Source organism: Melanotaenia boesemani, chromosome 5, assembly GCF_017639745.1.
Source record: "Melanotaenia boesemani isolate fMelBoe1 chromosome 5, fMelBoe1.pri, whole genome shotgun sequence".
NCBI classification, from domain to species: Eukaryota; Metazoa; Chordata; class Actinopteri; order Atheriniformes; family Melanotaeniidae; genus Melanotaenia; species Melanotaenia boesemani.
In genome coordinates this window covers 36398880-36536267 of record NC_055686.1, presented here as the reverse complement: position 1 = coordinate 36536267, position 137388 = coordinate 36398880, and the positions used below count along the sequence as shown (strand labels likewise).

The following is a 137388-nucleotide window of genomic DNA, read 5'->3' as shown; positions in this document are numbered from 1 at the left end:
AAAAGAAAATCTACAGCAAAAAGGAAGATAGGGTAGCATCACTCCCTGACACTCTGGCAAACATTTATTGGCCTTTGCTTCGGGTAGCTCCTGAAGCCCTGTGTTCACGTCAGCCGTAACTGTGGAGAATCTTTTTTGCTCTGCCTCCGTGTCCCTTATCTCGGCCAGTCCCTCCTAAAGGGCAGCCTCCACGAGATCTGGTTCATTGGTGCACTTCCTCTTCCCTGTGTGAGCTTGCGTAGTCGCTTGTGGCGTAATTTCTGGTGGTATTGCTCTGTCTTCTGCATCATAGCTAAGCTCCCTGAAAACTGATGGTTAGTCTGCATATCTGTCTTCTGCATCGAGCATAAATGGACTTTAAGACTGACACAAGACATTGAAGCATTTGTCTTGTGTTAAAAAGTAATTCAGTTGGTGAAAAACGGCTTTTTCGATTTTCAGAGGATTTGAGATCGGCCTGTAGCTGTTCATTTGTGTCTTGTCTAGACTGTCCCTTTTTAGCAGACACTTGATTACAGCTGTTGTTAGAAGCTCTGAATGTTTTGTCATAAGAATGTCATAAGGGTCAATATCATATTTAATCTGGAAGTGCACATACACATATTTTAAAAAGTAATTTTGTGTAGATGTCCTCTCCTGTAAACAAATCTACGTCGTCAGGTCTGCTTCTCAGGAAAATAAATGTATATATTAATGGCATCATTAAGTTATGGAACACGGCTATCAGCCTTTTGTAAAAGTAATTAGAGCAACAACCTGGAGAAGAACCTACTGGAGAAAAAAGTGTTAAAGGAAACATCAGTCGTCTGTACGTTGAGGTCAGAGTCAGAAAACTTTGTTAAAATCACATCACTGGTTCTGCGCAGAAAGATCAAATCAAAGCAGATAAATTTGTCCTGCATTTTATGAGGATCCTTAAAGTTCGTTGTTTAAAAAAACACAAATTGTTCTGGAGATTTCTTATTAATGCTTTAAACTCCAAGATGATATGGACTTAAAACCAATTTGAATATTCTTTTAAAAATGTGTCCATTATCAGCCAAATTTGCTCGAGCAGCTTTTTCTCTTTTATTCTTTTATAAATCCCTCTTTTTTTTTATAAGAGGATCAGTTTAAAATATCCATGGACATAAAACAAGTTCTACTTTCTTGCGGTACCTCTCTGATTAATTTTATGGTGCACTTTCCTGTATTATTACAGAAATAACAATGACCTAAAAATAATATTATCTATATCCATGCATGTTTGTTGTATTATTGTTTTACTCTAATTTCCATTCATTCATCACCATTTTCTTTAAATAAGGGTCCCACCAATGAGCTAGGTTGTGGAGAGTTTGAGCTTTTGAGACATGGGCTGGACTGTACACTTCCTGGATCATTTTTGAAGCCAGTCCAGCAGGCAAAACATGCCTGCCATCCAGAGCTCTCCACAATTTACCATCTTTTCTTCCACAATGTTCCAGCCATACCTGATATTTCATATAGCAGTTCCAGGTCTGCTCTAGTCAAAGAACTGCTAGTGTCTGAAGCATCTGCTGTGCCTTTAGCTGATATCCTGCTGTTTCCTTTGTGATCATTCATTCCCTTTAGCTACCATGGATCCTTAGGTATTCTATTTTATTCTATTCTATTCTATTCTATTCTACAGTCATTTAGCAGACGCTTTTATCCAAAACAATTTACATTTGAGAGTAAGAAGAACACAAGCAAGAATTTAAACAAGATATGACATCATAATTAAATGGTGGTCAGACTGCTGTGAGTCCAGTTGGACCCAGGGGCTGTCATGTAGTGCTAGAGGCAACGCATATATATATATATATATATACATATATATATATATATATATATATATATACATATATACATATATATATATATATATATATATATATATATATATACATATATATATATATATATATACATATATACATATATATATATATATATATATATATATATTTTTTTTTTTTAGTTTTTTTTTTTTTTTTTAGTTTTTGTAAGTCATTTTGTTTAAATACAAGATCACGATTTCATCACACAATATCATCTTGGGTGTAAGTGCACGCAGCTTATTCAGTACTTAGTTACTTAGTTGAGCCAAAAAACTGGACAAATCTTTCTAACTCATTCTGAGTAGAAGAGTTAAACTAAGTGTGGAAATGCTCCTTAAACAACTGAGTCTTTAGCTTACTTATAAAAGTTGATAAGGACTCTGCAGATCGGACAAAGTTTGGTAGATCGTTCCACCACCGGGGAACAACAGAGGAGAAGACTCTAGCTACTGATGTGGCGCCACCTTGTGGTGGGAGCACTAGGCGTCTTTCACTGGCAGAGCGTAACTGTGGAGAGGGAGAGTAGCTCTGGATTAAGGAGTGAAGGCAGACAGGAGCTGTTTGGGTTATTGTTTTGTAAGCCAGAAGAGGAGGCAGCAAGAGAGAAATGTTTAAAAAAAATATAATCGGTTTCCTGTTGCCAGATGTGAACTGTATCAGTGTAAACACCAATGAAAACAGATGTATATGATGTAAAGTGAAGATATCTTTGGATATTTAAAAGCTGTTTTATTAGTGTTTTAAATTGCACTTTATACTAATAGGTATGGGGGAGACATGCAAAGACACACGAATGTGTGTGCTGATGGTTTCTATTGTTATCAACTGAAGTAGACTAATACAGTGTAGGCAACAGTACTTTGTTTCACAAATGCGATCTATTAAAGGCATTTAATAGCATAAAGTATGATGACATGCAAGCACGTATGTGAACGTGATTTTGGATTTGGATTTTGGAAGAACTTGGATGGATTGTCCTAAAAAAAAAAGTAATTAGCTGAGCCATTAGGCAGCATGTAGGAGGGTCATATATCTTAAAATAAATAAATAAGCATACAGTCTATCTCATGTTCAGCCCGAGGAGGATCCTGCGTCGGCGTTGGATGCTACAAAGTTTAAAGGTGGGGTTAAGTAAAGAGTAAACAAAAAAAGTAAAATCAAGAGTTAAAAATTTATTCTGTAAATTAAAGCGGGCAGAAGAATCGCTGTCAAATGCTGGTACGTCACTCCCGGAAAGTGCAGAACGTTAGTGCTCCATTTGGGTCAGCACTTACCCACGATAGTGTGCACTACAGAAGGTAGTGCTTAGTGCACACTACACACTACCTTTCAGTGCACTCATGTAAGTGCGCGGTTTGAGACACACTCTTTGAGACAGAAAGAGGCAAGCCCTTCAAGCAGATGCAGCTAAATGTGTTAAAATAACACAATTTTTTGCTGCTAGTGGTGGAGTTTCCTCAGCATCCGAATCAGGTGATGGAGGTGGGCGGCAAGTGAATGAGGGGAAGGGGAGGAAGAAGGAGGTACTGGCGGCGGCCACCTGAGCCAGTGGTGGGGAAACTAAACTTCTGGTAAGTGATGAACTGTAGTATACACTGGGTCAGATATAAATCAAGTTTGGGTGTAGTTTATTTTCTTTTTGCTTGGTACCACTTAAAACAGTCAGGAGTTACGAGTAGGTCATTAAACAATTTAGCTAGCTATACATTCTAGTTAGCTAGCATGGCGGGTTTCTCTACTGCTGAGCAGTTTCTGTCATAGACGTGTAGACGCTGCATTGGTCCTGCTTCGCCTGTCACTGGCCACATTGATCCTGGGAATTACTTTTAACAGTTAAAATTGGACAACTGTTTTATAATCTATAAATAAATAACTCCTACTTGTTAGTCATACAGGAGCCTATAATGGTGTTATCTTAGTCTATATCATTGATTAGGCTACATGTAAGATCTTTCAGTCCCACTTCAGACATAATCTGACAGCATCTGAATGATCCTGGAACCTTTTCAGTTTTACAGGATTTACTATAATATTTACTGTTGATGGTTTTCACTGCTGCATTCCTTAAAAACTTTTAATTAGTGGTTGTTAGGTTTTAGAGTACCATCTTTCAAAATACTGTAAAATCTACATTCTGCCATTTTTATTTAACTGCATCATGATAAAATAGATCCACTTATGGATGCATGTAACTACAAGCAGGCTAATTTGGCTTTACTACTGCATACAGGGAAACCTTTTCAAATGCAGGGATACAATAGAAATATCTTGTTTTTGGTCACCTTGTTATCTGTGGGAGGAAAGGAGGAGGCTAAGTTGCCTTATTTATCAGGGTTCCAGACCAAATGGTCACATTTTGCAACTAAAATGTGAGACAGTGCAAGTGAATTTTTCATCTAGTCGCACAATGGTGACCAGTACATTTGTCAGTCTTTTTTTTGTAGTAGTTATAATTTAATTTATTTTGTCACTAACAAACGTCTGCTTCCCTCTTCAGTCCAAGTCAAACTAACGAGATACGAGACAAGGAGACAAACACCAACGAAGAAGACGACAGCCAATGTGCGTGTGAGCGGGGGCGAACGACCACTGTGACTGATTGGCTTATGTGTGAAAAGAGACGAGTCTTGGGGGAATTTATTACCAACTTAGCGACTTTGTCGCTATATTCAGTGACTTTTCAGACCCCTCTAGCAACTTTCTGTTTTAAAAAGTGACTAGCGACAAGTCTAGCGACTTTTTTTATGACATGTTCCAGACTCCTAATTAAAAAACAAAATACACCCAAAAAACTGAACCACAAAAAAAAAAAAGAGAATATTGACAGAATTATTATTTTCTTTATTTTTTACTTTATTTTATTTAGCTGTTCTAAACATTTTAGTTTGTCTTTTTATCAATTTTTGCCATTCCCACAACATCCCTCTTTATGGCAGCATCCATTACAACTATATGTACCAGGCTGATTATGCTAATTAGCGACTTCTAGCGACTTTTAGGACAGCCAATAGCGACTTTTCTTACTGAGGAGTGGGAACAGTGGCTGGAGAGGAGCATCAGTCCCTGAAGCTGTTTATTACCAGGAACTACATGGACCAGTGCCCTGTGGGGGTTGATTATGACAAAGGTACCGTTCCGCTTTGACTACAACGTGAATATCAAATCAAATCATCAAATCTGATTTGATCTGATCTGATTTGATTTGATTTGACAAGTTCTATGTCTACTTGTTTTGCATTAGAGCGGCCAGTAAGATGTGTATTGTTTTTGTTTGTTTTTTTATGGTATGTCAACTGCAAAAAAATATGAATTGTAAACACTGTAATTTCTGAATTTATTGTTCAAGTATTTATCACTAATACAGTGAAAGTGAGAGGAAATGTGAATATTTGCTATGTAAGGCAATTTCAGTGTGCGCCCCTAAATTTTCTGCTTGCAGTCCTAAAAATTTAAGTTAGAGGCTGCTGTGCTCATCGTACAAAAAGTTAGTCTGGAGCCCTGTTTATATATTTGTTCCAGTGTAAAGACATTTTATTTGGTCATTTTATTTCTTTCGAATACCTGTCAGACCATATACTGTACTTGTTGTTACTTATTATTTTTATGTGTGTGTTCTTTTTGATATCACCTGCATGCTTCTGCTACTGCACCTGTACTGTTGCAACAAAGCAATTTCCCCACTGAGAGACTAAGAAAGGTTACTGAATGTTACTTTTATTGTTATTATTATTATTATTTTCACTTTAAGTTGTATTCCTAAAATTATATTTTTAATCATCTACATATCTCCAAGTTTCCGCTAAGTACTGTTTAGAATAATGGGACAAGGAGGATGGTGTTGGTTTAAGTTTATGAGATAAGTGCATATAAATCAACAAGGCAGTGTTTAAGCAGTCTCATAAGAAAGTTATTTTTTCATAGGTGTGGTCGTCTTTTCATCAGTACCTGGTGGTGGACCAGTCTCGGCTCAAAATGCCTGGCCCGAATTTTTGTCCCAGTCCAGCCCTGTTCACATCCATTGAACATCATTTACAGTAGAATCACCAATAATCAGAGTTTCAGGCCCAGACTTTCGTTTTCCGGTGGCCTTTTCCTTTCTATCCAGGTTTCAGTCCTTACCTTGCAGTCCTGGCATAGATGTCCATCCGATAAAGATCCCGGGTCCTCTTACAGCAGAGCGAATCTGTTCTGCAGTTTCACATTCAGGTGCTTTGGAGGTTTGTTGTCACCCTTCCCAGTTTCGGTTGTCCAGCCCTGTTTCCTTCCATGTAGAGGGGCAGAAGAGGTCCTTTGTTTTGTAGGGAGTGTAGGCCAACCAGTCTCATCACAGATTTCAGTTTCCATTTCAGTTTATTCACACACACACACACTCCCATATTTACAAACATTCACCTTTGCAATTAATTTCAGCTCACTGCACCAGGCCAGTGATAGCAGCTGGATAGCTCAGTTGGCAGAGCATCCATTTCCCATGCCGGAGACCAGAGTTGGGTCCTTAGGCAAGACCCTTAACATTAGTGCCTAACCACTGTAACTGTAGCATAACATGTAATGTTGTCCTCCCTTTTTGCCTCCAGCACTGTTATCTTCTTATATAGCCATCTGTGGAGGTGGAATACTTCTTGCTGCTCATTAGCCTAGTATTAGCATCTTTTCAAGCTATTTAGCTTTAGCTGAGTGCTGCAGGTTTCAGCTGTGTGTAGACCACGCACACGGAGCGCTGAAGATAAGAGAACTATGAAAAATGTTACAGTATCTAATAAAAGTGCTTTAGTCCCTGTGATTTATAGGTATTCAGAAGCTACTGTGGGTGGGTTTGTAAGTGAAAAAAGGGGAAAAAATCAGCATAAAAATCAAAGCTAAGAGCAGCAGCCAGCGAGTGGATAAGGAAGCAGTACCATATACATGTACAACTGAGGGCAGGAAACTGTTATGAGACTCTCTGCCAGTCCTGTCAAAAAAGGTTGCATCTACTCTATATTACTTCACTTTAAGTAGGTGTCTTATATCTCATTAAATCTTTGTTCTTTGCAGACTGAAATATCAGAGTTCACATACCTATTTCTCTATATCCTATATTGTCAAATGTATTGGAATATTTGCCTTTTAATCTTTCATTTCTATACTGCTTAGTCTAATTCAGGGTCCCAGGGAGCTGGAGCCTATCACAGCAATTAGCAGGCTAGAGGCAGGTACACTGTGGACAGGTCGCCAGTCCATCGCAGGGCCAGCACAGAGAGACAAACAACCACTCACACTCCAGAGTACCCGAAGAGAACCTATGCATGGGGAGAACATGCAAACTGCACAGAAAGGGCACTGTTCAACCCTCCATTTTTAATCTGTTAGGTTTTATACAGAGTTGGCCCACCCTTAACAGCTAAAACTGCTCTTCTGAACTCTTCTGAAAAGGCCTTCCACAAGGTTATATAAATTTATCTGAATTTTTAATTATTCTTCTAGATCCCACAAGATCTTTGTTATTACCCCATCTGTTAACAGCAGATGAAACGCATGCTGTCTTGGTGCACCAGTAACCCAGGGTAGTGCGTGTATATATATATATACACGCACTACCCTGGGTTACTGGTGCACCAACATAACAGCCCTTATTTTACAGTCCATCACGCTCAGACACCCTTGTTTCTTTGCATTTTGTTTCTGGTGTTGTGGCCCTACAAACAACTTTCTGATGACATCATGCATATAATCGGTTTGGACCAGCGAACTAACAAAGCTTGGAAGAGTGCAGTTGATCGAATGGGTAGTGAAGTTAGGGGCCATGGTTACATATCTTCTGTATTTGGTATAAGGCAAAAGAAAAAAAGAAAACTAGAATTATTGCTTGTTTAAGAAGGATCTTTGTCTTGTTCAAGGTAGTTATGGGCAGGAGGTGGGACACAGCTCATTGGATTATTGGTTATACATATGTATAAGCATCAAACTGTAGCATTTAGTTAGATGTTTCTGCTTTTATCTTTACTTCTTTTCCCCTTTACCAGACAAATATTAAAAAAAAATAAAGTGTCAGTGGTTTTTAAAAAATAAATAAATAAATAGCTTTTTCTTGTTTTTACTGTCCCCCAAAACCCATGTTTTAAAGAGGCCCACATTACCCTCTAGTGGTCAATCAAAGAATAAACTGAGCTTTCTCTCCCCAGATGGTGCCCTGGAAACCCCCGAGGATAATCCCTGCTGATCCACATTGTGTGTGTGTGTGTGGGTGTGTGTGTGTATGTGTGTGTGTGTGTGTGTGTGTGGTGTCTGTTTAAAATCCATAAACTGACTGCCAGCTTACCTCATGTCTTGCTGTATATGTTGAAAATGTAATCACACACTTGTCATGCACGTAGGGTTATTACAGCAGTTCATGTTTCTTGCAGTGATATATTACATATATACATACATATACATATACATATACATATACATATACATATACATATACATATATATACATATACATATACATATACATATACATATACATATACATATATACATACATGGACAGCTCAGCAGACATTGAGGAAAGGAGGATTGGTCAGACTGGATAATTCATGTGAATGTGATATACTGCCATGAGATGTACCTACAGCCCACACAGACAGTCATTATACACTTCCCTTAAACAACAGGAAACTTATTTGATATCCAATGCTAGCAACCCTGTAGGATCTTCCAGGTGTGAATTACTTCTATATTTTATAAGTTTTCTCTCTTACTAATATGTTTTTTTCTCTCTGTTGCTGGAATCAACTTCTACATTTGTTTATATTTTCTAAACCAAAAGAAGTTGGTTAGAGAGGACACAATAAAAAAGATTCTGCTTGTATTTGCGCCTAATAATTAGTGGGTTAACCAAACAAGCTTTTGTTGCATTTTAGAAAATTTCCCAACTTGTCTGGAAATTAAACTCTTAAATGGAAACTTTAAATTAAAATTTTCTCATCTCATGTTTCACATTTTCTGTAGTGTCCCTCTACCATTTGAAAAGAACCATTATCATCCATTTCTATCAACATAAACAGGTATCACTACAAGATGAACGTGCTCATACATGTGTGTTGATTTGTAGTGACTGTTCCTTCTAATGGAATTAGACTGGGCTCAAAAAAGGCCATAAAATTTTTCTCGCCATGTAAGAGAGCCACTACATCCCGTGTATGGGACAGGGGTTCAGGTTTTTATTTTAATTGCTAACTTATGTGTAGCCTATATGACAAAAATAAATCCACAAAAAGTAAAATAAAATATCATTACATAAACACAAGTTTTAAAGATACATAAAAGACACAAAAATTATAATCAAAACTGAATATTCAAGCAATTTTCTTCAGGTTTAGTTTTTTAAAAGTCTGTTTCTGCTTAAATTGCAACGTCAACTGCAGCTTTACTGCAACCGTGCTTGTTCTGAAATAACAAGATGAGTCTGTAACAAAGGAAAACGTGCCCTCCTTTGTGATTTTTTGTATGTGTTTAGCTTTGTTGGCTCTGCTCCTTTGTTTCAAGTACAAAAGCAGCAGAGAATTTACTACGAGATGTAATTCTGACCAGCAGAGGGGGCTGTGTCATGGTAAGTGTTTATTAAGACTGGAGTAACTTCATGAACAAATTAAGAACCACTTGGATTACATGACCCACTTTGGAGAAAACGTAAGCTAATCAGCATAATAGTTTTTAAAAAAAATGCCAAGATGCTTGAGCAGAAGAAAATTTGCATCATTAAGGCCAAACAGTGGCTGCTAATTGAAATTATACTTTAAACACGTGGCAACACAAAATCCCTGAACATTTTTTCACCTAACACTTGCTGTAAAGCAGCAGAAGACTTATTTTCTGCTCATTAAAAACATAATAAAAAGTTTATTTGACTAAGAAGTAAAATGCCACACCTACCATCTGAGAAAGGGCACAGCAGTGATGCATAATTGAGTACTTGTAATAATTAACTGTTAATCCCTTTGGCTTTGTTGTGAGGTTCTCACAGGTGATGGGATTTTGATGAATTTTAGCGGTAGCAGAACCTGAACTGCTTCTTCATCAGTGGTAAATGTAACACACATGCAGAGACAAAAGGCCGAAAGTTACATAAGTTCATATGTTCTCACACAAGCAGCGCTGGCAGATTAAAGGATGAAAGCTTGAGGGGCTTTTTGAAGGTTTCACTGGTCTCATGCCAGACAGAGGTTAGCAGAACCAGGCTTCCTTTGAAAAGCAGCTGATATTTCCCCTGGGAAGAGTTGGGTTGCCTTTCGGCTTGGCTGGTAGCTAAGTGTCATTGTGAGAGAGATAGAAGGCCGATAGTACCTGCACTCAATAAAAGCTGTAACCACTGCAGAGGTGTAGCTATTCTAACACTCATTTGTTCCACACATGCACATTAGATTAGTGTCAACAAAAAGAGGTTGAGTATTATGTTAACAGCAAATCAAGTCTATGTACAAGTCTGTATAGAACAACACATTCATAACTGTATGGATGTCTTCATACAACCCAGAGTTCGTCTTAAGATGATAAACTTTACATCACACTGTTGCCAATTGATTCTTGTGTTCTCACAGATGCACAAAATAACACCCACTTAAGAAAAGTTATGTCATATGACTGAAACACAGCTGCCAGGTTCTTTTTCCATCTTCATCTCTGCTGACTTTCAGTTCTCATTAAGAGAGCAGGGAAAGTAATAATGCATTCCTGTTAGGCTAAATCATTAAAATGTTGTAGTTATATACACTGTACAGTCATAGAAGTATACTGCAGTTGCATAAATGTTTAGGTCTTTGTCATGAACAAGGACACATTCAGAGGCAGAAAGGTGGTCTTGCATGAAGCTGCACAACATACAGTATGATCCTGCTCCTTATACTAGAAGATGCTTGGGAGATGAGGGTCAAATAAATTGTTGCATACAAAGTGTGTTAGAGGCTCTGAAAACTACATCTAGCATTCTCTGCAGTGTGGAAGAACGTGGATACCTTCCCTGGAATAAAAAGGGTAGTCCTCCTTGATTAAGGCTTAAATCTTCGCTGTCACACATACATGTACTCTCAATAACTGTGTAGTCCAACACAGCTACCCTGAGATGAAAAACAAACAAACAAAAAAAAAACTATAATAATATTTGAAAGGTCAAAGTTACTTCTAGTTCTATGTATTATTATTATTATTATTAGTAGTAGTAGTAGTAGTAGTAGTAGTAGTAGTAGTAATAGTAGTAGTAGTGTTAGGAGTATTGCTGCTGCAACTAACAAATAAATGGAAAAGCACCCAGTCCATGATGCTGTTGGCCAAGGCAATAAAAGTTCTGTATTTTTATATTTTATATTTACATTTTTTTGTCAGTACATATCTCACATACAAAAATCAGTCCTCTAATTTTGACAAGAGAACAAGCAAAAAGTTGAATTAAGAGAACCTTTTTGACAATTACAGTTAGGCTTAATGCATGCATGAATGCATTTTAAGCCTAGTGTCAGTGTCAGTTTTTTTTTTTTTTTTTAACTGTTTATATTATTTTTATATTTTATATTCATATGATATGATATTTATGAGTATAAGAAAAACAAAATAATGAATAATGAAACTGGCCATCGATGTCTGTCTTTCAACGGCGACAGGAATGAGATCAGTTTTCTATCCAAAACAGTTTCTTGATCACCTAACAACAGGCTCCATATAAGCCTACAAAGTCATCGCTTATTTGTAAACTTCAGGAAACTCTTTGGGACGCTATTGGCCAGAGCCATTGACGCAAAGTGCTAATCGGTCGTAACGATTGGTCCAGATCCCTGTCAACAAATGTCAGTCAAAGTGATAGACTAATCATGTCCCGAATTCGACCCCCTGCTCCTCCCACTTTTCAGTGACGCAGAGGGTCATGTGTTGTTTGTGCTGTGGCCTGTAGAGATGTGTAAAGTAGTGGAAGGGAGCGGATTGCTAATCGAGCGACCTGGCTCCTCCTGATTTACAGAAACACGGCTGAACGTGGTCATGTTGTTTACGGTAGGCTTTATTTCGTGAAAAAGTCCGCACTGGAATACCAGCCTCGCTGCTAAACGGGCAAAGGAATTCGTTTTTTGGGACGGAGTAACAACGCCGGTCTGCGGGGATTGCAAATCTGAGACGTACGACTCAACGTTAGCTGGCCTAGCCGGACTCTGGAGCTCGTCTCCCAAAACAAGAATGGGGTCTAGGTCCACTCGGATTAGCTTGCTAGTAAAGTGACCTTTGGTTGTATTTTCTGATGGCAAATTTCACGAATTACCAGGAGGGTAAGGCAGCGATGTTGATGGTGGAGACTCAGCAGAGAGACGTTGGTACGAAACCTGCGGCAGCCAACGCAAACGGAGACGGCTCGGTCGGGGAACCCCCTTCCCCGTTAATTAATATCGGCGGTGGCAGAGGAGGCTCTCGTTTCCACCAACATTTGCCGCCCTCCAACCACCTCCACCATCACTCGCCAAAGGATCAACAGCAGCACCATCAGTACCAGCTGGCTTCGCAGCAACATCTTTCCGAGGAAAACATCACAGACTCCCCGGCCAGGAAAGCCGCTGCCTCCCCCTCTCTCAGCCAGGTACACACCGCCGAGGACGCCCCGTCTTCATCCACCGTTAGCGGCGGCGGCAGCCATGTATACGCGGCTGTGAACGTCGCTAATACCTCGGACGTTGTAGATGATATTAGAAAGTGTGGCTATTTAAGAAAGCAAAAGCATGGACATAAGAGGTTTTTCGTGCTTCGAGCTGCCAGCCACCTCGGGCCGAGCCGCCTGGAGTACTACGACAGCGAGAAGAAATTCAGGAACAGCCTGCGCACTGCTGCCGCGGCCGGCGGCGGAGCGGTCGCCCCTTCTCCCCCCAAAAGGGTAATTTACCTCTACCAGTGCTTTACGGTAAACAAGAGGGCGGACTCAAAAAACAAGCACCTCATTGCCCTTTACACTAAGGATGAATACTTTGCTATAGTAGCTGAAAATGAGCAGGAGCAGGAGGACTGGTATGTAGCTGTCAGTGAGCTGATGAGTGAGGGGAAAAGAGGCCACTTGGATTCTGATGATTTAGATGATGGATATGGCACAGTCACTCCTGGTACTGTGTTTAAAGAGGTGTGGCAGGTTAATGTAAAACCTAAAGGACTGGGTCAAACTAAAAACCTCACAGGTGTTTATCGGCTATGCCTCTCAACTAAAACCATTCACCTGGTTAAGTTGAACTCTGAGACCCCGTGTGTTAATCTTCAGTTGATGAATATCAGGCGTTGTGGACATTCAGAGAGCTTCTTCTTCATTGAGGTGGGTCGCTCCTCCTCTATTGGGCCAGGGGAGATATGGATGCAAGTGGATGACTCGGTTGTGGCCCAAAACATGCATGAGACTATACTGGAGACAATGAAAGCCCTGAAAGCATTTGCAGAGTTTCGGCCACGCAGCAAAAGCCAGTCTTCGGGCTCCAATGCCATGTCATTTATCACAACACGGCGCCACCTGGGCAACCTGCCACCAAGTCAGACGGGGCTGCAGCGGCGGTCCAGGACGGAGTCTGTGGTCGGGACACCTCCGTCAAGTAAAAGCTCCGGAGCAAGCGGCTATCGTTTTCGCACATCCAGTGAAGGTGAGGGAACGATGAACCGGCCGTTCCGCTCCACCACAGGTAGTCTGGTGCACCTTAATTCAGCACGTGCTCATCACAGTCGTCAGGATGGGGCCAGCGGCAGTAACGGGAGTGGTGTAGCAGCCGGAAACACTGTGGCTACCAGCACCGGCACCGGACGCTACATCAGAGCTATTCCTGGATCGTCGTCCACCTATCACACTCGCTCTGCCTCACTGCCAGTCTCCCACTTCCCTTCCACCACCAGCCCGGTAAGTGTCTCCTCCAGCAGCGGGCATGGATCCGTCTCAGACACACTAACCCGCCCGTCAAGCGCATCAATATGCGGCTCTCCTTCTGATGGTGGCTTCAACTCTTCAGATGAGTACGGCTCTAGCCCCGGTGACTTCAGGTACTTCAGAGTGCGAAGCAACACACCAGACTCTCTGGGCAACACCCCACCAATCAGAGAGGAGAACTGTCTAAACGACTACATGGCTATGGGTTGGAACCGGGAAGTTTTTGGTACCAGCGTGGGCTCTGGAAGCAACAGCGGCGGTGACACACCACGGGATGAAAGCACATCAACAACAGAGGATGAACGCTTTTCTTCATCGTCACTAAGGAGGAGGACGCACTCTTTCTCCAGACCAGCCGGTGGTGCAACAGGAGGTTCTGGAGTGGCGGTTTATCAGAAAATGACTCAGACCAACTTCTCCTTGGATGAGGGGTCAGATGTGGTTTTGCCATTCAGCAGCGGGCTCCTCCGAGGTGGCCCGCACTCCTCCACCTCCTCGCTCCGCTCTGACTACAGCTCCTGCTCCGAGCACAGCCAACAAAGCCGTCCCTCCACGCTCTCCCGGACGGGAGCCGGCACTGAGCGCCCTCCCATTTCCTCCTCCTCCTCTGCCAAGGAGGACAGCGGTTACATGCCCATGATGTGCGGCGTGGCTGCGTCGCCACGAGACACTACCCCCGACTACATGCCTATGCAACCCAGCTCTTATCCCCATCACATCTCCCACTCTCCTCAATTCCACAGCCCAGTTTTAGCGGCCCGCTCGGCCCACCACCAACAGCTCCAGCCCCAATCTACAGACCCTCATGGCTACATGATGATGCTCCCAGGGGGCAGCGCCAGCTCCCCGTCCCCAGTTCAAGCCTCCCCCAGCCCTCACAGTGGTGTCAGTCAGAGTGACAGCATAGTGGAAAGACCTGAGAATGGAGAATATATGGACATGTCCTACAGCAGTGGTGGTGGCAGTCGCAGGCTTTTAAATGAAGGGCCCAGCAGCCATTACACCCCCAGCACACCTGAGGGGACACTAAAGTCTTACAGCCCGTATTTCTCCCTCCCTCGTTCCTACAAAGCTCCATCCAGAGAGAGGGATGAAAAAGAGGATGGGGAGTATGTACCAATGACCTCTCCTGCTAAGCCAGTTCATTCATCAGTCACAACAGCTTCATTGTTAATACCTGAAAAGAGAGGGGGTGGAGGAAGCAGCACCTCCACTCCCTCTCACCCGCCTCCACCTTACGGAGCTCACCATACAACTGCGGCGATGGCTGACAGACGCATTGTGAGGCCTAACCGTCTTCCTTTAGGCAGAAGGAGTTTCCACGGTCCACTTCGGGTTAGCGTGTCCTCCTCTACATCAGTCCCACCCACCGGGAGCTCGGCTGAGGGGCCATCCAGTCCTGGGGAGTATATTAACATTGAGTTTGGAGATCACTTCCCCCACCAACAGCAGCCACCCACCTATCTGGTCTCTGCCCACGATGAACTGCCTTCCCTGGGTTCTGGCGTTCCCCGTTGCTCCCCTCCCCAGGCCCAGGACTACATGAGTGTGGAGGTGGGGGCAGACCAGCAAGATACAGCCGGATGTCTGAGTAAAAACCAGTCACCCAGGCCCAGCCTTGTCGCACCCTGGAACCCGCCCAGCTACATCCGACCCCTGGCAAGCAACCCTGGGGTGCTGGCCTCCCCCAGAGTTCAGGCGGGGGGTCACTGGAGATCAGTAGAAGATGACTACACAGACATGACGTTTAACCTTGGCAAAGGAGAGCGGCCTCAAACCAGCCCAACAGACATGCTGCAGCATCTCTGTGTGATTGAGGGGCATTACGACCACACTCCTCCAACCTCCTCTTCATCCATTTCCACACCTCTTCCTCCATCGAGCCCAGGCAGGGTACTGACGCACCAGCTGGAGCCCAAAGTGGTGCGAGCAGACCCCCAAGGCCGAAGGAGACACAGCTCAGAAACGTTCTCCACCTCCTCCTCCAATTCAACTCCCTCTGGAGGAGGACATGGCCCTTCATCCTCAGCCACCCACCCCTCTCTGGCCAACTCTGCAGCCTCCAATGGATCATACCTAACAGAGGGACAGACTTCCAGGTGGGCCAGCTCAGCATCTTTCGACAGTGTGTGGATGTCCATGGAGGGCATAGGAGATTCGTCTTCTCTTCACGGGCAACAAAGACCGACAGAAATGGCCACTGGGACCCCAGCATCCTCAACCCCCACCTCCTCAGGGGCTGGAGCCAGCAGAATATGCAGGAACATGTCCGTCGGCTACCAGAACGGCCTCAACTACATCGCCTTGGAGCTGAAGGAGGACGGGAGTAACGTGGGAGCCGTGACGACGGCGGTCAGTAGCAACGGGAGCACGGCGGGGACAGTGGGGATGGTGCCTCTTCCAGAAAACGGAGCCTACGCCAGTATAGACTTCACCAAATCAGATGGAGTCACAACAAGCAAAGGTGAGTCAACATGTTCTTGTTTGCTTTTTGTCATGTTGAGCTCTCTTCTACCTTCACGGAGGAACACCAATAGCTTCTCTGTCAAACTTCAGACCAGTCAGACAGCTTATGTTGAGGGTATATTGTACAATCAGAAGCAAAGATCAACAAGTGACAAGAAAGTTGTAAGTTTGTCAAAAAATTATAATGGTCCTCTATGCCTGGGAAAAAAATCAAGAAGATGTTGTTGAATCTCAGTGTCACCAAAAATGAGCAGAGCTGGAGTTGGTTTTGTGAGGATAGTAAGTAAATGAATTAAAGGAGTGGCATAAATAACTGTAAAAAGCAAGAAAACGTCTGAAGTAAAAAGTGTACATATGTGAATAGTTTCTGTTGTGTAGCTGATTTACTGCCAATATCCTGAAAACCAAGAATGGAGAGAATGATGTGCAGATTAGAAAAGCCCTAATCACTGCTGATCTGTGTTAGCCTTTATGGTGCTATATCTTTTGTTATGTAAATTTTACGTAATTGTAGCCTCATAATCTGACAACCAAGCCTTTCCTGAGAAAAATAATGTCTGTATGTTGACACTGGTTAAAAGAGTTGAGCTGCTATAAGCATTTTTACACAGGAAAGATAAAAGAAACAGGCAAACCAAAACAGCAAAAAGATTTGGGAGTTTTAGGGGTAAAGCCATAAAAACCCTGAGGGCCATTGTGTGATTGGGCCTATATCAGTTTCCAGCTCCTCTAGTTTCTCTATCTTGAATCAAGTCTCTGTGATCTTGACAAGGCTTCTCTGAGGCACCACAAGCAGCCAGCTGTTGGCTTTTGAAGGCATCTGCCTAAAGAAACTGAAGTTTAGTTTCTAACTGTGTCGGTGCAGGAAGTGGCAACACTACGCGGCTCATCTTGAGGTCCGTATGTGTTGTGTGCCAAGCAGTCTGGCAGACAATGTGCTTTTTGAATGAACAGAGGTTTATCTGAGGTCAGCTGCAGACTGAATTTGCTCCCCCCCCCCCAAAAAAAAGGCCTCGCTGGTGGCGGTGTATCTGTGTGCCTGTCTGCGCACATGCTGCTGTTTTGTTTGTGTCAGCATGTACTCTGAGTGTAATAATGTGTGGGTGTTTGTGCGTTTTAAACCCTTTTGTCTGCTGTAAGTGACACATTTCTGCATACTGGAAACATGTTTGTTTATATTGAACAACAGCAGAGCGGTTTAGCATGAGGGCAAATGAACTCATGCAACACTTTTATAGTAGTAACCTGGCAATCATTCTGCCTTTTGTGTGTGTGTGTGTGTGTGTGTGAGATAAATACTGCAGAAAATGAATTATGTGTCTGATCTCCTTCAAACACACCATCTTTACAGTAGCAGCTATTTGAACTTGTGTTTGACACAATGGAAAGTTGTGTTATCCAAAATCCTGCAAAACATGTGCAAAGAGGAAAGGTCAGATGGTCACAGGAAGACCATGACCCCAACTTGCAAATGACACCAATTCCAAGAACTTCTAACAGAGCTGAGTCAGCAGCTTCCCAACCCTGACATCTCTGTCTGCTGGTGTGTTTGTGCCTCTGTCAGGGATCGCCGATGTTGAATTTCTGCTGATCTCCTGTGACAAAACGCTGATGATGACTCGTCTGCGTGTTTGTTTGTTTTTTATTTCCGTCCAATTGCAGAGAAGATGCACAATCTTCATATTTATAAGGTGTAATAAGATTACCTCTGTCCAAGGTCTTTGTGTTAGATACTGAGATAATTTGCTTTTGCCTTTTTCTGTGTGTGATACACACACACACATACATTCAAATTATATATTTAATATAATATTCCTACTGTCCTGATATCCTGCTTCCTTCATTTATATGTTACAGTCCTTTCTCAGAGTAGGCATGTCGTGATGAGCAGTAAGTCAGTTAATTGCATGGTAAGAAAAAATGAACACGATAAGTTTGCCGGTAACAATGTCATTTTATCATACTTATTGTTTTTGGTTGTGTTTGGTTTTCATTCGTCGTTAATGAGACTTGGAGTCCGTTCTATTTATTGTTTTTGTTTTGTTATTTAAAATTTCTTCCAGTTCCAGTGTAAAATGTTCTTTAGAAATGAAAGTTTATTGACCTTTGAACGGATGTACTTGCATTATTATGGCATTGTCATATTAGTTGAAAATGGTTTCAAAATGACAACATTATCATTTTGCACAATATTATCGCGATAATTTGAGAAAATATTTTGCACAGAAAAATGTGTTATTGCGACAGGCTGATCTGAGCGGAGGTTATTTGCGGAGAGTCACATGATGATCTTTGGAAATTCAGTCGAGCTAGAAAATAATAAAAATAAAACTATCATTGAATGAAAACTGGCAGTTATGATAGTTAGTAGATGAAAAAAATATGCATATGGTTGTTTTGTTTTCCATTGGCTTGCTGTCATGTTGTGTTTTAACAGAGCTGCTTATGAACACGCTGTGTTCAGTGTTTTGATCACCTTCAGGGATGCTTACGTTGAAGGGCTCAAAAGTTTGGGGAAACCTTGATCATAATAAATTGTGAATGTTTTAGATTATGAGATGCCCAGAAAATTTCATATTTGGACAGTTGCTGCCTCACTTTTTCCCAGAAATCCACCAATATGTCTGCATTTGCCTGAACGTGAGTTAAGAGTTCTCCAATATCTCAACTGATTTGCTCAGAAAGTCACTGCTGAATCTGTGCCAGCTAACACAAGACATCAGCACAAAGAGCTTGGAAAATTCTGTCCTTCCCCTTTTCAGTTTGTACTTTTGTTTGCATTACAAACCCAGCAGCAGGTTTATGTAGTTCAAGATAACAGTAAGAAACAATGTGCACACAAACACATGCTTACAGAGAACGAATAACCTTGTATGCGTTGCCTTGTTTACAGTCTGTGCATCTAGGTAGGTGTGTGTATGTGGATCCATTGAGTCATGGCAGGCAGCCTTTGATGTGGTGCTGTAATTTGCAGCAACGGCGTGTCAAGGCACACAGCGAGTCTGAGAGGAAACGCATCATCATCACTCTGGAATGCACTTCCTTTCAGCTGCAATGCTGAGCAGATAGAGGCACACCTGGATCCTTAACCTAGAGGAGACAGGGATGGAGGGGGAGGAGGCGCTGGCTCTGTTTCCATCCAGCTGGCAGGAGCATGTCATGTGCATCTTAAAATGCTACTGGGAATATAAAATAAAACACGAACTGTGTTTCTTTAACATCTGCTGGAGTTCAGGAAATTATTGCATCGAAATGGGGCATGAGAAAATACTTGGAAAGGTAGACGTGTTCACGCTGAGGTTGGAAACGATGTGTTACATTTAGGAAAAATCCTCAGAGTAGGTAATCTGTTCGATAATGAGGTAAAACACTTAGATAAAAAAATGAAATCGTAATGAAAATCAAATATTTTTTGGTCGTGTTTCCTGTTACCCTTAAATGGTGTTTTGGTGATTTTCTTCTCTGAACTTGTGGTGCAGTGAATAGTTTATTTTACCCCCAGTGAATTGATAGTTGAATATCAAAGGCATTTATCAGTGAAGGGGGGGGCTGAAAAATGTAGAAATTCTAGGCACAGTACAGCAGTTAGTGTTTGTTCATTGCATTCTTGATTGACTTCATGTAAACGTCTACAGAGTTTTTCTATTAAGTGATGCATCATTTACCCTTTTCAGACCAGATCTGTAGTTTTGGCATCCAGAACAGTTTTAGGATTTTATTGATCTAAATCAGTTCCTCTACATTGTTTGTGTGGAGTTGATAAAGATTCTAAACTTAGTTTACTCTTTTTAGTTATTAAATAGTCAGCCACTTTTTTAGGCACCGTAATAATAATAATGGAATAGATTAAAAACCATATCGATAGACAGAATTGATAATGGCATTGACATCAACAGAATCTTATAAATTCCCATCCCTAGCGAGAACAGTCAGTGAGTCTACCTTTTCCTGATCCACTTCCATAAGTTGCTGGAGAAGTTGAAGCTGGGCAAGCAGAATGACCGAACGTGGAGGTGAGGGCAGAAAAATAGATGCCAGACATGAAATCGGAGTTATGCTCCAAAGGTCGGTTATGTGGTGGTGGTTTGGATATCTCCAAAGAGACGTGGAGCACATTAAGCCAAAATGCAAGGTATGTCAGCGATTGGTGCCCTCTAAAACCAGAAACCAGACCATGTTTAATCATTTGAAGGAATACCACTCAAGAGATTGTACAAAAGCATGAAAATGCGAGCACAGTCCGCACAGCCTGCCAGTTCGGCACAAAGTAGACAAGTAGAGCAGTTTAGCTGCTACTAGCGGTGCAGCCACACAACCAAAGCAACGGCGTCGTCGTTCAGTCGTCGTGTTGTGTGAGCTGCATTCAAAGAGGCAAAAAAGTTTTGTTTCGGTTCAAATTATAGCGGGGTAGCCCTTTTTTCAGGCCCATGCCTTCACAAGTCACATGCACTCATATATATATATATATATATATATATATATATATATATATATATATATATATATATATATATATATATAATTTGATGCTCGCATTTTCATGCTTTTTATATGAAATCTCTGACATCAACAAGATAGTTTGGTCCAGAAAACTGCTGCTCACTGGATATTTTCTCTTCTTTCAGACCATTCTCTGTAAACGCTGAAGATGGTTGTGTGTGAAAATCCCAGATGATCAACAGTTTTCTGAAAGTCACCGAAGACCTTCCTCATTCTAATGCTCAGTTTGAACTTCAGCCAGTCGTCTTGACCATGTCTACGTGACTACACGTTATGAGTTGCAGCCATGTGATATGATGTTAATAACGAATGCACACATGTAAAACTAATAAAGTGGCTGTAATTAAACATACAGTATAGAATATAACCAGATTTTATTTAATACTTTATAACCAGAAAGAATAGTAAATACTTGTAAAATAGTTTCCCAGACAGTGTTAATACTTGGGCAGGTATATTGGCAAACTCGTGTGCATTAGTATCCAACAATTAAAAATGGGGAAATCTGCTACTGTTGACCTTCATGCAGAACTTCATTTCAGCCCCCCTGACCTTTCATTTCCACACTCATGTTACTATCAGACCTTGCCACTGTAGTCCACACATACATCGTCAATGCATGATCGTGCAAAGTAGGGGGTGACAAACGGTATACTTTAGAAATCCGTGTAAACACCAACAGAATCCCACAAAATTCACAGACTAATACATCCAGATGATGTAGTTGGGGATAAAATAGATTCTGTACACTAATACTTTGTTGAATCACTATGTGCATCAAATTGTGGTGATGCAAGACATTTCCAGACTGTTGCTATTCTTTAATAAAATTCAGATTTTATAACGACAGCATCCTCTGATAAAACACCATTCCTGTAAATTTCAAGGTGACATCAAAGCAGGAAATTTGGTTATCCTCGAATAAAATAATCTATGGAAAAGGCTGGAAGCAGCAGAATGGATTGGTGTTGGCTCAGAGTCACTTCGTCTGAGGAATAATAGTGTAGGAGACTCCATTTAATAGTGAGTACTTCTATGTTCTCATATGATGGAGGGTTTGCACTTCTGTGATGTTTTATGATCGTTATTGCGCAAGCTGAAAGAATGCAGTCAGATACCCCCCCACCACCACCCCCCTCCCTGCACCCTGTTTGTCAGAAGCTAAAAGGTTAAAGTCGGGTCACGTGAAAGATGTGCAGTTACATCATGCAGAGAGGTGCTTTTTAGATGTCAGTGATGGGAACCTGCCCTTTCCACCCCACCCTTCTCCCCTTTCTTTTTCTCCCCCCTCCCATCAAGTCCATGGTAAGTGGCGATGAGGTGGTAAAGGGTTTGGTGAAGTGCAAGGCAGGGATATCACACAGGAAGCGGGCAGAGTAGAAAGATGTGCGAGAAGATGGTATGAGGCTGCCCTTTTCCTCTGTCATTCCCACCTCTATGGCCAGGACCTTCTATATTTACAGATCTATTTCTAGACTGACATGAATTTATGGGCTGCTCTGAGGCATGTGCTGCTCGTAACAGGACCCCCCCCCCCCCCAAACCACCACCACCTTTTCACGGTGTGTCCTACACAGACCTCTTGAATGGACAGATATGTTTGCAGACAGATGTTGGAATTAACCATTAGGCTTGCACAAAAAGAAACTTTTTTAAGCTCCATTTTGACTGTCAGGAGGAAAGTATTTGTGGCTCCCTGACTTCCACACCCTGCCATCTTCATGCTGACTTTTAGTGACCATTTAGTAAATAAATCACCTTAGGATAGTGTTCTCTGTTTGAAGAGCAGCTTAGTTTCCAGGACTGATGTGTTAGCGGTGCTTTTAGCATGAGTGACCCACACTGAGGAGGACCAGACAGTTTGATGGTGACTATTCGGCAGCGATTGGGACCTCAGACTTAATGTGAGTCGGCACCAGCATGGCCTTGAGTCTGACACACGGTAATGCTGCCAATAATATTTGGCCCGCCAGATTACATTGATTAAAAAAAAAAAAAAAAAGTCAGCTCAGACCATGTCTCTGCTTCTGCTGCAGCATCCGTGCACGGCTTTGCCTGCATTCATGAGTCCTCCACCATATTCCTCAGCTGTGCCACACTTTTCTGAACCAGAACTGGCTGATGAATCCACTGCACATCCCAGATTTGATGTACTGGAACCGTCATCCGTGTTTTCAGTCTCTTCCATTGCGCGTGTAGAACGGTCAGCCAGTCGCAAGCTGTTCTGCTGATGTCAGAACATGACGGGGGATTTTCCAGCTACTGGTGTGGCGGCCTTTTCATCATCAGATATTTGTGTGTAAACAAGCCTGTTTGACTTTTAACTGCACAGAACCATCAATTTCATCATGTTGTATTATTGTATTACAAAATTACATAAAGTCAAAATTGTGTCATGAGCACTTTATTATTATAACCAAAGTAATGCAACAAGGATGATTTAATAATAACTCATTCTCTGCTATACTGTCCCACTATGGTGTGTAAACTAAGCAACACAAGCAGCAACACAAGCAGCAACACGTGGACATAGCATAACTTTGTTTTCATCAAAAGTGCACGTTGTGCTGATCATCTGTTGTGCTTCAGACAATGTTCTGCAGTTACGTTGATGCATCTTGATGATTAATAAATTTTGACGTTAAATACCACATTTAACTGTGACATCAACTGATAGTAACATCCCTGGTTTCATCTCGTCTTCAGAACTCGTTTTTACTGCGTTCGACCCTTTGACCTTACATTCGGTCTAACTGCCCCTTCATGCTGCTTTCACGCTGCAGCTTGCAAACATGCAGCGTTAATTTCATAAGATGTGCACAACGTGTGCTTCAAACGAACACATAATACGAGAGACAGACATGGTGTTGAAAGAAGTCGTGTTTTCTGAGGATTTAACTGCAGTTACAACGTTTTTCAATTTTCGGATGATGACCCCATTCAACCGTCTACAGCCGTCTCAGTGTCAGTCCAACATGTCACACTGGCTGTTCACTCCCATGATGCCTTTCATCTGTTCTCCCTGCTGGGTAAATGGGGCTTTGGGACACAGACAGAGACAGTCGGGGGGTCAGGGAGGGCACAGGGGATGGGTGGCGGGGCCGAACCACCTGCATGTGTCGCAACCAGCTCGAGCAGGTGTGTGGCAAACACTGTTTTCTAACCCCATTCTGCAGCGAGCGTATCTGGGTTTGTGAGTGTGTGCACTCCAGCGAGGTTGTGTCAGGTCAGTCTGGCCCATGTCCTGGGAGCCTTGTTTTGATCAAAGTCCATGTCTGGGACTGCAGAGGAACCCAGAGACCTCAGACTTTCTCTCAGCCTCTCTCAGTTTCTTCTGCACACACCCACGTTGAAATCCAAGTTTGTTTTATTGTCATAACCATAATTAAGCAGACTTTTGCCAAAGTTTGTTGTTTGTGATGTAAATATATAATGATTCAAAATGTTAAGAAAACACGCGACAGGCTTTGACATTAACTACATTCTTCACCAGGCACAATGCCTGGAGGCCAAATGTAGCCCTCCACTAAAATTATACAGCCGCCAGGCGGCCAGTTTTCAGAGTTTAAATCAAAATTTGCACATGTCTACACGGAGAATATTAAAAGTTAACAAAATGTAAAAGTTCTGCAGATCATTTAAAGCAGTGTATGTAGTTCTTTACATTTCATGAACAAGACCTTTTTATAAATGTGGAAGAGTGCTGGTATCTTTCATCTTTAATAGCACAGATAAGCATTTATTTGTTTTGGTGTTTTTTTTTTTATTTTATCTGACTTGTTTTTGACTGAATTTGCACTTGCTGTCCACCTTATCAGGTTCACCTTATCAGGTTCACCTTATTAGTACCCAGTTGGACCACTTTTCCTTCAGAACTCCCTTAATTCTTGGTGGCATAGATAAAACAAGGTGTTGGAAACATTCCTACGAGATTTTTATCCGTATTGACATGACAGTGTCACACAGTTGCTGCGGATTTGTCAGCCTCATCCACGATGAGAATTTTCCTTTCCACCACATCCCAAAGGTGCTCCCCTGGATTGAGATCTGGGTGACAATGGGGTGTCTTTTACCGAGGGGAAGACTAAATTAGCCTCAATGGATGCGTTTCCATTACCCACAGAATTGTGCGAAACCTAAATGTTGTAATAAAGAACTGGTGATGAAAACACATTTTTATTTTTTTGACATGAAAAGCTGAGTGTACAGCCAAGCCGATAACAGCACGCCTGCTTTGTTTATCTGTCTGCTACCAACGAACGTTGCTAACGTGTAATCTGTAATGAAAGCTGAGAACGGTCTATACATGCAGAAAAAAATGCTGCAGTATTAGTATTTTAGTTTTTTCTGTTGGTCCAGATGGAATTGGGTCCACATTAAAAACCTTGGATAAATTATGTTAGGAACAAATTTACTAAATGCATAAATTTCCATGTTCATCTACAGGTTTTACTAATTCAGCAGAGCACAAATTGTCCAGAGAGCATTTGTCAGTTTAAGCTAAAGATCAGTGTTTTCCTAAATGCTGTTAGATAAAGGGTGAGTACAGATTTTAAATTACTTGGATATTATAATGCATCTTCTAAACCGGCATGGCAGCAGGCGTCGCATGGCAGATTACTCAACTAAAAGTGACTTAAAACCAGGTGAAAGTCTCAGACTTGTTTAAAACCTGCCTGAAAATGATGAGTTTTCTCTGTTTCTGTCTACATCAGCCAGTTAAATCTCCAGTGTTTCAACTATTTATTTTATTTTTTCCTCTTTTAAGTTTCTCCTCCATCAGAATTGACCTCTTGCTATCTGTTTGTAGTCATATTCAGTGATTGATGTGTTTTTTTTTCTCTTCTCCGGCTTTACCAAAACTGTTTTTAGTCCTTGTTGGGTTTGTGTACTGCTACTCTGTACTGTGTACTTCTGTCTCTCCATCAGTCCACACATTCATCCATCCCTCTATCCTCATGGCTAGCAAACAGAGGAGCAGCATTCCAGCAGTGCCCCTTGTTAAAGCATCTGTATTGTGGAGTGCTGCTCGCATTGTTGTGTCAGACAAAGCCTCACTCTGAGCGGAATAACCCAGCTGGAGGGCGGCCATGGCCCAGGTCATTCAGGGCCGCCGGACGGCACCACAGCAGCCGACCTGACAGCCTGGGCCCGGCCCTGATAGCAGGGCAAGAAACAAAGTTTATGTTTTTGATGTGCGTGTGTGTGTGTGTCTGTTGGCAGTGAGCAAAATCCAAAGTTCATTGTTACCCTCAATTATTTAACAAACAGGTTTTTTTCCTGCTGCTTCTGTCATGGAACCAGACCAGGTGTTAAGTATTTATGAGGACCATAGTTACTTTTTACAAGTAAATCATTTATCTATGAAAACAGTGTTTGAACAAGTTCTTTTCATGTCTAAACCATATCATATTTTTGTCTTTATTAAAAAGAAAAAGGAGGAGAGACACTGGCTAAATACGTCCCTCACACAACCACCTCTAAACATCCTTTTAATACAACATTTAAAAACAATGAACTATGAAGGTATAAACCAGATTTGCAGTCAGTTTTAAAGCATTTATGGATCATCTGCCAGAATTTTTCAGAATCAGAAAACTTTATTAATCCCTGGAATCCCAGCAACAACAGAGTTTGTTAGTAAAACTAACAAACTCTGTGTGCATCCCAGTTAGTGGCAGTTTATTCATGTATAAAGAAAACCAGCTGAATTTCTGCTGCTTTTTAAACAAATCTTTTTAAATGTGGTATTAAAGGAATATCCTGGCAGTGATTGATCGTTGCATTTGTCTGAACCACTTTGATGTTTGGGTTGTTTTAGGTGGTGAAAAGGTGCTTTTCTGTGGGACTGTTTTGAGCTTTGCTTCTACTCAAAATACTGATGTTATTCTCAGTGACTGCAAGTGGTCTGACTACAGTAAACAACAGCACTTTCTCTTTGGGGAATCACAAAATATCTTTTTCACTTTATTCAACATTGAGCGACTTTATTCCCTTTGAAAAGTATTATTTCTCAAATGTCTGTCTGTCAGCTTCCAGCATAACAAAAAGCTTCATGCTGTAGTTATGATAATAATGCATGTAGGTTTTTTTTTTTAATTCGATTTATTTTTGTTCAATTTTTCAAATTTTATGTGATTATTTTAGTTTTTTTTTTAATGTATGTTTTATTTCATCCCTTTTTCTTGATCCATTAATGACATAAATACACTTTAATCATCTTACTGTGCAGAGGATGGATGACTGACTGATGATTTCTTTCTGTCTCTGAATTTCTCCCCCAGACTGAGAAGCAGAGATCCAGCTCGTGCCGCCTCCTCATATCTCTTCTTTGGGCACTTGACTCTACTGGGACCTTTGCCCTCCCCCCCACCACTGACCTCTGACCTTCCCTCACATTAAGAAGCTGCTCCTCTCTAGAGGGAGACATTACAACGTGACAGAAAGCGCTTTGCAGTTGTTGTTGTTTTTTTGGGGTTTTTTTCTAAGTGTTTTTCCATTGTGTCATTTTTGTGTTTTATATGCATACCCTTGTCTTGTTAATTGCCCCCCCCAATGGCGGCGGTGGCTGAGGGGCATCAACACAATGCAGGCATTTTTTTCTTGTTTCTTTTGAATCAGATCGCTCTGCTTTTCAATGCGGTATAATAAAGGTAAAAGGGAAGTCAGAATTCAAAGCAAAGGCATTATGGAAGCTTTTATGCTGCATTGACTTAGAAAATATAATTTTCCTCATTTATCATTAGAATTTTTTCCCCTATGCATTATTCAGCCTTTACAACTATTTAATTATGAGCAATTTTTTGGTAGAAAAAAAAAACAAAAATATATTTTTTTAGATTTCTTTACGTGTCCCCCCCCCCACGTTATATGGTACAAGCTTGTGGCTGGGTCCATTTTAGCTTCAGTGTGGCATTGCACAAGTATCATGCTTGTTCCCAGGTATGACACAGTACAAATGATCATTCTGCACGGTGCTCACGCCTCAGCGGTGGAGTGGCATCCATCGTCTCAGCGTGCAGCTCCAAGTACAACTAAATAACTCAACTGCGGTACTGCGCCAGTAGGTGTGTTAATGCAACGGGACACCATAAAACATTACTGTATTCATTTTACTTACTGAATATTATTTATTTTTTACAGTGGGTACAGTTGTTCCGGTACATTTCTTTGTTTACTTCCCTGACTTATTAGTACTTAGCAGGGCGGGAAAATAACTTCTGACTGTGCTGAGATGGCTTTCTTATCAGAACGGGGCTAATTAAACCAGGCCATTAATTAATATCAGAGACACCATTAAAGCTTAGTTTCCATGTCTTTGTTGAGAGGTTTTCCTCGCCTGATGTGTCAAATTCAAGAGCCCAACAGCAGATCTGGACACTAATAATTCCAATACGCTGTTCTTTTTTTTTTTGACGGGACTGTATGAAGTACTTAAGAGCAATTAGTGTCTTACTCTTCATAGACGAGTCGGATCGCTTTCAGTTTGGAAAAGTCAGGAGGATTCCTTACTGGCAGGCTAAGTTAAAAGCTACTTGGAACAGGGATGAGTGAATTTTGAGTTACTGGACTGTAGTTGGTATTAGCTTGACCTGCTTGTAATAATTTGCTCTGATTTTCCAAACTTGAGTGTTTTCACTGCTGTAGGCCAGATGTGACTGTTCAGAAGTACTTGACACAGTCCCATTTAAAAAAAGAAAACTGATGCAGCCTGTCGAGCTAAGCTAACTTCCAGTCTGCAAATGTTAGCCAGAGTTTGAATAAACAAATGTGAGAAAAATCAAGTTGTTAAAAAGATGGTTGGAAGCTGCGATGGTTAGCGGATGGAGGTTATTTTCCCGCTCTGCTGCTTGCTGGTTTATCTCCGTTTTCTGCACAAAGCACTGTTGAAGTGGAAAGTGTTGAAGTCTGTTTGTTACTTTTTGTTAAAAGATTTATTTAATGCAGTCTACAGAACATTTCAGGTTAGCAAAGGAGAGTGGTGCTGTGAAAGGTAAAGCACAAGTTGCAGGCAGTGACACTGGGATGCACGAGTATGATACACTCACATGAAATGCAAGTAGATGGTGTACTGTACCCTGCAGGCAGCAGCATGCACACATATGTCGGTCATGTGCCATCCTCCATGCCTGCCCTCATAATGCAGACACATGCTCTTCTTAGTCATGCAGCCCTGTTCAGGTGAGGTTTAGCCCATTTTGGTCCTTTGTCAGCACCTTGTGATCACATATCAGATTTTTTTCACACACACATGTTCGTCAGTGGCTCTGGGTGATGTAAAAGAGGTTCCAGTAACCTGAACTGCAGCCCCAGGTGCACCAAGCTGGACATACCCTACCCCATGACAGCCTCACACACAGACACACTTTGAAGGGCAGCAAGCTCCCACGTCTTAGCCGAGTCTCGCTGGTCTTCTCTCTCACACACTTCACACACTGATATGATCGTGCTGATCATTCTCTAATTGTGCTACTGTCCCATAACTAGCCCCAAACATGAAGACTGACAGCCGGCATTGTCCTCAGAATTGCAGCTTTTGTTTAGCATTCACTTATCCAACACTAGTTTTGTTCTTTTGTTCAGCCCATTTTTATTGTTCTTTGCCCAGTGACAGCTTGTCACATCATGGTGCAGAGCTGGGAGGAAGGGATGGAGCTGACGTATCTCTAGGAAGCTCTTAAGGTTTGGTTCAGAGAGCAGGATGGACAGGGTTTTGTCACAATGTCAATAAGGTTCAGATGACTGAGAAGGAATTAAAAGTTCTGCACATTTATGACTCCGTGTTCATTCAGATTTTTAGTATTTGTGACCACTTAGACCAGGGGTGCCCAGTCCTGGTCCTCAGGGGCCATTGTCCTGCAGAGTTTTAGAGGTTTTTCTGCTCCAACACAGTTGATTAAAGTTTTAACAGATTTACCCAACAACTACTCAAGTTCTGGTTCATTTAAGTGTGTCGAAGCAGGGCAATCTCTAAAACATCCCTGAGTTAGACTGTATGGAAATTACGATGAAATGTTGTTAGTGTCTACAATTAGTTAAATTAGGTACAAATCAACTCAAAGTCTCTGGACTTCAGTCAGGTAACAAAGAGATTTTCTGCTGGCAGCTTTAAGTTGTGACCAATTCCAGTTTAAGTTCAAAGAACTATAATCAAACCAATAAGATAATTTTGTACTATGTTTTAATTAAACGTTCAGCTTTTAAAAAATACAAATATAAACACCAAGAGGCACCAGGCTGCAAAGTGTTCTCTCTTTGTTGGTGGAATTCCAAAGTACATGAAATACTCCACCTTCCTGGAAGGAGGTGTCGCTTAAAAACTCGAACAGAGTTTAAGTTTTTTTCTCTTTCTAGTAATCTGAAAATGTATGAGATCACCAGATCAGTAAATGTGGTAAAACCAGAAGGATCCAACAAAGTACAGCAAATGAGTTCAGTGTGATGACTTGACAAGGATTTTAGATCATCTAAATACTCTTATTACAGATGTAAAAAATGTCAGCTTTGTGCCTTCATTTAATATTAAAAACTTATGATTAGATGTTTGAGATATTCTTAGATCAATCAGCTGATCCGTAATTTTAATGAGATTTTCTGCTGAGAAAATGTTGGAACAGTTGGATCCTTATTGTGCAGTTTTTAAACAAAAAATGGTCAGTAAACTTTCCTCAGAGGATTTCAACTCTTAGCTTTAGTTCTCTTTCTACGGCCACGCAGTGTCTGAACCGATGACAAAATCTCATTCATCAGCTGCGAACAACCATCCTCATCGGTTTCCTGTGATGATCTGCCCGACGTACCACAGATCTTTGATGTCACATGGTTTTTAGCCAGTGGTTTATGGAGGTAAATCTGGTCCTGAAACAGAAATCAACAAAAGATTGTACCCTTGTTGTGGCGCTCCTGCAGGTAAGACCCATGTTTTAAATGGTCTGAATTACAGATAATTGTCAACAAAATGCTGTTTAAAGATTTTAAGTCTGTGACGTGTCTTATATGTATAGGAACAATTTGAGGTACTTTCATTCGCCCCCCCACCTTGTTTGTTTTTTTCCCATTTTAAATGAACAAAGATTTGTTTTATATTTTGGGAGCAGCCCGGGACAAATAAATTTAGTATTATTTTATTTTTTTTATGTTTGCAAAATGTTTTTGTGTATTTACTATGCTACAGTGACATGTTGCATTTGGATTTTTGATGCTATCGCAAGTTTAAAAAAGGAGAAAAAGAAAAAAAATGTGTTGCTAGATTTTTGGGGGAATTTTGGAATGAATCCCACTTATTTATTTGAAGCATTATTCAGAAATGTTGGTGTCAGATTGCCTTCATGTTGGACTTTTTAACCTGTTTAAATCCTAACAGATTTGAGGTTGAACTGTCAACTCGGTTCACCCTCGAATCTGTCTTTTGTTTTTTGTTTGTTTTGTTTGTTTTTTTGAGTAATTAGATGTGTAGGAATCTACATCATTATGCAAACTTTTTTCTTTTCCCTCCATTATCTTTATTTTGTATTCTAGTTTACAGAAGAAACAGATCATCTTATATTTGGTTGTTTTGTTGGATCAGGGCTTCTCTAAAAACAAAGCAATTCAAGGATAGGTTTTCTTTGTTTTTGTTTTTTTATTTTTAAGAGTACGTAGGCATTTTGCAGTTATTTGTATAAAAATGGGTTACAACTTGCTCGTTTTTTTTCTTTTGGTTTTTTTGTTTTTGTTTTTGTTTTGTTTGGGTTTTTTTTTTTTTTTTTTACTATAATACAGTTCATTTGCTGCTGTGTAGTACAGTTAACAGTCAGTGAGGATGAAGATGATGACTATTACCCGCAATCAGGTAAAGATCTTTTTCCCCTCCCTCTGAATGCTTTCGAAACTTCAGAGAATTTTGAAGGAATTTCAGGAGAGTAAGCGAACCCCAATCTTACCAGCTTCATGTGTTCTTGTTTTCCGGGTTGAATGCCATTGTTTATTAGCTTTACAGGAAAGAGCGAGTTAAAAAGAAAATTACTGTGGAGGTGTGTATCTTGCATTATTTTTCAGCGATGTACGTCCTGTACAAGAAAAAGAATTGTCTAAAAAAAAAAGAGAGAAAAATGTTGAAAATGAAATCCTCCTTGTGTAAATAAGGACTGTTACTGTTACATGTTATGACTGGCACCTCGGCTGGTGCCCCATCCCCTTGTTTCTTTCTCTTTTTTTTCCCCTCCCTTTCTGTCTTTCTCTCTTTTGTTTTCTTGTGGAGGGAACGGGGCGCAGGAGGGGTACTCGGAGGCGATTTGAGCATTGGCATAGTGTTTATATTTATCAAAACTTTTTTGCTTTCAATAGAGCTATTGCAATAAAAATGTGTTCATGTAACTGCTTCCGTCTCAGTTCTTTCTTTTCGTGTGTGATAAGATGCTTTATTATTTCATTATGCAATAATGTGGAACAAAATTAGTGATCCTAATAAATATAAAGTAATGATAAAAAATAATTTATTTGCACATTAAAAATGCAAAAAAAAAAAATTCAAGTTTTTTGTTTCACTTTTTTTTCTTTGAAAATAAAAGAACCTTATAATTTACAACATCTGTCAACAGTGCAAATCTTTTTTCCTCACTCATTGATAACTATATCTTTAGCTACTTTAGAGCTAATGACTACAAAACCGGATCAGACCCACCGTAGACTGGAGGAACTTTAGGATCTAGAAGCATCGACCACCTCTACCACAAACATACTGTCAATACTGCTAACAGCTCCACAGCCCTACTGGATACACCTCATCCTAACAAAAGAACCTTCCAGCAATCTGCAGACAACTGAGGGTGTATTAACTTCTACACACGTGGACTAAATTGTTGGTACCCTTCAGTTAATTAAAGAAAAACTCACAATGGCCACAGAAATACCTTGAATCTGACAAAAGTGATAAATAAAAAATCCATTAAATTTAAACAATGAAAGTCAGACGTTGCTTTTCAACCATGCTTCAACAGAATTATTTAAAAATAAACTCATGAAACAGGCCTGGACAAAAATGATGGTGCCCCTAGAAAAGACTGAAAATAATGTGACCAAAGGGACGTGTTAATCCAAGGTGTGTCCACTAATTAGCATCACAGGTGTCTACAAGCTTGTAACCAGTCAGTGGGTCTATATATAGGCTACAGGTGGTCACTGTGCTGTTTGGTGACATGGTGTGTACCACACTCAACATGGACCAGAGGAAGCAAAGGAAAGACTTGTCTCAGGAGGTTAGAAAGAAAATTATAGACCAGCATGTTAAAGGTAAAGGCTATAAGAACATCTCCAAGCAGCTTGATGTTCCTGTGTCTACAGCTGCACATATTATTCAGAAATGGAAGATCTATGGGACTGTAGCCAACCTCCCTGGACGTGGCCGCAGGAGGAAAACTGATGTCAAATCAAAGAGACGGATAATACGAACGGTAACAAAAGAGCCCAGAAAAACTTCTAAAGAGATTAAAGGTGAACTTCAAGCTGAAGGAACATCAGTGTCAGATCGCACCATCCGTCCTTGTTTGAGCCAAAGTGGACTTAATGGGAGACGAACAAGGAGGAACCATTGTTAAAAACAAACCATAAAAAAGGGAAACTACATGCTGACAAGCCACAAAGCTTCTGGGAGAATGTCCTATGGACAGATGAGACACAAATGGAACTTTTTGAGCTCTATGTTTACAGATGGAAAAATGAAGCATATGAAGAAAAGAACACCGTCCCTACTGTGGAACATGGAGGAGACTCTGTTATGTTCTGGCTGCTTTGCTGCGTCTGGTACAGGGTGTCTTGAATCTGTGCAGAAACAATGAAATCTCAAGACTATCAAGGGATTCTAGAGAGAAATGTGCTGGCCAGTGTCAGAAAGCTTGGTCTCAGTCGCAGGTCAAGGGTCTTACAACAGGACAAAGACCCAAAACACAGCTAAAAACACCAAGAATGGCTAAGAGGACAACATGGACTATTCTAAAGTGGCTTCTATGAGCTCTGACCTAAATCCTATTGAGCATCTTTGGAAGGAGCTGGAACATGGCATCTGGAAAAGGCTCCCTTCAAACCCGAGACAATTAGAGCAGTTAGTTTATGAGGAGTGGATCAAAATACCTGCTGAGAGGTGCAGGAGTCTCATCGACAGTTACAGGAATCATTTGGTTGCAGTGATTGCCTCAAAAGGTTATGCAACAAAATATTAAGTTAAGGGTACCATCATTGTTGTCCAGGCCTGTTTCATGAGTTTATATTTTTAAATAATTCTGTTGAAGTATGGTTGAAAAACAATGTCTGGCTTAAATTTCATAGAATTTTCATTTATTATTACTTTAGGCAGATTCAAGTTATTTCTGTGACCATTGTGAGTTTTTCTTTCATTAACTGAAGGTACCAACAATTTAGTCCACGTGTGTATTAACAACAAACAGGACTTACTGATAATACAACACAACAGAATAAAAAAAAAAACCTGATCTAGCCTGGAATTTGCCTTCAGCCACATCAAGTAGTCCAGCAAAGCTTCAATAAATGGACTCGGTCATAAAAGAAAACAAAACTTTGAAAGAGGATACCGGATATACACACAAGAAGCATGTGTGATGAAATAATAGTTTCTGGCATTCCTGAAAACACACCAACAACCCAGAAGCAGTTTAGAGATTTCATGCAAACACGATTTAAACTTTCACCAGACACCATGTTCACCACCTTGGATTCCAAAGTGGATGGTGTTCCAGTTTGGTGCCTTCAAGACGAAAGGAAAGGAACTGAAACGCCCAAATGGACTCAACTGAAATAAACAAACAATGCAAGATTCTCTGTCCTCTGATGAAACAACACAGACAAAACAATAAACGCACAAATATGTGGTGGACAAACTTTACATTGAAGGACAACTTTATCAGGACTCACAAACCACTCCATGGCTTTTCTAATAAACCAAAACTACTACAAACTGGTACTCCAAAATAAGCATACTATCCTTATCTTTACCACATCCACAGCCTTGTCTTCATTATTATTGTTATTCCTTTATTTCTTTTCTGTTGTGTTTCTAGCACACTTTTCTCACCACCCTCTTTTTGTGTGTGTATGTGAACTGTAACTGTTTATATGTATATCTCTCCTTTTACTGTCTTTTTACATACACACATGCACATACTAACTCAACCCAAGGCTCTAACATCATTTTACTATTTACACTTATCCTGTAAACATATATATGTATACATATATATACATACATACAATTTTTACAGTAGATAAGACAGAAAGACATGCAATGTCCAGGATCATTAGCTTTGGTTAGAATCAATGTGTGAAATGCTGGGATTTTGGGGGGATCTGAAATCTTGTAAATAGTAGCTTTGATCTCTTTCCAAAGTCAAAAACAGAATTCTTTCCACCAGTTTATTTCTACATATCCAATAGTAAACCATTATTTAAACATGTGGTCCGCTTGTGGATGGCAACCTAATCAGCGTCCCTTTGCATCAGCCACAGCCAGTGTGGTTTCGTTCAGTGGTAGTGGCAATTTACCCACCCTGTAATGCTCTTATTGTGGAGCCTTGTTGTGGATCTAGCCACAAATTCCCTGCAGCCCACCTCCACCAGACAAACCTTCACTTTCCATCCCCAACCCTCTGTCTCGGCTGGGGGCTTGGGTAATAAAGTATAAAGTGAACCTTTGGAGGTTGGAGGTCTACAGTGAAGCTGAAGAAAAGTGTCATGGCATTCACAGCTACTTGGCTACTATTGGGAAAATGTACATTAACATTAAGGGAAATGTAGAGCTTCTTAAATGTAAGTTGATTTTCTAGTTGAATGGATGAAAAGTTCCCTCCAGTCTGCCAAAGACGCAAAAATAGCAGCAATTCAAGTATAAGAGCCACATTTCACCCTAATCTGATCAACATCTGGTATTAATGGCTTAGTTATGGTTCTGCAATAATACCTAAAACAGGAGTGGCGACAGCTGGTCACAGTTTTTTGTGTGTGTGTTTGATTTGTGTTTTATTCAAATATGATCCTGTGGCTCTGTTAACACTGACCACTTATACAGTAGACACCTGCATCTCCTTTGTAAGCATTGCGAAACAAACTGGCCTACAGCTGAACTGAGCTGCTGAGCTGATGTGCTTTCTTTATCTACTCTGAGTTTTCAGCTTAACTCTAAATACTTGCCAGACCTTTTAAGATCTTTATTCAGTTTCAAAACACCACTAATGATACAGCAGACCTTGTTAAGTGTCTGTAACTTTCATCCAATTTATATTCAAGATGAGGTTAGTGGCAGTTGTGTCGCAAAAACTTCGTAGTATTTTATTTTTTTGTTTTTACACCATCCAGTTTGTTTAAATCAATGTCTACATGGATTTCTGGTGTTACCTGAAACATAGATTTTTTTGGTCTCAAAACTCATTCTGTTACAAAACCACATAACTGCAGACTTCTTGTTGTTTTCTAACAAATACAAAGCTCACCTAATCATTCATGTGTTTTGCTGCTTAGTGACCCTTTGGCCCATGACACCTGTTAATAAAAAGAAAAGAGTCAAAATAACACACATGCATTTCCTCATCCATGTGTTTTTGGGGGGTTTTTTCAGATGAAAGGTTTTAGACAATAACAAACAATGTTTATCCAGCTCAGGTGACCAGCCTAACATCCCAAAGTCCAACTGTCAAAACAAGCCAAAGTCCTTTTTGGTCATAAGAGCTGAACAGCTGAAAGAAAAGTTTTAATTCTCCTGAGTTATTCGAATTGACATTATTCCGTATTGACATAAAACTGTCAATACAGAAGCTCCATTTTAATATTTTCTTTTTTTTACTTACACAATAAAAAAAATCCCTCCAGTGAGTTTTCTACTGTATAATCATTTCTAAGCCTTACCTCATACACTCACCTGACACTGTATGAGGTTTACCTTGCTACTATTGAGTTAAACCCTCTTTCATCTTCAGAACTGTACTCTCGTGTAGCAGTGTAGTGGATTGTAGCTGCTACACTGTGGTCATAAAGGGATGGACACGGTCAGGTAGGTTGTGGTGTTTAAACTTTGCCACGTTGGGGCCCAAAGTGTGTCAAGAAAATATCTCATGGGTCAAGAAAATAGGTCAAGAAAATAGGGTTCATGGGAGGTGGAACTGGAGGAGTCTCCTTTCACTCTCTCCCATGCCACTGGGGGCTGTTTTGGGGTGGCTGGGGAAACTGGGCCTTGGATGTGTATGTGCAACATGATCTCTGTGGTCCCCTGGTGTGGACTCCCGGAGGTGAATGGGCATCCGTGGCGCTGCTACCTTGGACTCTTGGCCGGGCTGGGCCTTTGCCCTTCTGCCCTCGGGTGGTCCTGGAGAGGTGGGGGCGTCTACAGTGGCCAGCTAAGGAGTTGGTCGCCAGGGAGAGAGATCTTTCTCTCACACCACACACAGGGCATTGTGGAGCGGGTAGAGACAGTGGGTTTGCTGAGGGGTCCCCAGTTGTGGGATTCCTCGTATGACCCCTGCAACTGCCAACCCCACAAAAATTTAATTACAACTTAGACACCAATACACATTTAGGGCCTTGTGGGGATGGGCACATGGGCTGTGGGTAGGCGGATAGGAGTCACCAAGGTGGCCCTTCCCCCATCCCCTCCCATTGTAATCTCTCTTCCCATGATTTTAATTACACTTTAGACACTACCACATTTAACACCACAGCACTACACACATACACACAATGGATGGGGCAGAGAGGGGTTTTGGGGCCAGTAAATGGGTGGAGTGGGGCTGGTGGTTGGGAGGGTTGGTCGGGAGGGGGGGACCTGGGGACATGTCCTTGTCCCTGGGGTGCCTAGCCTTGGTTGGATTGTCGTGGCCCTCGGTGGTTTTGCCTAGGGCGGTTGGGTTCCGTCGGTTCCTGGGCGGGGCTCTGCAGGAGGGGATGGGTGTCCCTTGGATCTGCGGGGTACTTGCCCTCCGTGCAGCCCACACCACAGCACCTGGTGCCAGCTGGGCCTGCTCACCGTCAGCCTGGGCTGCTCGGTGCCTCTGCCCTGTCGTGTCGGGGGGCTCCGGTCTGGGGGCCCCTCTGCTCTAGGCTTAGTGGGCTGCTCCTCTCTCTGCTTTGGCTGTCCTGGGTTTTGTGTTCTGGGGAACTGCCAGACCTTTGGGGCCTTGGGTTTCCCCTGTCTTCCCCTGATGCTTCGGGGTGTGGCATGGTCACGGCCCTCTTGCAGGCACACGTTTCATCCTTGATGCATGGTCACACATGCATGTTCACTTTCACAAATGCACATGCATGGTCACACATGCATGTTCACGTTCACACATGCATGTTCACGTTCACACATGCATGTTCACGTTCACACATGCATGTTCACGTTCACACATGCATGTTCACATTCACACATGCATGCTCTCGCCATCCACTTCTAACAAGATGTTGCTAATGCTTGTGTGTTGGTACGTCTCTCTACGGGTATGTTTGATCACTGTTGTACTTTTTCATATCATCATTATCCTATTTTCTTTATGTATCATGTAGTACTGTGGTATTTTATATTGTTTTTGTGAATACTGATGTGATTTAGGCAGCGCGTTTGGTGACCTGGATGGACGTTTTGAGATGATATGAGATAGGACCACCTTCTCTTCTGTACACACATGACTGTACTCCCATTCACTCCAGCAACAATATAATAAAATTTGCAGATGACACAACTGTGGTGGGGCTCATCTCTGGGGAGGATGAGACTTCATATCGAGAAGAGGTGGTGCAGTTGACAATATGGTGTAAAAAGAGCAACTTGGCACTTAATACTACCAAGACAAAAGAGCTGATTATAGATTTCAGGAGGAAAAAAAGGGGCATCCAGCCGTTGGTCATGGACGGGGACTGTGTGGCGAGGGTTTCAGACTTCCGATTTCTTGTATAAGTTTAGAGGATGACCTGACCTGGAGCATCAACACCACTGCCATCATCAAGAGATTACTCAGGAAAAATCACTTTAATCAAGATCTGCTGGTGTCCTTTTATTGTTGCTCCATAGAGAGCATCTTGACTTATTGCATCTGTGCGTGGTTCTCCAGCTGCACAGTTGCAGGAAAGCACACCGGCTGTCATGACAGCCCAGACGATCATTGACTGCCTTCTACCATCCCTGGAAGATCTGTATAGCTCTCGTTGTCTCAGGAAAGCTCGAAATATCCTCTTGGACCCATTGCATACAGGACATTCGATTTTAGAACTGCTGCCTTCGGGCAGATGGTTCAGGTCCTTAAAAGCACGGACTAGCAGGCTGACGAACAGCTTTTATGCCAGAGCAATAAATGTACTTAACAGGCGCTGATCACTGTATATATCCATAGGATGTTAATGTTGTGTGTGTGTGTGATGTTTTTATCTGTTTTTATTGTTGTTTTTATTTATTTTTCTTATCTTTTCACTTTGTCCTTTATTTATGCACATTCAGCACCTTCAAGGAGTGGCATTTTTTAATTTAGTTTTACCAGTACAATGACAATAAAGACATTGAATTGAATTGAATTGAATTGAATTGAATTGAATTGAATTGAAAACTTTTATTTCGACATTTGATTTCTGTACTTTTCTCTTTTTCTCTCGTCCTCTGTCTCCCTGTCAGGTTCTGCACTGACATATTAAGACTAAAGAAAATAAGATTATAATAAAAATAATAAAAATATTCCAAACATCAAGGGCAGCCTTTTATATAACATGTCTCCCTTGGTAGAGCAAATCTGTCCAGGAAAATGTGGCACACAGACTGTCGTTCTCTATGTTAGGATGCTGGACAGGATAGGGTTAGAAAAAAAAAAAAGTGAAGTGCAAGAAAAGTCAGTTCTAAAACTATCATGCTTTCTAAAAACCCGATTACAAACAGCATACACGTTATCTAAGTTATGTTTGGCATAATTATATTAGATTATCTGATTGTGATGATGTAACCTACCCTGAAGGTGAATCTCAGCCTTTCTTTGGTGCATTTCTTCAGAAAAATTGCTCATAGGAGAATCCTCTTCACATGATCAGATTGGAATTATTTTACCAAAGTTTAACTCATATTGCCTTTTTTAAAAAAATTAAAAAGATGTTATCTGAAACTAGCTTAATATTTTAAGAGGGCAAGTGAGGGTCAGTAACAGTCTTGACTTCAAGGTGACTTCACAAAACAGCTCATTTCAACTAAATGACTTTGGGCATTACATCAAAGTTCTGAAACAGCAGAATGAAAACATCAAAGGTGCATTTATGAGCTCTGAAACTGCACTGCTTCATCTGCTAATGAAACAACTTAACTACTTCCTCATTCTTCTCAAGCTGAGAGCAGAATGGTGTTTATTGCTCTGAAACTGTTTTACTGAATCCAGAAGTGTATTATGTTATTGCACAATGAACTCTCAACACATACCAAATGTCTCTTCTGAAAGCAGAGATAAAGGAGGAGGAGGGGGTAAAGATGAATGGAAAATCCGTGTCTTGGAGGGATGGAAGCTCTTAAAAAAGTTGGTCTAAAGAGGTTCCCCAATTGGGGAACTTTGACAACAGATGCTGACAAACCAAAACATTACCAAAATGGCAATTTTAGAGACCTGCCACTGTCACCCGCCACCCAGTGCTTACTCAGAGAGGGGGACTGAATCGAAGTCATTGGTTTCCTTAGCTAGGCAAAAATTTTATAATGTGGCTTGTATAAATACTGATTAGATCACACTGAATTGATTTGTAAATGGTACTGTAGATGGAACTGTACTTATATAGCACTTTTCTAATCACATGTTGACCACTCAAATGTCACATTCACCCATCCACACACACTCATACAGCACTTATATTGTTATATACTAAGTGTTTTTCTATATCACACACATTCATACTGATACTGATACATCAAGAAGCAATTTGTCAGGAGCGGGACAGGAGAGGGTAATGGGGACCTCTCACACCCCTGTTCCCCCTGGGTGCGGCCAGGAGCCAGGATCCGGGGTGGGCTGCTAGCTCTGTGGGTCGGGTGTGTGTGTGTGTGTGTGTGTGCTCTCCCACTGTCAGTGCACCAGACAAGAGTTCACTTGCAAGTGAACTGAAACGCCCAGTTTTCAAGCTGAGGTTGAATCTTTGGTCCACACCAGAATCAAAATGCACGTTCACACCGCTCTTAACGAACCAGACTACCCGCGGAAGCAGACTGAAGTTTGTTCAAAGTAGACCAAACAGCGCCGGTGTGACTGTGCCTTGAATGTTGGTATTTATGCTAGATAGCTAGCTATACATTTTCATGTGTGTATTTGCTTTAACTTAAAAAAAAATCTTCATTGCCAGGTGCAACAGCTTGTTAAACTTTGCTCTAAGCCTTAAGCTTTTAAGCTTTTTTGCAGACCCATTTGCATATTTAGACTTGTGCATGCATGCATGTCTTTCATTTTTCAGTTTTATTTCCTCTAAATAAAATATCTGAATGACTATCCCCCAAGTGTTGCAAGTTATACACTGTGCAGCAAAAGTGGTTCCAACCTGGTGCTAGCACAGTGCACCTAATAAAGTGGCCGGTGTAGTTGTGTACCCTTATATGGCCACAGGAGGGTGAGTAACATGACCTAATTAAACACAGCTGACACATATGCCATCATTCAGGGTGTGTGGAAAAAAATATTCAGAAGTTGATTGAGTGGCTTTATGTTTGCAGAGCCTTCTACCGTGACCTTTAGAAGCTGCTCTCTGGTGTTGTTGCTAATCCTACAGATGAAGTCCTGGATGGTTTTTGCCCAGTGAAACCCTCACTGCTGCCTGGGGAAATGGCCACCACTTCCCTGCTGACTGACAGACCTCCACAGAGAGGTTTGGAGGTACGCACAGATATGGTGTGTGTGTGTGCATGAATGATAAGGAGCATTGGACCAAGCTGGGGGTATTTCAACACCAGAATGGGATTTGGTAGGGTTTTATTACTGATGGACGAACCAGAGGGCTCACTTAGGATGTAAACTGGTGCAAGAGTTTCATAACAACATTCAGTGTGTGTTAATGTGTGTGTGTTTGAGTGCATTTATGCATAATAGCACAATGTAGGCCAAGATTTAGAGTCCAGTTGGCCAGTATGCTGAATGGGTCTCATGCGCACGGCTTTTCAGCTACTAAAGCAGTCATTAGCTCTATGTCAGTTTATTCAAAGTCCCTGAAATCCCCTGCCCCCCTTTGCTAATTCCACACATGTAAACAAACACAGATGTCTTACCCAATTAGAGATGACACATCAGAAAATCACCACATCTTGTTACCGTGTAATTCAACAGGACCTGGATGAAGACAGGCACATCTTCATCGAAGACTCTGGTTCCTCTTCACATCCTGGAACGTTTCCTATTTAGGTAGCAGGCAGGGAGAGGCTTTCCAGGTATCGTCCAGATAAGGAGCCATTTTCCCAGCTGATATTATCTGCTTCTTTGAAGTTGCATCAGAGGTTTCTCCTCGAAACAGTTTATGAATAAAACTCTCTTACTAAAACTGCTTTAATCATCAGCAGAGGTTGGGAAAGAACACAGTCATTGGACATGTAAAGGTGGTTTTTAATAAACCAACGGCTTATTTTCTCTATATGTTAAAGCAATTAAACAACTCACAAGTTTATATATTAAGCCTCGTGAACCGACTATTACACGATTATTACAGGCAGTATTGGCAACAAATAAACTTAGGACAGAAATTAATTTGTAATTGGTTGATTATTTATCCTCTTTCGTAACCACTTTGTGTTGTGTTACACGTTGTAGGGAAAGCTGATTAGTCCTGCCTGGTGTGTTCCACTTGTCGATGTATGAGTGCCAACTGACTGGCACTTAATTAATTTGTGTATATATATTGGATTGACAGTCAGAGCCAGTGGTGATCCTATATCTCCAGAATCTGGGATCTAACACCATCCTCCAGGAAAGCAATCATCTCCCTGACAGAGCCAGGATCATCACGGTGTGTGTGGAGAGGATAGAATGACCTGCTGTGACTCCAGACCTCGATCCAGCTGAACCCTTGTGGGCTCAGCTTGGGTGAGGTGTGTGTTCTAGAGTGTCTAAAAACCGCTCTAGTATCAACATCAACAACTGTTGGTAGAGGAATGGGATGCCATCAAGCAGCAAAATGTCACCAGGCTGGTACCCAGCATGAGGAGGTACCAAGCTGTTGTGGCTGTATATGGATCTTCTGATTGTGCTAATTAGCTGTGTAAATAAATAACATGCAATTGTTTTCCATGTCTGAGAGTTTTAGGCAATAACAATTACATGTAAACACTAGCCATGGTGCCCTCCATGTCACATGATTGTGGTAGCCTAGCAGACATCACAATGTCCCGATGATGCTGTTAAAATGAATTATTTTACTGGTTGATGCCGGTTTTTGAGCGCTATGTTTTATTATATTCTTACATATTCTACTCAAGTTAAGAAATTTAAATAATTTGTAGTCTAATTACTTAGACTACTGTTATTTTATTCAATTTACTCATAGCAAAGTTTTAATATAATTTTATAAGCATTTGTTTGAAGTATTTATGATTTATTTATTTTTCATACTGCCCTTGCAATAAAGATGTTAATGCACAATGTCCAGTCAGGGGACTACCCACAGCTGGAAGGAGACTAATCAGGCTTCCTAACAATGTATAATGCAACTTCAAAAGGAGCAGGAGCATTTCCTGGATTTACCAGTTTTTGCTCTTTAGATAGATTAGAGTAGACTAGACATCAGGAAAGCGAACAGTGATGCAAACTAAGAAATTATGAAGAATTCCTGTAAAATGCATTACATCCAAAGGAAAAATCATTTTCAATAATTAAAGGTACAGCATGTAAGAATTACTGACATCTAGTGGTAAAGATGGGCATAGAAATTACTTCAAATGCCTAACACAGCTGTAAATGGATGCTGGCTGTCAGTGACCAAACTTCTTCCAAACATAAACATCTGCGAGTAGATCCAGTGGCCTCAGACACAGCGATGACGACACTGCAGGAAACTACTTCAACACTGTGTACGTGTACTGTCTCCTTCTATGGTCCTTTTAAGACGTTACTGATTCTGAATGATGCTCTAGCACGGTGGTTCCTGACCTATTTTCTTTGGGGACCCCTTCATGCAAATACTAACATCCATGGACTGCCTGCCCCACCTCATAATAAATCATGTATTCTGGCTGAGTCCTATCCTTCAATAAAGCCTAAGTTAAAATAAGTTATATCTTTACTTTTTTTCTTAAAATAGGGACAATGTGTAGATTTTGATCACGATGGCTCTAAATGTTCAAAGCCTCAGGGAACCCCTGTGCTCTGTGACGGATGGACCCCAGGCTGGGAACCACTGCTCGAGCATCTATCAAACAAAGCCAGGACTGCAGTGTTGTCATTTCACACAAGGTGTTGTTTGTCCATTCAACGACACAATAATAAAAATGATTGTACAAATATGGCAGCTTCTAAGTATGTGGACCCACAGCAAGTAGATATAAATGGCTCATTGTAAGTTATTTAAGCAAAGCGATTGGATACCAGTAGAAACACAGTTCTTAATGAAATGTTAATTTTTTATGTCAAGTACAAATACCAGGAAATTTAGTTTGAGTTTAGGTATAAGCTGACTAAACGGTATATCATTACTGGTAAGTACTCAACACTGTACTTAAGCAAAAGTAAAAATGAAAAGAAAAAAATGTACTTTAGTAAAAGATAAAAATATTTTTTTATATATCCAAAAGGCCAACTTAACTTACCCAATACAATTACTCAATATGTTTCTTCAAATTTAACAGAACGTTTGTGTATGTGGGCATCTCGTGTTTTCGAGGGAGACAAAGATTCACCAGAATCATTTTTAGTGCTGTTAGTGTTTAGTTAGTGCTTTAAATAATGCAATGGGTGACCCTAACCCTAAATGCTAAATGGTCTGTACTTATATAACGCTTTTATCCAAAGCACTTTACATGTACGTCACATTCACACACACATTCACACACTGATGGCGGAAGCTGCCATGCAAGGCACTGACCACCACCCATCAAGAGCAATTAGGGGTTCGGTGTCTTGCTCAGGAACACCTCGACATGAGCTCTACTGGGATCGACCTGGCAACCCTTGGACCGGTGTCACAACTGCACCAGTCCTTGTCACATTCTGCCCAGCCAAACTCCAGTAATCACTCCCCTGATCATTTACACCTCTTCCTGATCTTCTCACCCTGCCACAGTCACTTCAGTCCTGCATGACAGCCAATCACGCTCCAGATTCATAATCAGTCACTGTCACGGTCTGCGGTGGAGGTGAGGAGCCAAGTGCAGGCAATCAGAGCAGGAGGCAGAATTGGTGCAGATGAAAGGTTTATTTTCCAAGACTCGAGACAGGGAACCACACAAGACTAATCCAAACAACATAAACCACATATGACAACATAAGAGGATCTGACATGGAGTGACTGAGAACCAGGGACATATATACAAGGAGGGAGTAATGGGGAACAGGTGAAGTGGATGAGTAATCAGACCAGGTGTTCTAACGAGGCAGAAACAGAAACCACAGAGCACACAAGGAAAAAACTAACAAAAACCAAAAACCCAAACCATGATCTCAAAACAGAAACTAATGACAAAAACCAGAACCACAACCCAAAAGTACAACCAGAAAAAGAAGAACATCACCTCCACACAGCCCATGATCGTGACAGTCCCCAATCTCTTCACCAGTCCTTATATACCCCAGCACCCCATTCACTTCCTGTCGGACCTCGTTGTTGCTTCGCTGATGGACTTATTCTCACTCCCAGCCCAGCTCTGTGTGTCCTGGTCTTCTGGCAGCTTCACCACGTTCCTACCAGTCATGAGATCATTTCACCTGTCTTATGGTAGTTAATAAAAAGTTTTAATCCTTCTCCTGTTTCCAAGGGGTCCATCCATGACAACCAGCTAGTGCTGCTGCTGATACTGCTAATAATCGCAGTTTTATTAGCACCCGCAGTGGATGGTACTAACATTATCTGCCCACCTTGACTAGTTTAGTTCACCAATTCCCCTCTCACTACTGATCACATAATTACTTCAGGATGAAACAGGATTTATTTTTTAATGACTGTTGGATTTTACACAGTTACTTAGAGAACACGGTTACTTAAAATGATTAAAGAAACTTCACACAATGTTTTATTTGAATGATTTTATAATCCTGTCATGGCTAACACCGAGAAAAATTCTTTCTAGCAAAGAGAACTTCAAAAGTGCAAGTGTTGTATAGCAATATGTTGGATAAAAATTAATTTATGTTACAATAAGTGAACAGGCTCCTTATAAAGGGAATGAATCAGAAGCGTATAGCTGAGGGCATTATATGACATATAGGAATGGAATTCCTGCAATGCTCTGAGGAACCGTATAATAATTTAAAATAAAACGAACAATAAAACCTGCAACTGTAAGGTATAACACATGGCATTTTAGAAATGTAGTGGGCTAGAAAGTATAGATAGTATAGTGAATTAAAAGTTAAAAACATCCACAATTAAGTCTATTTAAATACAGATACAATTTAAATAGATTCCACCATTGATCCGTACATTTAAAATGTATGACAGTCAACGTCGATTCGTGTACTTTTCTAAAAGTACTTAGCAAGAGACCCTGACTCAATATAAGATGGTCCTTTTAACTTGTTACATACTATAAAGGTATCTATATGTGTATTTTTCCAGTAAGAGCTAACACTAATCAAGAACCTGTAGAGCTGCTCCACTTTCCCACCAAAATACAATCCATTACAAAAATCCAGCTTTGATGTAATAAAAGTGTGTATCACTGTTTTCAAAGAACATGTTTAACTTTTCCAGTTGCTGGAGAAAGCTGGCTTTGACCCCTGCACTATTCTGCCTGTCTAGATTAAAACCTCTGTCCATAATGACACCCAGATTGGCGACGGCAGGTTTACAGTATTGTGCCAAAGGGCCCAAGTCAACGGGAGAGGACCCACCGGCACCAGGACTAAAAACCAGAACTTCTGTCCTTCTTTTTTTGTTAAATGGAGAAAGTTTAAAGCCATCCAGTCTTCATTAAGAAAGATTAATAGTGATTTTAGGGAAAAGTAGAGGGACAGTGGGCAATGGGGGATGTATATCTAATGGGGATGATATTTAGGCATAATTTCAGTCAAGAGTTCAATAAAGTCCTGATTGAACGTAGGAGGCTCATAGATGACTGCAGTCATACAGTACAGGACAAGAGGGGACCCGGCTTAAAGACATGAAATTCAAAGTTGGAGAAGGACAATAGAGAAAGCTGCTTGAATCTGTAAACACTCCTGTACGCAGTCGCTGTTCCTCCTCCTCGTCCACAGGAAAGTTAAGAAAACAGCAATCAGGTGGTAAAATTTCAGAGAAGATGCCAGACCCAGGTCTCCATCACAGTAATAAAATCCAGTTTGTTGAGAAATCCTTTAAGATAAAAGTTTTGTTTGGTTGTGACAGATGGCACAGCTGAAGCCCTGACAGTCTGGGAGGTCCAGTGGAGAGGGTGCAAATTTCATTTACTCCATGCCAACATGGGCGAGGACAGCGGGAACAGCAGAGCTGACATGACTTCTCCAGGACAACAACAGGTACCAACCAGGTGTTGATGGAATCCAGTGAGCACTGGGAGGGAAAGAAGTGATAAATAGCTCCATACTCAGAAGATATTTGAGTTTCACCAACCTCCTGCTGTGTGTACTCTGGCAACGGTGGCGTTGAGGTGTCATTGGGTAGCGGTAAAGTTAAGCGGATATCCCAGACAGGTGTGGGGACAAAGTTTTCTGTCCATCACAGTTAAACTCCCCCACATTCTTGGCAGAATGGTAAATGGTCTGTATTTAGATAGCGCTTTACTGTACCTGGAATGACACCCAAAGCGCTTTACAGTATACATCACATTCACACACACATTCACACACTGATGGTGGAAGCTGCCATGCAAGGCGCTAACCACGACCCATCAGGAGCAATTTTGGGCTTTGGTGTCTTGCTCAGGGACACCTCGGCATGAGCTCGGCAGGCCGAGGATTGAACTGGCAACCTTCAGGCTACAAGAGACTGACCATCACACACCAGCAGTCTCTATTTTGAAAGATAGTAAATAAGAGCAGATGGCAGGCCCCACACACCTGCACCATCTTTCCTCTACTAGAGAAGCAAAAATAAAGGAAGAAAGACATTTTTGAAAAAATAAATAAATAAATAAAATATATATATATAAAATAAATTACACTCAAAGCTACATGGTAAGTAAATAAATTGGAGAAAAATTATTTTTCAATATTTTTGTCATTTTTAATTTATTGTCTTATCACTTTGTTCATTGAGCCACTTTTATATTTCTGTGTTTATTTCGGTTTATTACTTGTTTATTACTTTTGTGTACAAAGAACAGAAGCTGAGATGTGCTTAGACAAAAGATCAGCATGAATTTCCAAGGAACAACAGAAGCTTTGTACAGCTTAGGGCACTGACACAACAGACCACCTCACCTCTGATCCCTGCTGTTAACTCTATAAGTCAACAAGCTCAAATCAGGATGTAGATTAGCTAAGAAAGTCTAAACACTTAAAAGGTTTATAAGGTCAAAAACAAGGTCAGATTATCCAATGAGGATTGTAAACATGGGCCCATGACCCACCTGGGGCCCATGCTAAAGGAAAAAGGTCTTCGGATCAGAGGCTCTGCTTGCCAACATGTACACAGGCAAATGCTTGGGCCCTCCAGCCAAAAGGCCCCCCCCCCTACTACAGAACAGTGACAATACGAAGAGTTTGCAATGACAGTGGTCATCTGGTGGAGAACTCCCTAAAGGGGACCCCATCTACACATCTCGGTCCTGCTGCGGGTAGCAGCGCCTGTTAAATAAGCAAACTGCTAAGAGCGGGTTTATCAAAATGAAGAGAAGTTATCGGTCTGTCATTGAGAAACGAAAGAAGAAAAACAGGAACAGCAAAAGAGACCACAAGCATTGTTGTGGTCTCTTTTTCCTGTTTTTAATAGTGCTGATAAAACAGAAGCAAATTTAATCCAGAACAGCTCAGTCTGTCCTCCTGGTGAGCTCCTGGATGTCATGAGGCTGAACATAAAAACAGCTAACTTGGAAAGTTAAATTGTCAAGTTAAGAACACTAAGTTACAGAATTTATAGGAAAGAAATCTGATAATGCACTACTGAGGTGTATGGATGGAAGTTACTAGAAGTGCAATGTGTAAGTGGTGTTTATGTTTTATTTTCCGTGTGTCCAGTGGGATTTATGCTTCTGAAAACTTCAGAAAATGTGTTGTATTATGCTGTGAATGCTATCCTTAAAGGGACATTGTGTAACATTTGCTGTTGTTAGTGGCCAAAATCGATGTCTGCATGTATATATGTGTTATCATTGGTGTATTATGACCTCTGGTAATGATCTGACACATTCTCGTAAGCAAAGAACTTTGGATTTGTTCATACATATGACAGGTAAGCGTCATGATGGTCTGCCATCTTTAAACTACAGCTGCCAGCACCAACAACAGTGCAAAGTGATTGAGACGAGGTAGGAGAAGATTAACAAGAGAGACTTACTACCCCATATGCAGCAGCAGCAGGGGAGCTGTTTCACCTAAAAGGCATAGAGACCAGACGATACAAAAAGGAGGATCAACCTCGGTCTAGCTTTCTCCAGGTAGAAGGAGCTCAAGAAAGATTTTAAAAGGGATGCTGAAGTTGCAGCTTTCTCCTTGACAAGTAAGTCAACGGTGCTGCCTAAATTAGTCTAAAGCTAATTGTAATCATTTAGTTTTGTTAGACAGTCTTGCTCGTTACAGCCTCGGTGCAGAAGGGTACGTTTACATAGTTTCAGTTGTTTTTATAGTCACAGTAAATGTCGGCTTTCAGTCTGGGTAAAGCTGGACTAAAAGCTGGTGGGAAGGCTTTTAAAGCTACATTTGAGCAGTTTAACACTTAAAACAAAATAGATTTTTTATATTATATTAACATATTACATTAAAAGGATACAACATCATAATATAGGGAGATCAATGCTGGTTGGAGGAGCCCCTTATGAAGAGACTCTAGTATCAACTCTGATTACTTGGATCACCACATAATGATAATGAATAAATATGGACAGAAAGGCAAGTGAAGCACATCCTATCTTTCATCCACCATATGGGAGGACTTGACAGGAGAGGACAGAGACAAGGGCCATAAGAGACAGAAACAGGAGAGGAGGATGAACAGGAAAGAAACAGAATGAATTTATTTAAACCAATAAGCTTCACCACAATGTCTTTGTCTTGATATTGTTGCCACCAGATGAGAAATTTAGTTTTACAATAATGTGATTTAAATCCTGTATGACGGACAATATGCACATTGTCCTTTAGGTTGTAATGGGGGGCCCGTTCTGTGCCCAGGGACCTCTCCATTTTTAATCCGGCGCTGGTGAAAATTATCATGGCAGTTAACTACGAGAAGAAAGAAGTGGATTGAAGACGTTCAACTCATTTCTGAGTTCTGGTCTTTTGTGTTTGCATTGTTTTCCATTGTCCAGTGAGCTCCGAGTAAAGATAGTGGTGTGTTATCTGTTGTTCCTGCACACACTCATAACTTATTAAAGTCAATCATAAACCCTTATTCACTGTGACTAAATGACTTCTGAGAGAGATTTCTTTAGTTAGAGGAAGTCTCACTTTGTTTTTCTTCTTTTGTGGTTGAAAATCACAGGTTATGTAGTATTTGATCACTTTAGTTTCTTGAACATATGCTTGTAAAATTTGATAAATACATAAATTTATTCATATTAAATTGCTTTGACCCCATGAAATACTGATTTAACTAGTGTGCAAAGTTTGACAAATTGATTAATTTACTTGAGAATTTTCAGTTTTTTCATTGCTTTTTCTTTGAAGTCATAAAATTACCACAGCCAATATTTAAAATGTCAATTTATTGTTCAAGCTCTTATTTTGTTCTTTGTTTGTTGTTGTTAAACACCTTGTTAGAGAACATATTGTGCAGTAAGTAAACACAGAACAGTTGTGCATGTGCATTCTACTCCTACTGATACACTAGTGACCACTAATGAAGGAAGATTACATCTTCATCAGTACTGTCATTACAGACTCTTTTTAAGCATATAATTAAGTAACAGAAATTCATACATACTTTTTTATAACAGTTGATAAGTAAGTAAATAAAAACAGCTATATTTATTGTGCATAATTTTATAGATCAATACTGAGAAGAATATGAAAGCAGCCTGTATAAGCCCTAGTTTGCAGTGATGCTGCTACCTGCTGGTCACCAGAGAGCTCTGGGGGTTGAGTTCAGTACATTAACCCAACACAGGTTACAAGTAGCTGAATGCAGCTTCTTCACTCATCATTAATCACACACAAAGAAAACAACAAACAAAGAAACAAAAACAATGATAAAGTCTTTGTAATATTGCCAGTTATACTTACCATATTTAAAAGTTGTGAGGAACTTCTGGCATTAAGGATTTAAAGCGAAGTGTTGTCTTATCCCATCGTTCTTGCAAAGACACCTTAAGGTCTGCAACAGTACCAGGTTGTTTTTCATTTTTGTTGTAAAAGTTTAGACATATTTTGTAAACCAGAACTGCAGGCAGGCCAGTCCAGTACCACTACAATCTTCTTCCTCAGTCGTGGCTCTCTATGGCAGCTGAGGAAGAAGAATCTCATTGAGCTTTTCTGCTTTAATGCTACCACTGATACAACCTCTATGCCATCACAGAACCTGACTCCTTGCTGGTAAAAGTCAGAAAGCTCCTTTTAGTGTTTGGTTTAAGGCCCACTACATCTATTTTTCCTAATAGACAAGAACTGGGATCAAAGTTTCCACTGTGTGATAGTCCATCCTCGATGCTTCCAAGCTCAGAGAATTCAAAAAGGCCTCTGGGCAAAGTTAACTTTAATTATTAACTATGTGGCTTCTTTTTATGCTCAGGGAAATTGGAAGTGTTGTTTTTGTACACTCTGTATTGCACTTCTTGACAAAGGCTTCTCACAGTAATCTCTTGGCCATGTGGTTCTGCCAGCTGCTCATCTCTAAAATCAAGAGAGGATGATCTCTTATGTTGAAGACCTTTTCAGTATCACTCATGGGGGAGTTGCCATCATTAAAATGGTTTTACCTAAACATAGCTATTTGTTTCCAGTGATACCCACCAAACCATCCTCCAGTTGGTTTAACTCTTTATGCACAGGAGTTTTATGATGTTTTAAGGCAAACTGAATGAGTTAAAATGATTATGAACCAGAGTTTATAATGGCAGTAAATTATTCATCTACTCTAATCTCTTTGGATGAAGAGAAGGATGGTAATGGTAGATCCTGCTCTCCACCTCTCATTTTGGCTTCAACTCTAACTTGATTAAATGGATAAAAATGTTGTATAAAGAACTGAAGGCAGCAGTGATGACAAATTAAATAACTGCCCCTGTTTTGTTCATCTTCTTAGAGGTTGTACCAGGGTCAGTAAGAGCACACCCTGGAATAAGAGGAGCAAGGGGAGGAGATAATGAAAACAAATCATTGTTATATGTTAATAATATTTTAGCAGTAGTATCAAAACATTTAACATCTCTGCCACACCTTATGGACATCTACAATCCTTTTCAGAGTTTTCTGGCTAATCCATCAACTGGAGCAAATATGGGGCAATGCCTCTCTCCAAGTCATGCATTTCATCTATGGTGGAGAAGTTTAATTTTAGGAGGGTATGCAATGAATGTCTTGGCACAAAACTTTAACCCCTTAACTCCTTACTTCAAAGGATAAAGACAAATCTTGATGAGTGGAAAAATGATATTTGCCCCACAGTTTAGTTTTGTGACAATGATGCTACCAATTAAGATGCTATCTACCACTTTTAAACAACTGGATGATAAAACATTTTCCATTGGGTGGGAAAAGACCACGTCTAAAACTAAGAAAGTTATGTACACATAAACAGAAGGCAGGGCTGGGCCTCGCAGATCTTAAATGGTATTTTAGCTTTTGATGTGGCCAAAATAGCAAAGTACTGTAAAGGTATAAAGGATTAAGCAGCTTGGGTGGAGGTAGAGGGGCTGGGATGAGCTTCTGTGCTGACAAAGCAAGGGATAAGCTTAAGTCAACATCCGTTGACTTTTGCTCGCTGGAGAGAGCGCAGAGTAGAGGTAGGATGCAGGATGGATGCTGAATTAAATGTTTTTAAGCAGAGCCTCAGTGAGACAATCTGTCTAGGTTCAGTAGTGCTTTTTTAAATGAAAGCTGTGAGAAAATGCTGCACACCACAAAGAACTGAAGCAACTAAATAAGAGTGGACCAAAATAACATGGCAGAAACAGATAATGTCATACAGAAAATAGTTACTTCTATTATTACTGCGTAGTTAGTTTTCACTCACTGCTTCTGTACATCGAGCTTATAAAGAAAAGGTTTTCCAAGTTATGTGATAAGAATACATATATATCCATTTTAAATAATTTCCTGATATGCAAAACCTTAGAACTAAAGGAGGCTGTGTATTATTTTCCAGAGGTAATGAACATAGGAAGCCACCATTAACTCATACCAATCACACGAAGAAGCTTCCGTTGCTACTAGAAAGCCACTACTGGAGGTTTAAACCGTCTCCACATACAACTCCAGTTATGAAACTGTGAAATCAAAACATTTATGTGCCCCTTTGGGGTGTTTAAAGGAAAAGGCAAACAGTAATTCTGCCAAATCATGGTCTCCTAGAGGTTTGGGGCCACAGAGGAAGTCATCAGGTATGGCATTTGTTTCATTTAATGAACAAGTTTTTTTCTCTTGATGTGGCTATACTATACTGTAATGATGTGTAACTGGTTTATTTATCCAGTGGTTATAGAGCCAGGTGTTGGCTTTAATGAATAAAATTCCATAACACTGCTGTTGATGTGGTGTAAAATGCAACTTTTTTGTTTCTCCATAAGTGATAGGTATATATTTTCCTCAGACAACACTTTAGACATATTATTTATTTCAGTTTTAAGTTTAAAACAACTTCTGGGTAACGTAACATTAAAACAAAACAGAAAAAAAATTTAAAAAATAAAACAAATGCACATTTTTAATCACACCCTAGGCTGACATCAGAATTCATAAAAGCAGTTTTGAAAATTTTAAAAAAAGATTTTTTTTAAAAACAATAATAAAAAAAATCACAGGAAAATACAGTACGTCAGGAGTGTTTCCCCCCCGATGTGAGAGAGGGGGTCACGCCGGGGACCTGATTTCAACGTACACTCGGACCCCCGCGTTGCCACAGCGCCAAGCGGAAACACTTGAACTAATTTTGGATAAAAATTCAAAGATTCTGGGTGAAAAAGAACCCAAAACCTGAGGAGCTTTGTCATTTTTTTATTGTTATTTTTACAGAAAAGCTCAGCACCTGGAAATGTTGAAGAACACAAAACAAATGTGGTTTTCTAAATCAAGCAGCCAAGATTTCATCTAAAACCTTTTTCTTTTCTTTCTCACAGATTTTTGTAAAATTCCCCAAACATTAGACTACCAAAAGCAAATCCCCCTGTATTTGATTTCAGCATTTTAATCATTCTACAACTTGAATACAAAAGGTTGAAGTGATTGGTGCAGTTGATATCATACAAGCCTCTAATATTTGAAGGAAAACTGCTCGGTCTGTGCTCAGTACCTTGCTTTATGTTTCGGTGAAAATGCATGACCATTTCAAAACAGCAAACAATCTCCCCATAGCCAAATAAAAGTTTTTTTTTCATATATATTTATTATATATAAAATACTGTTTCATTCATAAACGCCTTACTTTGTACATTATCTGAGTTGGTGTGTGTCAGTGAGAATGAAGCAAATATGTGTGAATGTGTGTGTGTGAGCTAAAAAGAACCTGGAAAACTGTCATGACAAACAGCTGTTACTGATTCAAGACCTAATACACTAAAAAAAAGTGTTTTACACAATATACACATTTTATTACTTACAAAATGAAAAATGAAGAGAAAGAAGGTGTAGGCAGGGTTAGTACCACCGAATGTAAAACAACAGAAACCTGACACAGGGAAAGAGTCTGAATAAAAGGCTAGTATTTAAAAAAACAAACAAAAAAACGGCATTCAGTCTCAGTAAGGAAAGCTCATCGTCAGTGCATCTGTCATCCTGCATGTTCTGAAGTCAAAGTGCCGATTTGGTAATCGTGGGGATCATCTGCTTCTCATCAATAAGGCGGAAGAAAAGTGTCAAAAGTTATTTTAAAGAATAAAAAAGAAAAAGGAAGCAATGATCCTTTTGGGAAAGAAGAGAAAAGACTGAAAAATGCACTGAAGTCACACATCCATCATGGCACCATTTAGTGGATATATTTCTGCTTTCATTTTGAGGTACTTCTTTAGAAAAACAAAGACTAAATAAAAGATTTATTTACGTCCATTTTTTTTTCTTTTCTTTCTTTTTTTAAGCTGTGTTGCACAGTAGCACCATAGTTTTAGTTGTAGTTTGATTTTTTTCTGGAAGACAATGCACCATAGGAATTCCACCTCATCGCCATGTCAAGTCAGGACGACGACTGCCCACCCCCCTCCAGCTTGCCTCCCGTCATCTCATCCAACTGATCTCTTAACAATGATCAGGGGCCCCCTAACAACAGCGGATCTGCTTGTTGCTATGTGCCGTTACGTATTCTTCCGGCAGACCGCACAACGGCTGATGCGTGTGAGTAAGTTACCCGCTTTGAAGGTCTCTGACTGCGGCTTCCTGTAAGAGCCAAAGCATAAAGATTACTCAGGAGAAGCAGATACCTGAAAAGTTGTAAATATACTCATGCAAGAGTGATTCAAAACACAATTTGCTTCATCCGAAAATGTCTTACCCGTACCTTCAGTGACCCAAGACCCTCCACCCTGCTGACATACATTTTCATACCTGAACATCTCAAAAGGCTCCACTGTGGCCAGCCAGAAGCTGTAGGAGTTGCTGAAGTAATTGCATGTCCCTCTGCCATGGCACTCTATGAAGGGATTGCTACGGAATTCCTCCAGGCAGGAGCCTGGGGAAGCCAAAGCCTGACCCGAGCCTTCGGCGCCTGCACTGGTGTGCTGGCGAGGACAGAGGAGAAAAACTTTATTTAAAATGGAAACAGAAAGAGGTTCAGCCACTTTTGGCCCTTTCTGTTTTATAAGCAGTATCACATGGAAACCTTTGAAATTTGACTTTAAAAGTGTTGGAGTGACAGAGTTTGTAAAAAGCACACGGCAGTGGTGACGTATTTCCTGTAAGATGTAAGCCAGCTCGATCACTTTCTGTTCTGTGACTACCGTTGTGTTTGTCAAGTTTTCAAATATTTGCAAAAAAAAAGTAGCAAAAATGTCTCAGAAAAAGAATATATACATATAAAAAAAAATATATATATATATATATATATATATATATATACACATATATATATATAAATATATATATATAAAAATATATATATATATATATATATATATAAATATATATATATATATATATATATATATAAATATATATATATATATATATATATATATATATATATAAATATATATATATATATATATATATATATATATATATATATATATATAAATATATACATATATATATATATATATATATATAAATATATATATATATATCGCTTTGGATAAAAGCGTCTGCTAAATGACTGTAGAATAGAATATATATATATAAAAAAAAATATATATATATCTATATATATATATATATATATATATATATATATATATATATATATATATAAATATATATATATATATATATATATATATATATATATATATAAATATATATATATATATATATATATATATATATATATATAAATATATATATATATATATATATATATATATATATTTATGTATAAATATAATTCAGATGCCTTGGCTAATGTTAAGCTTCGTTGGCCACAACTATCTCAACAGAGTATCTCCACTGAAGAATGACCTTGTTAAACAAGTTACCATTTCTTGCATAAAAGTAAGAAACCCTTTTATTTTATTTATTTTAATTCAGTAATAGTTGCTTGGCCCAGGATACAACAGTACTGCTGCAAAATAATGTTGAAAGGGACACTTTTTGGCAGAACAAGTTGGTTGACATATAAAATTATTGTCGCAAGCAAATATTCAGTTGTTTTTTCTACTATAACTATTTGGTAGCAGAGTTCTCTGATACAATATCAAAACATTAGAAATTTTGTTTCATTAAATTTGCTATTGTATATTTAAAAGAGCTGCGTAATCCCCTTTTGAAAACCAATGCCACACCTTCTGATAAAACCCCAAAGTGGAAGCATTTACAAATGAAAAAGAATGAGGTCAAAAATTGATCCTTGGGACAACCTGGACATTTTTACATTGATTCTTGAGAACATGTATCCATACTTCAATCTGTGAGATTTGGTTGGTCAAAACCTTTTCAAATAGTAGTCAGTGGGTTAGGCTAAAGTTCATTTTTGTTAGCTAGAACTATCTGAACTTGTAGCAGTTGTAGCAGGGTTATTTTTTTCAGCAGAAACAGATTGTAAACATACAAAAATGTTGTTGCTAGTAAATTTATAATTGTTATCTTCTGCAAACATTTACAGCCGTTTGCAAAACTATCATTTAAACACTAATAATGTTAAAAAAATTGCTATCATGATTAAACGTTTTAGAATGTTTCGTTTGCTTGCATCATCTTACCATCATGAAGGAGAATCCAATCCAGAGAAGTTCCCAGTTTGAAGGACAAAGGGGAACTTGGATGGTCTGACTGTGGACTGCAATCACCATGGCTGGAGCTTCACACACCACACACCTAGAAAGAAAATCTGTTTTAGGAGCCTCAGGGAAGTGTGTAGGTAAGTGTCTGACCAAATCAAGTCTCCTACTGAATTCTAAAAAAACTGTCTGCATGCTATTTTCCAAATGTCTCCCATCAAAGGTTCTTTAAATGTGTTGCTGAAAGGAGAGAAGCTCCAGTTTGTACGTGAATTTAACTATCTTGGAGTTATCTTGGATTCTACTTTATCTTTTAAAAAACATGTAAAACACATATCAAAACTTGTTAATTTTAATATTAACAATTTTAGGCGAATTCGATCATCTTTGCCAGACAATGCAGCTAAAATGTTTCTGCACAGCATGATTTCTTCTCACATTGAATACTGCATTACTAACTGGTCACTGACAAGTACGACAACCTTAAAAGCAACTGAATCGCTTTTTAAAAAAGCTTTAAAAGTACTTGATAGAAAATCGTTATCTTTCCATCATTTTCTCATACTACAGAAATATAGTATTTTAAGTTTTGCAAATTTTAGAAATTTTAAACTAGCCTGCTCAGTTTATAAGGTCTTAAATGGACTCGTTTCACCACCCTTGGGTGAGTTCATTATGGGCAAAACCAGTACTAGTGGTAGGGTAACAAGAGCCTCTGCCAGAGGTGATAGTGTAATACCCTATAGTGTAATACCCTATAGGCACGTAGTGTGTCTATTTCAGCCAGCAGGTGTTATTAGTCAAGGGTTCAGAAATCTGGAATAATATCCCAACTGCAATAAGAGTCTCTACCACTTTCAATACTTTTAAAATGAAATTTTAAAATGAATTTGAAACGATGGCTCAAGGGGAACCAGATTTGTGATCATTGATGTTGTGCTCTTATGTAAATGTTACTGTTGTTTGTCATGATTGTGTTTTATTGTGTTGTTTTTCCATGTCTTATGAATCGTCATTGATAATTTGATCTTAGTATGTATATTGTGTGAAGTTGTAATGTCATATGATGTTTTTATCTCTTTGACCTGCCAGGGACTACAGATGTAAAGTCGCCTTCGGGCTAATTCTGGCATATTTACATTTATATGTTCATGAATATGCATTGTCCCTTTGAAATAAATAAATAAATAAAAAAACAAAACAGTGAATGGTACATATTATTAAACGTTCCACAATCAGCAGCACTCCTTTTTTTCCTCCTGCTCCCTACCTGCTGATGAAGGGCTTAATGCTTTCTCCACTAACGGGGGACATGGACATGGGCATGGGCTCTGGCGTAGACAGCCAGTAGGAGTAGTCATTACGGGAGGCAAAGTTGCAGACATTGTTGATGTTGCAGAACATGAAGGGCATGGGGCTGAATCTGTGCAGACAGCTTCCAGCTGTGCCTGGAAGAAGAATGAAAAAAATCTTTTTCTCTTCTTGTCTGATCCAACTTTAAACTAATTAAAAGTTTAATGAAGGAAAATTCTTCCATACCAAGATCCTGTCCATGTGCCCTCTCGTTGCCCTGAACGTACAGCAGAGAGTAGCCATCGTAGATAAAGCTAGTTCCAGCGGGACAGGAGGGAACTTCAGAAGTCTGGCTGTGTCGGGTGATGAGGAAACCGTGGGCTGCAGAGACTGATCCTGGAGGACCAGGAGGACCCTGTGGACCGTCTGAACCAGGTGGACCATTCAAGCCCCTTACACCTAGGATTGAAGAGAAGGACTTGGTTCAGTTTGTTTTTTATTTTCCCCTGTAAATTAAGCAATATGAGTTTCATTGCATTTTACCCACCAGGTGGCCCAGCAGGGCCATTGTCTCCCTTCCTGCCAGGTGGGCCGTTGAAGCCAGGAGGACCATCCCTACCAGAATCTCCAGGTTCACCAGGAGAACCTGGGATGAGGGAGAAAAAAAATACATCAACAAGGTTTACACCTTACTCGTCACGTCTAGTTTATACCTTACTCACATCTGGGTACAAAACATTTTTTCACATTTAATTAAGTGGAGTCTCACGAGAAGAGATTTTACAAGAATAACGGCTAAGGCGCTGAACGCCATTCAGTGGAAACACCTTCAAATCACAACTGCACTTTGTCGAAATTTGAGAAATATCGCTTTTATTTTGCGAAAAACTAATGGAAAAGCAGCTAGTGTGGGAGTGGGGATTGTGACCAGAGCAAATAAGTATTTTAGACCTTTGTTTTCTAAACAAACATTACAAACTAGTAACTCCACCAGTATGAATTTTATGTGCTGCTGGAAATGGACAAATTGATATAAATTGATATATTCACAAATTAAATTAAGCTGATGAGACAAAATAAAAAATCTGGGGTTCCTGCTGGGTCTGCCTCGAAATAGAAGTTAATCACTCTTATTTTCTTTTTATTTGCATCCTTTGTACCACTCCAACGTTCTTATTGATTTGCAATAAAAAAGAGAAAAAGTAAATAAATTGGGACGTGCTGCAAAATAATTGTTTAAAAAAATAAATGTGGTGCAACTTAAACAGAAATGAATAAAATAAAAAGTTTCAGAAATAAATACATACATGTATAAATAACTCATCTACATTAGATTTTTATCAAATAAATCAAGAAATTCTTTGAAAAATATCATTTTTAGTTTTTTGTGTATTTGTTTAGGGGCTATTTTCTACATAAATAGCCTGTATATAGAAAATGTTGAAAGAGGAAAGTTCAAATAATAGATAATAGATTTAAGTTTTCCTTGTTTATTGTTAGCTTAAAAAAATAATTAGATAATTTTTTTTGGTCTAAATTGTCGACATTATTGATTATGTGTTAATTTGGGTATGAAGTCTGTTTAAAAGAAAACTAACAACAAAAAAAAACAAAAACAAAAACAAAATAACAGAAAAAATAGTTTGTTTTTTTACTCATGAAAATGTGCAGCTTCCTGTTTTCAGGAGCACAGTTTTGATCTTTCGTCCCATCTACAACTCATGTAACTCTCCTGTGACCCTCTTCAGATCCCATTAAAGTCCAGTTTCACCCACCTGGGAGTCCACTTTCTCCAGGACGGCCAGGCAGTCCCGGAGAACCAGGGCTGCCCTTAGGACCAGGGGGTCCTTGCTCTCCCTTAACGAAGCTGGCAGGTGGAAGACTAGCAGGATCACCAGGAGGACCTAGTCATGAACAATGTGTCAAAGTTTTATTTTAAAGGCTAATTAAATTTCTTTCACATGAAATATAAACAATAACAATGACTCAGAGTTTTCTGATTTGGATGTTATTCAAATCTCTTTTTACTTTCGCTGAAAATAAAAGACTTCACTCACCAGGTGGTCCGAAGTCACCGGGATCTCCAGGAAGACCACTTGGACCAGGTAATCCTGACTCTCCCTTTTGTCCTGACAGAAACACAAACAAAATAAAAATATTTTAGTGTTGCTTGCAATGAGCACTAAAGCCTTAAATACAGTTTTTGGATGATAGGAAAAAAAAACATTCCATTAATTTACACTAACCAGGGAATCCAGGAACACCAGGCAGACCACTGTCTCCTTTTGGACCAGGAATACCAGGACCACCAGGAGAACCCTGGCAAGAAAGAGGCAGATATTCAGCATGTTTGATGTCTTTGACCATCCAAAAGAAAATTAGTTGTTTAAAATCAGGAGTTTGAAGTGGGTACAGTGAATCTAATAACATGGCCTTACCGAAAATCCTGGAAGACCAGGGTCTCCTTTCTGTCCAGAAAAGCCAGGCTGGCCAGGAGCACCTGGAATACCTTTCTCCCCTTTAACACCACCACTTCCTTCAAGTCCACGAGGACCCTGTGGGCCAGGAGCACCTTAGGAAACAGAAGTGGAGAGGTTAGGTTAAACATATCTGTCATTGTATTCTCACCAAATCTGGAATCAGATTAAGTTTTATGACAGAGAAATAAAATTCTGTAGAATTTTTGGTATTATTCATGAAAAAAAGAAAACAGTCGGTCTTTGGCTGATTTGTTTGGTCTAAATAGCAGAAAACAGCTTCATTCATTCAAGTTTGACATAACTGGAGCTATTTAATAATAGATCAATGTACTGTTACACCCTTAGATATAACTAGCAGGAAAAAACAAGGATGAAGTTAATCAGAGTTGTTTTTCTGTTATTTTGCTCCATTTCTAAATGAGTAAATTGTCTAAAAAACAGTTTCCACCAAACAGAAGTACAAAAAAATATTTTGTATTATTTTTTTAGTTTGACATGAAGAAAACACAAAGATGATCCTAAAAACGGTGTAAGATGTTTGGATAAGAGTAATTAAGTTTACTGGTCCTGTGTTAGACGTCCAGTCTGTCCTTTAAGTGAGACACAGTTAAAACCAGGCTCCTTTCTTATGATTAAATCCTGTTCAAAGTTTGTACCACATTGTGTACATCAAAACCATCAAACCATTTGGTCTAACCTGGAGGACCTAGGGTTCCCAGGATTCCCGGGAAAAGCGGAGTCGAGTTGATGGCACAAGGCAAAAAAGAAGAGATTTAGACAGAGGCGAGTAACAGCAGACAAACACAGTAAAAGAGCTATTCTGTCTCATGAGGCTTGCATAGCTGATAAATTTGGCTTGTTTGAGTCCAGTTAAGATTTGGTTTGTAAGTGTAAATTAAACCCTGTAATCCTTGCAGAGATTATATAGATAGATACACTCACCGGCCACTTTATCAAGTACATAGCTAATTAGCCATCACATGGCAGCAACTCATGTATGTAGTTTACATCAAGACGACTTGCTTAAGTTTAAACTGCATCAGGATGAGGAAGAAAGAAGATTTAAGTAACTATGAACGTGGCATGGTTGTTGGTCTGACTATTTATTGGGATTGTCACACACAACCATCTCTACAGAGACTGGTCCAAAGAAGAGGAAATATCCAGTAAGCAGCCGTTGTCTGGACCAGAGTGCTTTGTTGATGTCAGAGAAGAATGAGCAGACTGGTTGGAGATGAAATAAGCACTGGTTCCAACCAAAGCATCTCTGAACACGCAACATGTCCACCCTTGAAGTAGATGGGATACAGCAGCAGAAGACCACACCTGGTGCCTCCTGTCAGCTAAAAACAGAAAACGGATGCTAAACTTTACACAGACTCACCAAAACTGAAAGTTAGAGATAGAAAATAGTTTTCTGGTCTGATGAGGCAATATTTAGAATTTGGTGTAGACAGCATGAAAGCACGGATCCATGCTGCGTTGTATCTGCAGCTCAGGCTGCTGGTGGTGTAGTGGTGTGGTGACCATGTCCATCCCTTTATGACCACAGTGTAATTGGCTACTTCAAACAGGATAATGCAATCTCACAAAGCTCAAATCATCTCCAACTGGTTTCTTAAACATGACGATGAGTTCACTGGACTCCAACAGCCTCCACAGCCACCAGATCTCAGTCCAGTAGAGCAGCTTTGGGATGTGGTGGAACGGGAGATTCTCATCATGGATGCAGCCGACAAACCTGCAGCAACTGTGTGATGCTTCATGTCAATATGGAGAAAACCTCTGAGGAAGGTTTCCACCACCATGATGAATCAATGACACCAAGAATAAAGGCAGATCTGAGGGAAAAATGTGGTCCAACCTGGTACTGGCACTAATAAAGTGGTCAGTGAGTGTATTAATCTAATGTGACTATTTTAACGAATACACATCACTTTGCTTTTTTTCCACAAAAAGACCAAAACCAACCACTAATGTACAACAGTGACACTCGGATAGATTTGGTAAATTTAAAAAACTATTAATGGACCCAATTGTTTCTCTTTTGCTGCTGCATAAAATATTACAAGAGCACAAAATGCAAATTAATCCACATAAACTATTTTCCAATTTCTCTTCATACTTTCGAACTGTGTGCAATTTGATTCAGAATAAGAAGGACGATCTTCAAAGAGATAATAATAAATCAGAGCTTTGATAAATAACTCTTTAGCACACTGCTGAAGCACAGCAGAGAGGGGATTCATTCTTCTAAAGTTCACTAACTTCTAGAGGAAAAAAAGCTTGAAACAAATGTTGGATTTGGCCTTTTTTTTCCTTTTTTATGTCCTTTGAAATGCATTCCTCATTTTTTATTTTGCTCTTAAAAGCGTATCCAAATAGCTCAAAACTTGCTCCCACCACATGCTGATGCTAATTTATACATCTCTTGTGTGCAAACTGCAGTATGTTTGTGGGGTTTGGCATATTTTGCACACCAGGAGGCTGAAGAGGTGTGTAGATGGGAGGAAATTTGACTTTTTGGACATTGCTTTAGAGCAGTAAAAAAAAAATCTTTGCATTGGAAGAACACTTAATGCTAGGATACAGGAAAATATACATGTAAAATTATGTGAGGCATTGATTTCTCAAGTGAGTTAGTTCTAAAGTGCATTTCTGTGCAGACACTGTGAAGAGCTATATGCATGACATATTCTGAATGTTTGATAGCACCTTCATGTGATCCAGGTAACATGCTTAGAGAGCCAGACTAAACTTATATGACTTAAACTTTCAGGCATGTCATTATTTGTCATTATGAATCATTTTTAAAAGGTTCTTACTTGTTAAAAGGTGAACTATACTACCATCAGTGTGCATGGAAAGTGAGAGAGAAGAGTCAGGAGGAAATGAAGAGCATGAAGATGCACTGATTTGACAGTTTAAGTGATTTTTTGTTTTCTTTTTTCCCCAGTGGGTCAGAGGGTGAAGTTAAACTCAGTCAGTGTTGTTGTAAAAGACGTGCAGCAGAAGTCTGGACGCCGTTCATCTGACCTGAAGGTCCTGCGGGACCGGATGCAAAAGTCGTCACGTTGGAGAGGCGGGGCCACACCGTAAGTGGGTGGAGCCAAGCCACAGGAAACAGGGAGTAAGATTTCATTGCATCATTTTCTCATCCTGACATTCAGGAGTATTTTTTGTTTTTTAAGCCTCACACAGTACACATGGAGCGTGGTGACAATTATTGAGAAACATTTTACACAGAGTTAAGGTGATTGTCTACACATCAAGTCTCATTTTGCATAATAACTCAATTTAAAACTCCACTGTGACGCTAGTGAAGAATAAGCTGGTGACAGGTCAAATTTAATTTAACAGGAATGTGAACACAAGAAACACTTTGGTAAAATTTCTCTTCAAACTTTTACAAAGTCATTGCTAGTAAATAAATTGAAAAATGAATTGACACTGATTTCAGCCCATAAAATTTCAGGCAGTTCAGTTTTTTTGTTAGGAAAAAACAAGAAGAAAAAAAAAATCAGATAATGAATTCCTATCCGTTTTCTGATTCGTGCCAAAAGACCGGAAATGAGAAAAAAAATGTAACGAGAATCTACACGTGATCCTGCTCCATGTGGACTCATTCAATCATCATGATGAATACATACAGAATGAAATATTTCCTTATTTTGCTTCACATGTGATTTAAGAAAATGAAAAACTATTTTGTGTGTTAGAGAATGTTTCTGTTTCCTTGTGTATCCATAAACACCAAACAGCTGATCTGATAGTTTATGGTTGACTAAAAATCTATTCTATCTATTGGCCCTTGCTGTTCTTTAACATGAGGTGACTATCTAACGGTAGTGATGGTTTAATGAAGCCCCGTGGATGTGTTAAGTCTTCCTGGCCAATTGCATCGCCAAAAGTGTCATTACTCGAGGCCCAATTAAACAGCTCATTTGGTAGCACTGACATCTGCTCGTCATTTGATGTCCAGCAGTCCTGTAAACTACATATTGGTGGAAATGTAAACACAATGATGCAACTGTATTATAAATCTGTAAATATATTAAAATATATGAATCTCTCTCTCTCTCTCTCTCTCTCTCTCTCTCTCTATCTATCTAGTTAAATCTTATTGGAATGTATCATATACCATCATTCCCAAGCTGCTAATGTATTTTGCTTTCGTCGGTGCTGCATGTGTTGTATCACCTCACTGTTACCTGGAATTACGCAGAGCATTTCTTGCATTTTCCGCGGCTTTTTCAGCAGCCGAATCACACGAGACAATCAGGAAAAAATACGGACTTCGCATCAGGCTTCATTTGGACACGCCCCCTTTACTCGATGCAGGCTTTGGGGTTTTTGTGTCAGACGTAACATCACTATCTAACGGTGTTATGTTACATTATGTAAAATTTGTGTGATTCACTGCACTCACAAAGACACGTAGCTTAGCGAGCTTAACGTCAGATTTTTTTGTATCACGAAGTTGGCTCTGATTGAACATGCTGATCACCATAGTAACTGAAGCTGGACTGTTAATGTTCTTCTACAAACTGTATTGATGCTTCTAAGTGATGCAAATATGGTAACTTCACAAAAATTATGTGCAAATATGCAATGTGCATATTTACGATTTTTTAATTAGGATTTGAACCCACCAATGTAATATCACTGTAATAAATCCAACACAGTCACACTTAATTATTTTAACCTTGTCTTGTTAGACCTGCATTTTAATTTTACTTAAAAGGTTATAAACTGTAATATATTGATGTTAAATATTTGGCTACAGGTAGAAACAAAGAACATTCTTTAACGGAGAATAATTTTCTATTTTCTTAATGCAAATGTGACACAAAGTAAAGAAATATTCAATTCTGTATTTGTCATGATGATCAAATGAGTTCAGCACAGTTTTGGATGAGCAGTCCACACAGCTTACACAGGGAGAAGATTTAAACTTTAAGGTCATGTGACTTGTCTCAGATGAAAAAACAAAATCAAATCTAGTCTCGTTACCTGTTTTCTCCAGCTTTCTTCTAAGTACAAATAAGACAATGGATAGCGAGTCATTATCCATCTTTTCTATTTTCATTTTAGAAATGAAAATAGAAAAAAGTGTTTTTTCAGTTTTTTAATGTTTTGGTTGGAAAAATTAACTGTGTGATCATACACTGAAATACCGTATGTTCCAGACTATAAGTCCCACTTTTTTCATAGTTTTGCTGGTCCTGCAACTTATATATATATAATTTAACATGTTTAAAAATATTTATTCATAACAAATTAATAAAACCAAAGAATAAAAATGGCCGCCTACAGACACGAGAGGGCGCTCTAGGCTTGTATTAAACACAGTATTTGCTGCTCATGTAACACTGAAAAAATGAACTAAAACATTAACTGAGAAAGACAGAACAAAAACAAAATGCCCCCAAAAAGAAAATCCAGATTACAAACTGCAAGTAGTAAAATACGCAGATTCAGAAATGTGGAATGAGATGGGGAGCTGGGTAAACTTGCTTCTGGTTACTTGCTTGCTGGAGGCTCTGGCTTGTGTTAACTTCCTCTTCAGCCTCCCAGGTTTGTTCTTTATGCTATTATGAAGCTGAAAGTCTTCAGGGTTTCCTCTACATGAATGATCGCGTTGCACCTTCATGGCAAAACAAAAGCTGCCATGCCTTTTTTTCCCCAGATATTATAGGTGTAAATTATATTGTATGAATGGATCCATATGAACATAAAGTCTCTGTTTGGGCACATTTACAAACCATAATAAGAGTGTGAAATTGTACTCAGGAAATGTGACAACTGAAGTCTCAACTTCCTGTCCGGTTCCACTGCGGCTCGCTTAAGCTCTCCAGAATGCAAGAAAAAGAAAAAAGTTTGTTTTGGTCTGATGAATTCATACCCCAGGAGAAGCTTGGTTCGCGATGGGGCAGGGATTACTGGGGTGGGGCAGGGGATGTCTTTGTCTTTATGTGCAATGAACAACTGACCCACTTATTTCAGGACGGGGTTTTGTACGCGGAGGTGTCAGTTTTGTACGCGGAGGTGTCAGTGTCTTTATGTGCCAACTCTGATGTATATATTTTCACACTTTCTAGACTAGTTCTCTCCCTCACTGTTTAAAGAATCCTGGACAAACCCTGGTGTTATGTTAACATACCAGACACATATTCAGCCTGTTGTTCCATGTGCTATTGTGTAGTTGAATAACTTGACTTTCCATGTTAAATGTTTGTTCTTAGTCTTGAATTTTGGGAAATAAATGTCTAAATAAATGTGACCTATAGTTCATTGTGCCTTATAAATGTTTTTTTCCCCTTCATGACACATTTAAGACTGGTGCGACTTATAGTCCGGAAAATACAGCATTTCTCTTTTCTTTTAAACTACATTTCCAGGGGGAAGCGTCAGGTTTCTCCACCTATGTCCACCACTGTGTGAGGCTTTTTCTCAGTGTTTGTTGTGCTGGGACAAACAGTGTCCATGCAGATGACTTGATTGTTGGGATAAAACACATTCAGGGCAGCAAAGCCAGACACAAACCCACAACACTTATCTACTTCTATTTATGTTTATGCAAATAATTGAGCCATCTGTTTATTCCAATTAGTAAACTAGTAACTTGAGTTTTTTTGAGTTTGTCTATGGCTCAGCTGTGTTACATTAAATTTTCTTCAAGAACAAATCACACCAGACACAAGCCAGCTGAGATGGCCAGAGGATGAGACGAGTATACACACAATCACATATACAGTGTTTCAGGGCTGAGGAGAGATGAAAAGATGACTTATTCTTCCATGATGGGGTCAGGAGTTGAGGAAAAGGGAGTGAGAAGACACGAGGGGGTGGATCAGTGGGTATAAAACAAAATTAAATGATGACACGGGCACAACAACGTTAAAAAAAAAAGTTCTCTTTGAGGGATGTGGTGAAATCCCAGTGAAAAACCGAGGAAGGAGCATGCCCTGGTGAGAGTAACAGGTGTTGTTGACAGCTGAACAGGTGCAGTGATGAGGCTTTTGTGTTGATTGGTGAAACAATAACCCATGCAAATCAACTTGGCATGGAGGTGAAGACATTCACATATTTCTGATGGTTGCTGTCTGGTTTTGGCTGGTTTAGTTGAAAAGAAATCAGATCATTTGATTTGAGCTGGATTATAATATCCATTAGTTATCCTTTCTTTGTTTATAACCCTCATGCCCTGTTGAGGAAATTTGGGTAGAGGTGAATTTATAAAGATATTTTTGGCTGTGACAATAATAATTTCACTGAAATATTTGAGTTTCATCCATATTCACTGTATTTTGACTGTGTGAGATGTTTTTGTTAAATTGTGACTCTTAATTACAAGATTAGTACCATAGACTTCCATTATAACAACATTTTTTTGACCCCCTACTTAAATTAAACATAAAGGTGACTTTGTAATTTCTCTTTTTTCTGCAGGAAACCCATTGAAGTTTTGTAAGAAATAGCCAAACACAAAAAACCTCATTTTAGCTCCTGGCCCTCTGATGTCTAAGAAGATGTTTAACAACTGAAATCTTCATGTAATTTCTTATGTAAAATGATTTGTGCTGGGCACATTATTAACACTATTATTACTGTCACATGATCGCATTAATTAATAAATGCTGACAATCATTTTAACACGTGTCAATGTTTCTCACCGGCTTTTAATACACATAAAGACAAACAAAGCCTCATAGGTGGGGGTACTAGGTTAATCCTGCTAAAAGTTAAATCTTAAAAAAATTTTAAAAAAAAAGTTGGTAGTGGTATATGTTTAAAACTGACATCTAAGTGGCTAAATCTAAATTGTAATTAATTAAATTATTATATAAATAAATGAAAAAACTTTGAAGTTTAAAGTTCAAACTACCAATCTTGTAGTTGACAGTCTTAATGTAACTTTTCTTTTCTGGGCATGAGGGCTAAAAACAGGGTCGTGTCAGTGGAGGAGCTAAACTTCAAGGCATGATGTTTTCTTTTTTATTTATCTTTATGCACACAAAATTATTTCTCTTGAATTGAAGGTTTATGCAATACCTAACCATTCACGATAGTTTTTTTCCTTGAGGATGTGTTACAGTTCATGTTAGCGGGAACAGACAAAATAATCACCTCCACGGTTTATTTTCGCCAGCATCAGAAAACCAGACAGTAACTTTTAGCACATTACATGGAGACAAACACGGTTTAAGTGCTTTACCTCCTCTTCCAGGTGGTCCAGGAGGTCCTTGGTTCCCTTTAGGGCCCTGCCGAGCCTGTCCTGGAGGCCCCGGAGGGCCAACAAGACCTGGAGCTCCTGGGGAACCCGAGAAGCCAGGGTCTCCTTTAGAACCAGGAAAACCTGGATTCCCGGTTGGACCAGGAAGACCTGGGTCTCCCTTTGCACCTTTACAGGAAATAAGATAAAGCACTTGTAAAAATATCGTCACAATAGTTGTCTTAATACAGCACGGTGGGCTGTAACTTACCTGGCAGCCCTGGAAGGCCAGTAGGACCCGGACCACCATAACCAGGAAGCCCTGGAATAGAAACAGATTCAAATTAAACTAAACTGAATACGGCAAAAAGAGAATTCACATGGTCACAAGACAATACAACCCATGACTTACCTGGCTCGCCTTTGACTCCAGCTGGTCCTGGAATCCCATCCCGACCTGCCTGACCCTTCTCACCAGGCAATCCAGGTGATCCTTGTCGACCAGGCTCTCCTGGTCTACCCGGAGCTCCTGGGAGACCTGGGCCACCAGGCCCACCATCAAGACCTTTAGGGCCTGGAATACCAGGGCCACCTAACAAGAAACAGAAGAACCATGAATCGATGTGTCTGTTTTAACGTAAAGCCCCGTCTGGATTACAGATTATTACAGTTTCCAGAGTGATTCAGATTCAATGTAAATGTAACATTTTAAACAAAATCAGTTAAAATCAATAGATAGAAGTTATTGGTGCTTCATTGCGCGTAATATTCTTGATAACCTAATAATTATATTAACAACAGATAATGTCTAATGTCAACACACCACTGAAACAGAAACATTATTTACAGATAGTTTCAGTCTTTTTTCACTACTCAAGAGTTGTTTGTAAACTACTATTGTCACAGTCCACCCTGACCTTGGAATCCTGGGGGGCCGCTGTCGCCTTTAACGCCTGGTCCTCCTGGTAAACCTGGCAGACCTGGGTTTCCTGGGTTTCCTTTCAGTCCTGGATTTCCTGGGAACCCTGGCTGGCCTGGCTCACCCTACAAAAGATAAGGCGTGAACAAACCTGTGAAGCTTCAAGTTCCTGTAAACAAGGACATTTAAACAGGTGTAGACCTTTAGTCCTGGTGGTCCTGGTGGTCCAACCCCAGCAGAACCCGGTTCGCCTTTAGATCCTTGGAAGCCAGGTGCCCCTGGCTGGCCTGTGGATCCCGGCCTACCCGGAAGACCTGCAGCGCCCTTCTGCCCTGATGGTCCTGTGGTGTCATCAAGGAGAAACATGATCATTGGGCAGGTTTATGTTTAATTCATAAGTCAACAACAAGTACTGTTCATGTAATAATCAAAGAAACATCTTTATTAAAAAAATATTCAAAGAATATTTACTAAACACTGTATGAAATTAAATAATTTAACATATGGTTTCAATAAATGTAACTTACCTGTACGTAATCAGGCCTAATAGCCAACATTTTAGCATCTAGAAAACAAAGATTTGATAAAGTACATGCTCACACACCTGGAATTCCCATTTCTCCCATAGCACCTTTTAGTCCTGGAGCTCCAGAAATACCTGAACTTCCTGGAGCGCCAGGCTCTCCCTTAAGACCTGCACAAAACAGAAACAGCGAGGTATAAACATATTTGAACATTTATATTAATCTATCTGCTAAGAAGTAAACCCACACCTGGTGGTCCAGGGGTTCCAGGGCGTCCGTCTGCTCCTGGACGACCAGGATCACCAGGGAGACCAGTGATGCCTTTCGGCCCTGGAAAACCTGGTGTACCTGTACAAAACACACAAGTACACAAAGAGAAGAATTTAATATGACATTAAAAATATAACAAAAAGAATCTGTAAGATTAAAGTTGACATTAAAAGCACACATACCTGGTAGTCCAGAATCTCCTTTGGTACCCTTTATATTAGCTGGTGGTAGACTTGTTCCAGGGGGTCCTTGGAGGCCAGGTTCTCCAGTTTCTCCTTTAGGACCCGGAACACCTGGTGCACCATCTCTGCCTGGGAATCCTGGTTCACCTGTAAGACAGAACATAACAATCAAGAGGGTGTAATTGTTGTCTTAATTTCATGATAAATTTAGCACCACTGCAGGCTTTCTGCTGCTGAGTCTCTGAGTTTCATTATACCAACAACAGGGGTGAGAGAATACTTATGTGGAAATTACATTAATTTTGCCCAATAAGTAGTTTCTAAGACATGTGAATGGTTATATAAAACATATTGTATATGTTCTCTATAACCATTCACATGTCTTAGAAACCTCTATTTTCCTTCTGCTCACCTGTAGTAAAAATTATGATTATTATTAGTATTATTTTTATGAAATATGCTATTCAAAGCTTGGTGTATTAGTTTAGAAGAAAGTATTAAATGTGTGAATACCTTTAAGTCCTGAAGCCCCAGGGGATCCTAGGGCTCCAGGTCCACCAGAAGGTCCTGGAGAACCCACTGGACCCATGTCGCCTTTTGAACCTACAGTCAAACAAACAGGAAGGAGGTGTTGGAGCAAGAAATAAACCAAACAAGACAATATTGACCTATAAATAACTGTAACAAATATAACAAATAAAATGTAACAAACAAATAATAATTAAAAACCACACAATACTGGTTGTCAATTGCTACTTACCACAAACTAGCCTTCTTGGTTAACACCCTGATAACCCACTATTCTGACTGAATAGCTTCCGGGCTAATTGACCATTTAACAACACATCTACCAAGATAAAATGAGCACAATTTGCCCTCCAATTAGTTAGACATTTAGCCAGCTAGCCGCTAAGTTAGAAAGCTCAATCATTAGCCTGTTGGCAACTGTAGCATAATTTGTAAAGTAAAACATTTAAACAAATCTCAACAACTTCTTGTTCCCACATTACACATTTAAAATAAATCATTACAGGCATAAGATGAAACGAGCTCTGTCTTTGTAGACATAGCTTGTTATTATCAAAACAGCTACCCTGTGCTATCTGAAATTAATACATATATGTGGTGCAGAAAAAGTATAGTGCCTCTAATTTGAAGACACACTTTCATTTAAGGTTAAAATTGTGATAGACAGACTAGAGGAGGAACTCCAGGAAAACATGCTAACATACTGGCTGGTATTGAGGGATCTAAGCATAGCATTTGTATGATACACACTCGTGTTTTACCATATAAGGTTCTCTGTCCTACAGACTGGATTCACACACGAACATGTATTCAGTGCAAATGAGCATCCTATAGGCAAACTCTATGATTGGAGGACACAGGACTGAGGAATTTTCTTTGTTTAAACCCTATATAAGACAGAACAACACATCAGGTCTTTAGGTCTTCGTTCTGGTTTGGGACCTCCAGATTTTTCAGCAGAAATCTGTTTTGATGTCTGAACTTTTGTAATAAACTTCTTTTTATTATTCAAGTCAGCGTCCACAGATGTTTTTGCCTGAAAGCCAATTTTTCCACATCTCCTGATCGAGATACATCAGTATCACCATAAGTTTCATGACCCTAGAGCTGGCTTCTGCAGCCGAGAATCAGACCATCAGGTTCCCCGCCTTCGCTTACACTGTACCCAACCCCTATGGCGCCTCCTGCAGGTGGTGAGCCCACAGGAGGGAGGGCCCATGTCACCCTTTCGAGCTGAGCGGGCCCCATGGGCAAGAGCTCGGCCACCAGCGCTCACCTCCGTGGCCCACCTCCAAGCCTGGCTCCAGAAGGAGGCCTCGGTGACCCGCATCCGGGCAAGGTAAACCTGGATCTATTGTTTTCATTCATCATAGGTGAGCATAGGTGAGCACATATAAGTTTTTTCTGTTTTTTAATTTGTTTTTCTGTTTATGTCTTCTGGTTTACAGATGTCTTTCCATTTTTTTTTAACTTTTTGAATAATCTAAAGAAATACCTGAAAGAGCTAAATCAACATTTAGCTAGAGGTACAATAGTATTGGAGTGATATTTTACCTGGCGGTCCAGGAACACCATCTCGTCCAGGTCCTCCAGGTGGTCCTGGGGTTCCTGCAGGTCCAGGGGAACCTGGGAAACCAGTAATTCCTCTTTCTCCTGGTAGACCTGGGATGTCTAGACCTGGAGGGCCAGGGTCTCCCTTTTCTCCATTTGCTCCAGGGAATCCTGTAAGGGAGTAATCAAGACTTCACTCTTACTCCTGAAACAATGTCTTGAACCTGTAAATCTACAGTGACGTGAAAACAAGCTGAAACAAGGCAGTTTTTTTGCACAGCACATTTCACGTACAGGACAATTCAAAGTGCTTTACATAAAACAAAAGCAACAGATATTAAGAAATAGTAAAAGGCAGCAACACATAGCAGGAATCACAAAAAAAATAATAAATTACATTAAAATGACTAAAAGCAAGATTAGTTAAAAAGTTACTGTGCAGAGTTCATGCATAGAGGCATGAGAAAGGAAATGTTTTTAACTAAAAGTGTCTACATTTGGTGAAAGTTTAATCTCCACTGGCAGTTTGTTCCACTTGTTTGCAGCATAACAGCTAAATGCTAATTCTCCATGTTTAGTCTGGACTAGTTGACCAGAGTCTTTGGATTTATGAGCTCTGCTAGGTTTATAATTTCTGAACATATCACAGATATATTCTGGGCCTAAAACATTCTAAAACCTACATCCCCGAACCCCTCTTACTTCCCACTCTCTCTGTCTCACACACACACACACACACACACACAAACACACACACTTGTGGGTACGGCACAGGGGAGGGTGTGAGTGTGGGGTTATATTGGGTGCAGATTGGAGTAGGTGGGGGGTGGGGGGAGTGGGTCGATGGTGCCCTGGTTCCCGGGGTGTGCGGCTGGAACATCGGGGTGTGTGCTGGCCTACACTGGGTGGCTGTCTGGGGGCCTGGTCCTCCTAGACATGTTGCGGGCCCTCTGCCTTTGGGGGGTGGGGCGGCCGCCTCTGGGCTCCTGGGGCCCTGGGCCCTTCGCTTGGGCTGCCCTGGGTGGCCGGTCCCTGGCGGGGCCGGCGGCTGCCGATCTTGGCCCACTAGGACCTGTGCCCCAAGACCATGGGGGGCTCTTGCTGGGGCTCTCCTCTGCCGCCCTTTGGGTGGGGCTGGAGTCGTCTTTGTGGTGGGGTGGCTTGGGTTGGTGCTCCGGGGCTGCTGCTGAGGGCCCGGGTCTCTGGCCCTGGTCTGCCTCTGACCTCCGTAGAGGCGTGGTCGCATTTGCGCGATCTCACTCACCACTCTTCATCACTGATCACTCCTCTTCCTCATGCTCTGCATGCTGATACAGTCACTGAGTGGGTTTATATACTAAGAGATTATTCTTCTTTTTTTTTTATTTTTCCTGTGAGTTAGTATCTGGTCGCTGTTATGCTACTTTCATGATTTGTCTTTTTGATTTGGTTATTATTTAAAAAATCTTAATGACTAGCAGCTCTGTTTTGTGTGTGTGTGTGTTTCTGTCTTTATTTTTATAAAAGTTGTAGGAGATTTTCTGGTGTGTTCATGTACAGGTGTAACAGTTCGTTGGTGATGGTGTGGATTGAAGGGTCGTTTCCTTCTGTCTGTGATCTTTTTGTCTCCTTTCTTCTTTCCCTTTTGCTCTTTTTGCTATTTTCCATCTTTTTCTGTCCCCTCCGGTCAGGTCCAGCAAGATTACATAGATTCCATGATTCAAAGTAAATAAATAATTAAATGAATCAGATTATCAAGAGGAGCCTTACCCATAGGCCTCCCCTTGGCAGAGCAAATTTGTTCAGCACGATACAGCAACCAGATTATCATTTTGCTGCTATGATGCTGGACAGGAAAATTTAAAAAAAAAAAAAAAAAAAAAAAAAAAAAACATTCTGGGATGTAAACAATCAGAAGGGTTTTAAAATCTATTCTGTGACTGACTGGAAACCAGTATAAAGATTTCAAAACTGGTGTGATGTGTTCAGACCTCTTAGTCCTGGTTAAAACTCCAGCAGCAGCGTTTTGGGTGAGCTGCAGATGTTTTATGTTCTTTTTAGGAACTCCTGTTAGAAGACCGGTACAGTAATCCAGCCTACTGGAGACGAATGCATGGATGAGCTTCTCAAATACTGTATGGACTTTTCCCCGCTGGTGGTGAATTTACAACTTTGATGTGAACTCTTTCAGTTCTAAGGTAAATGTCAAAAGCAGGAAATAAACACTACAGCAAATACAAGACACACATTCATGTAACAAAATACATATGATCCTAATCTGAAATTTAATAACTTTGTAACATGCTGTAAATGTCACTATCTAATGGCCTTCTGTTGGCACGACTATTGGGTTGCAACAGCTTTCACACCTTGGCATCAGAGGGTCGCAGGGAAGTGAGGGGTGTGTTTCAAAGTGCAAAGGGCATGAGAAGAACATTTAATGCATTAAATGCATTTAGATGTCTGAATGTTGCTGGTGTTTGAACACTGTGAACGTGCAGCCCACCTCCCTGAAATGGTGTCATCTGTGTGACTGTGTTTAGAAGCTGATGCAAAGCCAGTGCGCTGCTTTTGTGTATATTCATAAAAGAGTGGTGGAATTAGAGGTGAAACGGCATGCTGATGATAATATTTGTAAGCTGGTGCTCTGTGGGATTAAAATAGCCTTGTTAAAGTGGCTGGGCAAGTAACGTGCCACCCTGTGGTACAGAAGCTGTGATGGCGATGAAGCCAGGAAGTGACATTTCATGTGGTATCTCAAACAAGTCAAGCTGTAGCACTACGGTGAAAACAGGAGGAGGGGAAGATGTGAGGAAAAACTCCACAAGTGAAAGTATGATTAGCATCAAATAATGTGGCAAATGCTAACATATTTGATTTTTTTCAATCCATACAGAAACCCTGACACAGCATACCCAAAATGATGACTTGTCCATACCTTTCAGTAAAACTGACTAAATCATGCCCCTTTTCCACATCCACAGTTGATTCCGCTGCCTTCTGACATTCTAGCTTGGTTGTGAATTGGTACTTAACAAATCATACTTTGAATTAAATTGAAACTTATGTTAGCAACAGAGTAAAGCTCGTTGCCACATTTTATTGGTGAGCAGTTGGTATTCCTTTTATACCCAATCCTGACCCCCTAACCTGTCACCAGTTAATGTGCTGATTACAGAATCTTCCAGAATATTATAATTTATAATATTCTAAAATCTCTTCTTTCTGTTGCTGAGTGAGTGTCTGTAACAAATCTACATCTGTTTATACGTTCTACATAAACTGAAGTTAATTAGTAAATGGAGAGTCACTTCTTTGTACTTGTCTCTGCTTAAATAAAGATTGAAATGAATAAACAAAGTACATTTTTATTGCATTTTTGAAAATTACCCATCTTCTCTGGAAAAAACAGAACATCACAATAATAACATGTACACATGTAGTAAAAATGAAACAGTTACAATGTGTGTGTACCTTTTTGCTTTTAAATTAGCTAAAACTTGACAAAAGCAAACCCAGTCAAACATTATGTGTCTTACCTGGTGGTCCCATTGGGCCTGAAGGTCCAGGGGGGCCAGGGGGCCCCAGGGTACCAACCGAAGAGGGTCCAGGTGGCCCACGAGGTCCAAGTGAACCAGGTCTACCAGGCTCACCTAAACAAAGAAGAGGAAGTGACTGTCAGCTCAGCATTGTTATTCTAAGCTAATGTAAAGACAATAAAAGTACACACACACACACACACAAAATGAAGAATACCTTTTAATCCTGGAGCTCCATCAAATCCAGATCGCCCTGGTGTACCAGGGTTTCCAGGGAAACCAGGATCTCCCTTTGGTCCAGAGAAACCTTTAGGTCCAGGTATTCCTGGTAAACCTGGAGAACCAGGAAGTCCAAAACCAGGCTCACCCTATCCCACACACACACATACACACACACACACACACACACGAGGCAAACCAGTTTACCTCATTTGGGCATTATGGTATTAAAGCATCTGCGTTACCTTGTAATAGATATTTATCCACAACAACAAGAAACGGGTGCATTCATCAGATGATGTGTAAAATAAAACTTGAGATTTTATCTTTCATTCTTTCTCTGAATTCTGATTATATACTTTTTCTGTTAAGCTATGCTTCATGTTCCCACCTTGGGTCCAGGAAGCCCTGGCTGTCCTGGGCGTCCATCAACTCCTGGCCGGCCTGGTTCTCCTGAAGTTCCTGGCTGGCCAGGAGTGCCAGGGAATCCTGAAAAAGAGAGAGAGGAGATGGTGGATTAAAAAAAAGAGGAACTGGAAGCCCAAAGGAGGAAACCAACATAAACAGAAATGTACAAAAGACAAGAGGAAGACCTGTGAAGGGGAGCCTTACCTTTCTCTCCGGGGGGACCTGGAAGACCAATTCCTGGGAGTCCCGGATCGCCCTTTGCTCCTGGTAAACCAGGGAAACCAGGCTGCCCGGGCTGACCTGGGACACCTGATGAAAGGCAGTGGGATTTCTTTTATAGTAATTATCCTGAACAGAAGAAAAAAACACTGTGCTTTTAAAGTGTGACTGCGTACCTGTTGCACCGGGACGTCCTGGCTCACCATCAAGTCCCCTGGCTCCTGGCAAACCTTTCTCTGCCACTGTTAGCCCTGGTTCCCCTTTAGGACCTGTATGATGAAAGAAACGTGCAGTTTGAGACTACTGTAACTCTGTACTCTGCTTTTACTAGTGCTGGGCAACGATTAAAAATTTTAATCGCGATTAATCGCATGACATGCTGCGATTAATCACATTGTTACACGCAAAATGTCTCTTTCCTTTAAAAGAAGGCCTACAGCTATATATAGAAACCTGCAACTCTGGAGCTGCAAGTGTCTCTCTGGACCTTCTAAAATGCCTCTAATTACGGCTAAAATATTTTTTTTAAATTTTTTTAAAAATGTGGTTCTTCATTAAAAATATATATATTAAGTTTCCTTTTTGAAAAGTCTCGTAACATTTGAGTCTCTAAAGGAGTTTTATTTAGCTGGCTGAGGGAAAAATGGCTCTTCAGCATCAGGTGAACAGACAGAAAGCAGGATTAGAATCTCACAGCTTCTAGATGGTGAGGAGAGAGAAATATTCACAATATGCACAATAAATTCCATCCATGCACCTTCACTGCTTCATTATCCAGATTTCAGGCCCATAAATTCTCTAACCTTTTATTCTTAGCTTGACTACACCTGCAGCCTCCGCTACCGGGAGTTCAGGGTTAACATCTCGTTTCTGGGTGTAAGGTCAGGTCTGTAGATGTAAATATAAACATGTGTGGTATCCACAGAAAGTCCAGAATCTCAGCTAACAATAAGTAAATAAATAAATAAAAAGTTTTTCATTGTCTTTTGGGAGTGTCCAAAAATCACGATGTTCTGTCCATCTGCATGGATTTTGACAAAAAGAAACGTTGGTTCTTCTTCTTCTTTCTTAAGTTTCAGACATAAAACGTTTCTTCATTTTAATAAACCCGCTCTCTCCTGATTACATCAGATACACCGCTGCAGCAGGGAAGAGAGACATGGACGCCATGTTTCTGTTTCTGTCATCAAAACCAGCGGCCAGCAAAAAAAAAAAACCCTTAATGCGCGGTTAAAAAAATTAACGGAGCTAATTAAGCGTTGCCTTAACCCAGCACTAGTTTTTACAAATCAAAACATTTACAAACTAGAAGCACTCAGAGAGCGCAGACTTCCACCAAGCCATTGTAATTTCCCCATAGTAAAGAATTCTTTAAAAAATTCCTAGATCTAATCATTTGTTCCATATTCTATTTCTGAGATTTAAAGTGAGACAAATACAACCACAAAAAAACAACACAAGGCAAAAAACTTTATCAGTCCTTCATATTCTTGTGGAAGAATTCTAATTCACTCTGCTGCTGTTTGAGGTCTCATCGCAGGGACTTCGAGGGACCATTGTCCTGTTGCATGACTCAGTTTCAGCCTAGCTTTAGAGGTCAGACAGACAGCCTTACATTTGACTTTTGTAGTATTTTGTATGCAGAAAAGTTCATGTTTATATGGCTGTTAAATAATGATAATTTTATTAAATCCAACTGGGAGATTAGGCTCTGCATTTTACCCATCTGTTGCAGATAACGCTAGTAGACTCTAGAACAGGACACTGCTGCCATATCGCAGCACCCAGCCCAGGAACTTTAACCTTTGTAAATCATGAATATAAGAAGTCCTAATTAATTTAAAACAGTATTTTCAATATTTCATTTAAGACAATATTATACATATCTGGATTATCACCAACTGAAGCAAAGATTGTCTTCTTACCTGGTGTACCAGGAGCTCCTGGTCTTCCTGAAACACCCTGCAGACCTTTTTCTCCAGGTGGTCCTTGAGGTCCATACCCAGGAGAACCTGGGGGACCTCTATCTCCAGGAATCCCAGAGACACCTGACTCACCAGGGGGTCCTCGCTCTCCTTTCACCAGTAAAGAACCCTGCAGCCCACAGCCATAAATACTTATGAGTTGAAATGAAATCTGGATGGGTGGATCCATAAAATAACATGTACACTGAGTGAAAGCCACTTACTGGAGCTCCCTTAGGACCAGGAAGTCCTGGCTGCCCATCACGGCCAGATCGGCCATCCTGACCCTGAAGACCTGGTGGTCCAGGGAAGCCTGTGTCACCTTTTTCTCCTCTCAAACCACTGACCACGACAGATTCACCGGGGTCTCCCTTTTCCCCAGGGAAACCTGGAGGACCTTGAGGACCAGATTGACCCTAGAATGGGAAAAAAAATCCAATTAGGTTTATTCAGTTGACAACAAAACTTTAAGTTATGCTCAGGAATAAGAGATTTCAATTGACACGTTTAAGATGAACTTGGGACAAAAGAACCATTCTATTGTAAACTCCTGAAACATTAACAATGTCTTCTTTTTTTCCCCTTCAGCCTGCATTAATATGTAAATTCAGAAAAAAGACAAATCTAAAAATAAAGAACAATACTTAAATTATCAAGTGGGGCCTTATATACTTAAAGCTCCTCTTGGTAAAACAAATTTGTTGGGCACAACACCGCAGCCAGACCATCACTCTGCTTGCTATGATGCTGGACACAGTAAAGTAAAAGATACTGTAGGGTAAACAAAAAGAAACAAACAAACAAAAGAAAAACAAAAAACAAAAAAAACATTGTCCTCTTTTGGATTGTTAGGTTTCCACTCCTGAATTAAACTGCTTGCCTTAGAATGTGACATTAAAGGTGCATTCACGCCAGAATAGTCCACTAGACTTGGTCTGATTTGGACTCTGTTGAGTTGGGAGGTACAATATTCATCCAGACTGAAATTGTGTTCACGCTGCGCTTCTCAAACGAATTGGACCTTCTAAACAATGTGTTCCACTCTCTGCCAGAGGCGGCGCTGCACCACAAATTACTGAAGGAGAAGACAAGATACACAGCAAAGAAGAAAACGTGTTCATCTATTGGTTGATGCAGGACTTGGGTTTCTAGTGCATAACAGCTAAATATGAAGCTGCATCAGATCCTAGTGGTCTTGGGTTGATTATATTTCTATCATAACTTTTACCGATTCTTCCACATCTCTCAGCTATTTCTCCATACAGAGCCGCCTATCACCCCACACGTGTGTATGTTTTGGTTGTGTTTACCCACGATGCAGTGCACTGAATCCACAATGCATTTGTAGTCTGCTTCCTGTATGTGGTCCACATGAAACAAACCGAGACCTGCGTTTGTAGGCGGACCAAGAATTCATTTGCACCTTAACAATACCCCAAACACAGCAGGCTTTCTGAGCAAATGGACAAGGATTCTAATCAGAAAGGCTGGTGTGAATGCATCCTAAGGACATGGCTTTGATAGGCTGGTCCAAAACAATAAGTTCATGCTTTTATCATTATTCGCTGGTAGAATGATGTTTGTGCTCCATGTTGCTGACTTCCTGCATTAATCACTTTCTCTTATGTTTCAGTTCATTGACAAATGCTGAACTGGCCCTAATGTGACAAAACAGGCCCAAATCATGGCACTGCAACCACCACCATGCTTGACAGATGGGTTAAGGTTTGGTTAAGGAAGGTTATGATCTGTTTATGCATTTCTTTTTTATTTAAAATGACTCCTCTGGCTTGTCCACATAATTTCTAGCATGCTGCAGATAGGCAGCAGGGATTAGATAAAGTGTGATTAGATAACTGATCATATTCTACCATTGGAGATAAAAAAAAAAAAATGATTGTAGTCTGAATGATGATGGGAAATAATGATAAGAATGCAATATTTACTTTATTAATCCCTATTGGAAAGTTAAGGTCTACATTTTCTCTTATCAAAATACATCACTTTCTAAAACTGAGAATCATTGAGAACATTGGTCATCATCCCTTATCAAGCCTGTTAAAAGCTTTGCTGAGTCATTGGGTTTTAAGTACTTAAATAACCAAACAAACGTTTTTATAACAAAAAAATAAATGTGAGTGAATGTCATCAATCTCAGGGAAAAGTCAATGACACACAAGTCAAACACAGCTGACGAATAAATGTCATCAGTTGATGTTCTGATATTTGCTGATTACCTGGCTTTAGTGACCAAGCTGATGTTGGTCAATACCAATGTAAGACCTGCCTGCTTATTATTAAAAAAAAACAAGAGTTTTGAAGACTACAACACAGCTGAAAAAAAGTAAGGATCGTTACAGAAACATGAGTGAAATGAAAAAATATAGCAAAGCAGAGGATAGAATTAAAATAGCTTTAAATGACCTAAATTCCAAAGAAATTAAAGATATATCTAGGTCAGAGTTTCTAAATATGATGCTACAAAGAAATCAAACCGACAACAGACACTTAACTCAGAGTTTAAAAGTTTTTCAGGCATACTGTAAATGAGATCTCTGACTATATATACTCAGTGGATTTATTGTTTATTAAATCTTAGCTTCCAAAATATCCTGACGTCTTGTGTAATTGTGTTTCATCTGCGATGAGCTTCCTGATTTTTTATAATAAAACCTAGCCGTCATCACCAGCATTTATAGTGCTATTTGGACCTATGCTGCTCCCATAGATTTCAGTGCTTTGGTTTTTACTGTTTCTTCCTCTACGATGTCCAGAAACTCTCCTAAATATTGAAATTCTGCCTCCCTAATCTCAGTTAGGTGAAGCCTCAGAGTTGTCAGTTCCCATGTGTTGCTTCGTGGATGGATGCACAGTGATTTCAACAAAAGAATTACTTTCACTGTTGCTAGATAACCAATCATCATCCTCAGCATGCAAATATTCTCCGACAGAATCTGGGATGGCTAATAGCTTACAGGGGTGTCAAACTCTGGTCCTCGAGGGCCAGTATCCTGCAGGTTTTCATTGTTTCCCTGATCTAACAAACTGACTGAAATGAATGGGTAATTGTGCAGAAGTTGACAAAAAGCTGTTGGATCCATTTGATTTTATTCAGGTGTGTTGTAGTGTTAGTTTCGTTAACGAAAACCAGTCAACGCACATTTTTCACTGGACGAAAATTAGACTAGACGTAACTAAAATCCCCGTTAAAAAACAATAACTGGGACTAAATCAGAATGTATTTTTGTGGACTAATAAAGACTGCAGTTCACTGAATAAAAGATTTATGGACATTTTAGTTCACAAACAAAGACGGGACGAAAATTATATTATATGATATGATTTTGTCAAATCCTCTCTCCTTCTGTCACGCACACACTGACACACCCCCTCAGTGTTGCCAACTTAGCGACTTTGTCGTTATATTTAGCGAGTTGTCAGACCCCTCTAGCGACTTTTTCTCACAAAAGCGACTAGCGACTTTTTCTGGTAGGAGACTTTGGAGATTGACGTGAATAAACATAGTTTACTCTTTTCAGTGTGGACTCAGTGCTACACAGACCCCTCCCCCATCCAAAAGCACCCAGAAGAGGCTTGGTCCTAGCAGCAGCCACATGTTGTGTGTGGCTGGCTAACTTACATTAGCTTCTTAGCATCTAGCAACCATAGCCACTTGTAGATAGAATTGTGTGTGAAGTTGAATTTATGCTAACTTAGATACGTTATCCTGGTCAGGCAACTTTCTTTTCAGTTGGATTGCAAGTTGAATTAAAGCAGACAGAAGTATGAGCTAATCTAGGAACTGCAAGAGAACTATGGTGCATTTAAAACACCTGAGCAGCTACACATGGATGCAAACTAAACACGTACTAAAACAAATCATCTAGATAAAATAAAACAATTTGCCACACTTAATTCAAAACAACTTTAACCTACATTTTCAGACATGAAATAGCCTAAATGTGGTATAAAAGTAAGTACAATTGTTCGTGTTTTGAATATTTGGGGTCGTCAGAGTCAAAAAGGGGGTTCCAAGCTAAAAAAAGGTTGGGAACCACTTTTTTAGGGGTTTGTAAACCCAATGTATTTATTTGGAGACATAAAATGCTGTTCTCTTTGTCTTCAGGTTACCATCAAGGAAATTTGATTTGAATTAGCATCAATATTAATATAAATAAATGCATGCAAACATTAAAAAATGCCTGCAATTATTTCTGCATAAAATAGGATAGTTATGTTTTAAGTATGAGTTTTAAATGGATTGTTAAATGTAGTTTATTAATGTTAGACTTCATTTAACAATGTTCTACTTACTACTGACAATGTTCAATATTATCTGCTGACAAAAAATAAAAGGGTAAAATGATTGTCCTGACAAAAACTAGACTAAAATGCTGACAGTTTAAATGAAATGATGTTTTCTTGGACTAAAATATCGACTAAAATACTCGACTTATAATAGTCTAAATCTTGACTAAATTAAAACGAGATGAGGTCGACTAAACGTGATTAAAACTAACAAGTGAGACTGAAACTGGAATAATACTGAGACTATTAAAATGGCTGATAAAATTAACACTAGTGTGTTGGAGTAAGGAAATAACTAAAACCTGCAGGATGGTGGCCGTCGAGGACCGCAGTTTGACACCCTGTTACTTCATCAACAGTGTTAAATCATTTTGAAATATTGTGTGTTTTCTCTGTCATCCACCCTGCATCACCAACTATTAGTGCAACCTCACTGACTCCGTGTGATGTTGTTCCAACTTGATTTCTCATCAACTATGAAGAGATCCCCTGCCCTCCCAACTGAGTTACATTGACAAGTCACATGTCTGCCATCTAGTGGTGGAAAGTGGTAACAAGTTTAAGCTCTTCTGGAGACACGCCTGGTGCTTGTCGCAGAGACTGTGGTGTTTAGAGGTTACAACTGACAGAACAACCTCAATAAACAGACATACAAATACAAGCGATCCTCTTGTACAGTATTTATCAATTCCGGTCCATTTCTTTGCATGTTTTAGATGCTTCTGAACTTTAGCCAGGCTGAAATGAAAGGTTCATTAAGGCACTTGCAAAGAACTTGATTAACTTGATGTGTTAGAGTGGGAAAACATCTAGAACATGCAGAGGAAGGGCTGGGATATACTTGCTCTGAACACAAGCATACAGGTTTTGCTACATTTGTGTACATACATGCTGCAAACGACAGAAGCATGGCCAAAATGCTCAATACTGGAGGTCACTCCAAGGTACAGTACACAACACTTGGACTTTGAAATAGTAAAAAAAAGGTCAATCTACATTGTATTTCCAGGTCATCAGCCTCTAAAGTGCTTTCGATTTGCAGCCAACTATTAAGGCATGAGTGTTTATCACTGTACAGTGGGGAGGAAAAATCATAGAATAGAATAGAATAGAATAGAAATACTTTATTAATCCCTTTGGAGAGTCCTCAGGGAAATTTGGGTCATACATCATACAGATGCTGGTAGTTGTAGACAAGTCTGAGAGACGGTCTTCCAAAACTTTGTGTTTACCTCTGACCTGTAGTGTTCATGCTCTTGTTGGCATAAGAGCCACTTGCGTTCAAGTCGATATTACAACTCGTGCATGCGGTATGTTACCATGCGCCGCCGTGAGCGGCCTATGTGCCAAACGAAGAATAGGAACACATGGAAACCATGATACATACATGGATGCGTCCTTAACAGCAAGTATATCCCAGCCCTAAGGGTTTAGGAAACACTGATCTAGTACATTTGTAGTTACTGTCTCCCATCATTACCTCTGTTGATCTACAACATTCAATTATCAATCTTGTGCATTAAAGAAAAGCAGAGCTCTGAAGACTTTGAAGAAAATCACAAAACCTATATCTGGGAGAGACTGGGCTTGAGAAGTTAACAATCTCTGTAAGAATAGGTATTCTGGTTGTTTTATGTCCCAGGAGGAAACACTGTTGGATTCACCAGCTGATAATCCCCCACCAAGCAGTCTGAACACACACCTTTGTTTCTGAGACATTTCAGATAAAGTTGCTTAATATTGTTAAACATGATCTGTTGTTTTCTGCAGATCTATCACAAAGGTACTCTATTTGACAAAAGCACTGTGCAGGTGACAATGCATACTTGATAAGGAATGTTATGGGTGATAAACTAGACGTGATACAGACATGATACACATATGACATACTGGATCATCTTTCAGAATAAAAGTCTTGTTTTTCTCATTTGACTGGGTTCTCTTTATTTTTACTTTACCTGTGAGGAAATCGGATATTTAGCCAGTTAAAAAACTTGTTTGTAGGGATTACAAAATAAAAAACGACTTACAGGGGGGCCAGAACTACCAGGTGTCCCCGGGAATCCCCTGTCTCCCTTGATACCTTGGGGTCCAGGAGATCCTGATGGTAAACAGAGAAAAAGATCATAAAGAGTTATTTACAGGTTCCAACTATTTAACTGTGTATCTGGTCTCATAACTGACTTATTGGAATCACAATTACTTTAATTTAATTAATTGTAAATTGTGAATCTCTTCCTGATGATCCTTCCTGAACCACACAGCAGGTAACAGCCTGCTGACATTATTAATGTGCCAAAATAGTTCAGGATTGTCATTCCCTCACAGCACATACTGGGACTTCTTTATAACTCTTATTCTTGTTAATTTGTACTTTGCATAATTAATTTGCATAACTAATGACGCAGATGTGACGTCGCGTGTATTCAAGCAGTACTGAGCTCTACCTGCTCCCTGGTGATTCCATGTTTTCATTTAAATCCCACTTGTAAGCAAACCCCATCCACAACCTTAAATTTGCCCTAATTTTTGGTTCACTGTGACTTTAATCCAATTCTAGTTTAGTTCTTGGTAATAATTTAATATTACTGCAAAACCATATAACACACTGCTGGAAAAATGGAGAGTTAACAATTATGAGTGTGGAAGAAGTCATTGTCTGCGGCAGTTTCATGAATATTACCTGGAAATCCAGGCTGTCCTGGGGGTCCTTGGGGTCCAGGAATGAAATTGGTTTCTCCAAAGCAGTTAAAGCAGGTGTCTCCCTTCTGACCTGAAAGACCATCAGAGCGTCTGAGTCAGTGTTTTCTCTACATGCAGCGTTTATCCTTATAATTCTCGTTAGTAAGTCAGCTGTTGTTCCTTCTGCAGAGTTTTTTTACTTTCTCACCTTTTTGGCCCTGTTCTCCAGGGTAACCTCTTTCTCCTTGAGACCCAGGTAGTCCGGGCTCCCCAGGGATGCAGTTCTGTCCTGCAGTGGAAAAACCTGGAGGTCCAGGGGGTCCTTGTGGACCAGGAGGTCCTGGAGTACCTGACCGTCCAGGGACACCTGGCAGAGAGAGCCCTGGCGAGCCAAATTCTCCCTTTTCACCCCTGTCTCCTGGGAAACCTGGAGGTCCAGGCAGACCAACGCCACCTGTGGCTGGAATTCCAGGCTGTCCTGGAGGTCCCGTTAAACCTGAAGAACACAGAAAAGCAATGTTCACAAAACTGATGCAGATGCCTGATTTATTTGTTTTTTTATTTTCTAAAGTAATCTTTGAACCATTTAAACATTCAATGATGAAAAATTACTACTTCTAGTTTTTTAAAGCACCACGACTTTTGTTTAGCTTTCTTAAAAAAAAACCCATCATTATAATCAAAAATCATATATTACATTTGGGAAATTAGATTCCATTACTGGAAAAGATTTAACCTTTTAAAAGGATTTTATCTGAAGTTTCCTTCTTCCTAGGAGTCTAATAAGAAACAGTTTTATTTTTTGCCCCGTTCAAACAAAAGCTGAGGTTGTGTTTTAACCTTAACAACAGGAAAGGTTGATCATTGCTGGTCCATTTCTATTTGATATTGTGCTGTTTTATGTGACTGGCATTGGCCTGCCAAGGGACTGAGGATGGAAATTAGCTTGGGCTATAATCATGCACATTTGTATTTATATGTTTATGAATAAATAAAAAATAACAATTTTTGTAATTAGCAGATTTTGCATTCAGTTGTGGGATTCAGTTACTCGTGGTGGTTACTTCTTTCCTCCTTTAGTAGTAGTAGTAGTAGTAGATGGAGATAAGGGAGGAGTTTTCTTTAATAATGTTCTGTACCATTGAGAATTAAACTAAACCAAATGTATGGTGTCAAAATGTGTGCTTGTTTTGTTAGCTTGCATCGCTAATGCTAGGACCATCTTTTTTGTAGATAGTTATAGCAACAACCTGAATAAAACCAAACAGCCTTGTGCCATCTTTGCCTGTATTGGTTTTACCTGATGGTCCTCTCTCTCCTTTGGGTCCGGGGCTTCCAGGAAATCCAGGCTCACCCTTAGGACCAATCTGTGTGTCTGTTGGTCCATTAATGACCTGATTGGAAAAGAAGCAGTGAAATAAATTAATTTAGATAAGTGTTTCTCAACAGGAGTGATACCAGCCTCAAGGTGGATTTCAGAGACCGTCAGGGGGCATTGAGAGCCTTATTCTTAAAAGCTCTTTCTTTTTTGTTTTTGGAGTGTGTTGGCAATCATTGTTCAGTTTTGATTATTAACACTCAGAGTCACAAGGCTAGTTCATAAGTTCAGCTTGTAAACACCAGTGATAATCTAGAAACAGATGAACCTACATTCACACTGCAGGTAATTTTTTCCCCCCATATGCTATTTATATCTGATTTATTTATTTGTCTGAACCACACAAATCTGATTTTTCTAAACCAGACCCAGTCCACTTTCTGTGTTGTCCCAAATCAGAGCCACATCAGATGTTTTCAGTGACCTCAGTCTGTGTGATCATGTCTCATTTCATCCCACTTTTACATCACTGAAGGCAGACGGATGTTACAATCTGCACCAGAGGAGGCAGGACGCGGTAACAATGAGCAAAACAATATTATATCTTTACTCGGCTCTGACACGTTAAGCTTCCGTATTTACTTCCAAAAACAGAGCGTGCTGCATGTGACATCACGTCTCCTGTGCATGTGGGTAGAGCCCCGCGCAGGACTTTTTTTTCCAATCCCGCTAAAATTCTGACCATCTGCTAATGCTAGCCCTCGGTCACTCCACCTGCTCCCACAAAATTTGTGTTCAAACCCATCCAATCCCACGACTCATATATCAGCCAACTAAAATAAATTTATATGCAGCATTTTTATTAGAATCATTTTAGTAGTTGCCTTACATACAACAGAAGAATAAATAAATATATATCAACAATAATCTCTCAGTTTTAAATCACAACGTTTATGTAAACTTAGGCCAAAAACTATAAGATGTCTAAAGATTTGCAGTTATTTTTTTTTTAAAAAAGCATTAAACAAATGTGCCAATATCACAATAAATTTGAACAAAACCCAGAGAGAACATCTTTGATTGTCTTTTTTCTTTGGTTTGATATTCTCCGCTCTTATTTTTGATAATTCAGTTACACTCTCCGTCGGCTAGCAGATTCAGAACCCAGTGCTTATTCTTTGCCACCTTTTTCCATCCAATACAATCTCAAAACCAACCCCAATCCCAGTCCCAATGCAAAGGGCCAATGACTGTTCACACTGGAGTCAGATAATGTTTAAATAATAATATGAAAAACCATGCAACAAACAGAAACAAACAAAAGAAAATCACATTTTACATAGATAGAGATTAGAATAAAGCTTTAAAACCTGCAGTGTGAAAGCAGCCTTAACCTATAATTTAATGGTGGGGGTTAGTAGGGGACCTGAATATTAGATTAATTAGAAAAACGTTGAGAATCACTCATTTAGATGATTCTGACCTTTACTCAGTTTAACAAAGAAAAAATTTAATATAAGTGTTCTGAAGACTAAATATTTTACTATTATGAATAGAGCTGGGTACGTTAACGTGTTAATCACGCATTAACGCAACGATTATCAATGCTGTTAATTTTTCTAATTGTGCGTTAAGGTTTTTTTTTTTTTGCTGGCCGCTGGCTTTGATGACAGAAACAGAAACATGGCGTCCATGTCTCTCTGCCCTGCTGCAGCGGTGATGATGTAATCAGGAGAGAGCAGGTTTATTAAAATAAAAAGACGTTTTCTGTCTGGAACTTAAGAAGAAGAACCGACGTTTCTCTGTGTCTGTCTAAACTCATACAAATGGCAGAACATCGTGATTTTTGGACGCTCCCTTTTTATTTATTTATTTATTTACTTATTGTTAGCTGAGATTCTGGACTTTCTGTGGATACCACACATGTTTATAGTTACATCTACAGACCTGATGCTACACCCGGAAACGAGATGTTAACCCCTTAGCTCCCGGTAGCGGAGGCTGCAGGTGCAGTCAAGCTAAAAATGAAAGTTTAGAGAATTTATAGGCCAGAAATCTGGATAATGAAGCAGTGAAGGTGCATGGATGGAAGTTATTGTGCATATTGTGAATATTTCTCTCTCCTCACCATCTAGAAGCTGTGAGATTCTCATCCTGCTTTCTGTCTGTTCACCTGATGCTGATATTCATCACATATTGTTCCTTCTGTGTTTAGAAAGAAGCAGCTTCACAGCTTTAAATTCATCCTGCTGACTTTTTACCTTTTAGTTAGTAAATCCTGAACAGACAGACAGACTTTCTTCTAATGGATGTAGATACTTGTGGAAAATTATGTAAAGTAAAAAAAGAAAAAGTCCCTGGTTTCCAATCTAATGACAAGAAAGATAGATTTAAAAAAATATTTTAGCCACGAATTTAGAGGCATTGTAGAAGGTCCAGAGCCGCAGGTTGAACAACCCTGATGTCGTGTTTGTAAAGCCGTAGGCCTTCTTTTAAAGAAAAGAGACATTTTGCGTGTAATGATGCGATTAATTGCGATTAATCGCAACATGTCATGCGATTAATGACAATTAAAAATTTTAATCGTTGCCCAGCACTGATAATAATTTACATAATAATATAATAATAATATAAATATTCTTACATTGTTTTGTCTTGTTACAAAATACCAAAAGTCTACATGTAAAGAAAGTCTCCTGGTCAGAAGGAGGAAGTGTGCTGTGTGTGTGTGTGTAGCAGAACATTAAGATTTTTTTCTATAACTGACTTCTGGTTACTTTGTCAAATTAAAAATTAACTGAGTACACACCTCTCCTGGTGGACCTTGGAAACCGCGATCACCCTTTAGTCCCTACAGAGAAAAAAAAAGTCAAGTTTCATTCAAACAGTCGATGGCATTGGTTGTTAAATTGTTAACTAGGAGGTGATTATTGACAAAGACTGGAATGAAACCTACTCTTTCTCCATCCCTGCCTGGAGGACCTGGTAGGCCTGACTCTCCTTTGATTCCCTGATAGTGGAGAGAAAAGAAGATACGTAAATGATTTAATAGCAAATAACTGGCATGAATTATGAAGTTTGTTGATAGTGCTCACAGGGAATCCTGAAGGTCCTGGATCACCGTCTTTGCCGGGTTTTCCCTGTGAGGAGAGTTTGTGTGTTTTATGTTCAGTTTTGTACTACTGTTACTGGCAGGAAAAAGTAACTGAATAATACTGAAAAATGGGAACAACTAACCCAATTAAACTCTGTTTAATACCTTAATGTTGGTATTTTAAATGGAAACTTGTTTCATTACATTCTACTGCTTCCTTCTATAATTTTGTCCTTTTGTGAGATTTTGTAGTGTTGAAAAAATGAGATGTAAAAACTGGGATACTGGCAGCCACTCTGACACATCCTCAATTCATGGGGGTGTTCTCTCTTGCACCTCTCGACAACTGATGCGAATAAAGTTTCCAGATAGTTTAAAAAACACCAGAGAAGAGGTTCAAAATGTTGCTGGATGATGTGAGAATATTTCTCAAATACAGTTTCTGTGTCTAATGTTTATGGTTTGGCATGCAGCAGTAGATAAGACCTCAGCAACAGGTGAGTGAATGAAGATCCTTACATTTACAAAGCTATACTTACTCGTTTGCCTGGCTCTCCTGGTTCTCCTTTCTCACCTTTTTGTCCACCAGAAGGACCCTAAAATGAAAATGCATAAGCATCAATATGTTTTGGTTTAATACAGGGAATCTTCCCGTGATTTGGAGCAAAGCTTGAAACTTACAGGTGGTCCTGGAATGCCAGGCTCACCTGGAAGGCCAGGAGATCCTGGGTCACCCTTCAGAGAAAACAAAAACAGAGTGATGATGGTGCAATGGTGTAGCTTGCTGGAGCTTAAAGCACTTACAAAGCCTCATGACGCCCTCTAGTGATGCATGTGGGACTTGGAGTAAAAACTCCTATAAAACCAGTTTGTGCATTTTTATAACCTGACCTTAATATTTTGTTTACTTCCCCAAATGTAAAGCCTTTAACAAAAGAAATCCAAATGAAAAGAAAAGGGATGTATATTAAAATGTTCTAATATATAAATGTATGTCAAAATTCTTATGGGAAATAGCTAAATCAGTCATTTTGAATTATGATTTTTTATTATTATTCTTATTAATTCAAGGAATTAGCATCCTTGAGCTGGATAATGTTCGTATGGTGAAAGGAATTCACCAGATTCCTCTGTGTGGTTTATCCAGGACTGGTGACACTGTCAGGGTCATTACCTTGTCTCCCCTCTGAATCTCCGTCTCCGGTGGCTTCTTCTGTTCTCCAACCTGTCCTGGAGGACCTGGAGGTCCTTTCAAACCCTGCTCACCCTGCATTCACACCAGGAAAAAAGAAAAGCTTGGACTGGATGGACTGATTAGTAATTATTTGTGGTTTTGCATTATGAGATGCAAAGTGAAAGTCTGAATCCACAAGCAGCTTCTGCTCTTAATAAAAGGCTGCAAACCCATCAGAATGACAAACAGTTCCGTCTGTGTTTTTTGCTGTTTGCTAGCTCTAACTCGGGATGTCACAATTACACACTGTCTAAGAAATAATCATGATTTTCTAATTATTATGATTATTATGCTTAAATCAGTTTCCCAGCACTATAATGTGTAAAATCACCTCAACGCTCCTGATGTTTTATTTATTTATATCTTTTTATGCCAAAATAACTAACTAATACAACAACAATGTAAAGAAGCTAAATCTCGTCTGCTGTGTAAAAAATAAATCCTACACATTAACTCTGGATTTCTCTCAGATGCTTGAGGCTACAGGTCCTCTACCTGGACGTGGGAGGCTTCTTTCTGTAAACCCCATTATAAAAATGGTTTTGAACATTTCTTTTTAACCTAGGAGTAGAGAATTTAGAAACCCAGAAAAAACATCCAGCTAGCTTTGACTTCCAGCTGTGCTTTAGCAGAGCAGCTGCTGTTTGTACTGTTTATCTGAAGTAAATGTTCTTTCTTCTCATGTCGAGCTGATTGTCTGAAAAGTTTTTTTCCCCCCTCATCTGTATAACGTAATGCTCTGTGAATGCGTCATGTTACACTGGATGGCCAACCTGAATCATAAGTAATTACAAAACAGCAAATGACACCATACGGTTTAATTGTAATGTTTCATTAGCTAAACATTAGCTCCATTTAACCAAACTAGTCTTTATTTTATATAAAGGGACGATCTTCAGGGATCTTTACAGACAATTAATCATAGCCTTACTACCGCGATTGTAAAATAATCGTGACATCACTAGTGCTAACTGGTCATCTCTGCCAGAACCACCTTCTGCCTCCCCTCGGCACAGAAACCCGCCTATTGTACCTTTTCTCCTTTGGGTCCTTGGAAGTTCAATCCCATGTTTCCCTGTTGAGGAAAAAATAGTGAGGATGAAGTCTTGATGGAAAATACAGAATAATTAAAAAAGAAGACAAATATAATAAATGATCATCTACGAATAAATAGATTAAATAGAAAGTGTCTGATTTTACTTTTGGTCCAGGAGGACCAGGGGGACCCTGACGACCCTGGAAAACAACACAGGAAATATTTTAAGTTTACCACGATAATTTTAATCTAATGACCACTAAAAGTTGTGAAAGATCCCTCCTTCACCTCGTAGCCTCTGGGACCGGGAGGGCCAACTGGACCTTGTAAACCTGCAGGTCCAGGAAAACCCTGTGAAAAGGTAAAAAAAAAAAAAAGGTACACAGAAACAATTTTGAGCATCTGTGGCTAATCATACATGACTGACATTACTAATTTTTCATGTTTTCAAACTTGGCTTATACCAATGAAATTTGGTCCGTAATAAAAAGAATATAGTCAAGGTTTAGATATTTATCTGCTAATATTATTCCTGATACATAAAGTAACAACTGTTTTGGTCTAATTCGACTACAACACTAACTCCTAAACTCACAGGTTTCCTCCGTTAGCAGCTTGTAAAAAAAGAAAACAAAAAAAAACAACATGTTTGGTGAATTTAATTCAAATGAGGTGCTTGAATGAGAATAGTTCATTTTTAAAAGGTTAAAAGATAAATTAACTGACTTACAGGAGGTCCTGGCAATCCCGGCAATCCTATTGCTCCCCTCGTTCCAAACTGATTGGTGGAAATCACATCACCCGGGTCGCCCTGAAGAGGAGAAAACATCCAGGAGACTGTCAGACAAGAAAAGTGTCCTCAAACAGCACAAACAAGAAGCTGAACAAGTTCTTTATTTCTATAAGAAGTGATAAAAACAGTCAGCTATCTCATTCAATCACTAATCAATGTCAGCCGAAGAAAAACTGCCATCTTGTGACCAAACAAAGAAACAAAGGAAGAGCGTGTGAAACGATTTAACCCTTTAATGCCTGAACTTAAAATCTTGAGCAGAAAATTCAGATGTCTTTATTGTGAAAAGTTTGTATTTAGGCTTTTAACAAAATGTAAAGAAATAATATAAAATAAACTAAAATAATTGAACATATGTACCATTTATTTGTCTGAATTATTGTAGTACAAAATTAATCCACCAGGGAGCAGAAGACAATATTCAAACAGGGTTTTTAGGTCGGATTAGAAAATGATGCAGTAGGTTTTAGAAACTATATGTATTAAATATGATAAATTAGTTGTTAAATTAAACATTAAAAGGTTATTGCTTAAGTAAATTTTATGTCAATTTCTAAAAGAATAAATTTAAACAAAAGTTAATTAAACAAATTCATAAATAAATTCATAACTATGAATAGTGGAGCTTAATTTTACAATCACAAACATTTTTATGAAATATTAAGCTTGCAAATAGAAAAATGTGTAGTAGAAATTTTCAAGATGAAGACTAAATTTACTGCTTTTGCTTTTTCCCCCAAATACTTACTTAAACCTATTTACTTTGAAAGTTTAAACTATAAATAAAAAAGTTATTTGATACGTGTTTATTTAGAAAGTTGAGCTCTATGTAAACTTTTGGTTTATGTCATTGTTTACACCAGTTTCTGGTGTTTAATGAAGCTTCCTGTCTGTCAAGGAGTTAATCACCTTAATCAGGTGGTAAGCTAGATGCTCTATTGCCTGGAAACCCTTAAAATAAGACTGTACACAATAAAGATGATTAAGCTGAAAGTTATGCAGTCAAAATAAAACTAAAAGGATTGTCAATAATTCTTATAGGGACATTATTTTCTGGCCAAAATCAAAGTTTGCATGTATGTGTTATCATTGGTGTATTATGACCTCTGCTAATGATCTGACACATTCTCGTAAGTGAAGAATTTTAAATTAGTTCATTTTTATGACGGCCATGACGGTCTGCCATCTTTACAGCTGCCGGTAAGGGACAAATAGCACCAACTTGGAATCCCTGTGAGACAGCACACAGTGATTCAATTACCAATCAATGTCCAATAACTTATTTGGAGGAGAAGACAAACAAGAGCGGCTTACTACCCCGGCAAGGACCATGCATACGTAGCAGCAGCACGGGAGACTTTCGCCACCAACAAGAAAGCGAAAAAGGACACTTAAAAGGCAGCGAGATCAGACGATTAAAAAAAGAACATCAACGTCGGTCAAGCCTTCCCCAGGTAGACGGAGCTCAAGAAGGAGAAAGATTTTAAAAGAGTTGCTGAAGTTGCAGCTTTGTCCTCAACAAGTAAGTCAACGGTTCTGCCTAAATTAGCCTAAAGCTAACTTTTTCCATTCGGTTTAGAGAGTATTGCTCGTTACCGTCAGCAGCATAAGTAGTCTGGTAAAATACACCAGCCTCGTTGGTGCAGAAGTGTATGTTTATGTGGTTTCAGTTGCTTTCATAATCATGGTAAACTCTGGCTTTCAGTCTTAGTAAAGCCGGTGGGAAGGCTGTCAAGGCTTTCTGAGACACGGTGGGTACCGTTGGTGCAATGCGTGTCTGAAAAAGTGAGAGGCTAGAATGTACTAAACGTTAGATACACGATTCCAACATTAGATGGAAAAAAATCTTTCACAAGGACCTGGTCATGTGGATGCACACTATGGAGAAAATCCACCCTATGTTTCTATCATCAAATCGGTGATTGTATGTGATGGAAAAAGTCTTAATTATTGAGGCAAAAAGTTTTTAACCAGAATTTATGATGGCAGTAAAACTCATCTAGGCTGATTGTTGACTGCCATCTAGTGGTGGAAAGTGGTAACAGGTTTAAGCTCTCTTTCTGGAGACTTGGCCTGGTGCTAGTCGCAATTGTGTGACTTTAGCAATTAGATGGTTACATTTTAAAGCTGGATTTGCTAGTGTAAAGACAGCAGGTAGATAAAGTATGGTGATTCTACACTTACCTTTGGTCCTGGCAGACCTGGTGGACCCTATAAAGGAGGAAAAAGAGACAAGCTGGTGACACTAGTCTTTCTTGCTTTTAGGGAGGTTTGTAATTGAGAGAAAAGACCTGAAAATATCTCATTAGCAGACACAATTAAATGCTAAGGAAGAAAGATGCTAATGCTAAGTAAGGCTAGTTTCACTTCATCATGTGGGAAATGTGGGACTGATCTTTACAAAATGAAAGGAGGGGGTCTTCCTATGACCGAACAGCTACAAAATAAAAAAAATATATATATTTTTTCCAAATAATCTTAATATAAACTTATTATTTTAAAAACATTCTTAGTTTGAACAGCTGAGACATTATTTTCCTTCTGTGGCTTTTTCTTTTCTTTATGAAGGTAATAAATTATCTTATAAAACTTAGTCCTTCCTGAATAAAACAACACTGCATGAACTCACCAGGTAAAGTATCTAACATGCTTTTGTGGTTCATCTTTATTACAGCTCCAGTGTACATGTCAAAAATGACTAATTCTACCATCTGTCCAATACAATTTATGTCAAAGTGAAAAAAACACCTAGGAAAACACAAAAGAAGTGTTTTTTCAACTGTGTGTAAAGTTCTTTCATCACGAACTCACCGAGATTCCTTGCAGCCCTGGGATTCCTGGATTTCCTGGGAAACCTCTTTCACCCTGAAGAAGAATAAAAATAAATCAAGAGTTTTCTAATGTGAACCTACTATGCAGCAAACATACTTAATTGACCAAAGACATTGATTGTTGCCCTTTAAACGTCAATAAGTGTAACCATTTTCCTTTCAGTCTTATTTTACTCTGAGAATTTTGATTTGGTACCTTTGTCCCATTACATCCTGGGACTCCTTTTGGCCCTGGAGGACCGTCTTGTCCTGGCAGACCCTGACAGACAGGAAGTAAAAAGGGCAGTAAAGCAATTACTCTGCCTTGTTTTGGCAAAATGTGGATTTCTGTATTAGAATTTCAGATTATTGCAAACTCACAGGAAGTCCTGGTGCTCCTGGAAATCCTGGCAATCCGGGAGGTCCCTGTTGGAAGCAAAAACAAAACAATAAACATCATTAGCCACGATTTGTGAAAGGTTTATGTGTGTAAAAACTATGATAGATTTACTAACCGCACCGAGGATTGTGTTTGGTAAATGGACAAAATAATGCACATAATCCTTTTTATTTCTTTAACTTGTCCTGTCCAGCATCATAGCGAGCAGAATGATTTGGTTGCTGTGTTGTGCTGAACAAATTTGCTCTGCCAAGGGGAGGCCTGTGGGTATAAGGCTCCTCTTGATAATCTGATTAATTAATTCATTTATTTACTTTAAATCATAGACTCTATGTTACACCCGTACATGAACACACCAGAAAATTTCCTACGGCTTTTACAGAAAAACAGAGCTGCCAGTGATTAAGAGTTCTTAAATAACCAAATCAAAAAGACATTTCACAACAACCAGATACAAACGGAATCCATTCAGTGCGGTTGCCCTTGATAAATAAGCAATATGGGAGTCTCCCCCCACAAAGCACGAAATATTGGGAGGAGCAGATGCAAACGGATAAACGTAGCATACACCACTTGATTTACCAAACATAAAACTGCTGATTATGCGTCTATATTTTGCACATTTGAAAAACTTTACGCAGAAATGGCTGCAGTTACAGTTGCAGCCATGAAAAAAGACGGAGAGACCACATCTTTGCAGCTCGTGTGAATATTTTTGGAAAGATTATTAAAACATATGGCTGTGTTGTGGTCGATTAGTCACCGACTATTAAAACTACTAGTCGACCAATCAGATTATGTATCTAATAATTGTTAGAAGGATCTTATTTTACTTTCAGCTTTGAAATCTTGCATAAGGTTGTTATTGAAGTCCGACGGGCCTCGTCTTTAAATGTTCGAACATTGCAGACGTACTTCTGTGGTACACAAGGTCCGCTTTACAAATCTCACATGTATTTAAATTATTTCGTAAGTTTAACCTGAAGTTATTTTAGACTTTTGATGTCCTCTGCTGCTGTTTTGTCCCCTACCGGACTTTTTTTCGCATGTGCAACTCTCAGCAGAGATAGTAAAAGAAGACGATGTCTCACTCTGTAGGTTTCTTTTGTTTCCACTAATCGTTGCAGCCCTACTGTGTTGCATGCTGTTACTCAGTATGGGCTGTTGCTGCTGTGCTCTAGGTCTGCTAGCATTCAGAGCCCTCACCACCACCTGTACCCCATTATCAATCACTCGCATCAATAACCATCATCAGATACACCAACAAGCTGCTGAGTGTGTGCTGCAATGCGCCCTCATTAGCGCACACAGCACACACCTCGTCTGTAATAAAAGGCACCACAAGAGGCACGCTCATTTGATCAATACGTTTTAATTCGTCAATAAAAAGTATTGTTTTGTCACACCCTGCTCTGCAATCAGCTCCAGTGCTTCATACGCAGCATTCCAGTCATTTGCTCCTCACAGAAAGTGAGCTGCTGCACCAGCTGCTAAATACTGGTCGGAGGCATCTCCTGTGCCGACCCCCTCCCGTCTGATCTGCTGAGGTTTTATTATAAGTCATTTGTTTTGGACTTCGTCTTTTATCTTCTCACCTTCACCTTAACTTCCTCTGGTGTTCTTGGGGTTTTGCCAACTGATTTACTGTTTAGCAAATACTTTTCGATGTTGAAGTCATTCTGGAAACATTTAGATTTCTTTGCTGGTATTCAGCAATATTTTTATTTGCCTCGTCCGCTAATAACACTACAGCATCTCAGTGGGCTGAATTTCATTTTGCATTAGCGACCTTCCTCCTCTTCCTCTTCACTTTCCATGGCAACACCACAACGCACACTATTTGAATATGGCTGTTATCAGTAAACATTCTTGGCTGATCACACACAAATCATAAACAAATGAGGGTCTTAGTAAATCAGGCTTTAGAGTTTCTTCATAAACTGTCTAGAATAAGATTAAATGAGGTCACAAGCTGTCCAACAAGCAGTATTACAACTCCAAAAAACAAAAACAGTATTTTTTAACCATCTCACTAATCTAATTTATACAAAAAACGAAGAATAAAATTGTGGAAATGTGTAATTAGACCTTGACTTACCCTGATTCCTTTTGGACCACCAAGTCCTTGAGGTCCATCACTTCCCTGAAGGGAAAATAATCACAAAAAGATAACACAATAATAGTATAATTAATTTAATTCTCTTTTACTTCTGTAATGTAAATAGAATAAAGGACAAAAGAAATGTGACACAACTTAATTTGGCCCACAATACGTTTTAGTTCTCCAGTTTTGGTAATTGTAGTGGGAGTGTGTGGAGTTTGAAAACTGGTCTTTTGTTGAGTATTAATCCAGGAACTGGTTCAAAAACATTTATCAAAACATTTGGGTTGTGTTCTGCACTACTGGTAATTATTCACAGTACCTGGTAAAATACTTCATTACAACTAACATAATATTTTCAACATAATAAATAAAAATCAAATCAGCATAGAAGCAAACTAAATACTATCAAAATGTCTTATGTTTTTATTTATAACATCAGTAGATTTCTATGGAGGGCTGAAACTGCCAAAATTAAAAATACGTACAGAAATTTAAAAATGGTTCAATTCATTCTTTCATTCATTCTTTCATTCATTCTTTCATTCATTCATTCTTTCATTCATTCATTCTTTCATTCTTTCATTCTTTCATTCATTCATTCTTTCATTCATTCTTTCATTCTTTCATTCTTTCATTCTTTCATTCTTTCATTCATTCATTCTTTCATTCATTCTTTCATGCATTCTTTCATGCATTCTTTCATGCATTCATTCATTCATTCTTTCATTCATTCATTCTTTCATGCATTCTTTCATTCATTCTTTCATTCTTTCATTCTTTCATTCTTTCATTCTTTCATTCATTCATTCTTTCATTCATTCTTTCATGCATTCTTTCATGCATTCTTTCATGCATTCATTCATTCATTCTTTCATTCATTCATTCTTTCATTCATTCATTCATTCATTCATTCATTCTTTCATTCATTCATTCTTTCATTCTTTCATTCATTCATTCATTCATTCATTCATTCATTCTTTCATTCTTTCATTCTTTCATTCATTCATTCTTTCATTCATTCTTTCATGCATTCTTTCATGCATTCTTTCATGCATTCATTCATTCATTCTTTCATTCATTCATTCATTCATTCATTCATTCATTCTTTCATTCATTCATTCTTTCATTCTTTCATTCTTTCATTCTTTCATTCTTTCATTCTTTCATTCATTCATTCATTCATTCTTTCATTCATTCTTTCATTCTTTCTTTCTTTCTTTCATTCATTCATTCATTCATTCATTCATTCATTCTTTCATTCTTTCATTCATTCATTCATTCATTCTTTCATTCATTCTTTCATTCTTTCTTTCTTTCTTTCATTCATTCATTCATTCATTCATTCATTCTTTCATTCTTTCATTCTTTCATTCTTTCATTCATTCTTTCATTCATTCTTTCATTCTTTCTTTCTTTCTTTCTTTCTTTCTTTCATTCATTCATTCATTCATTCATTCATTCATTCATTCATTCATTCTTTCATTCTTTCATTCATTCATTCATTCATTCTTTCATTCATTCTTTCATTCTTTCTTTCTTTCTTTCATTCATTCATTCATTCATTCATTCATTCTTTCATTCTTTCATTCTTTCATTCATTGCTCAATAAACAAATTGTACAATAAATAAATAAATTACACAAAAAATTTAAAATAGTTTTTCCATTAAGAAACCTGTATAACACGATAAAAATCTATTTCTTTTGTCATTTTTTATTGTTTTAGTTTAACTTTGTGTTAATATTCCTACTTATTTACTTTTCAATGTCATTTTCAGATAAATTCATTTATTTATTTGGTGATTTTATTTCCTCTTTTTTTTTTAAGACTATATTTATTTCTGTATTATTTTCCTTTAACATTTTCTTATCCAAAAATATATTTATTCCTGTATTTTAGTTTAATCTAATATTTTATGTTTTTTTTATTGACACTTCTTTTTTTATTCAGTCATATTTACGTTCTTATTATTTCCAGTCTTACATTTTCTTCTTCTATTTATTTTTCCAAGCGTATTTATTTCTCTGTCCCCTTTTCACGTTTCTGTTTGCATTTCTGCCTCATTATGTAAATGAGGGCGGCCTTTCATGGCAGATCCTCACCTATTGATCAACCCACACTGAGCCGGTCACAGGCTGTTCATGCAGGGAGCTGTGCAGCCGATTCTTCCTGCCCGGCTCTGTCCAGGATGGTTTTGGGAAGGAAAATGACTTTCAGTAGGAGACTCTACAGGAACTTGTCTGAAAAATCACACATCACTGATGACTGTTTACTGGTTTTTAACTTTTTTTTTTTATTAATTTTCCGTGAACGTCCTCTGAAGGTTGCAACTAAAATTTAAATAAAATTTCCTGAACCACCGTTTCACTTCTTTTCTGGGCCACCGCAGCCGCTGCTCCAAGAAAAACACGTTTCTCTCAGGTTGTAGAGAATATCAGAGACTTCATTTAATTCTGTCATCATACACGTTTTCATCACTTGTAAGGACAAATATATAGGAAAAATAAATAAATCCTACTACTGGGTGGTTATTTTGTATGGAGATGTAACAGCAAAGTGGCTCGATGGACTCGGGGGTTAAAAAACGATGAAAAAGGGAAGACTGATGATGAAGAGGCGGTCAAGTGCCCAAAAATGTTGGATATGTTCAAATCATCAGCAGTGATATTATGTGAGTTGACTGTATAATAAATGAGTGGAGAGGAGACGGGTGGTGTGTTACAAGCTGCAAACTTTTATCTGATGATGAGCACTAGTGGAGCTTCTCCATGACCCTTTTTATGCAGCTGTAATAATGACTCTGGTACAACATGCTGTAATAATGATCTTGGTACTATTTGTTGTCAAAACTTCATTCTGTTGTTAATGTTTCTGTGGTTTGTGGCTCTACTGTTACACCTCTCATCAGTCCAAACATAAAAACCACTGGGATTTACAACCTTGGACATGCAGGGCTCCTGTATGGGATTTCCTAATTTCACAGAATAAATATAATTAAATTTTATGTGCTGTGTTAAAGTGACAGGTGGATATTTCAATACGGAGGCTGCTCAACTAAACTTGTCTGAACACATAGGCTGTGGACAGATGTGGACAGATGTGGACAGTATCCACATCTGTCCACATCTGTCCTTGTCCAGCTTAGAAACAGCTGGAAACTGGGCCAATGAGGAACATTTTATTAGTCCAGGTTAAAAGCTGATGAGGAAACTTTGTGGCTTCATCAGTGTGTTTATCTGGTTGTAAATGACATGATTACAGCGTTAAATGCATGTTGGCTTATTTTACTGCATGAAATATTTGGTGAGTCTTGCTGGACCAAACAAACCTCCACAGGTGCTGCTGCATGACAAAGTTTGGGAACAATTCTTAAGGGTGTACAGTCTCTTATCGGTCTAAGTTGAGTCAACTTTATCCTTTTCTAATGTTAGCTGAATCAGGTGAAGCTGCTGTTGAACGCTTCTTGTTTTTACTGATGCAGCAAATATTCATGTTAACATATTATATTAACATATGACATGAACAGTGAAGTCCTGTTGTGACCGTTGTATTATGTCTTTTAATGAGAGTAAGAAAGAGAAAAGCACTGGACTGGTTGTGTGTGGATGTCAGTCTATATAGAATATTGATCTTTGCTTAGCCTATGTGTGTGTGTGTGTGTGTGTGTGTGTGTATGTTTATTTATTTTTCTTGTATATTTGTCCTTATAAGTGAGGAAAATTTGTATGTGGACATATTTAAATGAACAGATGTTCTCTACAATCCCAGAGAAGTGTGTTTTTCTCTGGGAGCAGCGGCTGCGGTGGACCAGAAAGGAGGAAGTGAAATGATGGTTCATGGAAGGTTCTTCAGCGGACGTTCAAGATCCAGACAACAATCCCTGAGCTTCACAACCAACTTCACCAGAACCTTCAGCCTCTTAGTTACTGCATCCACGCCAAACAGTAAACAGTCGTCAGTGATTGTGTGATTTTTCAGCTAAAAGAGAAGATCCTGTACTACTAAGATCCAGTCTACTGGCAGAGCTCTACCACCTTTAAACCTTCATTTCCCTCCCAAGGCCACGAGCTGCAGAGCCAGGCAGCTCCCTGTACTAACAGCCCGTGTTAGTACCGGTATGTCACACCTTGAAAGGCCAGCCCCCTCATTAACATAATGAGGGAGAAATGCATACAGAAATGTAAAAAGGGGACAGAGAAATAAATACGCTTGGTAAAATCGAGGAAAGAAATGCAAGTTGGCAAATAATGAGGACGTAAATATGACTGAATAAAAAAGTGTCAATAAATAAAATGTTAGATGTAAATAAAATACACGTATAAATTATTTTGAGGATAAGAATATGTAAAAGGAAAATAATACAAAGTAAAAACAGGCATAAAAAAGGAGGAAAAAAATAAAAAAAAACACCAAATAAATAAATACATTGCTCTGAAAATGAAGTGGAAATGTGTGATTTGTACGATCATTGAGGAAAAATCCAGCTTCTTTCAGAAAAAAAGTTCTTAAATTTTTTTACTCTTTGGCCAAATTTCAAAAAGCAACAACATTTTGTGATTTTTGACATTTATAATGCATGAACATGAGCTTAATGATCATCAGGGTGAACTGAACACACCGTCTCTCCTCTGGGTCCGATTGGCCCTTCAGGTCCGGGAAAACCCGGGAGTCCCGGCTGTCCAGTTAAACCTGGGAAACCCCTCTCGCCCTGGACCCCATGACACACAAAGAGAAACTGTTAGAGAAACAGGTCAATACCTTCATGACATTTCTAAAAGTAAGACTTTGACTAAAACTAAATAAAAAAAAATCTGTCAGAGTTAACACAGGTAGAGTCATTGGCTGTGGGACTAAATGTTGAATAAACTCAAAGCCATGTTGTTAGCAGGTGTTAGCAGGCTGTCAGTGTAAAAAGGGCTGTAGAGACATCTCCACAGGAAGTTACCATCGACCACACGTGATGCAGTTGAAGAGCCTGAAACGAACCAGTTCTCCACCGTTTGGTCTCAGAATGACATCTTAACTTATTCCCCTGAAGTGTTTCTTTTCTTTTATTTATTTATTTATTTTAGTTTGAGAAGTCAGACTTTTTTCACAATAACTCAACATGAAAGAAAAACTTTTAAAGTTTTTAAATTTCTTTCCGAGTTAAAAAAAAAGAAAGAAAAAAAAATCAACTTTAAAAGAAACAAAAAAGGCCAGTAGCTGTTATGATGAACCTGGAAAGTCTGGGATTATTTTCAGCATATTTGTAGTGAAGTAATAAGAAAAATGTCCTCTAAAACATGAGATGTTTTTCTTACCTTGGCTCCTTTTTCTCCATTGCAGTCACATTTGCTTCCACAGTCATCGAGAGACTGAGAAGAAGAAAACGAGAAACAGAGATGAGTCTAATTAAACTTTGGAGGCATTAGATTAGATTAATAATTTTTTTAAAAAGTACAGAAAACTACAGCACTAAATAAAATATTATCGCATAACACAATAAAAATGCCTTAAAAATAGTGCAGCTAAACATCAGTAGCAAATCATAATCACAGTTTTCATGTTTGCTTTTTGATGCTTGCAGCTCTGATCATCACCACTAGATGGCGTGTTGACATTACATCGCTGCACCTCTGCAGGCTTCTCCACAGGAAGTATTTCTTCCCACAGATAAAAACTGTCCTGCAAGTTTGTTTGCTGATCAAGTCAAGGTCAATGGTGGCCCAAACCAGAAGACTAATCTCAAGTGTAAAACAAATTTATCTTCACCTGTTTTAAACAAAAATGACCTGTTAACATGGAGGGATTCTGACCCTCCTTTTCAGAAAAGCACTGAGTGAGAAAACTCTGGAGGGCAGCATAAAAGCCGAGGCAGGAGGGATGCAGCGGGAGTGCCAAGCTGCTGATTAACTTTTCCCATGCTCTGCTGACACAGCTGATGCCAGACAGGCATCAGCTGCACGCATGCCGGGCAGTCAGGTTGTGAGAAAGTGTTCAAGACGGGCAGACAAGCTGGCATTCCTCTGTGTCTGCAGAACGTCTGTGTGCCCACGTTTGTCAACAAATGCTTAACTCAAAATATTGCTATTCAATTATAAGAGACACAAAAGCAGAGAATGCTCATCTTTGTAGATTACTTTCCGTACAGTTTTATATGTATGTGTTTCTTTGGTAAAAGATAAATTGACTGATATCTGGTTTGTAAGATTAAATATACAAGTGAATCTTATATTAAGCAGACTGACTGGGCATTAATGAGCTAGTTAATCCAGTAAACTGTTTAAGGTTTCATGGGCATACATTGGAAAATATGACTAGTGTGTATCTAATTATGATTATTTAAATGTGTGATTATTTAAACTGTAACTAATTTATGAAATTAATTGCATTAATATTTTTAATTAATTTAATGCCCCATACATACATCATTTCACTGGCTCTATGGATGGATTTGAAAATATAAAGAACATTGATGGGACAACTTATAATGGCCACAGGGATGAAGATCTTTTAACACTTTTAACACTTTTCCAGCATTTTATTTTTATTTTTTTAATGTTCCCAGTTTTGCTTCTAGATCAGCTGATCAGCTTTTCTAGTCCATCTCTCTTGTTGCACTTGTTTATCGTTTAGCTGAGAAGGAGGAAACTAGCGGTTCATGGTTTATACCGGCACGTATTTATCCAGTGTATTGTTTTTGGACGCGCTGGCAAAGGCAAGCAAAATCTACCAGACTCAAGTCAATCTGACCCGTCACCGTCACGTGAAGCTGAAGAAGGAAAACTGTTGACAACAACAACTTATTTCAATTAGATATTGTTTTCCTTTATTTCCTGTAACTTTTCAGTATTAATGAGGTTTGCTAGTGGCACAGCTGTAAAATCTATCATCAGACAGCCATGCACACAGCTATGAAAATGGATCTGGTTCAGATTTCTAGTGAAACAGTTTACAGACACAAGGGGACGTCTTCTCTAAACACTGGTGCTGTTCAGATGTTAGAGACATTGAAGTGCCATGACTGTGATGAGAGAAATTATTAACAGGTTCTGAGAAACAAATCAGACTAGGACCCTTCGCTAACACAACAGCTGGCTGGTGGTAGAAAGGATTTATACTGCAGCTATGCAGGGGCGGGTCTAGAAAAGTTCTGATGGGAACCAGGCAGGGGGCATTGACCAGGGAAAGGGGGGCACAAATGAGACTTTTTTTAGGTCTAGATTTTTTAAAATATTGAACTGATTATTACAACTAATGTGATAATCTAATCTTAAAAAAAAGTGAAGAAAAACAAACAGCCAATGATATTTTTTTATGAGCAGTTACTTCCTGGTGGGTGATGCTGCTGTAGGACTTTCAAAGATAAAAAGAAAAATGTGTTTTTAGCCAGGTCATCGGGTTTATTGGTTTCTTAGTGTTAGCTTTTTAACTTCAGCCCTCACATCTGGTGCTTTTATGACAGATATTGTAACCACGGTGAAGGTTGCTGAGATGATGCTGTATGAACTCTGCATTATGAACATGGTAGAGATCATGCAGAACAATATTGAAGTACTTTACATGCTGCATTTACTGACCCCTGGACATTTGAAGTTTACCCAAGTAAAGGTCAGTTAACATTAAATATTTGTAGTATTGACTCTTTCTGTTGGTACAATACAGTAAAAACGGGCAGATTTCAGGCAATTGGTGATTAATCATGATTAATTAATTTGTAAGCTGTGATAAATCTGATTAAACACTTTAGTCATTTGACAGCCCTAATATAAACACAGACACACAAACACACACACAGCTAAAAAAAATGTGTCAACAAGAAAACAGACAAAACTGAAACACTGTTAGGAGCCAAATCTAGCTCTGCCTCTGAGGCTATGTCGGCCAATCAGAAAGCTGAAGAAATTACAGTTTGGGCATATCTGTGCCATTAGAGCGCGTCCGCTTCTTTACGAAGCCGTGTTGCCATAAAACGTAGTGACGCATTTTTCCTTGCCATCACCATTAAAACAAAAGTGTTAATGGTGCAAGTTATGACATATGCCACTAAGATGTCTCAATACATCCTAATGCTTGTTATCTTGTCCACACCGTTTGTTTTCAGTGTCCCAATACTGTGTTTAAATGTGGACAAAAGTTGCAAATGCAAAGAAGAGCTTCTGGAAAAAGTTCTAAGACATTTGTTGTCACATTGACCCGAATCAGCAACAACACATCTTTTACTTCAGCCTCAGTGGGAGAGCAACATGTCACAGATTCTGAAAATGCCTCTTATTAAGAATAATATTGCTTTCATTTCTGAAAATGCATATGATTGAGCTTTAAGCTACAGCTGAGCAACTACCATGAGTATATTTTTCCAGCCATATCAACCGTGGATTACACAAAACTCATGCAAGCTGTGCTGCGGCAGAAAGGCCCATGAAGTGAAAACATCACTGAAGCTGACCTAAAGGCTCATTTATGCTCCCTTTATGTTGGTAAATGAGCACGTCAAACATTATCAAAAGTTACTGCCCACATACTCCCAGCCATCCATTATGGTGGTATGATTATTAGGCAATACATCCACTAGAGGGCAGTGCAGAATTCAGAGTTCAACTCAATGTCCGACGTCGTTTTCAGTAAGAAATATGGCGGTGTTGGCGGAGATCATATAATATATCTTTTCAGAAAGAGCCATAAAATGAGGCAGCATAGTAGATGGTGTTGTTTTGTTCAGACATTAAATACAACACAGCTTCTTCTTCTTTGTTCTTTTTACTAGCCACACATAGGCTATCCTGCTGTCGTATTTTCCTGTGGTCAAGCTCTCTGAAAACAAACCAAAGTACGCATGTAGAGAGTGCAGAAGATGGACAGAAGGCTCTGTTGATACATGAGAATACATGCATACTTAGCATAGAGCAGAAATGAAGCTGTTTGTAACTGGAAGAAAAATGATTTGATCTGGCATCACAAATACATGCTCATCTCTTTGTTGTTTACATAACAACAGCACGTCTAGTGACAGTGTTAATGCTAACCTTGCTAACAGGACTTTTTATAGGTCTGCAGATGAATGCATAGTTATAATCCACTTATTAGAGGTGTCAGCGTGTGATGTAGAACACTGCTAACAAACACTCTAACACCAATGTCAGCACAGCAGTTTGACAATGATTGAAAGCTTTACAATCCTAGTAACAATAACACAAACTGACTTCATTCATAGCACCTTTCTGGTCACACTGATCAACACAGGCACCCCTTCACACACATGACATAGTGGGGGCCAGCTTTGTGAGCTGTGACACCTGTGTGACTCCACAGATAAGACAGCGTGAGAGAATGTCAACTGTTCACATCTGTAGTAAATCACTTCCTACAACGAAAAGCCTCCAGCATGCTGGTGTCTCCTTGGGTCAGTAAGAGCCTTGCAGGTGCTTTTATGTGCATGTACTGAGTTTCAGTACATGTCTGTATTTGTATTTCAACGATCTGTGGGTAGACGATCAGGTTCCACACAGGCCTCTCCACACTCTTGATAACACCGTAACACTTTCAATCATTACCAGTGCAAGCAATATAATGATCTAAGATCTTCACTCAGCATTTAAGTGTGTGTCGTGTTAAAAGATTAACAGTAAAACAAGGTATGAGGCTCAATCAACACTGCAAACAATCACCAACTACATATTTAAACCACAAGTGATCCATAATTTTAGCCAATTTCTCTACAGATTGATCAGAGTAATCTGTCTGCTATAGTTCACAACCATCAGGTTCATGTTTCTGTGTGTTCACAGCATCTGTCACATTCCTGCGCATACAGATACATCTATAGTTATAAACCAGGTGTTAAGCACACACACACACACAGTCTATTCAAATCTTCTTTCACTGTGAAGATCTGCTGTCTGATGAACGACTGCATGCAGCATTTTTTTGGCACTGTTCACAATCAAGCTTGATGGTTTAATGTTGGAATTTAACATGTTACTGTCTGTAGTTGTTACTGAATGTCATATGTTTGCAGTAGATACAAAATGCTTGCTTTCTGCACCCTTGGGAGCTTACCACAGGCACACACATGCCTGAATACACTTGCACTTGGGTAGTCAATCGTGTGTGTGCACGCTTGTGTGTGTAAAGGTGTTTTCACAAGCCTTGGATCTCCAAATTAGTCTCTGGTCTGCTTCCACTCAATGCAGTCTGCTCTCCCACGCCCAGGACTGCAGTTCATAGTCTGTTTGCTGTCTTTTCACTCATCCCTATTTTCTTAATAAGACACACAAGCCTGACTGAGTTTGTTTGTTCTATAAAGTAATCATGTAAATCCACTACAGCCAGGGAGATCAAGTTTAGACTACAATAAAGTCATAGTACCTAAGTTAGATATTATGAATGACTACAATAGGTGGGGTGTTCTACTTCCACTGTACAACATACTAATTAATTAGAATTATTAGAAAAGAAAGAGAAAGACAGAAACTGGCTAAAGTGTTTTTAATGGTAGAATTCCTGAAGGCTTGACAAAGAGAGTGGAGGAAAAATGATTGTGACTCTTGAACACTGTAGTTGTCAGTCAGAAAACTACCACTACTCTGAAATGAGGGAAAACTTTGACAAATACACACCGTTTTAAAGCATTACGTCTTAGCTCCAGCTGTACACGTTTAAATCAGAGTAGGATCCAGAATATTAGAACACGTTTAAATACAGCAAGAACGATTTCAGAAGGACGTCTCCAAATATGCAAATCTATCATTTAACATTACAGATGATGTCAGATTAGACAAAATCCTTGTCATCTTAGACCTCCATGTATTTTCCACTATATTCTGGTGTTAATTAGTGCAGTTTGGGGCAATTTGGTAAAATCTAAACTGAGGCAGAACATCAGAAATCTACTGTGAAGATTTAGAAATGATGCTTACACTGCCTACTGCTGATAACGGCATTTCTTGTGCACAATGTAAACTAATGAAAACATTTTAATAAAAGGGAATAGGAGGGTTAATAAATGCTCGTTTGAGTGGATCCATGTTTCTGAGCAGCTATAGAAGCATTCTGTGAATGTTTTGGTTACTCAGTGATGATACAGGCTTGACAAAAGGACGGAGGAAAGAAGGATGGCAACCCGTAAACCCTTGTTTTCTAATTGATGGTCAGGAAGTTCCCACTACTTAGAAGGAAAGTTTTGACAAACGTGCAACATTTTTGAGCACGACGTCTTCTCAGATCTAGATGTACGGGTTCAAGCTGTATTAGGATCCAGAATATGACAGTTAATTGCACAACAACAACAAAGAGTTCAGCAGAAAGTCTAAATATGCTCTACAGTCCTGCAACGTTACAGATTATATTTTACAGTTAAGCTTTTTCTTGTTTTTCAGTTTATTCTAAATGAAAAAGGAAACTAATGAAAATAAAAATCTGCCTAAATGTCATGTTAAATATCTCTATTTTTCTGTGCTGTTCAGTCTTTCTCTCATCCCTCTTATTCACCCCCACAGCACTGAAAGGACACGTAATCCACTTAGAAAGGTCATTGAGCTGCAGATATTTGCTCTGCTCTGCTTCGCCTTTAAGTCACTACTCTGCTGAGGGGAGGTACAGGTGGTAAAAGATACAGATGTCCAGCATTTACACCATACATGCAACCAGAGTCAAAAATGTATTAAAGGTTTAAAGTACATAAACTTATCATGAACTAGAATTTTGACATTTTAATGGTGATCTTATGAAATTTGAATGAGAAAAAAAACAATATTAATACACTGACTGCATTTTTTTTATGTTTCAATTGATTCTCCAAATTAAATTAAATTAAATTAAATTAAATTAAATTAAATTAAGTATCATTAGCCAAATTATTATCTCTGACATTGGTATTGGCCCAGAATAATCCATTCTGTACAACCTATGGAAAAAGTGATGATTACACCACTCACAAAAATCAATTAATATACAGCTAAATACATATAACCACCTGCACAGCGAGGGTGTGCGGGGCAGTCCCTAGAGCTGATTGCTCAGAAAGAATGATATATGATGATTCAGTCAGAGGCTGCTGCAATTTTAGACATGTGGCTTAAAAAAAAATCTACTGTATTTTCTGGACTATAAGTCGCATCAGTCATAAATGTGTCATGAAGAGGAGAAAAACATGTATAAGTTGCATTGGACTATAAGTTTAGAAATTCATTTTACAAAATCCAAAACCAAGAACAAACATTTAATCTGGAAAGATGAAAGTTATTCAGATACACATGTGTGTATCACATTTGGTATTTAAAACACCTCTGCGCACACAACCCCACCCTGCCACCGACACAGTTTTACATTAAATATTAAATAACCGGCTCAACTGTTCATTGCACATAAGGACACAACATACACCCCAGTGTAGAACTGGACAGGAAGTTGAGACTCCAGTGTTTTTAAAATAACATTATTTGCAGAGCAAGTCACATTTCCTGAGTACAATTTCACACTCTTATTATGGTTTGTACATGTGCCCAAACAGAGACTTTATTTCCATATGGATCCATTCATACAATATAATTAACATTTATAACATCTAAAAAAAAAGAAAAAAAATCGGAATTCTCAAGGTTGTGACGGTGCCCCACGATCATTTATGTAGAGGAAACACATTTGTCTTTATAACAGCATAAACAACAAACCTGAGAGGCTAAAGTTAACATAACAAGCCAGCAACTAGCAAGTTACTAGTAAGTAAGTTTACCAAGCTCCCGATCTCATTCCGCATCACTGAATTCCTCCTCCGTGTCCAAGTCCTGCTCCATTACAGTTTTCTGCTGCGCATTTTACTACCTGCAGTTTGAAATCTGCACAATCTGTGCAATATCTTTTTAAGGGGCATTTTGTTTGTGTTATGGTTTTTTCGGTTGTCTTTAACTTAATGTTTTAGATTTGTTTTCAGTGGTACAGGAGCAGGTGACACCTAGAAGAAGGAAGAATAGCAGTAGGAGGAGGGTGAACCTGAGGATTACACTGGCTAGACTGGAATTCCCCTGCTCATCAAAGACTGATAATTAGACACGCAGAGACACTGTCCTACCATGAACACACACATGCATGATACAAAGACATAAAAATGTACCCATGCAGCAGTGAGACAAACACCCACAAACACAGAATGCTTTTTCTGCTTTTATATAAATAGGTTGTGATTCGATCGCAGCACCACTGCTTAAAGCATGTCTCCTTTTGCAAAGGGATGTTTAAGGTATGAGGTAAGACTTTGAACTTTCTTTTGGTTTTCTGTTGCTGTTTTAGATGCTTGGTGGTAATGTTGCATGACAACAACATCCCTGCAGATTCAGACAATTATAAGAAAAAAAAAATGGATCCAAAAAATATTATTGTCAAGATTACTGCATGAAAGACTAGCTTAGCAAGGAATTCAAGAAGGCCTCCATGAGTGCTCTGTTACATAAATAAAGACCAGGAATGATACGATTTTTACGTCAACTATAACCAAATGGAGCCACCCAAGCACACTACGTTCTGGTTTACATCCAACAGCTAATGAGTCGGTCGGGTAATAATATTGATGTAGCAGTATAACTGGTTAGTGTCGTCTCTCTAGATTCTAGATTCTAGATTCCATCCATCCATCCATCCATCCGTCCATCCGTCCATCCATCCATCCATCCATCCATCCATTGCTTATATCTCCTTATTCCACTGCAGTCTCGAGGGGGCTGTAGTAGTGATGGGCAATATTAACAAAAAATTATATTATGTTATTTTTCTAAAATATCTCAAAAAGATTTCATAGCTGTATTGGTGTCTTGGCTTGTAATGAGTAATCTGCCATGTAACTGCCATGGTTCTGCTTAGAAGATGCATTATTACATCCAAGGAATTTAAAATCCATACTCACTCTTTATCTACCAGCATTTCATAACAGCATTGATCTGTAGCTTCAACTGAAATACTCTGTCCTCTGGATGATTTTTTTTGTTTTACTAAATTTAAAAAACCTGGTAATAAACATGGAAATTTATTCAGATTAGCAAATATACTCTTAACTTTTCCAAGAGTTTTAATGTGAATCAAAATCCATGTGTGACCACAGAGAAATTTTAAATACTAATACTGCAGTTCAGTGTAGAGAGGAGGGCCAATATGATGCACTTGACTGCAGGATCACCACTTATTCTGCCAGTTTTAGACGTTTTCCTGCAGCAACACACCTGATCCACATCACACCTGACCCACATGACAGCTTGTTTTCTGCACAAGCCTCTAATGACCCAATAATTTGACTCAAGTGTATTGCAGCATGTAAACATGTAAAATCCGCAGAACAATGACTCAACAGGTCAACAGCTGAACCACTGCACTAGTCCATCATAAAAAGTCTTAAGTTTTTGTTTTGTTTTGGGGGATTGAAACAACTAAGATGAGAACAGAAAAGTTTCATTTTAAACATTTTAAAATTTAATAACTTTTTTAAAATTATTAATTTAGATTCCATACTTACAGGTCCAATAAATACCCCTTACATTCCCAAATCAGCAACAAATGGATCTTTCTAATAAAGAGCCAGTAAACCTGCATTGTTTACAATGGGTCTGATCCCAGTTTGGTCCCAGTTTAACATGATCATGGAAAAGTCACAGTTTATGGAAAGTGGAGACTGAGTGTCACTCTTCTGAACAGTGGAGTGGAGCCAATCTGATGAGTTAACATTATTTTAGTACAAATGTAGTAACAAGCTAACGTTGACACCGCTGTGGCTCTTAGCTCATTGCTAACATAGATGCTAACATTTGCTTCATGTTACAGTGACTAACTTCTCCTGGTGTTTTTTAAGGTGGATGAACGTGGATGTGGTGAATCCGGTCACAGACATTGCAGTTTGCTGGTCTTATACTGGTCCCTCTTTATTAAGTTTTTAATACCCAAAAGTTACAGCGGTGCTAAAGCTGCAGCTGCGTTCACCCATGCTATTTGTCAATGTTTTGATTGCGTGTGTGTGCATTGCGGACACGTGTCTGTTTGTGTGACATTATCTCTGAAGACATTATGTCTACTCCTGCTTTGAAAAAGAGTCACTATAAGTGTCTAGAAGTATTGGTGGCAACACTGGGGTGTAATGGCAGCGATGTATTTGCCAGGTGTTACACCAAAATCTGTGATCCATCAGAATCTGTGACCGCAGGGGGCGATAGTTATGTTAGAGTTAGAGCATTATGTTAGAGTCCAGATCATAAGAGGGGTGACCTAGGTCACTATTTCCAATAGCTATGAGAATGTGTGACTTTACTGTACCTGCATTATAATAAACTCAGACTTAAATACACGTTTTTATTTTTTCCAAGACTTTGCTCGTCTTCTAAGACTCACATGCAGAGAAATGTACAACAATCAATCACTTTATTCTAAGGAGAATTTAGAGACATCAATACCGATGTTAAATTTCATTATAATCATGTAGGAATTCCCAGAAGGTCCAATACAACCCACAGAAAACCACTGACCATCGTCATAAAGCAGCATAATCCAAGTCGTAAACGAACAGCCAAAATAAACAGTGAAACCGGACTAAGGGTCCTTCAAGATAGCTGTAGTGGACCATAGTTTCCCTTTTTCCACAAGATGCTTTTTGTCCCAACAAAGTGTACAATCACTGAAGGAAAGTTTGCTCGCTCCAAACGTTGAGGCACAACAGGGAGGGCGACTGCAATCTCTGGTATAGAAACTACCAGGTAATTACTTCATATCCCAAATAGTTATTTTATTGTACTCAGGCTCAAAATATTGTAAAATTAACCTTCAATCAGAGATTTCAATCTGTGCTCACTTTTAGAACTATATAGTAGAAATGCAGTTTTTCATTTAATTTAGTCCTAATAAAACCGTTTAGACTTGTTAACCAGGTCAGTTTCTAATCAATTATCTTTGTTTTTCTTATTTTCAGAATATATTGCGGCGTTACACGACAATACAGAAAAAGCAGCCATCCAGTTTGACCTGAAAACATGACAAAAAACACCCTCTAAGGTACCGTTCAAGGCCCAGCATGCATGTGCTCCTAGTCCATACGTTACAGGTTACGCACCGCTGCGTCAATCCACCATTCCCTTTTATCGCAGCTGGACTTTGACGACTTCAATGTGTTAACACCCTAAAAGCAGAACCAAACCAAATGTTTTCACTCAGACAAAAAATTCCACCGCTGATGTTTTGACTTACTGGCTCTTAGAAAGAGGAAGACCCCCCCCCAACTGATGAGCCCCAGGTGTCTCACCCATCTAAACACACTCACACGTGCATCCAGTCATGCCACAGATGAGGAATTCCATTGATATTCCCAGGAATTTCTCTTTTTTCCTCACTGCAATTTTCATTCCACTCTTTTCTTTTCATTTGGCCTTATGAATGTTGACCTTCAGAGACCCCGCGCTGAGAGATGGCTGGAGGGGTGCTGACCACCATCTGTGCTAGACTTGCTTCACACTGTAGCACAGGAGTTTTCTGTGTACATTTTCATAATATAGAGATAAATGTTTAAATTAAAAACAAGTCACTGGAATTTGCTTCATGTTGATAAGAAGAAAACTGGAAACTTATAGAGAATCAGAATCATTAAAAGCCGCTAAAATATTTTGTAAAATGAATTAAGATAAACCAAAACTCAAAATCATTATGAAACATGTGAGAGATGAAACTATTTGCCAGTTAATCCATAAGCCAATCAACAGAAAAGAACATCAATCAATATGCGTCAATATGAATAATAGATCAATGTGCTCTGGTTAGAAACCCTAAAAAATGACTGAATCTTTATTGTTATTAAGGTGAATATGACTAAATATCACTGCAATTTGAAGTGAATTTTGCTGAATTCTCAGTCTGAACAAAAAGCAGATTAATGACTAAACGATGGTTAATAATCTTAAAGGGTCTTAGGTTCTGCTTTAAAGCCTCACTCCTGTCTTACTCTTCTTATCTGTCTGCAACATTTTGGGCTCCATTCTGCTTATGACCTTTTCGCGTAACTTAGCAATGTTGTCAACGTTTTTTTAAAAAAAGCAACTAAGATAAAATAGGGCCAGGCATAAAAACGACATTACAACATACAACATTTTCAGCTGATCCATGCACATAGATGTGGACCCTTAGCACACTCCTGTCCACAGCTCAGAAGCATAATGTGCCTCTAACCTGGTTGCTCACTGCCAAGAAAGCCCAAAAGAGATGAGAAGAAATACAAAGCCATGCCAGTGGACTGAGAAAGGAAAATGAGCAGGAACACAGGAGAGAATGAGTGTAGCCAAACAGAGCCATGAAAGCAAGGCTGAGACTAAAAATGAATTCAAATCATCCTCCGAACTCTTTGTGTCGTTGACAAAAAAGTCCATGTCAGTATTATGGAAGCGGTTTGGATTCAGAAACAAGACTTATCACCTGAAAGAGTATTACATAACTATACAGAAAGCATGAACACGTAGTCCAATGCTACTCAGTGTAGCAATTCTTGCAGAGCAGCAAGCAACAAACAGAAGATCATCGTATCATCATATCATCATACGAAAAGAAAACCCAACAACATCTTAATGTTTCATAGTGATGCCCAGTCCTCCCGTCTAGGAGGGTCAGTCATGTGATGGAATAAGCAGGTAAAGACAGTGGATGGATGGACTTGATTCCCTACGTGGCCATTGTTAGTATACTCTACTGTATGTTGTGATCAAGATGGATTAATAATAGAAAATAATGACATAGTAATGTTTGAATGAAATAAAAAGACACGTTGAACAAGCAGGAGGTAAATTCTCTTCACTGACCCCGGTGATCACTGGGGTTGTTTTTTAACCAGCATGCATGTCAAATCAAATCAAACTGAAGCAAAATTATATTGGAGCAGAATTTTATTTAAAAAATTTTATTATTAAGTATTATTAAATTCTTATGCACCCAAACGTTATAATATCATGACCAAACTTCTGATTTATGCCTCCAGTTAACTGCTGACTCTGGTTAAGTTGGTATTGTATGACACAATCTAGAAAACGCTCCTTGAAATCTGTTAACTGATACAAATGCATCAGTAAATGTATTGTGTATGTATGTGTAGTATTCTTTATTCACTGGCAGAGAAAAACTATTTGACTAAGACATTTAAATTTCCTTTGTTTTGTTTTTTTTATTGATTTTATTATTAAGATACTGGTTTCATGGGGGAAATTTAAAAGAGCAAATATGAAAAAAAGAAAAAAAAACATGTCATGGTCTTCTTTTCACTTTCTTTGGTCACATTTAAGCCACTATAATAATTCAGTAGCACCGCAGTGTGGCGTGAACATATAAGCCACCACACCACAGAATGGGGGCATTTAAAGCTGCATGTAGAGATCACTGATACAAAAACACTCACACAACCTCTCCCTGCCCCGGCATACATCTGTTAAAACATGCCTCACCCACTGCTGCACTCTTTCATCTCTTATTACGTTTTCTTTCTACTTCCACTGAACCATGAAGAAAACCTGCATCCAGGGACGCAGAGATGATGACTGAAAGGTCTTCATCGCTAAAAGACACCGCCGGCCTGCTGGATGTTTAACAGTACTGCAAGAGTGATGTTTTTGCTACCAAACAGAAGAGTATCATGTCCTTCTCTTCCCAAAACACAAACTCTACAGAGTGTTTGGGAATTTCTAAAATGTTGTATCTCAAGTTGAGGATTTATCTAAACAGCCACTCAGACGGAGAAGTAAACACATGCCTGTACCACTGTGCACATATGTGGGAACAAAATCAGGTCCCACTCATTTTTTCCCACTCAAGAGTTGTGTGTTCATCCAACATTATCAATAACACCAAACTGGGAAGAAGAAAGTCACGTTTCTCACTGCAAAATGTTCACACACCTATCAAAGATCAATGTCCTTTCTTTTTAAATTAGGAGAATCTAAAAGGTGAACTAAGCTAAAAGAAGCTAATTCTTTTACTTAAAACAACACAAACTTTTAAAGTATTATTGCAAATCAAATTAACAAATTCAAGCAGAATTCACTTTTTCATCAGTTACAAAAACTGTTCAAGCAGCATAATATGGTCCATGTTGTTCCCCTGCATGTCTGAGGTGGCCGTGGACCTGATTGTAACATTATTTATTCTACTAAGCAAACTAAAAAGAAAAAAAGAGTCTGATGCAAAGTGATGCCGTGTTTTAAGTTGAGAGGTCGTCAAGTGCAGGTAGGACACTAACTACTAATAAGCATTACAAGAAACCTGACTAAAAAAAACAAACAAAAAAACAAAAGAAAAATAATGACTCACATATAAAATCTACATGGCAACAAGGTGTTACACGTGGATAACTGTAGCTCTTAAGAAAATAGGATCTTTAGAAAAAGTTCCATAGTGAGCAAATCTGGATATAGCTGTAAAGCCAAAATTATTTAGTAAATAATATAAATACAGTTGAGTTCAACTGAATGGCTAAAAATATCATGTGCATGTGCAACTTATTTTTTTCTTTTCACCAAAAAGCAAGTATGGAAAAAGTATGGAAAAGTGACATCAATTCAATGACTATATTTAGCAAGTATTCATACCCCTCTAGTGGCGCTTTTTGGAAAAAAAAAAAAAAGACAAGCAATAAATCTAGTGACTTTTTCTGGGTGTATCTGGGACATTTTGAGACTGATGTGAAAGCACAAATTATTTTCTCTTCTCCATGAGCATCAGGTTCGGCTGTAGGCTCCTCCTGTTGCTCCCATTTCTGTACAATTTTTTTATAAGATTGTAAGGTTTAATTTAAAGTTAATATTTCATAAATTTGGGTTGTACACCTAAATTATTTTTAGGTGTTTAGTGATTGTTTGTCATGTGCACCAGGGCACAGAGCCCTGACAGAATACACTTAAAGTGTTTATAAAATTTCCAGTATGTATCTCAAAAGCTAGCACCAAGAGTCCAACCACTGCTTTAAACTGAAACCAGTGTGAGAAGTACAGGTGTATGAATGAGACTGCCTTTTATTTTAGAGAATGTTCTGCTTTTGCTACAACTCACCTGTCGTTACAGCTGAAGGAGTTGAATGCAGCCCTTACCTAATACACCTGAGTTCAATGCCATACACTAAAGAAAGTAATTTTCTCATTGCAATTTTCATTTATATCACACATTGCATGTTTTGTTTATATTGTGCGACCATATAATGTATCAAGGCCATTTCTAATATGACCTAAAGTGACTTTTACTGTATTACATAAAAAAAAGAACATAATATTGGTTAGCGTACCTATCTAACCTGTGTTCCTGTAATAAGCCAAAATCAATAAACAATATGAGTCAAGTGATATATATCAGCCTGGCTGCATATAGCGCTATGATCAGCATGTTATACTGTAGATCGGATGCCTGATTAAAATTAGCACACACAGATATTTGCAGCGTGGTGTTTTAAGGGCTGAATGTGTAAAATGTGAGTGTGCAGACAGCCCAGCTTTTCCCATCCCAACCCAGCCGTGACTAGCACAGGTCCAGACGCGCCCTTCCTTCCCTCTTTTCAGCGATCCACATACATCACTTCTTGGCACAGTGAGTCGTAGCTACGGGCAACAAGAAATTAGAGAGGGGGAACGGCAGCTTGCCAGCTGAATACCTGGATATGTGTAGCCTGGGGACAGACTGAAGGGAGGCAGGTAAGAGTGAGACGAAAGGAGGAGGAATAGCGAGAAAATGAGTGACAGAAGTTGAAGATTAACCAAGAAAACTGGAGGCAAAAGGAGGGTAAAGGGAAGACAGGAAACTAACACTTTTTGTAAATGTGCCTTAAATTCATGCAGATATCTTTAGTCTGTGGAATTTGATCTGTGGATAAATTTAGAGACATGCTTAGCTTGTCAGAAACGACACCAAAACCATTAAATCCCCCAAAATAAACCAAACTGTTTAGAAGTAAGATTACCGTGAACATCTAATGTTGCAAAAAGGGGACTTTTCATCCTGAAAAACCAAATCTAATCACAAGAAAATGTTTAAACTTTTAATTAATTAGGCTTCACTAAATATTATGATGTTCAGACATCTTTGTAAACCAATCAGAAAAACCTACATACTGCAGGTGTATTACTGTTTGGGTTAGGCACAGCCTAAACGTAATATTTAGTCAGGACTCTGTGCTGTAGTCAAAACAAGGTAGGACATCCCGTCCTGATGAACTGTGAGATTGTGCATGTGCTTCAGATGCACTCTTTCACTTGGTTCATGTTCTATGCCTCTGTTTAGACATTTCAGCCATTTCTGAGCCACAAACCTTCACATTTTAGCTGCAACAGCAATAAAGTTCATTTAAATATCACGGTGTGGGATCAGAGAGACATTTCAAATCATCAAAAAACATCAGCTTCTACCTGCAGGCTTAGCATATTCACCACATACTTCATATATTATAATAACAACAATAATATATAATAATAATGACGTTTAGGAGACAAAGTCCTCATAATGTAGGGTAACTATAATTGTATTACAGCTAAACTTATTAGCTGATATGTTCATTACTGTCACAAACTCATTTAGCCCACATAGATGGAGGACAGTCTGAATATTTGAACCATAAACTCTGAGTTATGTACTGCATATGATCTAGTTTGGTTAATGGAAGAGCTCTTGGGTGTTCAGCAGCAGTTTGATTCTGATCCTCTGACCACAACAAGCTCTCTCTTGCTCTCCGCGAGTGTCTGATCATATTTTGTGAGGAGGCAGGTCTCAGCAGGTTCCCGGCCCGCTTGTGTTTCTCCCACATGCCCCGGTCATAATGAGCGCAGACACATTTGAGTGTTGTGGAGCTTTACAGCTGCATGGCTGCCTGCTGGTTCGTCTGCCTGCATTTAAACTTGTGGGAAAATACAGACTTGTGTGCTTTTCTGCACTAAACTGTTGCTTCACTCCAGCATCGTGTGGCATTATGTGTGGATTCAGTCCAATAAAACACTCATCAGCTACAGTTTACAAAATCAGACTAAATGCTGCATGTTGTAGCCTATAGAAGTTAGAGAAGTAAAATTATCAGCTAGTTCAGTCTAACATTAATCATGTACCAACAGATGCAGATGAGACATCGGGCCCTTGGGCACAGACTGGTAAAAGAGCCTCCACCCATGAAAACATCTCCAAACAATGCAGATCTGGTTGCTTTGTATGTATTTGCACAAGTTTTGTGACCACTGGTGATAATTAAGCATTGACCTTTAGTCGGGCCATGTCTGTGTGACTGTTTAACTCTGGGTGCTCATGTAGTTGTGTTCCTACCGACTGGGACCCTCCGCCTGCGTCTTCATCGGCAGATTCGATGATCATTCCATAAAAATATGGACCAGCTCCTCAATAAATTTTGCAATTATAAGTTCCTGTGCAACTAAGAAACTTGTGTTCTGTTCTTCTTTTGTTTTTTTATACTGTTGTCTTCCTGTATCTTAGTGGCAGGTGGTGTTTCTTGTGTGACGCAGGAGAACAGAGAAAGTCTACATGAGCCTGTCGTCTTCCAAACAACCATGTGTGGGTTTCCAATCAATTATCCACCTGCTCTCACACGTTTTGTGGGCTGAATGAAGCTCAGAGGCTTCGAACTGTAAGGTTAATTTCTTGAAAACTAAAAAGATTTAATAAGGATAAGATACTAGAAAAACATATCCTAACATGAAAAGAAAAAAACTCCACACATTTCATGAAACTGCAGTGTGTCTGAGACAAATCGAGTCTACATGGCAGAATTTGTTATATAAGCAAACAGTAAATCATTATCCAGCGAATTGATAAAGTGTCTTATGATTAAACTTGTGATTTCTACCCGTGTTGACCAATTAATGAGTCAATATGCTGATTAAAATCTTAACAGCCTTAAGAAATAAGCTTTACTAACAAACATTCAGAAATATGAAGATGCTGTTTTAATCTAAGTTAAATGATTAATTCAGTTATTCTAACATTTATTTATTATGATATTTATTCATCAGTAATGCACACACAAATCAAATAAAAATGAAAGTGTGACAGTAAAGTTGTTTCAGGCCATGATCCTAAATTTTGTGTTTGTGCTGCCAGTGAAAAAGCTAGTTTGAGGAACTACAGTTTCCCGTACAAAGGGAAATTATTCAGAATTACCCTCACACACACACACACACACACAAGAAATTTTAATCATTTACACATAACACCAAAACCTATCGTATATCATACTGAAATCATTCAAACACCATCTTTAAACCTCTCATACTGAAAAACGTGACAGGATAAGATGTATGAAATGTGCTCGCAGATATCAGCACAAGTCACCACGTTCTCCAACTTCTTCAGTTTCTCTTGAAAATGCACTCATGTTTTTCTACAAGGTCGCGACCATTTCATCTGAAATTACTCCCTTTCCTAGTGAAATCTGTCTCTGACACACTAGCAGAATGACTTTCATGCACACTGTTGAAATGTGATTTCAGAAATTTTACTACCAATTTCATGTGTCTGTGAGCTGTGGACCACTCATATTCCCAAATGGGAACTTTCAATATTTTTTAAGCGAGACATGATCATTTCTCTGTTCCCCCTCATACTCTTCATTTCAAAATCTGGTGTTTTTTTTTTCTCCTCCCTCTCCGCCTCACTCGTCATCACCGTTTCCTCTTTGTCTGTGCTGGGACAGAAGTCTGATATCTGCTGTTATTTTGACCAGTGGGAGTCTGTTAGTCCTGAGGAATGCCACGCATCCAGTGTTGACACAAATGCAGAGACATGAAGAAAAACTAACATGTCCTCATACTTTAGATTTCAGTCCGAATTCCACCATGTTGGCAATAAAGATGGAAAAAGCAGTCTTACATGAAAACACGTGCACATGCATGTGAATTTCAACAAGACAAATTTACATCAACAGAATTTAATCCTTTTTTTTTTACTTTCCCTATCCCTGCTATGCAAACGTCATGGAATAATTCAAATTCAGCATAAAATAAAAAATAGTAATCTTGTATAGTAGCCTTCACAAACTATTACACTATTAAACTATTGAATTATCCGACTGTTATCTTGTTCATGCCTGTCATGTTTTAACCAGCAATTAGAAGTAGGGCTGCAACGATTAGTCAGCGTTGTCGACAATAAAAATAGTTGACAATGAATTTACCCGTCGACTATTGTCGGCAAAAAAAACAAAAAAAACAAAAAGAAAAAGAAATAACCACAGAGTGAGACATCGTCTCCTTCCCTATCTCTGCTGAGAGTTGCGCACAAAGAAAAAAAAACTACTGAGTGAGACATCGTCTCCTTTATTTATCGTTGCTGAGAGTTGCACATGTGCAATCAAGTCCGCCAGGAGAAAAATATGGAGGCTGACCAGGGAGTAGAACGGCAGCAGAGGACGTCAAAAGTCTGAAATAACGTCACGTTAAACTCACAAAATAAATACATGAGACTTGTAAAGCGGACCTTGCGTACCACGGAAGTACGTTTGCAACGCTCGAACATTTAAAGAGTAGGAACGTCGGACTTGCATAATAGTTGGTGACTAATCGAACATCAGAATAGTCATTAGTTACAGCCCTAATTAGAAGTAATGCATTACAATCACACAAATTAAGAGAATCCTTTAAGAGGGAAGCATCGAACATTAACAGTCATGAGCCAGTTTTGTCACCAGTTAAACTAAGTCTCATGTTTGAAATGAAGAGCCAAAAGTGTATCTGACCTGGGAACTATGTGGGGGCTCGAAATGCCCATCACCAAGCAACTAACTGAACATATGGAGGCTGCATGATTTTGCCTGCGATATACTCATATACTATCACAGAAACATGAGTATGTGGCTGCGCGGTGGTGTGGTGGTTAGTATTGTTGTTGCATGTTCTCCTCATGTATGCGTAGATACTCCAGCTTCATTCCACCGCCCAAAGACATGCATGTTAGGTTAACTGGGCACTCATGAAATTCTCACTAGGAGTGAGAGTGAGTGGTTGTTTTGTCTCTCTGTGTTGGCCCTGTGATTGACTGGTGATTTGTCGCAGGTGTACCTGCCTCTCACCTGTTAATGCTGAGATAGGCTCCAGCTTACCGGTGACCCTTAGTGGACTAAGAGGTACAGAGAATGAATGAATAAATTAATAAATGAATGAATGAATAAATGAATGAATTAATCAATTAAAACATTTCTCAATTTCTGAAAGTCATTACTGAAGAACTAACAAGCAGTCTTGAGCAGATTCTACGTTGTCCACAAATATCTCTTAAAATGTTATTAAAAGTGGAAGAAGATGGAGATGAGTGAACTTCTAAACTTCTAAAGAAACAACTAAACAAATGCATATATAAGTGGGTTAGGTGACTTTATTTCCTTCCTCCCATTGCTGTGTCACTCAGCAATGTGGAAACTACTCAGTCACACACACAGGTAACATGAACATAATCCTCCAACTCATGCTAAAGGCTTAGCTGCATACCAGCCGGTACACGGACCTGGGGACTTCATTGTCTAATGTTGACACCGACTCTTAAATGAAAAATTAGGCTTAAACCCAAAATCTTCTTGTTGCAGAATTAATTAATCGTTATTTTCCTCTACAGCATGGCAGTGTCCCTGCTAAATGATGAAACTAAGTCTGATAATATAGTTGATTTATACCATGGTCTGGGTGAATACTCGATTCTGATTGGCTGGACGGTGTCCATTAAAAGAATTTTCCGGCCAAATAGCCTTATTGCTGTAAATTATTGCGCTGACTAAACTGTAGTTGGTAACCGTGGCAACAGAAACTCAGCTATGGGGCTGCAGACGCGCTAGATCATGTCTGTGATGGTGCATTGTTGTGAAAGCAGCTTGCAGGCTTATTGTGCTCCGTCAGTCCAGGAGAGACGAGAATGGAGCAACATTTTGTCGTCCCAACCAGCAGTGGTCAGGTCCCAATGAGCTGCCCCAGCACCAAACTCAGTCACAACCCAGCAGTGCAGCGCAAAGGTGAAACTGCCCGTCATGCTTTCCGCACAGCTGCGACAATCAGCACACCGCAACATAGCAAAGAAACAAGAGGGTGAAAATACCCAAGGACCGCCACAGCCCCAGGAGAAGGAAAGAGATTATGGCACTTAAGATTGCAGGAAGGTCATGTTGACACTTTGGCAGCGAGCCACACAACTGTCAGCATACAGCGCAAACTAAAGGACAAACACCTGCCCAGATATAAAGACTGTCCACTTCGTTCTGCAATTACTGCCATATTCTACACCTTGCGCCTTCAATGGGGGAGCGAGGAGATTAGAGTAAGAAAAACCTCCTCCACCACACTTCCTTACATACTTGAGACAGAGCGAATGGTGGATAACATTATAAAAAACATTTAGGATAGACTTATTTGCTTGATACACATTTAATGATCAGAGTGAATGGTGGATAATATTTCTTGCAATAAAACGATTTAGGAAACGAGCTGTGACTGAAACAAAATGTTGCATCATCCTCTGGACACACACAAGCTGTAAGAGCTGCACCCGCCCTCTGAAATTATATTTTATGTCACGTGACATAAGTTAAGCAATCGTCTCCCTTCCCTCCACTGATCAGGTCTAATACACCAGCTGACCGAGCTGCAGGTTCTGTGTTAGAGCCGGTTACCTTGGCAACGCGTCACAACAAAATAGTCCACTCAGCCGCTTCTTCTGTAAATAACTTAACGTAATAATAATTGATTTAATATTTATTTCTTTTGTAAGTGACCATGGTATAAGCAGGATAATGCCCTTCGAGGTATCCATTATCATAAATTTGTGTCGGACAGTTCACGCCTCCGCGTTGTCTATTAATTTATGATAATGGACACCTCGTCGGGCATTATCCCTTACACAAAGAGCTTGAATATTGACATATCAGCATTCAGAACTAAGATATTGGGGTAATTCTGGAACACAAAGAAATGTCCACAAATAATGTCAACTATGTCAGATAGTTTAGTCACATACTCACAGATGTTTCAAGCAGAACACCTGTGTATAAGCATATTTGCTTATATTTGCTTTTAACCTATGTGTATCCACAATGGTCCTATTGTTCTTTTTTACCTAATCTGTCCAGGTCCATGAGGCTCAGCTAAGCTTGACCTGATGCTTAACTATGCTAAGAAGAAAACAACACACCCTATAAACTGTGGCAACATTACTGTAAGTACTGTAACCTTTGAAACGTTGTGATTCCTTAACATCTCTGGATTTAGATTTAGTGCCTTTGCTCTAACCCGGACCTGACAACTGAATGCCTTAACACTTTAACATCGGTGGGATTGACATGAGCCCTGATCGCAGGTAAACCAGTGATACCATCAGACAGGCCGGTGCGCCTATGTAACGAACACTTATCAGCTAAAGAGTTGGTGAAGACCAAGATTATGTCTACATAGGGCTGGGCGATATGGCCTAAAAATAAAATCTCCAATATTTTATAACCAAATCTGATTTTAATCGATTTTTTTTTCTTTTACAAAACATAAATAAACTTAATAAAAACATTTATTTGTTTATATAAATGAATGCCAGCAAAAATAAAGCATATAATGTCATAACTTGTCCACCATATAAACGACTTCATATCTTGCATAGAAATATGCAACACAATGCATCCGTGATCTCTTTCCATCTGGATCCTTATCGTACAGGATCCACTGCAGAAATAATTCCCCTGATGAAGGTTGTCTCTTAACTTGAGTTTGTGGGCTAAAGTTGACTTCTGCATCTCATAGAGATTTCTCACTGCAGTTATATGTACAGCTAAATCCCAGGCGTGAGTGAAAGGTCACTTCTGTCAGACAAACACCGTTCTGGTGTGGAGGGAGGGCGAAGTCTGCTGCTAACTATGGAAAAAAATCCTGATTTTCATCAAAATAAATCTCCATAAATGCAAAATTCAATTTATCGATTTTATCGATTAATCGCCCAGCCCTATGTCTACATGAACATAAGTATTATGTAAAAAGAGTTTCTTAATCCTATGTTCTCCCCAAAAAAATCATGTCCTCATGGCTTGATAACATGAACATGAAAACCCACAGATGTGACTGAAACACAGACCTAAAGGTGGTGATCAACCTGCTTCTGAAACCAAGTTGGCTGACAAGAGAAAATTCTCACTTCAGGCAAATCCCCCAAAAATGTGTGTTGTTTTATGAAGTTATGTCCTCAATAGCACACTGATGCCTTCTCTCTTCAGTACAGTCAGCAACTAACACGTAAACAGTCCTGTTAACAGGATTAGCACCAGCACAATCTTGGCTACATCTGCCTTTAAGATGTAAACAAAGGAGGCTTGCTTCACAAAAGGTGCATATTGTGCAGCAAGCCTAACAAATCCATAAATCAGCGTTTGATTTGCTAATAACACGAAAATGTTGTTTTTTTAGAGCTTTTTTTGCTGCCCCCAGATGGTTGAAACTACAACATTCACATGCTCCTAGCAGACAATCCCAGTCACATAAGAGTTTTAGCCTGGGAATGTACATATGCCTTGACTGTTGTATGAAAGCCAAACAAGAGGATTTAGCATGTAGAATTTGTCCTCTAGTTTATAATGGCTCCTTCTGGATAAAGATATAAAATCTAACACAGTTACTGTATACTGATGTCTGCAGAGAAACTCTGTTTTTCCGTATTACTGCTGGGGAAGCCCTGATTCTTTTTCACTCCAGTGAAAGAAACAGGTGCTCATATAAAACGAGCCCGGAATACCGAGCACTGGATATCAAGAGGGAGAGGAACAGAGAAGAAAACCAGGCAGCATCCCACACATTGTCATACTCTTCAAAGCAAAGAAGCAAAAACAACATTCTTTTACTTGCTTTTAGACAACCGCAGGCTGAACTTTACAAACACAAGACGTTCCTGCTGCGATGCACACGTTCCTGTGTGCATTGCTTGGTCCTCGCCACCCGTCTCTCAGATAAATATAAGATTGCAACAGTTCATGTGTGATAGATGTAGACAAGGTGGAAAGATGGAGCCACAGATTGTGCACAAATTTCCGTTGTGTTCTTTCCTGCCTTACACTGATGAGTGGTCCTGGTTCTTAATGAATATGTCCATAATTCTGTTCTGTATGAGTAAAGTAAGTTGTCATGCGTGACCAGAGTGACTCCGGGCATGTTGCAATGGCTAACCTTTTAGATTTTGACAAACAATTCCTGCAGGTGTCTTTTGGATCATTTTGATGCCGTTGTAATCTTATAGTTTGTGACATAGTTAGTGCAAAGGATAAAAAACCTGGTTGGATGGAAGAGGCCATAGTTGTGTTAAATGCAGCCCAGATGGGTGGTAAAATGATAGACTGCTGGCAGGAAATAGGTCTGTCTTTATTAACAGATGGATGCTGAGTGATGTAAAGGCAACAGGTCAGATAGTACTCACAAATATTTGTTAATGCCGTTACTCTGCTGCAGTAGAAGCTGTAAAACACAGCACACATTTAGCCTGTAGTTCAGGCAGGTACTAAACTACTGCTCTTGAGGAGAGAAAGAGGCTGAACTAGGCATCTTTTGATCAAAATAAGCTGCTGATCCAGACAGATATGCCACAAAGAATGCAAAACAATAAATGTTCCTGTTTATAGGACAAATATGAGATACATTTCAATCAAATATTCCACCCTCTTCGGTATTTAGTTCTTCTTTTTGATCTCTTATTTCTCTTTTTCCCAAAAAATCTTTCTAATATTGAGTTTTTTTTTACTTATTTTGCCTCCTACCTTAAGTTTTACCAGCTATTTCTTTCACAAATTTTTCTTCTTGGCCCAAGGCAGTGTTTAATGCTTCCTTTAGGCACCAAAATTCCTTTTTATTGAGAGAAAAAAAACATCAAAATGAACAAATAAGAGTCATGGATGATCTTTTTACAAAAGGAGGTCAGGAAAGTACTAGAAGAAAGTGGAGGAGGGAGTTAAGGAGGATGGCATGTCTTGTGACTGCTCTGTGTAGGTGGATTTGTCATGCAGCCCATGGATCACAGCCAGACAGAAACTCAGACTACAAGAAAACACAATTTAAAACCTAATACAGCTCAAGCTGCAGAAGCAAAACTCTGAATCATCTCTACACGTGCAATCTAAAAAACCCTGGCTTATATAAAACCTGTACACAAACTAATAAAAACACAATGGTCAAAAATAAACAGTAAATAAGAAACACAGCATTCAACCAACAAAGACACAATAATATTCATTTTTCTCCAAAAGGAAATCATACATTTAAATGAAAAATTAAAGTTCACTAAAACCACAGAGTGAAAATCCTGTGCTCATATTTCAGAGGTGAATCTTTTCCTGCCTTTAAAGTGATTTCATGAAAACAACACAAACGTTGGCCAAAAGAAAAAAGTAAAAAAAAAGAAAAAAAAATCTCCTCCCACTACCACTGGAATAATTATTCCAGATTCAAAACCAAAACTGATCCCAGAGTCTAAAACTTGAAAACATGCTTCTATTTGCGAACATGTTGATGAGATCTATTCCTACATAAATCTGACTCCTGATATGACTGGTCATGTTATAGATGTGAGGAGATCAAAGAAAGGTGTTGGTGTAATTAGAGCCTGACAAGAAAAACAAGATGAAACAGGTACAGACTGAAATTCAGATGCACTTATGACTGCTGACTGCTTACATCCAGCGAAGGACAGTTCATTCAGCTACAAGGTGCTCAGGTGGAGAAGCAACCTTGATGACTATCTTTTAAAATAAGGCTAAAAACAGGATTATAAAACATTCAAGTTGGAGTAAATAAACAGAGGTATTATCTGGAAAAAAGGTTTGGATCAGAATCTGAAATATTTTCCAAGAAAAAGCTTTGTGGAGCTGCTGTGTGGTGCTCTTCAACTGAACATCTGCTAAACAAACCACTTAGTTGTAAATATCGAGGTCTTTCAGGTGCAGTCTTCTATGACTCATTGCAGCCTGGTTTTTATAGCTGTTTTTGTTTCACACTTAGAATATCTATACAAGAAAAAAGTTAATAGAAGTGATAAACATATTAAAAAAAAAACCTCACTTATCTGTAAAAAGTTTGGATGCTTTCTTTAGATGGTTTTTGCTGATATGCCCTAAAGGTGCAAACAGCAGTTTCAGTGGGTCATTTTTGTACTTGATATTCTAGAAAAATCCCACCTCTAAAGGTTTATGACATGGACCAAGAATGCCTGCCTTGAAGACATGCTGGGCAGTAAGTAAAGTGTTTGACTAATCCCATAAATTCAAGGATAAAGTCTCTGAACATACATCTGGAGCCTAATTTGTCTTGAATCCACAGAGAGGTCTGCTTTAAGCTTGATAAACTCAGTGGTCTTTAAAGGGAGGTTCCTCCAAGCCTTGAGTGGGTCTAAATCTCCAGATCAGGAATTACTAAGGCCCATTTATGCTCAATGCAGAAGACGGAAACGCAGATGGACGAACAGTTCGCTTCGTCTTTTGCGTCAGTTATGGACGTAATTTGGTCCGTTTTCAGGGTGCTTAGCTCTCCGTCACTTGAAGCAGAAGCTGGAGCAATACCACCAGAAATTACATGGGCAGTGCTGAGCAGAATAGCTCACAAGCGCCCAAAGAAACAAACCAAAGAAGAAGAAGATCAGGAAGGGAACAAAGAAGCAGAAGAAGAATGAAGACGAGGACAACACTGTCGAAACTGCACGAGCTTTTGAGGAAAGACTATATACGAGTGTTTAGGGCATGCTGGGAGGTTGGAAACAACTTTATAGTGATGCATTACGATGCAAACGGTGAAGCTGACATTGGTTCGAGCGAATGAACTCTGAACTTAGTACTGCCCGCTAGTGGAGGAACTGACTTAACAACCATGGCAACACAAAAGATGCATGGGAGATAGTGATGTGAGGATAGATACCAAAATATCAATACTGCTGATACCAATACAGGCCTAGTGGGTACGGATGATGCAGAGGCTGGTGTCGTTCAATATTGTAAAAAATATGTAAAACTGCCATTGTAGGGTTTTTACAAATAAAAATATGAATGAAAAATATTTGATTGGACAGAAAGACAATAACATCAATCCCTCTTGTTTGTTTAGACTGATGATTAACTAAACATTTTAATATATAGGTGTTGAACAACATGAAATTATTATAGCATTTATATATTTATTCATGCATTTTAGTGGTAATTTTAGTTTGATTCACAAAGTTTTCTATAAAAATGTAACTTTCAATTCCTCTCCCCTTGCTCTGCTTTGAAAGTGATTTTCCAAACACATTAAGTTTCTGTACAAAGTATGGATTTTGGCTCAGTATCGCGGATACTGGATTGTATTTTGCTTGGTATTGGATCAGAAAGAAAATGAGTGATATCACACATCACTAATGGAAGTATGAGGAGGTATGAAAACGTTTGAAACATTGTCATTTACGTATGTAAGGAGCATAAATGGGTCTTTACAGTCTAGTGCAGTGCATGATTTCAGACATGCACCTTTGTGTGGTAAGACACATCATCTGTCTGGTTACATACTTCTTAATATTTTTTATTTTCAGTATACCCTGTACATTGTACTGCAGGCGCTCTATGATTTTTCCATTGTAACTGTCCAATCCAGTTTATTTATAGAGCACTTTAAACACAACCCTGTGGACCCAAATGCTGACAGTAAAACAACAGATCATAGTGAATCTAAGTATCTATACCCACACACACCCTTTTTTTAAGCGCATTTGCCCATTGGACAAAATCCTGCGAGGTGACGTGCCATCAGTGATCAAACTGAAGAAAAGGATGCTGGATGACATCACCAAGGTCTGTAATGCCTTTACGCCATAGATTAACTACACTAGAAATATGTGATTTTATTGTTTTTGTGTTTACCTTTTAGCAGCAGGAGCAGCTGCAGACTTTGCTGACAGTCTCACTTCGTGTGGAGGAAACTGTGGAAGTGGTATTTTGTATTTGTTGTTGCACCAATTTTGTTGTAAAAGTTTTTTTTCCTCACTTTTCTAAAGTACCACAAGTGGATTCATGACTGCAGGAAAGCAGCACAGTGGCTTGGGGGAAAACTAAATTTATTTTTCCAGCGAGGTGGAGCTGCCTGATGTGTTCACTATGGGGTAGGAGAATGTGGGAGATGCTGCAGAGCTCTTCAATAAGCTCTGGCATGTTGATGAGCATGAGATTTTGGAGCCTTTAAGGTTTATTTTTGAGAACATTTGGATGTTCTCAACACATGGATGAGGTGGTGGATCGCCAGGGTTATTTGTTATGCTGTGAACACAGAGCTTGAACAATAAAGGACTTAAAGACACAAGAACGTTTGAATTTTTTTGTATTTTATATGATTAAGTATTGAATGATTCCCTGTTTATACCATTAATCGCATGACATGTTGCGATTAATCACGATTAATCGCAGTGTTACACACAAATTGTCTCTTTCCTTTAAAAGAAAGCCTACTGCTATATAAAAAGTACATTTTGGTTTACAAACACGACATCAGGCGTTTCTAACCTGCGACTCTGGAGCTGCAAGTGTCTCTCTGGACCTTCCACAGTGCCTCTAAATACGTGGCTAAAATATTTTTTTAAATCTATCTTTCTTGTCATTAGGTTGGAAACCAGGGACTTTTTTTTACTTTACATAATTTTCTACAAATATCTACATCCATTAGAAGAAAGTCTGTTTATCCTCCTTTTTATAAAGGTTTAATGTCAGCAAAACCAGTTCTATCACCACTAAACACAGTAATTCAAAAACCGAGTACACAAAGTCCGAACACACACACACACATATATATATATATATATATATATATATATATATATACACACACACACACACAGTATGTTTGTCTTTGTTTTGATAGCTTGTCTAAGAAACCCTTCTCTTCAGGCAGGTGAGATAAAGAAGGAATTCAGGAACAGATACAAAGACTGAGGAAAGAGTGAGACATGGGCAGACAAAAAGAGGGCAGGAGAAGGATTGTCTGCGAAATTTAAAAAGGGAGAGAAACTGGGCAGAAAAAAGAATTAAACCAAGTTTTGTTTTGTTGTTTTTACCCATAAAGTGTCTGAATTTGCAGTTGTTTATCTAAAAATGTGCTAAAACTGTCAATTTTTAAAAAATTGGTTGTGTGACAAATTACAATGAAGGGATGACTTAAAAAAACATTTTTCAACAATCAGGACAAAAGAGAAAAGTTGCAGGTAGACAAAAAGCAAAACTCTAACTAAACACACAACTTAAAAACTCTTTCTGCTGTTCTCCTTCTCTTAAGAGGTGTTATCTGATGTCACAAATTCATCTGCAACATGCGGATGTTATGACTAAACTCCCTCACCAAACACACAATGAGTCAAAGAGCGAAGAGGTCCCCTCCTTGGCACAAATTCCACCTGGGGTTGCGTGACACGTGACAGGGAAGCCACAATGACCTGTGTGATCATGCATGCGTGTCCCCCGTTCGCATGCATCAAATTAAGTTTGGGTTTGTGGTTTGCAAAGCATGACGGGCTCAAAGGAAAACGTTGAGGTGTACATTACAGATGAACTCCCTCACCTGGCAGACTTGATTCATATCTGTGGGACAGGTTTAATATTCAACACACACACACGTCATGGAAACCTTTGTATAATACTCTCCATTCTTAAAAGCTGGATTACAAAACCTATACACTAGTGAAATTCCGACAATCTTCTGAGTTTTTACAGTTTCATTAACCAAAATTGAAGCTATTTTCAAAATGAGCCAATATGGGTTCATACACAACTGCTTCCACTAGGGGGCCCCAGTGAGCTCACCAAGAATGCTGAGAATGAGGGAAAAGGTGTATTTAAGCTGCACAGACACACTCTACATCATCACATTCTCGCTGTTTCTTTCTGTTTTGACGAAGCAAACTCCACTCAAGGTCTTTTTACAGATGTTGACGGACCAAAGTCTGCTTTCTGATAAAGACGGCGAGAAGTGTTTCAAGGTTTGACCAGACACCTGTTCTCAAGTTCAACACTTTCACATTAAAGCCCCTTCCCCTCCCCAACTTAGCTGTCATCCTCTCCATTCAGCTGCACATTTCCAGAACTCTTTTTCATCTTTCACTTAATATCTCCATGGTAACAACACCCAGGTTGTATAATAGAGACACAGCTTGTGTTCATCTAAAAAAAAAACTTCTTTATTCTTGAAACAACTGGATGCACATAAACCATATGGTTTATGTGCATCCAGTTGTTTCAAGAATAAAGAAGTTATATATATATATATATATATATATATATATATATAAACTGCTGTGAGATGCAAAACTGCAGATGCATGATCTGGAAGATGAAAAGCGGCGGGATTATTATAGAGAAGTCTGATTGGACACGCCTGCTGGTGGAGGGCGGGTTTATCTGCAAGCAGCTGTTTCTTATAAATTATTAATGAGGTGTGAATATTCAGCACATTGGAGCTATTGGAATTATACATGAGAAGTCAGAGCGAGCAACTTGCACTCTGATAGCAAAGTTTAGCTGCACAGTTTTGTGGAACATGATTACAGAGGGTGAGAAGTTCCAGCACATATTGGGAGAGATAAAGAATGATGTCACGATGGCGATAACTTTAAACATGCAAAGGTTTTGGAAAGCAAAAAAAAAAAAAAAAAAATGATGGATGCACACCTGTAGAGGTACACCTGATGTCACTGACAGGACAAATCTGTAGTAGTTAATGTTCTCAATAGAAGTCAAACAGGCCGTTAAAGGCAGAAATCAGCGCGCGTCACCGCGTTTCTTCCAGACACGAGACTTGATATTTAGTCTGAATCTGTGACCTGATAAAGCGGGTAAAAAAGACGCAATCAGTCCACGAGAAAGCGCTCCGCCGGTGGCTGGCATGTTGCTACAGGTTGCAGAGAACACGAAACGTGATGCGAAGAGCAGAACAGAAAAACTCCTCCGGACTCCCATTAAATTACAAAGCAAGGCTCGTGATGGTGCTCGTGGAACCCCCCTTGTTTAAAAAAGTAAGTTAGCTCAGCGCGGTTTACAAATCCATAATTATAATAATTATGATAATAATTATTATTATGAAGCATGTGTTATAAAGAAGCCTCTCTGTTTATAAATGTTACTTGAGCGGTGCAGGAGAGTCTGTCGGAGCTCCGGCGCCGGTTTGGGGGGAGCCCGGCAGGTTCCGGCGCAGTCAAGCAGCCCCCACCCCCCCAGTTTCTTGCTTGAAGATCTTTGCATAAAACTGGAAAAAGACAGAAAGAAACGTACTTACCTTTGAGTCGGCTCGCTTCACCGCGACGCACAGGGTGAGGAGGAGCAGAGCCACGGCGAGCGGTCGCGAGCTCTTCAAGTATTTATTCATCTTAAATGAATAAAAGAACGATCCGCCTGACCTAACACTGACAAACTCTCTTTACTCGCATGACATGGCTCCGCTGACCCCCGCGCTTTCGCTGTGACTGAAAGAGAAGTAATGAGAAAAACGCACGTCGTGTTGCGCTTCGCAGAGGTTCCTAGTGGTCCTGGCTCTGGCACGGTGCGCCTCTGCGTTCCCCCTCTAACATTTTCCTCCCTCAACTCTGCGAACCTGCCCAACCGGATCTACTTTCTGCACTGTCTGTGTAGTCAAAGAAATTCCTTGAAACAAAACTATAGAAGAAAATTTATCCTTAAAAAGAATGCAAAGTTACATTCACCGCAGAATGTGGTGCAAAACAAAAGATTTGTGCTGTGTTTAAATTCAGCCCTGTTGACACCTGGCTTCTCCGGTTCTCGATAAGTTTTACAAGTTTTAAGGACTGCGCGGATGAATATCACAGGCCTGTCCAATCCAAACCCAGCGCCTGAGGCTACGAAAAAAAGGTTTGACATTAAACCTTTTTGTTAAAAAGAAGAAGAAAAGGAAGAAAATCTATACGCCCAGGCATGTTGCATTCCTTTGAGATTATTAAAGGTCAAATTCTATTTTTTAAACTCCTGACAGGTGGATGCTGCTGGCAAAACGGTAGAATGTGAAGTGATTTTCACTTAAGAGTTGGGCAGGATACTTCAGTAAGATGACATAATTTAGTTTCAGGGGTCATACTACCAAATGCTCATCTCAAGACAGATGAGTTACAAATTTATCAAACTATTTATTTAAAAGGGATTAAATTTAAAGCTTCTTCATACAAAGGCTGGTATTTCTCATAATGTAATACTATATTATGTCATATTCAATGCCCATGACAGGTTAAAGCAGTGTAATTTTATTTTTAAAGTCCGTATAATTCTAGTATTTGTAAGTAAGGTAACTTTTTAAGATGTTTTGTCTGATGTTTTTATATAATTGTGCCAAAGTCTATTACAGATTTTTTAAAATTGTAGTCCGAAAACATCTTTACAATAACTAGTGTTTGTTTAGTGTTTGATTGTCAGCTTTTAAAGGAGCAGTGTGCTTAGTGACATTTAGTGACATCTTAGTGGCTTTAGTGACATCTAGAGGTGAAGTTGCAGATTGCAATCAACTTCAACTTTCCTCACCCATGGCATCAGGAGAAATTACAGTAAAATATGTTTTTTATGTTTTGTTTTATTCATAATGCAAAACACTTTCATTCTCGATGCATCACTTACAGCCACTTGGTCAAGTGTCCCTGCATCAGTTTCCAGCACAGTGCATCTTTTGTTCTGATGCACAGGGAACTGCTCCAGAGCTGCATATGGTCACTTATGCCCCATTCATAGCAGTCTTTCTGATTTGATCCAAGTCCATTTGCTTAGAAAGTTTGCTTTGTTTGGGGTATTTTAAATGTGCAAACAAATTCTGATTCGAATCAAAGAAGCAGACTCGGTTCACCTGCAAACTCAGGTTTTGGTCCACTTCAAGTGAACCAAATGCA

General features: G+C 39.2%; 2 protein-coding genes across 4 annotated transcripts; one reads left to right on the top strand and one right to left on the bottom strand.

The window, feature by feature from the left end:
* The first annotated feature begins 11758 nt into the window (after positions 1–11758).
* Positions 11759–32055, top strand: LOC121639459 (insulin receptor substrate 2-B). The gene is made up of 2 exons (XM_041984688.1): positions 11759–16198; positions 26985–32055. The coding sequence occupies exons 1-2, from the start codon at positions 12088–12090 to the stop codon at positions 26987–26989; spliced, it is 4116 nt and encodes a 1371-aa protein (XP_041840622.1). The 5' UTR covers positions 11759–12087; the 3' UTR covers positions 26990–32055.
* A 22036-nt stretch (positions 32056–54091) lies between these two features.
* Positions 54092–136074, bottom strand: col4a5 (collagen, type IV, alpha 5 (Alport syndrome)). Of its 3 annotated transcripts, XM_041986709.1 has the most exons (51): positions 135780–136074; positions 104844–104897; positions 104159–104248; positions 99536–99580; positions 97419–97463; positions 97255–97317; positions 97039–97092; positions 96412–96438; positions 94165–94245; positions 93723–93785; positions 93599–93634; positions 93432–93473; positions 92339–92431; positions 91846–91899; positions 91704–91760; positions 91166–91210; positions 91027–91080; positions 90880–90921; positions 88053–88146; positions 86961–87248; positions 86754–86843; positions 86101–86171; positions 79987–80178; positions 79724–79892; positions 77975–78067; positions 77784–77888; positions 77563–77660; positions 77170–77320; positions 76953–77066; positions 73438–73605; positions 71869–71958; positions 71356–71502; positions 71153–71251; positions 70984–71073; positions 70581–70720; positions 70378–70504; positions 69873–70052; positions 69732–69782; positions 69464–69649; positions 64282–64290; positions 61943–61951; positions 61204–61337; positions 61012–61084; positions 60823–60894; positions 60541–60669; positions 59313–59411; positions 59012–59224; positions 58743–58920; positions 57455–57569; positions 55647–55819; positions 54092–55478 (listed from the first exon to the last, which is right to left on the bottom strand). In XM_041986709.1, exons 1-51 carry the CDS (start codon positions 135867–135869, stop codon positions 55397–55399), a joined length of 5064 nt encoding a protein of 1687 aa, XP_041842643.1. In that variant the 5' UTR covers positions 135870–136074; the 3' UTR covers positions 54092–55396. The 3 variants fall into 3 exon arrangements, with proteins under 3 accessions (XP_041842643.1, XP_041842644.1, XP_041842645.1); XM_041986710.1 differs by lacking the exon at positions 64282–64290; XM_041986711.1 differs by lacking the exons at positions 61943–61951; positions 64282–64290.
* Between the last annotated feature and the right edge of the window lie 1314 nt (positions 136075–137388).

Coding starts and splice junctions, on each gene's coding strand:
- LOC121639459 (XM_041984688.1), top strand. CDS start 12,088: ATGGCAAATTTCACGAATTACCAGGAGGGTAAGGCAGCGATGTTGATG.
- col4a5 (XM_041986709.1), bottom strand. CDS start 135,869: ATGAATAAATACTTGAAGAGCTCGCGACCGCTCGCCGTGGCTCTGCTC. Junction 69,783..69,872: donor TGGAGTCAAAGGCGAGCCAG/GTAAGTCATGGG, acceptor TTTCTATTCCAG/GGCTTCCTGGTTATGGTGGT. Junction 60,895..61,011: donor TGGTGTTCCTGGATTCCCTG/GTTAGTGTAAAT, acceptor TGTTTCTGTCAG/GACAAAAGGGAGAGTCAGGA.